The 124,731-nt window shown below is 38.8% G+C and overlaps 3 protein-coding genes across 5 annotated transcripts; 2 read left to right on the top strand and 1 right to left on the bottom strand.

The window, feature by feature from the left end:
• Window positions 1-14,684: 14,684 nt before the first annotated feature.
• On the top strand, window positions 14,685-32,809 carry GLRX2 (glutaredoxin 2). 2 transcript variants are annotated; one of them, XM_079697595.1, is made up of 5 exons: window positions 14,685-14,809; window positions 16,504-16,567; window positions 19,328-19,504; window positions 20,546-20,657; window positions 32,591-32,809. In XM_079697595.1, the coding sequence occupies exons 2-5, from the start codon at window positions 16,505-16,507 to the stop codon at window positions 32,635-32,637; spliced, it is 399 nt and encodes a 132-aa protein (XP_079553721.1). In that variant the 5' UTR covers window positions 14,685-14,809; window position 16,504; the 3' UTR covers window positions 32,638-32,809. The 2 variants fall into 2 exon arrangements, with proteins under 2 accessions (XP_079553721.1, XP_079553720.1); XM_079697594.1 differs by lacking the exon at window positions 14,685-14,809 and adding an exon at window positions 14,863-14,877.
• RO60 (Ro60, Y RNA binding protein) lies at window positions 30,915-40,666 on the bottom strand (the record flags this gene model as incomplete). Its single annotated transcript, XM_079697593.1, has 8 exons — window positions 40,072-40,666; window positions 35,756-35,976; window positions 34,987-35,133; window positions 34,596-34,733; window positions 33,805-33,921; window positions 33,003-33,116; window positions 32,573-32,719; window positions 30,915-31,067 (listed from the first exon to the last, which is right to left on the bottom strand). Exons 1-8 carry the CDS (start codon window positions 40,649-40,651, stop codon window positions 30,915-30,917), a joined length of 1,617 nt encoding a protein of 538 aa, XP_079553719.1. The 5' UTR covers window positions 40,652-40,666.
• A 9,539-nt stretch (window positions 40,667-50,205) lies between these two features.
• UCHL5 (ubiquitin C-terminal hydrolase L5) lies at window positions 50,206-101,323 on the top strand. 2 transcript variants are annotated; one of them, XM_079698100.1, is made up of 11 exons: window positions 50,206-50,285; window positions 58,823-58,886; window positions 60,562-60,667; window positions 73,138-73,263; window positions 73,346-73,407; window positions 73,480-73,610; window positions 74,996-75,059; window positions 83,478-83,580; window positions 84,435-84,545; window positions 95,308-95,406; window positions 100,410-101,323. In XM_079698100.1, the coding sequence occupies exons 1-11, from the start codon at window positions 50,210-50,212 to the stop codon at window positions 100,452-100,454; spliced, it is 987 nt and encodes a 328-aa protein (XP_079554226.1). In that variant the 5' UTR covers window positions 50,206-50,209; the 3' UTR covers window positions 100,455-101,323. The 2 variants fall into 2 exon arrangements, with proteins under 2 accessions (XP_079554226.1, XP_079554225.1); XM_079698099.1 differs by having other exon boundaries at window positions 84,432-84,545.
• Window positions 101,324-124,731: the final 23,408 nt, after the last annotated feature.

The raw sequence follows: 124,731 nt of genomic DNA, 5'->3' as shown, positions 1-124,731 counted from the left end.
ACGCGCGCGGGGCACGTAACTCATCCTCGCCCCCGCGCGGCGCGTACGCGGCCGGCGACAGGTGCGTGCGCACCTGCGCGGAGGGTCTGAAACCTCCATCCGTAGAACGCGCACTGGGTGCTCCACGACCCACCTGGAGTGTGGCCAGTGGCTCTCGGGTCTCTCCTTTAGCCAGGATGGAGTTTGGCGAGAGATTTGCAGAACCGGGATTACCTTCCCAACTAGATCGGACCCGCCTAGCAAATGGCCTCTAGGTCTTAGTGATTAAGCCCCCTTTGAAGGGACGGGTTTGGGGGGGCGGGTTGCTTTGGGGGTTGTTTTTTATTGCGGTTTTTGGTGGACTCTCATAGTGGAAAAGACCGCGTCCAGTGGAGATCAATCCCGGGCACTGGTGCTTGTTAGCTGCCTTTTTTTTTTTTTTTTTTTTTTTTTTTGCGGTACGCGGGCCTCTCACTGCTGTGGCCTCTCCCGTTGCGGAGCACAGGCTCCGGACGCGCAGGCTCGGCGGCCATAGCTCACGGGCCCAGCCGCTCCGCAGCATGTGGGATCCTCCCGGACCGGGGCACGAACCCGTGTCTCCTGCGTCGGCAGGCGGACTCTCAACCACTGCGCCACCAGGGAAGCCCGTTAGCTGCCTTTTGACCTTGGTCAAGTTACGCAACTTCTCACAGCATCAATTGGTTAATGGAGAAAATGGAATTGGTATAAGAAGGTGAAAGCACCTAGCAAATCATCTAAATATCATAAATGTTGGATCAATTCCTTGGGTGGTGACTTTTTTCCATCCTGTCCCCTTCTCCCCGCCAACCCCAAAGGGCTCTATTTAAATGGCTCTGTTCCAAGATGCTGATAGGAAAGTTAGAGAACACGAACTCAATTTATTGATAGAAGTTCAATATACTGTGGCCTGTTTACCTTAATTGAAACATATCCCATAGGCCATTTTTTAAAATTTCTCTTACTATAAGCAGAAAGGAAAAGAAGGCAACTTTGTGATTGACATAACCAAATTCTGTTACCTGCTTTGAAAAGACTCAATTCTCGTTATCTGCCCTGCAGAGACATGCATAGAAGAATGTGGTTCATTTTTTTTTCTTTTTTTTTTTTTTGCGGTATGCGGGCCTCTCACTGTTGTGGCCTCCCCCGTTGCGGAGCACAGGCTCCGGACGCGCAGGCTCAGCGGCCATGGCTCACGGGCCCAGCCGCTCCGCGGCATGTGGGATCTTCCCAGACCGGGGCACGAACCCGTGTCCCCTGCATCGGCAGATGGACTCTCACCCACTGTGCCACCAGGGAAGCCCGTGGTCCATTTTTCTATACACTCTCTAGCCATTTTGCAACTGAATTTGAGAAATTTTGGCTATTCTGCAAATGTTCCCGTTACTATCGTATTTTCCTAAACTTCACCCCAAACACTCAGGTTAAAAAGAACGTTTTTTATTTATCCCTAGCTCTATCTACTCTATTTATACTTGTATCAGAGCACCCAGTACTACTTGACTGCCTCCCCTACAAAACTAAATGACAATAGACCTGTGTCATCCTATCAGAGTGTCTTGCACATTATTTGCCACGTTGTTGGCCCCTTAAAAAAATGTTAAATCAATAAATGTATAGATGAGTTCAAGGAAGTCAAAGTTTTATGATAGATAAAGAGAGTCAACTTCAGTCCCCTCAGAAGATACTTAATTTTATTTCGTAAACAAACAACGATTATCTTAGTCCATTCAGGCTGCTATAAGAGAATACTATAGACTAGATGGCTTATAAACAAATTTATTTCTGATAGTTCTGAAGGCTAGGAAGTCCAAGAGCAAGGCGCCTGCAGACTCAGTGTCTGGTGAGAGCCTGCTTCCTGGTTCATAGACCTTGGTCTTCACCTGGTAGAAAGAAGAAGCGAGCTCTCTGGAGTCTTTTTTTATATATATAAGCTCCTAGTCACCCCTCCAAAGGCCTCACTCTTGGTACCATCACCCTGGAGTTAGAATTCCAACATATGAATTGGTGGACGGGCGCGGGGACACAAACATTCAGTTTTATAGCAGTGACCAAACAGTCTCTCTTTGGGGATAAATCATGTTTTGTTGAGGGTAATGATTCTACTTTTTTCTTTTCCATTATAGTTTATTACAAGATGTTGAATATAGTTTCCTGTGCTATGCAGTAGGACGTTGTTGTTTATTTTATATATAGTAGTTTGTATCTGCTGATCCCAAACTCCTAATTTATCCCTCCCCCCTCCCCCTTTGGGAACCATAAGTTTGTTTTCTATGTCTGTGAGTCTGTTTCTGTTTTGTAAATAAGTTCCTCTGTATCATATTTTAGATTCCACATGTAAGTGGTATCATATACTATCTGTCTTTGACTTCCTTCATTTGCTACAAATGGCATTATTATTTCATTATTTTTTATGGCTGAGTAGTATTCCATTGTATATATCAATATATATACCACACCTTCTTTAGCCATTCATTTAGGTTGCTTCCATGTCTTGGCTATTGTAAATAGTGCTGCTATGAATATTGAGTTGCATGTATCTTTTCAAATGAGAGTTTTCTCCCGATATATGCCCAGGAGTGGGATTACAGGATCATATGATAGCTCTATTTTTAGTTTTTTAAGGAACCCCCAAACGGTTCTCCATAGTGGCTGCTCCAATTTATATTCCCACCAGCAGTGTAGGAGGGTTCCCTTTCCTCCACACCTTGAGAGCAATGATTCTTAAACTCAGTGTAGTGAGATATGTCATTAGTTATCTGTTACTTGTAACAGTTAAAGGACTGAAAGTTGTAGATCATTTTGTTTTTAAATCTCTTACAATTACCCCACTAATGTTAATTCAATAATGTTGGTGTCAAAATACAATAAAGGCAAGAAGTAGAGCTGAAAAATTAGAGTATTAATTAGAAAAAAATGGAAAATTAGTCTTGTTTCTTGGTCTCAGATAAAAGCTGCCCACTTCTGTAGTCATCTGCTTCTAAAGAATTCCTAACAATCCTCAGTTTGAAGTCTCCTGATAGAATAAATGCCCAGCAATCAGGAGAAAGTGGAACTTGCTTTTAGCTGCAAACCATGGATCCAAGATCGTCACCTTGGAGTTTTACCACTATGTCCATTGTTAACAGCGCCTGATAAGGATCTGTCCATCAATGCCCAAGGGCAGTTTTATTCTGATGCCTTTTCCAGATGACCAATCTCCAGGTTTTAGACCAAGAAGGGTCTGTTTAGTTAGGTATTTTGGAAATGCAGCTTGAAACTGCTAGTGATAATTCTGGAGGCATCATAAATTTCTTATAGTACTTATTAACTTTACTTTGTAATGGATAGAATCTAGGATTGGAAGTAAACTTTTCAAACGCAAGGGATGGCGGGAGATGGAGAATGGGGTTGGGGCATAGTTGTTAAATCTTGAGGAGATGCTCTGGGTTCCAGAGGGAGTGATCTTATTGCCATCATGGCCAATGGCAATACAAAAGACAATGAACGTTCAGCTTTCTGAGAGCTTTGCTAATTTTAGTTTTAGGATTTGATTAATTTTCTTTAGTTTTCCTAAAGTTTGTAGAAGATAGGAAATGGAATTATAGCTCCCCAGCAAGGAAAAACCTCTGCCCATCCTGAAAATAAACAAACAACAACCTGAACATGTTCGTAACTTACTGCTAGAAGAATTTGTTTAAAATCTGTTTGGCAGTGTTTAAAGGGGGCCTCGAGGCTTTGGCTTCTGTCCATTTCCTACCTTTACAGTCATGCCCAGATTATGTCCTTGGCTGAATGGATGCACATTGGAAGCATCCTCAGTGATACCCTTACAATTACCCCAAGAATGTTGGTTCCATATTGTTGTCAATTTATCTCTGCTACTGTGTTTAATATCATGAAGCATTCTGGTTGAAGTTCACTTTTATTATTGCTTTGTCCTTAGATGATAGCAAAGCATCTGAAGATTTTTAATTTGTTGTCCATTTTATAAAGGTTACTGTAGAGGTCGGGGATTCTCTTTGTTTTCAAAGCATTCCAAGGTCATGGACTTATCCAATATATATGTACATACAGATGTAATGTTTACACATATACACGCATATATATGTGTGCATGTCTATGTATAAATACGTATGTTTATCTATACATATGCATATATACATACCCTTACCTTTTGTCAGTAGGTTAGGTAAGAGAAATTTGGCATTCAAACTGATTTGATTCTGGAAGCACCTTATATTTTAAGGATAAATTTGAGCAATTTTTAATTCTTCTTTTATGGATGAATCATCAACAAACAAAATTAAATCAGAGAGAACTCCAAGAGTTCTTAGAGGTGTGTGTGTATTATGGATAGTTTTCTAACGGAGGTAATTTCTATTGGGATTCCTTTTGGTAAAGAACGGAGGGTGCCTGCGCTTGGTATTATAGTAATGGATAGTGGTGTGTAAGGAAAACAGTATTTTATAGGAGTTTAGGCAGCTAGCTGAGAAGTGTGGAGTATTTTTTGTCAATAAAAGAGTCTGCATGGCTTGGGGAATAATTAGGTTTAGTGGATACCCTGGAACAATCAACTGAAGTTTTCACATGTTTTACTATTATTTGTTACAGCTCTTATACAAGATGGATGACCTTTGGCTGCTGGATCTAATGAAAGACTGAAATAAGTAATAAACCTCTGAAGAGTCAGGATGCCTGACTAATAGTAGTTCAGACTTTTCATGAACAAAAACACAAACAAGAAAATTTCCGCATGAGGGTTTCTTCCTTTGTTGTTCTAAAGCAACTCTGTAATAGTAATCTTGTTCTTGTCAAAAGCAGCCTAAGTGGCTGGTGTAATTCCAAATTGTCCCTGGCATGATTGTGCCAGTTAGAAAGTTAAGCATATAAGTTAACATTATGGTGTGAAAACATGAGGGAAGCAGGTTTGGGGCAAGGAAGTGGCAGTTTTCAATTTTGAGGAACATATGAGAACTGCAATGTTCCCCAAAGATGTGCTTGTGCAACCCCACATCTCTGGAAGTTGGTCAAAGGCTCAGCATCACCAAACACAGGTTGGACAAACCTCTTGCTTCCAAGCAGATGGAATTAAAGGAATCAGGGACATAAAGACAAGACTAAGGAGGAAGTCTTTGTATAATTTTTAAACGGAGACTCGAGGCAAAGTTGGTTCAGAGGCAGTGGTCTGAGGAGACCTTCTGTGCTCATCAGCCCCAGGACCAGCTCAGGATAGACTTAGGAAGTCTCTGCCTGTCCCATTCCCATAGATTTTCCTCTAATAGACAACTAAACAAGCAGACAGACCTCAGGGGGAAAAAAAGTGTTAGGAGGCTAGAAAAAGATTTCACTAAGGAACGGTTCAAATCTGATCAGATAACAGAAAGATCCCTTGAGACTTTATTCCGAGGAAAAGAAAAGAAAACCCAACGTGAAGGATTTCAACAAAATGAAGCTCAACTAAACATCATTTTACCTCCCCACTCCAGGCATAATGGCCTTAGCCAGGAGAAGATGAAAGAGATTTCAGCTGTCCAGACTAGGAAGTTGCAGGCCCCATCTGCAGCTGTGAGGATCTGAACTCAGTCTTGGTGGAAACTTCACTTCTGTCAATGACCTTTAAACAGCAGCCACCAGAAGCACACTGTGGGGAGAGGCAGTCCACCGAGGGCCCTGGGTGTCCCTGCCTGTTCCTACTGAGGGTGCCAGACTGCAAGGCTTTTCCACCTCCTGATTCTAAACAGCTGCTGTATGAAGTTGTAGAGGCAACTAAATGTCAAGGTAACCTCAGTCCCCAGGCAAGGGGGACTGGTTTAATGGCATCTTGCTGTAACCTTTGCTATTGCTCAAAAAATGCTGGACCCTTAGCCCCAGGTTCTTTTACCATAAAGGAACCCACTGAATATACTGGTGTCATCTGGCCCTCCACACCTCCGTGTTAAAATTGGGGCATAGGAAACCAGTGCAAATACGCTGACACTCTAGCCACTGTTTTGTTTTGGGTTTTTTTTTGCGGTATTTGGGCCTTTCACTGTTGCGGCCTCTCCCGTTGCGGAGCACAGGCTCCGGACGCGAAGGCTCAGCGGCCATGGCTCACGGGCCCAGCCGCTCCGCAGCATGGGGGATCCTCCCGGATCGGGGCACCCTCCCGGATCGGGGCACGAACCCGCGTCCCCTGCATCGGCAGGTGGACTCTCAACCACTGCGCCACCAGGGAAGCCCTAGCCACTGTTTTCAGTAATAAAGTCCTTCATCTCTGATCCAGGAATCTCATGTCTTTTGTCCTCATCTATGAAACTGATACAAGTTAACTTGTCAGCTTTCAAGTGCAATAAAATCTCAGACCCTTCCCAGTTCTTGACCAGGAGTTGGCAAAATTTTCTGTGAAGGGTCGAATAATAAATATTTTAGCGCTTGTGGGACATATATGGTCTCGGTTACATATTCTTCTTCGTTTGTTTGTTTGATTTGAAACAATCCTTCAATTTACAAAAATCACTTGCAGGGCTTCCCTGGTGGCACAGTGAAATTATTTATATTTAACAGGAGACTATCATGGCCTCGCTGTTGGTATGGATGCAGATCCTGGATGTCAAAGACAGCTTTTCTCTTTGTCTGTGAGTGGACAGCGGGCTAGACTGACCTCTTTCACTACCATTGCCTTGACAGTGCCCACCTCAGGTGCCACCTTAGATTTACACAAATCTGACAAACAGGTGAACAGGTCTTTGTTCTGCGCTTGGCCCTCATATCATAGTGGAACGTTGGTGATACTGGAATTGGAGAGACTTGGGATCAAACTGCAATTCTGTCACCAGTAAGTGTAGCCTTGGTCATGTTACTTGCCCTTCCTTTTTTCATTACTCATTAGAGATAAAAATATTCCATTGTGGGCTCTGGTTTCAGAGTACTTGGATTAAAAGCCCAATCTATCAGCTGTATAACTCTAGACAAGTTACTTCAACTTTTGGTGCTTTGGGTTCTTTATATGTAAGATGAAAGGTAAGAACATACCTGCTTCATAAGGTGGCTGAGAACAGTAAATGAAAAAATATGTAAAGATGATCCTTGAACAACACAGGTTTGAACTGCATGCGTCCACTTATGTATGGATTTTTTTTTCAGTAGTAAATACTACAGGGCTTCCCTGGTGGCGCAGTGGTTAAGAATCCGCCTGCCAATGCAGGGGACACGGGTTCGAGCCCAGGTCCGGGAAGATCCCGCATGCCGCGGAGCAACTAAGTTCCCCGCGCCACAACTACTTGAAGCCCGTGTGCCTAGAGCCCGTGCTCCACAACAAGAGAAGCCACCGCAATGAGAAGCCTGCACACCGCAACGAAGAGTAGCCCCCTCTCACCGCAACTAGAGAAAGCCCGCGTGCAGCAATGAAGACCCAACGCAGACAAAATAAATAAATAAATAAATAATAATAAATAAATTTATTTTTAAAAAAAATAGTAAATATTACAGTACTACACAATCTGAAGTTGGTTGGGTTCCCGGAGGCAGAACCTTGGATACAGAGGAATCAAGTTTACGGAAAGCCAACTATGAATTACATGCGGGGATTTCTGATTGTGAAGCGCCCCTAACCCCAGCATTGTTCAAGGGTGAACTGGAGTTCCCAAGTAAGCTGTTGTTTGCCGAATGAGTTTCTATATGTGAATCACTCAAATGCAGTGTCTGACACATCAGTAAATGTGAGTTATTTTTCGCTCTTCAAAGTGCTGTTTGCTAACCTCCTTAGCACCCTGGAGAGTGTCAGGTACATTGATCTCTGTTCCTCAGTGGAGGGTTGGAAGGAAGACAACGGTAGCCTTCTACAGGCTCCAGGTCTCTTCCTTCTAGCTCGACCTGCAGCACTGCTGGGGAATTCTCTGTTCGCCTTCCCCTTCCCCTTTACCTTCTTTCTTCTCCTTCCTTTCACCTCTGTTGTCCGGATCACCTGGTTCTGCTCCATCCACAACTTCATAGTCAGACTCTTTGTCAGTCACTTCTAATCTGATTTCTGCTACTACCACGACTATTCTCGAGAATTTGTCCCTTGAAAGGTAACAATGTCTTTCCTCTTGCAAATCAAAGAATCTGTATAAGTTCTCACTCCTTCACTCGTGTCCTTTTTTGCTACTATTGACTCTGCCCTCTCTTCAGAAAACTTTTCCCCTCCATAATTCTGCCTACATTGTCTTGTGTGGATTCCCAAAAAGGATAAAAGATACAATTCAAGAAAAAAGCAAAGGGTTACAAAAGCCTCTCTGTGTTCTTTGCGTCTTGTTTGCAGAAAAGCTGAAGTCTCCCAGGCTTCCCAAGGTCACAAAGGAGCAGTCTCGAGCAGTTAATGTCCTAATGATTAGGACAATAGAGTCATAGATTCGGTGTCTGATGCACATTCTGAGTTGTTTTACAAGTACTGTAACTGCCACCAGAGGACATGACATAAGCTGCTCCAACTTGAGCAGTACTGAATCTATGGCTAGCACAATTCCAAGAACTGGCCTGAAGAGCATGGGATTAAAATTATTGCTTATAATAATATGTATCTTTGTGGACATCAAAATAATTGTAGCTTTCTCTGCCCATATATGTAAGCTGGCAACTTAAATTGTCAGCAAAGAGATGCTACAGACCAATGTTGACATCTTCCACTTGAGAAAATGGTGCCCCATGTCAGCATGAAGAAGTTACAGAAGATGGACCTTTGCCCCTAATCCCATAGAAATGGAATGATGTTTGACAGTGGGGAATTGGAAGTGGCTCTTCTGCCCCTTTCCTGTTTGCCCATTTCTGTTCCCCTCTAACCTTCAAAGAACCTAATTATAAGAATGAGATCACTAGGCAATTTAACCTAACTCCTGACTTATGCTCTCCTGAAGCACGCCATGCTTTGCCTAACCTGTCAATTCTTTTCCTGGATAAAAAGAAGTAAGAATGAAGAATTAAATAATGAAAGAATGATTAGCTCTCTCCCCACAAAGGCCTCCTAAGGAATCCTTCAGGCAGATCATGTGGGCAAGATAACGTCTGAAAAGAGAGTCAGCCAGTCTGCACGCAGAGGAGAATGATGCAGTACCCAACCTCCTGCCTTGATGATTCACTGAGATTCTTTCCCCCATTTTTCCCTTTAAAAACTATCATGACTGAGCAGAATCTTCGGAGTTGGTTTCTGGACACAAGTCCACCTTCTCCCCAGATTGCTGGCTTTTCTAATTAAAGCACCTTTCCTTTCTAGTGACACTTGCCTCTCGGATTATTGACTTTTGAGCAGCGAGCAGCTGAACCTGAGTTCAGTAGCAATACAAGTTCAGCCTCCTCTTAAGGAAAGAAATAGGACAGGGCAAAGCAATAGTGACCTCTATGGAGACAGAGAGAAAAGACAACATTTCAGAATGCAAAGGTTAGGAAACATCTATCACAAAAGGCTGTTCAACACCAGATTGCAATCAGAGGTATTAATCTGTCTAGTGCAAGGTTTATAGACTACCCAAGATCTTTTTTTTTTCAGTTGAGGTATGGCTGATTTACAATATTATGAAAGTTTCAGGTGTACAATGTAGTGATTCACAATTTTTAATGTTATACTCCATTTATAGTTACTATAAAATATTGGTTATATTCTCTGTGCTGTACAACATATCCTTACAGCTTATCTATTTATACATGGTAGTTTGTACCTCTTATCCTCAACCCCTATCTTGCCCCTCCCTGCTTCCCTCTCCCCATTGGTAACCACAACTTTGGTCCTCTATATCTGTGAGGCCACCCAAGGTTTTTTTTTTTTTTGCGGTAGGTGGGCCTCTCACTGTTGTGGCCTCTCCCGTTGCGGAGCACAGGCTCTGGACGCGCAGGCTCAGCAGCCATGGCTCACGGGCCCAGCCGCTCCGCGGCATGTGGGATCTTCCCGGACTGGGGCACGAACCCATGTTCCCTGAATCGGCAGGCGGACTCTCAACCATTGCGCCACCAGGGAAGCCCCCACCCAAGATTTTAGAAAACAATTTGCTCACACTTCAAAAGAAAATATTTTTGTTCTTGTCATTCCCAGTCTATTGACCCAGAGGCTTAAGAACACACATATTAGGGATTTCGAAATGATATAGAAGTTAATAAGCGCTTGACAAAAAATAAAAGCTAAATAAATATCTTCATTAGAGTCCACTGGATGCTAATTCTTCAGCAAATTGAAGTGGTAGAGGTACCACATTCTTTAACAGAAGTTTCCCTAATCCATGATACAAGTTTCATTTCCTTCATAAGTATGTCCAGGGCATACTTGGTTAAGGAATTCCAAGTCTTCCATATATCTATAAAATACTCCCTATCTGGTTTTCTTTCCCCTGTTCTCTGGGCTCAGAGCATTTAAATATCTTTCAGTTTGACACTTAAAAATTCTGGGGCTTCCCTGGTGGCGCAGTGGTTGAGAGTCCGCCTGCGGATGCAGGGGACACGGGTTTGTGCCCCGGTCTGGGAGGATCCCGCATGCCGCGGAGCGGCTGGGCCCGTGGGCCATGGCCGCTGGGCCTGCGCGTCCGGAGCCTGTGCTCCGCGGCGGGAGAGGCCACAGCAGCGAGAGGCCCGCGTACCGCAAAAAAAAAAAAAAAAAAAATTCTGAATAAATCTTGACATAATTCTTTCCCATCTCACTATGCTGGTGGATTTTCTAATCTACCTATCCAAGGTATTTTCTTATTCATTTCATTCTTGAATTAGGAACCTGAACTATATGCCTTCTGAGTATAAGAATTTAAATAACATTTGACATCCCCATTCATTATGGCTTATCCCTGGGTTCTTCCAAAAAGATCACATAGGTCCTTGTGGTATCAAAAAATATATATATATATTTGGCTTTTGTCCCCGGTTTGGTTCCTGGCACAGAGCTCCTAAAACTCTTGGAATTTCCTGAGTGATTGAAGGGTTTTGGTTATTCATAACAAGTCCCTTCCCCTCATAACTGAGTATATGTTAATGAAGTTATTCTTTTTTTTTTTTTTGCGGTACGCGGGCCTCTCACCGTTGCGGCCTCTCCCGTTGCAGAGCCCAGGCTCTGGACGCACAGGCTCAGCAGCCATGGCTCACGGGCCCAGCCGCTCCACGGCATGTGGGATCTTCCCGGACCGGGGCACGAACCCGCGTCCCCTGCATCGGCAGGTGGACTCTCAACCACTGCGCCACCAGGGAAGCCCAATGAAGTTATTCTTGATGTCCCAAATCTGGTTTCAAGGGAGGGGCTCGCTGGGCTTAAAAGTTGGATTTTCAGTGCCTCCTGCTCCTCCCCCCAAACACACATCTCAGTGGAAGGGACAAGTTTGAGTGCCACCAAGTCAGTGATCCAATCAGCCACGCCCATGCAATGGAACTTTGATACCAACTCTGGAATGACAAGATTTCGGGGAGCTTCCGGGCTGGTAAACAGGTTGATTTGCTGGGAGGGTGGTGCTCCTGGCGAGAGTGCTGGACTTCTGCACCCAACCTTCCCCCAGCCGCTCCCCAGGCATCGCTTCTATTGACCTGTTCCTGGTTTGTATCCTTCAGAATAAAACTGTTTTTTGTAAGTACAGTGCTTTCCTGCATTTCGTTCGTTTGTTTAGTCAATTATTGAACTTGAGGTGAGGTCGTAGTAACACCCAGATTTGTAGCTGGCCAGGCAGAAGTGTGGGCAGCCTGGACACCCCCTTTGTGGCTGGTGTCTGAAGTGGAAGCAGTCTTGTAGGACTGAGCCCTTGACGTTTGAGGTCCGTGCCACCTCCGCATAATTAGTGCCAGAATTAAATTGAAATGTAGAACACCCAGTTGATGTCAGAGCATTGGAAAACTGGGTGTTGTGTGAAAAAGCAGAGAGTCCTTATCAAGCTTTCCTGTGAAATGATAATGTGTTGTACTTTTTGTACTTGTTGAATGAAAAACTCTATAATGCCCAAAAGCTTACAATGAATCTCAGTCATGGTTTTAAACTAATGTGGTTTTAATTTAGAGTTGCAGTCTATTTGGGAGAAAAACACAAGGGGGAGACATTGTTCAGGCTAAGACAATATGCATGGGCACACATAAGTTTGTTTTTACCTTTTCAAATGGGAGTACTTAACAGTGATGTCAAAGTAAAAATATGACACATCTTTGTGAACCATGAACTATACACCGTTTACAACTTCACAGCGTTCAAAAATTTGTTGAAAAGATAGAGTGTTATCTCCTATGGGGCAGGAACCTTGTCTGTATCGTGCATCCAGAACAGAGGCTGACCGAATAAAGGATGAAGTAATACAGGAAAACAAATCCAGAAAATGACTATAATGTGAAATTCACAGGATTTTAACAAAATACACAAGACTTCAGTGAAATATCAGGCTTTCTCTAGGCTGTGTTAGGTGTGGAAGGTTGAAAAATGGTCCTTCCCCCCAAAATGTGGAGGTCAAATCCCTGCAATCTGTGAATGTTACCTTATTTGGAAAACTGAGTCTGCAGATGTCATTTAGTGAAGGACCTAGAGATGAAATCATCCTGGATTTTTCAGCTGGGCCCTAAATCTAATCACAAGTGTCCTTATCAGAGAAGGAGACATGAAGAAGGAGGCAGAGACTGAAGTGATGTGGCCACAGCCAAGGAACACCTGGAGCACCAGAAGGTGGAAGAGGAAGGACGTGAATTCGCCTTTATATTTGCCTCTAGAAGGAACACAGTGCTGCCAGATTTGGGACTTTTAGCCTCCAGAACTGTGAGAGAATAGATTTCTGTCCTTTAAGTCTGTGGGAATTTGCTACAACAGCCCTAAGACAACTAATACAATAGCTGATCCCTGAGGGCTCACAATCACGCTCTATTTAAAGTTTCTCCGGAGGAAGCATTTTCCAAGGTTCCTAGATATCTAAGGTCCACAGGTTGGACCCACTCTAGAGGACCTGCCTGAAGGCCCTTTCAAGTAGAAGATCTCATCATTTACTGATCTGAGCGACTTCCAACGCTAGGAAGCGGAAAACCCTGCTCTTGATGTCAAACACAATGTGTGAGCTTTAACTGACAATTTAAAGAATAAAAAACGAGTTTGAAAGAACATTCAAAGATATGTCAATTCTTTTAATTGATACCATGTTGAATCTTGAAAAAAAATTGTAGAACTCCTAAGGCCGTATTTACCAATATATTCTTGATCTACCTATACTGGCCATCCCCCATTATGTTCACACATAAATGAACAGCCCACATCTTCATGCATCATTGCAGACATCACAATTATGACCAAAAATCATCACTTCTGTAGCTACCCAAAGAAGTACAAAGCAGTTGAAGATGATGAATATATCATGCTTAATTCAGGCATAACATTTTTGTCTGAAGTACTCTCATTTGGGAATCCCTTTTAAAAAATCTGTCCAGCGAATTCTGTGCTTAACATAGGCCATCTATACTATATTAAAATTAAATTGTGACATGCTTGTTTCACCTCACAATACACAATTGGAGACAATAAGGTAAAATTCTACAACAAAACAAAAAAAATACAGTAAAGTTCCTAAATAGCTGTCTTTTGATTAAAAAAAACCCAAAACACAAAACCGCACAACATTGTAGATAACAACATATCTTCATTTTTAAATTTAATTTTGGATTTATGAAGAATGACTTTACACCTTTTGGGGTATTTGTTTTTGCAACCAATTTTCATCCTTTTATGAAGTAATGAAACATGGCCCACTTGAAAGTAGGGAAAGAACTCTCAGAACTAAATCTTAAATTTAGCTAATTGAGCATGAAGGATCAAAAAACATCTGAATTTTTCTAATAATTGTTTAGAATTTTACCATTTGACCTTTGACCTTAACAAATAGATTTCAACGTCCTCAGTAAATAAAGGCCGACCCGCCTCTTCTTATACAGCCACGCACAAAGGGCTACTATTACCGTGACTGACACAATCCTGTCATTAGCAGCATTCAAAGCCATAGGGAACACTCCTGGGCTATTTTAAGTTTTATTTTCTAATTTTATTTTGAAAACACAATCTTTGTTTTCTTTGGAATGAACGTTCTAAATTGGATGGCTTTTTTTCTAAAATCCAATATTCCCATGATTTATATGAGTTCTCGATCAACGGCCTAATTTTGAGATGACATCTTTAGGCTCTGATTTCACCAACACAAAAACCTGTCCGATAGGAAGTTGCGCTGACGCTGCCTTCCTATGTAAACATCCCAGGCACTTTGATTCCGTGTCGGACACTCATTATTTTTCTTCTCCGTTTTGTCATAATGTTGGCCACAATCCCCAAGAACTATCTCCACGTGCCTGTGAGCCTTCATGAGCGTCCCTAACCCTAAAAGGAACAGGTGCGGGGCTTGGATGAACCTTGAGACATGCAGGTGAGACCTCGGCGAGGACTCCGACAGCTGTTCCCAAGTGGGCGGGGACTCGAGGGACCCAGCTCTTCGGGCGCCCGGACAGGGAGGAGCCGCCGGCCGCACAGAGAGACTGGCGCCCGCGCGGGCAGCCCGGAGGGGCGCGGCCGGCCGGCGAGGGCGGGGCGGGCTAGCGGGGGCCGGGCCGGTGGGTGGAGGCGGGTTCTGCGGGGGCGGGGATGGGGGCGGGGCCGTAGAGCGGGGGTGGAACCGGCGGGAGGAGGCGGGGCCGCTTAGAGGGGCAGGGCCGGCGGATGGCGGCGCCAGTGGGCGGGGGCGGGCTCTCCCATGTCGCGGTCGCCGGCGCATCTACTCGCGGTGGCCCAGAGCCACGGCCACCGCGTGTACTGGCGCCGCGCAGCACTGGTGAGGACGCGGCTTGTCCGGAGCGGGAGCAGGTCGCCGGGCCGGCTCGAGGGGGCAGCGGGAGTTTCGGCCTCTGGGTAAGGGGCGCCGCGACCACCACAGGCAGGACGTGGCGCAGAGGCCTCGCGGGGGTCTGGACCTAGCGGTGGGCGGGGCGGCTCTTCCCGGGTGCCGGGTGGGCCCTGAGTCGGTGCAGGTGCCGAGGCCGCTCGGAGGGCTGGGGGCCCAGGAAGGGCAGGGAGGGAATGTTCCCTAAGCGCTCAGGTCGACTTAAGGATCACGTGACTCTCAGGTTGCAAATACCTGAGTCTTGTTCGCTTGTACCTCCCCTCCCCCTCGGTTGCTAGGTAAAATACAAGATGCTCTAATAAATTGGTATTTCAAATAAACAGCGAATAATGGTTTGATTTAAGGATATACCAAATATTGCACGGGACATACGTAGGCTAAACAGTTATTCGCTGTTTATCTGAAATTCTAATTTAACCGAGCTATCTTCATTCTCACTTGCTAAATCTGGCAACCCTGCGGCAGGAAGTGAAAGTCGCGCTTTCTACCAAATCGCCAAGTCTTTGAGGATAGGACGGTTGCCTATTCATGCTGAAGTCGTCCTTGGCTCGAGCGAGGACGGTGAATACCCGCGGCTCCCCGGCCTGTGGTGCGAGACCCACTGCCCAGACGGATGCTTTGCCCACCTCACTCCCGCGCGGCTGGTCTGGGCTGTCCTATCCGCTCGCCTATCTGTGCATCCATCCCTCTGTCTGGGAGTTTCTTCCTAATTCCTTGATCTCCTACCAGTTTTGCAAGACTCCAGGAACTCTTTTTGTGTGTGTGTTTTTTTTTTTTTGCGGTACGCGGGCCAATCATTGTTGTGGTCTCTCCCGTTGCGGAGCACAGGCTCCGGACGCGCAGGCTCAGCGACCATGGCTCACGGGCCCAGCCGCTCCGCGGCATGTGGGATCTTCCCAGACCGGGGCACGAACCCGTGTCCCCTGCATCGGCAGGCGGACTCTCAACCACTGCGCCACCAGGGAAGCCCTCCAGGAACTCTTGATTAACCTTCCATGCAAAACTAGAGAGCCCCTCCGGAAGGTGCCGATCATATAGTGTAACTATTTGACAGGTCCTTGAGGCTCTTTGTGTTCTTCCAGTGATACGTATCCCTGGGGCATTTCGCCTGTTTAGCACATAGTAGGTGTTCCATAAATGTCGCATGGCTAGTGGCTGCTTCATCAATGAAACGTTTATTGAACACTTGCTGCTTTCTCGACTAGAATTGGAGAAAAGTGCCTTCCAGAAGCTTTCTCTTTTCTGTGGTAAAGAAGAGGATGATGTTTCAGAATGCACCTCCCACCTCCTCTCTTAGTACCCAAGAAAGCATTGTCTTATGAAAGTGCTACTGGAATTCCTGCTTCCAGAGCAGATGCAAACAGTAGATGGTTTAGGGATGATAATTAAATGCTGGAATTGAGATGAAAGGACGTGTTTTCTTAGTTGATAAGACAAAGAGATTTCTGTGTTATTCCACCCCTGCACCCCTTAATCTCCTTTTTCTGTTCTGGAGGCTAGTTAGAGAAGCACACAGGCCCTTTTGATATTAGTAAACAAATACTTTGTAAACTGATATTTTGTACTGATAATAAGTAAAACTTTTTTCTCTTTCATAAGTTTGGATATATATTAGCATATTGGGTTTTCTTCAAATGGATCTCATCTGATATATTGTCTTTAATGTTTAATAAACTGCGCTGCCTTTTAAAATTCCTTTTAGGATGGGGAACAGCACGTCGTCATCTATGGGGAACACAGCAGCTACTCCCATGAATCAGATCCAAGTGAGTGATGTGGGACATGTAGGAAAAAACTTTCCTTGGTGGAAAAAGAATTGTCTTACACATTTAATATGCTTATTCTGGTTCCAAACCTGTCATAGTGCAGCAAATGAATTACTAAGTTGTTATATATTGTAAAATCTGCTATCAAAATCATGCATGTGACAAGGAAGTTCTAGATCATTTTGTTAGTCAGAATTTATGAGATTTATTGTTTTGTTTTTTTTGACCATGCTGCATTGCTTGTGGGATCTTAGTTCCCCAACCAGGGATCGAACCTGTGCCCCCTGCACTGGAAGTGCGGAGTCCTAACCACTGGACCGCCAGGGAATTCCCTATGAGATTTATTCTTAATGGAGCCTTCGCTTCCCTAAGCTGGGTCTATGATGTTGGCTGCTCTTACTGTCTCACCCAACGCAGGTCTACTGTTGATACCAGTCAGGTATAGTGTTTGGTTCTGGTCTGGGAAGCTGTTTCCCTAATACAGAACCTAGTTTGCAGTAGTTACTCTATGACCGATCCTCTCAAGGATACTGTGCACTGCTGTGTTCTCTTGTCTTTCTCTTGCTTGCACTGCGAAGCCCAGTTAAGTCTGCCTCAGAAAATGCCTCTTGTGTGTATGTTTTTGTTCCCTTGTAGCCCACAGGACGTACTCATTTGTCTGCTTCTCACCTCCAAACACCACTTCACACAAACATTTTTGCCTTTAATTTATTTGGCTACAGAAGTATCCACCCACAGCCATTGAACATAACAGTAGTGTTGGAGGCCTATAGTGAGGGATTGCCTCTTTTAAAATAAGAATACAAAACCATGGTGGGGTGGGGGACTTCCCTGGCGGTCCAGTGGTTAAGACTCTGCACTTCCACTGCAGGGGGCATGGGTTCAATCCCTGCGTGGAACTAAGGTCCTGCATACCGTGTGACTTGGCCCCCCAAAAAAGAATACAAAACCATAAACTATTTAGCAAGGATGAGGTTGAGAAAAGGTGAGAAGGAAGGTTCAAGAAACTTGGACACTGTCCCCTCGAGTTTCGGCTCACTTTGGCATCTCTCCATCAGTGTTGGTACTACGTCTCGGCCTCCAGGGTGCTCCTCTCTCTCTGAATTATGGTCCATGTGCCTCTAACCCGAGGCAGCACAGTGAGGAAGAAGCACTGGCTTTGGTGTTGGGACAGGTTGGGTGGAATCCCACCCAGTATTGTGAACTTCTCAACCTCAGTTTTCTCATCTATAGAATGGATTCAGTAGTACATCTCTGGTGTGTCTGGCTCTCCCTGAGATAGACTTCTGTAGTAAATAGTATGAGTGAGCGGGAGAGAAAGCATAAAAAGAGACCAATCTGCAGACACCTAGACACTGACCTAGAACCCTTCTGACACCCAAGGGCAGATATAACTTCTGAAACACTTTGCCTGGGTGCTCGACTTTCTGATGTTTGGTCTTCTTGAAGGTGCTGCTTATAACCCACATTAGGACAGCCTAGGCAGATGCCTAGGTGCCAGACATGTCCATTCAGAAACTCTTGAAGTACCTGGGCATTGATATGTCTAGGAACACAAAGCTCAACAAATTTCACAGGTGACGCAGATGCATAGCAGAGTCTCAGGGTCTTTGTGATAAAAGCCTGGAGAGTAGCTTCCAAACCAGGCTGATATCATTAGAATCATCTGGAAAGGTTTTTCAAAAATAGCTTCTGACCTCTGCCTCAAACCCATTGCATCAGTCTTTCTGGAAGTAGCATTTCCAGGAACAACGTTGTGGGAAGACGTTATCAAAACAGTAATGACTTTTTTTGTTTTGTTTTTTATTTACTATAAAGATACACAAGAAGGAGTGGAAGTTGAGGGGTAGGGTAAGCTGTTGTTTACATCTGGATCAGTGAAAGACTTACATTTTAAAGAGAAATCATACATTTCTCACCACTGAACGTTTAGGAAATGGTGATCATTTTGTAAAGTATAAAAATATCGAATCACCATGCTCTACACCTGAGGCCAATATAATAGTGTAAATCAGTTATATTCCAGTTTTAAAAATAGCAAAGAAGGGAATTCCCTGGCAGTCCAGGGGTTAGGTTAGGACTCCACGCTTCCACTGCAGAGGGCACGGGTTCGATCCCTGGTGGGGGATATAAGATCCTGCAAGCTGCACGGTGCAGCCAAAAAAAAAAAAAAAGGCAAAGAATGGTTAAGATGGTAAAAATAATAATAATAATAATAAATTAAGAAAAAAAAGTTAACTCCTGAACACCTGAATATTTGAGAAGCAGTATAGCAGAGATCAACTACTTGGGCTGTGGCATCAGACTTGCCTGGGTTCAAATCCCAGCTCGCCCGCTTCTCAGCTGAGGACCAGGGGTAAGTTATTTCCCCTCCTCTGTACCTCAGTTTCATCATCTGTAAAGTGGAGGTGATGATAGCATCTATCTCAAGATTGTAGTGAGGTTTAAGTGAGCTAGTAAAGGTAAAGTGTTGAGAATTGTGTCGGCACACAGAAGTGTCTGCTGTATATGAATTGGCTGTGATTATTGGTGTTATTACTCTTTGCCAACACTTTCCACCTGTCACATCCTTTTTTTCTTAATAATGTTTCTTTGTCCTCAATCTACAGATGAGAAAACAGATTGATGGCGACTGAGTAGTTTGAGCCCTGAATTGTGAGACTCCAAAATCCATACCCTTTCTACTGTATCATGATTCCTTTCTGAAAGATAATGTCTAGAATTCAAATGATTTTTTTGTTCTGGTTTGTTTTCCTTCAGGAAACCATTTCTAATAATTGCGTGGTGATTTTCTCCAAAACTTCTTGTTCTTACTGTACGATGGCAAAAAAACTTTTCCACGACATGAATGTAAACTATAAAGTGGTGGAATTGGACATGCTTGAACACGGAAGCCAGTTTCAAGATGCTCTTCACAAAATGACCGGTGAAAGAACTGTGAGTACATCCACTGTGGTGCTTTGCCCCGAAGTGGGGACTGAGCTGGGTCACCTCGGGCCTGTGCCCTCATGATGGGAAAAGTGAGCCAGACATACTCTGAGAATCTTAATTGATACAGAAATGGCAGATCTGGAAACCAGATTCATAGACTAGGAAACAGCGGAGTTCATTTGTTTTATTTTTATTTTTGCTGTGTGTGTGTGTGTGTGTATGTGCGTAGATGGGAGAGGTAATGGTGTTGTCGTGAGTGCTGGTCTACGAATCTTTGAGGTCCTCCTGGGGCTTTTTCAAGATGAAAGCATCCTTCCTTCCTCCCTTGAACAGTGAAGACCAAGGGTTGGTCTTCATGTTCTGTGCTAATAGGAGTGTTTTCGGGTTCCATGTTTTTAGATTCTTGCAATCTGTGGATTTTCCCATAATATGCATTATCAGAAAAACACCCTGGCAGTCCAGTGGTTAGGACTCCATGCTTCCACCGCAGGGGGCACAGGTTTGATCCCTGGTCAGGGAACTAAGATCCTGCATGCTGCGTGGCACGGCCAAAAAAAACCCCAAACGCCCCGGCAACCCAAAACAAACAAACAAACAAAAGAAAAATAGATAATATTGCCATTTTCCTTCTTGTTTATCTGTGCCTGGAAGGAGTTGATAGTGTACTCTTCCTCTTTAGTAAACAATGGTAAGAAAGAACCACTTAAACATTATTAATAATTAGAGATTGCTTTATTTTGCCTTTTATACGCCATAGCGATGAGGCGGAGGGGGTAGAGAGTTAGATTGTCCTGGATTTAGATCCCAGCTGTGTCATTTACTATCACTGTGATCTTGGGCAAGTTCCTGTGCCTCCTCTTCCTCCAAAATAAGGCTAAAAGTAATACCTACCTGAAGGGTTGTAAAGTTTAAATAGGTAATTAGTCAAAGAGCTTCGTGTATGTCTGGCCCATAAAAGTACTCACAGTGGAATATGTATTAGCATCATGTGAATGGCCTTGTACTTCTGACACTAAGGTGCCATCTAATCTTTTGTTTATCCAACAGGTCCCAAGAATATTTGTCAATGGAACTTTTATTGGCGGTGCAACTGACACTCACAGGCTTCACAAAGAAGGGAAATTGCTTCCACTAGTTCACCAGTGTTATCTAAAAAAAAGTAAGAGGAAAGAATTGTAGTGATGTAGGTGCTCATAACTTTGCTAATAAAATGTCACTATATATTTAAAGTGATAATGCCTGATAATGCCTTTTAAGTATTTGAGAGTATTTTAAATATATGAATTATCTTCATGAAAAAGTTGTGAAAAATAGTGAACAGTATATCACGCTGGAAGCCTCTTCTTATTTACCAATTCTTGAGTAAAATGGATGATATTTAAAACCGAAGGAGTAGAGTTGTATCAAAAGTTAAGGAAAGAATGTGTTTTATTCAGAATTTATAGATGAATTTTACAGCCAAGAGCTAGAAAGTAAGCCTTTGGGACTCTTTATTCTGGATTGTATTGAGAAGGAGTTAATGCCTTTTCTTTGCTAGCTTTCAGTGGTGAGCGCTGATGGGTGCCTTCTCTGCAAAATGTAAGGCTCTCACTGATGCAGTTGTGAACTCGGTAGGGATATCCTTGTACTGTATTGTGACAAGCCTTCACACTTTGTGCTTCTAGAGTAAAAGAAGTATATTAAATTTGTAGGATGGAATGACATTCATTTTAGAAAAACCACATTATTCATCTGATGATTTAGTAGTTCTAGAGAATAAAACGGCACCTCTGGGCAGAAATTAAGAGGAGGAAGATTTCAGCATTGTATGAGGATGAACTGCTGAAACAGTTCAGAAATATACTTGAGTCATAGTGTGAGGTGGAGAGTTCTGCTTTCCAGAAGCTGTTGGAAGCTGTTGGAAATGTTCCATAGGGGATCCAGGTATTGGATGGGAGATGAAACTGAATGTCCCTAAAGTAATTTCTGATGTAGATATTCTTCGCTTCTGTGACTGGGAATTCTAGCTGATCCTACAGAGTCACACGGGGCAGATTACCAGATGCTGGGAAGAGAAAACTCTTCCTCAGAGGTGGGAGGAAGATGGACTTTAAGAGAAGCGGTGAGCGTCTGCTTTCTGGTCAAGATGGATCAGAGAATCTGGGATAGTCCTGCAGAAGACAGCTGGTGGCTTTTTTTGCCATTTGCCCTCAATGATGCTTCTTACATGGTCTATTAAGCTGTCGTTAGACCTTGATAAAGCAAGAATTTGGACTATTTCATTCTCACGTGATAAGTTATAACTGCAATGGAACAGTGGAGGCATTCCTTTAGCCCTTTATTTTGCATTATGTCATGATGCAAAATTCTTGCATGCTTGCTATGTTGTAAACTCTTTGTTAGAGAGCAGAGGAAATGTTACCTCGTGTGATATTGTGATTTATATTAAATATATATTTGGTTTTCATGCCATTCCTAGCACACAGCTGAAACCCCTGGAATTTCCTGTGAGAAGAGCTATTAAATTGTCTTTGGTTATGTTAATGAGGTGTTTTTTTGAAAGCCCCTGAGGATGGAGGCTGGTTGCCTGGGGAAGCTTGTGATTAGGAGGTTGGAAATACCAGCCCCACCTCCGACCTCTGGGGAGGGGAGAAGGGCTGGAGATTGCGTTCAATCGTCAATGGCTAATCAATCCTGCCTGTGTAATGAAGCCTCTGTAAAAACGCAAAAGGACAGGACTTGTGAAGCTCCCTGGTTGGTGAAAACGTGGAGATTGGGGGAGAACAAAGTGCCCAGAGAGGACACGGAAGCTCTCCCCCTTCCCCATACGTTGCTCTATACTTCTCTTACAACTGGCTGTTCCTGAGTTAGAGGCTTTTATCGTAAACTGGAAATCCAGAAAGTAAAATGTTATCTCTGAGTTCCGTGGGCTGCTCTAGCAAACTAATCAAACCCAAGGAGGGAGGGAGAGGGTTGGTGGAATCCCATCTATATCTGGTTGGGAGAAGCACAGGTGACAGCCTGGACTTGAGACTGGCATCTGAAGTGAGGGCTGGAGGGGACAGTCTTGTGGGTCTGAGCAGCTGCCCCGATGACATGCCAATCCTGGCTGACCGAGGCTTTAACTAGTTGTGCAGGGGCTAGTTACAAAGCCGAGGATTAACAGGAAGAGATTTCGATAGGGGACTGTAACAGATTCTCAGTGGAAAAACTCATATAATTGGTGCTGGGGATGAGGGTTTCAGCATAAATTTTGGGGAGACACGTTCAGTCCATGACACCATAAATTACAGCTAGATAAAAGTATATATATATTAAAAAAGTATAATGTAAATCTAAGGCAAAACTAGTTATGAGGGGTTTCAGCAGCTGTTTTTTCTTTCCAAAACCACAGGTTAGAAAGAAAATCATGACCAGTTTAAGAAAAAGTAATGATATCATTTTTTTTGGTCCTCTATTTTTAATGTTAAGATCTGAAAGACATACTGTTTAACATTTTTAAAAAGGGCCATTTGTTTTCTCACTTTATCACTAATCAACTTACACATAAATTGCCAAAATATTTAATTGGGAAGCTGAAAAGCTGCTGAGAAAAAAAGGGGTCATTTGTTTAAATATATCTGCATTTTATTATTTACTAATATTTAAAAAAATACCATTTGAACATATTTTTTAAAGGCAAGTTTTCTTGATAAGGTTTAAAATAAAGTTTTTTTAAGTTTAGTTTTCTTCATCTATGAGGAAATGTATACAGTTGACCCCTGGAACAACACAGGGGTTAGGGGTTCCAACCCCCACATTGAAAATCCAAGTATAATTTATAGTCAGCCCTCTGCATCCAAGGTTCTGCATGCCCAGATTCAACCGACCGCTGTTCAAGGGTCCAACCAGCCATTCAAGGGTCCACTGTAGTTTGTGATCTTCCTTTCTCCATAACTGTTCACTGTCATCTTTAAATGGAAAACTATAAAATCGATCAAATGTTCAAAGTTTTGGTGGGTATATTCATATGTAACTTGTTCTCACTCTTCTTCATAACCTACAGCTCAGATCTTAGAACTTTTAATATGAAAGTTTTATGGGAATTCAGAGAAAAGAAATTTCTGCAAATTGGCACTTAAATATTTTTATTTGCATAGTTGACTTTTGGTGTTAACTTTTCCCAAAGGCACCTTTTATTTTCTTATTTTTAAAAATTTTTATTGAAGTATAGTTGATTTACAATGTTGGATTAGTTTCAGGTATACAGCAAAGTGATTCAGTTACAGATATATATATCCATTCTTTTTCAGATCCTTTTCCCTTATAGGTTATTACAAAGTATTGAGTATAGTTTCCTGTACTATACAGTAGGTCCTTGTTGGTTATCTGTTTTATATATAGTAGTGTGTATATGTTAATCCCAAACTCCTAATTTATCCCTCTCCCACTCCCAAAGGCAACTTTGAATTTTTTTTCACAAAAGAATCCTGTTTTAAACTCTTTAAGAATATGCACTTTTATTAAATCCAGTCATTTTGGTCCTATAATTAATATCCATTGGAAAAGAATCCCCAACCACATATTTTAAATCATTAAATAATAGTTATATACAAGTAGAGGCATTTTAAGACCAATATTAATGGTCAAACCTTAATTTAATCTTATTCAAATATTATAAGATTGCTAAGAGCCTTACATTTAATAAGGCATATAATAACCTTAGAATTCTTCTTTAAAGAAATGGAAAGACAATTACTTGATGTGCATAGAGTTTATTTGGTACATCTATCAATTTTTACAATAATACAAGTGACCAGAAACAGTTCACATTGTGCCCACTTGCACTCCATGTCTAAAATGATTTATCCAGTATGGGGTTTTGCAGGGCTAGAAAGGAGAGTCCAGATTTCACAGTATTGGTGAAAACTGTTTTGTCATGAAATAAATTTCATACTTTAGTATTTCATCCATTTTCTATCAGAAAACAGCAGAATTACATTGCTAGGTATGTTATTTACAGTGAAAACTTGGAAGACTCAACAAAGTTATCAGTGAGTTGATCAACAGCAGACCTAGGAAACCCTCTGCCCCTCCTTTCAGTGTCCTTTTCCTTTGAAATGGAACTTGTTATAAATTGAACTTATTATATACTTTTAAGCACCAGCTTGACAATTTAAAGTTTTCTCTCATTTTTATAAAATATTCCTGCTTTGAAAGGCAAAGTGAATGTAAAAATGTGAATGTAATTAAACATCACTGGCCTGGATACTTTTTATTGCAATAGTCGCAATGTCTTACAACTATATTCACTTCTTTGAATGAATTTGCTGGTAGGCTTGCTTGAAACAAAATATTTGCCTTTTGTCTTGAAAAATTCCCTTAAAAAATTAATCATTTTTGGAACTGTACAACTATATTTTTCATTCAGAGTGTTTAAATATGCAACTTGGTCCTTGGAGATCAGTTACAGAGTCCAGCTTCCTGGATAATTTGTTATACAAAACAATAAAAAACCTTAAACTACCACAAAATATTACTGATGTTAACAGTCATGTATGTATAACACATCAGTGTCCCTTGATTATCCTGTTAACGGGTGCTTAAACAGCTAATGTACAATCAGGTTTTAAAACTTAATAATTAAATTTCCATTCTTTATGTAAAAGAGAAAGCTGTAAAAGACCTTTCGAGTTCTATACTTTAGAAACACTGACACTATTAAGGCATTACTTAATGAACAGACCCTATGCAAAGTACGTATGCCTGTGTTGGAGAGCTAGTCATATTTTAAGGCAGTCAGAAGGCTCATTTTTTTCACTTTAAGGCTCTTGCATACTTAAATTTTATTCTATGCAGCCATTAGTCTGTATAATTAAAATTTTTATTGAGTGGTCAAATATGGAAATCAAAGCCTTTATATAAAGCAAATGGACAGTTTAGAACTAGATTATAACACCTCTTCCCCATTCAATTTTTTTTAAAAAAGATGATTTCATATATCTCATCTCTTGGAGAATTTCTTCATTATCAGAAGCTGGCAATAAAAGGAAGAAAATATAACTCAAATGCATTACAAGTTATGTCTAGTCACACCATACCGAATTGCAAGCAGTCCATCTTTAGAATAATAGTGAACAAAAACACTTTTTCTTGGTTACTATTCATTAATTGTATAATATGTTTAATTTGGCTATCTATGGATTCTAAACAGTTTACATTGCAAATAAAGCCTAATAAGTAATTTAAACAGAAGTTTCAATACAATGATTGTATTGATATAATATTCCATCAGTTATGTGGTAATGATATATAGCAAGACTTCAACCTCATTTACTACACTTAACAATCCAAGTATTCATGAAGTGAAGCCAGCGAAGTGTAGCTAACTTACTATTTCTTTTGTTCAAGAACAGATTCTGATAACTTCTAAAAGCAGAGAAATTTAAATATATTTTAAAATGAAGTATATTATCACTTGTGTTCGTAAAATTAATATGACACATGGTGGTGCTAAATTAAGTAGAAGCAAAGGGAAAAATCTCCTTAGGCTCAGAAACATCTTTTATATCTTTTCATTGTATTTACAAAATTAATTCTCATTGAAAATAATCACCTTAATTTTAGTAACTGAATTTTGCAACATAACTCCTCAGTTTATGTTTCTTTCTACCAATTTCCTATATAATTTGGTATTTTCAGGGTTTAGGAAAATGTGTCATTTATTATAATTCTATTCAGACAGTAAGTTTAACTACATTATTAGTTTTCTACCTGAAGAATATTCCCATAGGATTAATTTTTAAATTAACTTCATAATTTTTCAAAAGCAAATAAAATACTCACCAATTAAAAAAATGTTGAATGTGGATACATGTCATTTACAAGACCTTTTATGCTACAAGCCATGTATATATAAGCTCTGTGAAGTATTTGGTAGACAAAGATTTTGTGGGTAGTCTTTATAATTATGGAAATATGAGCACTGAGACATGCTATTTTCTGAAAGAGTATTCACTTAATTATTTTTCAAAGAGTGCTTTTTCTAAGAGCTAGGTACATCTATAATTGCAAACAAAGGCTGAGTAACTGCAAACATTTCTGCAAATATCTAATATAAAAGGTATACAATCTAACTTGATTTGGGGAGAGAATTTATCAATTCAATTATTGTTCCAGGAGACCTGCCCATTATTAATTTGAAAGCAATATGACCTTAAATCTATATGGAACAAAAAGCAATCTGCAAGATGTATCCCAAACCTAAATACGGGTGACTTTCCTGTCATTTATTTTATTACTCAGGTACCAGGTACAGCAGGACTAGAAAAACAAACAGAAGACCAAAATGTCAGAAGAAAGGAATTTTGAAAGAAAAAAAAAAAAGGTATAGAAGGAATCTTCCAACAAATAAGGGACTAGGGAGCAAGTAACTGGGATATATACTAAATTAAATGCATACAGCAAATACAACTAATGAAATAGTTTAACTTATCTTTTTTTTAATTCTCCCTTGTGCATGTTTACACTGATGCTATCTGACATTTCTCTAGAGGGGATATAGCCTTAACGAATCACCCAAGTCTGTGGTATACAAGACTAGAATTTTTCATTTGTGATTACTAACTGTAAGGGACTCATCGAGAGATCTGTGGGTATATCATCTTTAGGTCAAATTGAAGTAAGTCCAATAAGTGATCACAACCATTTCCCTTTAATCATTGTTTAGATGTAGCTTTACTGTGCTTCTGAAGATGTTTCTTACTTGTCAGATCCTCAAATTTATTCAGAAATTCTATCTTAAATTTCCAAAATAATTTTAAATTGTTTTGCAGAAAAAAATCCTGATTAACTGATAATCTATCGTTTGTAGATTTACCTGTTATTTTAAAAGATTAAGCAAATGTTTGTAAGACCATCTTCTCATTTAGAGTATGAGTTAGTTTTTCTTGATCTATCTAATGGAATATATTTCTTCTTTCTCTTATTAGAGAATGGTGATTTCTTTAGTCATTACCTTTACTGTTAAAATTTTTCTTCCACATTTTCCCATTCAGAACAGGAGTGTTTAAAAAAATTATTGAGCCTACTGGGCTGTTTTTCTAAAACATTTTATCTTTCAAAACATATATCCTATTAAAAGTGTTTTTAATTTTTTTAAAAAGTTCTAATTTCTTTGCAAGCCTGCTTCCCAATTTCAAGTTTTATACAGATATAAAATCATTGATTCTTCTATGATCCAAGCATCAGATATGTTACTTTTTAAAGATAGCAAAATTGAATCACATAGGTTAAATTGGTCGTCTACAGTCACACAGTAAGTTAGATAAAGCAAAAGAGGTTCCAGAAGGGTATAACGCTAAATCCCATTCAGTAGTGTCTTCCTCACCAATATTTCCTGAAATGATGACTAAACTAAATAATACATAAGTGTTAATAAGTGGAATTTCCAAGAAATTTCAACTAACAGGGATAGGGTAGGATCATAAGATTAGTTTTTGTTTTACTAATTACAACTATATCCTGAAAATATTTACATATTTTCTAGGAAATAAAGTTTGCTTTTCTTAGGATTGTTTTTTAGAAGCAACATTTTCCTAATCAGCAGTAATGCTAGAAGTAATTCAGAAAATAAAACTTCTTTATCACTTGAGTACATTTTATTCATAATGAGGTAAAGTTTTTTCTTTCTATATGACTATGTTATATAGCAATACAGGTTATTAAGACATTAATTGTGCTTGAGGGTTACTATGAACTACAGAAGTATACATGTTCACAAGTTGTTTTTCTACTCCTAAAGCAATCATGTATATACATTATTTCCTAATACCTAAAAAGATAAAAGTCTTGAATAATTCTATTTTATCACCTACTCTTGTAAGTCAATGTCTTCCCATTTTGTCGGGAAATGAACACTGGAATGGGAATGAAGAGACCAAGATTTCTAGATCTACTAGATCTAGGGCTCCAAAGTCACACTCTCTCAGACCATGGATCCCTAACCTAACTCAAACAATTACCTTTTATATTTCTAAGGTTTCTTCCAGCTCTAAAGCTCCATGATTTGAAAATAAAGCTACCTTCAGTGGTGGCTTTTAGTTTTTTCTTTCTCAAATCTTACCATTTAATAGACTTATCTATGTGACTTCAAAAAAGTCACATCTAATCTTTCTTCTTTGATGGATTTAATATTAGTTCCTGAACATATCTAAAAACAATATAGAAACAGTGTTTAACTGAAGGAAATAAACGTTTATACTATATTCCACTTAACATTTCTATTAGGAATAAAAAGTTAGATCATGTTATAATTTTTAATTTAAGAAGATTTTGGGGCTTCCCTGGTGGCGCAATGGTTGAGAGTCCGCCTGCCGATGCAGGGGACGCGAGTTCGTGCCCCGGTCCGGGAGGATCCCACATGCCGCGGAGCGGCTGGGCCTGTGAGCCATGGCCGCTGAGCCTGCGCGTCCGGAGCCTGTGCTCCGCAACGGGAGAGGCCACAACAGTGAGAGGCCCGCGTACCACAAAAAAAAAAAAAAAAAAGATTTTGGGTTTACTTAAAGAATTCAAGTACTATTACAAAATTCTGTTAGGTTCTTTAAACTTTAAATTCAATCTGAACGTAATATTTTAATGTATCAAAAGTAGCTAACATGTCAAATCCAATGCCTGACAGAGGATAAAAAACATATCAGAAGCCATGTATTTTTTTTTGCGGGGGGGGCGGGTAGTGGTGCTACTCTTTGCTGACAAAAAAATCAGGTAAATCATAATATTTACAAATGGCTACTAGTGGCCTTGAAGGAAGAGCTACATATCAGACAAGGCCAGCATTAATTTACCAAATAAGTTTGAAAGGAACATTGTCTTATTACTCCCAGAGCCCAAATTTCTCATGAAACAGAAGAAAATATACAAATTCTAACATTACGTAAGTCCTCCTGCCCCCCAAAACATAAAACCTCTAACCCCCAAGCACGTGAAAGTATAATTTACATTTACTAGTTTGACTTTTCATATAATATTGAGAAGGGCTTTATAAATCCCCAGTAAATCTTTAAATACATTTAAAGAACAATACATAAAAACTGAAGTTTTATGTGCACATTATCTTAGACAGCCATGATAAAATTCTGAGCAAATATACTGGCAGTTCAACAGGTTAAAACCTCCCCACAAAGAAGGGATACTTGCTCAAGAAAATAATACACTTTATAATGAATAGGAAGTTTAATATACACAAATAAAATAGAAAAAATTAATTTCTTACAGACTGGTTAGTGATAATATGCCACACAAAAATTGCCTTTCAAACCTGAAAGACCTACCTTGCTTTATTTTTTTATACTATCAAAAAAGAATGTTTTGTCACAAATGAATAATGGACAAAGCCACAGATGAATAATGGACAAAGAGAGAGAAGGCCACTAACATGTTTACGATTAGAAATATCTAAAACCCATTTACAATTGGCTAAAAAAATAGATAAAAGTAATTAAAACAATATTTTTAAAGTAAGGAAAAAGCTAATCTGGCTATGTTTGAGATTTTAATTGTCATACTTTCAGATTATGAATGGGGGGAGTTAAATGCTTGAAACATGTTTTCCTTTAAGAGAATGAAAAGAAAAGTGTGCCTGCATGTGGCTATGTTGTTATAAGCCAGAGGAAACTGTCAAGTCATGCCCCTCACTCACAGCAATAAACAAACAAAAGCAAACCAAAATAGACTTCCTCAGCTGACACAAACTTCAGATCTCTTCTCAGGGGTTTCCCTTATGTTTCTGGTTAATGGTAACAATTCTACAAGTGTAAATTAAACCACAGAAACAAAGTATCTTTTTCACTAACTGAGAAAGCTGTTATTTATGTGACTGTAGAAAACTGTTAAAGGAATTTGTAAAACTCATTCATAATCAAATGTCTTTTGTTTTTTTGTTTGTTTTTTTAACCCCCTTGGTATAAAAGTTTACAAATGAGTTTCATATTCCATCACAGTTACATGGTCCAGTGCATTTCAGAATATTTGGACATTATCAAAGTTGTCCTTTACCTATGAAAACATTTAAGAAAACTTTAGGCATTTCTCAAGTAAGTGACATGATATGGAACTACTTACACTTTTGGCTCTCTCTTCTTTTAAGTACAAATGTGATTATTCACCAAAGCAAAACTGTTTGACTATTTTACAGTCTCTCAACAAGAAGTTCTCTATTAGATAGAGGGGGCTACAGTGTATTCTGAAGCTATTTCCCAAGAGCTAGTTTAGTAGACAGAAAGAACTTTGGGCTCATCTTATTGTTCCTTCCTTTTTTTTGGTAAGGTAAACCTTCCATTATGCACATACTATACCATCATCCTACTGTCTTTCATTGGATTAAGATTAGCTGGGAAGTAGCGGTGTATTAGCGAGATCACTGATGGCAATGGACCTCTTAGACTGCTGGTGCTTATGATTAAATCATATCTAATGTGAAACTTCGAATCACGTCCAGAGCTCCAGTATCAAAGCCACACATATCCAACATGCCTCTATCATCTGGGTCTGCAATGGTAAAACCATTTGATGTCATTCCACAGACAATCAACTTAGCTGGAATATCCATATTCTGTAGGAAAAGATCAAAAATATTTTTAAAATAGTATGTAAGCAAAAGCAAATTTTAACCTAAAATTAAAACACTTTAAATTCTATCACAGCTTTTCATTACAAAGCCAATTTGTTTTTCCTCCATAAAATGTGTCAATCTTCTAGGGCCAGACTATGTGATCTTCAGAAGAATAGAAGGTTATTAATAAACGTGTCAACAACCTGCCTGAAATTCCTGCTTCTTTGTTCAATAGTTATTACTCATTTTACGGGCATAGAACACATTCCTGAGCGGCATAGGGACTGTGTACTTATGAAACTAGTCAGGATATTCAGGGGCATGACATTTTTACCAACATGTCAAACCCTGGGGCAGTATGTAAGGACATATATAAGGAAACAGTTCCCTGGGGTTATCGATTTTTGGTTTATGACTTTGCTATGTATAACATATACGTCACATGTAATAACCTGTTCTCTACAGCTATGATTTCAGGCTAAAATAATTGAGTTTTTGAGAAAAACCAACAATCACTGAGTGTGCACTATGTCAGACACCAGGCGCTCTTTAAGCAATTTATCTAATGTAATTGTTATAACAACCCTAAAAGCTAAGTAGTACTTTTAACTACTATGGCACATATCACAGTAGTGATATACTACTATGACACGTATCAGTTAAATATTGATAATTCACCTGGATCCACAGTTAGTATAATGAGAAAGGCCCAGGACTCAGAACCCAGGCTGTCTTGACTCCGAATTCCATTCTCTCACTTGTTCTCAAACTTAAGCATCCATTAGAATCCCCGGAAGGGCCTGTTAAAACACAGTCCCACCCCAGAGTTCCTGATTTAGCAGGTCTCCCATGGGGCCCAGGAATATTCATTTCTAACAAGGTACCAGGTGATGCTAAGGCTGCTAGTAGGGAAATCACACTTTGAGAACCACTGCTCTTCATCAGGCTCTATTTCCACTTCCGGTCACACGTGCCACAATTCAAGTGCTCCACAGGCCATGTGACTGGTAGATTTCACACTGGATAGTGCAAATATAGAACAATTCCATCATTTCAGAAAGCTCAACTAGAGAGCATTGATTAGAACACAGAAATACCCATAAAGCTTAAAACACAGATTACAGCTTTGCTTTAGGTTTATGTAATCCTTAGCAAAACTCAGAAATGATGCTTTAATTTTTCAAGGAGCACACTGAATCATTAAAAATTTACAGTAAAGGTAACGAAAATTTTGATTATCGAAAATACTGTTTGCGAAGCATATTAAAATGTATGGAACTGGAACTGGTTGAAATAAATTATATATGTGTAGGCAGTACTTCCTTATTTCCAGAACTGGTGTTATATTCCTATACAAAGGTACAGAACTACTGAGTCCAGAACTGGTGTAACATTCCTATACAAAGGTACAGAACTACCTTCAGTATCATTTTTTGAAAAATATAGTCAATGTTTGAGAATCGAATCTTATTTGGGGTGAGAAAGAATATTAGAATTTATCTTACCTTTCGATATTCCCTCAGAGCAACGGCAGGATGGACATGTCCAGCAAAGGTCTCGTTATCAGTGAATACTATGAAGACATCGGCAGCTGTATTTGTGTTTTGAGCCCAGATCATTGGAAGAGAGCAATCAGTTCCACCTGCTGGGATCTAACTCGGAAAAAAAACATGGATAAGAATACAACAAAATGCCCTCATTTCTGTACTGACATGTCTGAAATAATTAAATACTTAAAAATACTATTTTATAGGTTATTTTGTTTAGACCCAATACACAGGCTTTTCCAAAGCTTGTAAATATATTTCTGATTTTGTGTTCATGAGAAAGTTGAGATGAAATAATTTGTTCTCACATATTTATTAATATCAGGAATGACATCAATAAATTTTTATATAATACATGTTAAATAAACTTAATAAAACAGTTTCTTACCTGGCTCATAGCCATTAAAACCTGTTGTAAGGTCATATCTGTAGTCACTGGACATGGTACCATTTCATCTGAAAAAGCAACTATATGAGAATCTTTTTCTGTTCGTGTGACAACCTGAAAAATTCAATGGTAGTAATTTTCAGTAGATTTGGGGGAAACAAATACAGTATCTTGAAGTTCATCTTTAAAAGAAAATACCCTATGATGCTTACTTTTATTTCTAAACTTATATTACTGTGTTTGGAAACTACACAGTAACAGTGGTATAACTTTCAAAGTACTTTCACAAACTCTTATAAAGAAACTGCTTTTCACAACAATCATTTGAAGCAAATAGAGTATATATTATTATTCTCATTTTATTAAATAAGGAATAAACCCACAGAAGAGAAGCTAAGAAGCTCGCCTATGGTTCATTTACTTGTTATTCAGCGACAGAGTCAGGCTAGAACAAATCTCCTGACTGTTATTAGTTCCTGATCTTTTAACGTCTATATTCATTAATAATTTCTCTAAGCATTATCTATTTCCTTAAAAATACTGGTAATATTTAATCTGTTCTTGTAAAATTAAAATTTCTACTCTGACTTTTCCTTAGACATGCTTTTTCAATATACCTACAACATTGTATATACCTAAGTATAAAAGTATATACAAGTATACCCAAGTATATATATAATACTTAAAGCTTTGCTTAAAACAAGTGAAAACATAATTCTTGATCATATCCAACTTTATAGTTTTGTCCCAGGGTAAACATTTTTAGGGTGGCAAAATTCTAAATTGTCTTAGGTGTTCTCACCATGCACATTGCTGCGGCTACTGTGCTAGCGTTGAGTACACTACCCAAAACTCTTTGGTTCATAGAAGCACTGACATCAATTGCCAGTAAGAAACGCTTTCCAGCTGGCTCAACTGTCTAAAGAGAAAACGAAACCAAACAATCATTAAAAGCAGTGAAAGAAATAAGTATATTAAATTTCTAATGAATCGTATTTACTTAATTTTCATTCAAAAGACTAAGATAAAAGGCCTGATTTTTGATTTACCAATTGACAATTACAAATGCTTAGCTTTTACTAGAGGTAAAACAAAGGAAATAAGACGGCCTATTTACTAATTTAAAGAAGTTATCATCTTCCTTTTTTTAAAATCTTTCCACATGAAGTAAACTGGGAATTTCTAGCAAGAAAGTTTTTTGTGGTAAAATACAAATAACATAAACTTTACCATTCCTAAAAAAATTACTTCCTATCAAGACAGAAGAGATCTACTACTGATTAACGGAAAAACAGAGGACAGAGGACCAAGTCACAGGACTCCAGAGGAATGCAAATTTTTTAATTTGGTAACTTGAAACTTATCAAAATTATCTTAGGATAACTGGTTGTTGTGCAAAGGTAGAGAGAAATACTTTATTCATAAGCTTACAATGTTAATTATATATTCATTTTCACATGAACTAAGAAAAAAACAAATGAATATCTAATCAAAAATGGTTAAACTACTAATATTATCTTTAAAATGTGTTTTTACAAAAGATATTAAATCCTAACTGGGTCTTTTGTTTTAAAATAAAAATCAAACCATTACCTTAAATGTTTTGTAAAAAGCGGCATCCAAAGCTTGCAAAATTTCTTCATCAGGGCGCCACTTCAGTTTTCCTCTAAGCCCATGACCTGTTTTGTAAGTTTCTAATGCAATTAAAACATGAAATGGATGTATACGAGCCTAGAAACACAACAAAGACAGAAAGCAAATGTCAAATTCAAGTGAAAAACAGTAACTATTTCTTTTAGATTTTTGTTATTTTGGCTAATAAATCTATTTCATAAAGAAAAGAGAAAAATGAGGACATATTAATCTTAGATTTAAGAGTCAGTGCAACTTGGTCTCTGAATACCTAAAAAATGTGCCAACCGCATTTCCAAAATGTAGGAGCCAACTTTTTCAATTAGCAGTAGTTAACAAAGGTAATGCTTACCTTTTTTAACAGTTTTTCATTACACAGCTTTTCACATACTAAAGACACTTCTGAGTTTCCTGGTTCAAGCACTGAATTAGCAGTCATCTTTCCAAGATTCCTTAGTAATGCTGTAAGAGGCATTTCTTGTAACAAAGCCTTCCATACCTATTGCAATAACACAGGTAGAAATACAAGGAGTTAAGGGTAAATGAATATGTATAACATAGCTGTATCAATTAATAACACAGACTTTAAGGCTTTCTTCTGGGGTTCAGAGCATGTTCTAAATAAAAATTTGTGTGAACTGGTCAAAGGTTCATCAAATAAAATAACTTGCTCTTTACTAGGGTGAGAAAGTGACGTATATTTTGTAAAGGAATTGCATATAAGAATTTATTTATTTTAATTAGTAAGGCAAATTTACCAGCACATTTTCTGGAGTGAAACTAATATTTATAAAATGCCAACTACATCTGGGCATTGTGTTAGGTGTTTTAAATAAACGTTAATTTTAAGATATATTTAAATTACTTTTTTAAGGAAATCCCCTGGCAGTCCAGTGGTTAGGACTCAGTACTTTCACTGCTGGGGCCCAGGTTCAATCCCTGGTTGGGGAACTAAGACCCTGCAAACTGTGTGGTGGGGCAAAAAAAAAAATTTTTTTTTTTTAAGTATTAATTTTTTAAGTATTATTTTTTAAAAGCATTACCCACAATTTATCCTTTTAATACACAGCGCAAGTTCCTCATGTTTAATCACATGCTTTAACATATTATAATTTGCTTACCTCCTTAGACTTCAAGTGATTTGTTAGGAGATGCTCCCTAACCAGTCTGTGCTCTTCTATCAGATGAATGACTTCCAGTTCATCTTTTGTGCGCTTCACTTTCTCTACAGCCTCCAGATACTTTAATAATTTCTCAGTCTCCACAGAAAGTGCTTTTTCTTTATACATTTCATGGACCTCTTTCCAGCCCTTTGTAATATATTTGGTAACAATAGCAAGTCCTTTAACAAAATAAAGAATTAAAAAGGCATGTAGGATTATAAGGTAAAGAACAGGACATGTTATGGAGAACGCATTATGTGAAAGGCACACCTAGATACACGGGAGTTTAAACTGACATGCTACTTTCTATGATATGACAAACACATTTAAGCCAATGGAGTCTGCTAATTTTGCCTGTTCCATCATAACTGCTTCAACATGAGACTTTGGAGGAAAAGCTCCAATATCCTAAGTCATTTCATTACGGAGCTTTTATTTATTTTTTTGAAGCACTAGCATTAGAACCTTTGGTACACAGTGCCTATCTCAGGTCCACAATCTCAGAACTCACAAAAGTACAGATCTACCTCAATTAATCTCATATTCACTTGCCCCTTTAGCTGCTAAATAAATATGCATTTATAAATTGTAGAGATAAGTGGAAGTAGACAGGTAGGTAGGTAATTTGTGATTTTTTTTTAATAGCTGAGAAAGTATTACAGGCCAAATTTTTTTAAAAGGGAAAATAATGTGTTCATTTCTTCTACAATTCCTTTCAAAACCTGAAAGAGCTTTCAGTTGGGGGGCGGTGAGGAAACCTGGGTTCTAGCTTACATGTTGTCAATAAATGGCTGTGTGATCTTTCTAGGCCTTAGTTTCCACTTTTGTAAAAGGGGGGGAGGGGACAGACTGAATTATTAAATTCCAGGGTCTATGGGGGAATGGTAGGTAAAGTAAATAAATGAACGAGGCCACTGACAGAAGAGAGAGTGGTTAGCACTGTGGTGAACTAAAGAGAGAATGCCCTGACAAATGTTTTAGTGAAATATTGGCTCACTGCTGCAAAAAAACCATATTTTCAAAAGAAGGTACAATATGGATTTTTATGTGATGCTGCGAAAGAGTTCACTTTTTTCTAAAATATGGTGCAGCCCAAATAAAATACATCTCTAAGGCAGATTGAACCTATGTGCTATTTCTGAACTCTAATTTAAATAACTTGATCAAAAGTTAGTACTAACATGCAGGAACTTCTAAAGTATCGTGACTCTTGCTATCTTACAGATCTTAGTACAAAATCTTACATTGCCTTAAATGAGTTCATGTTTCATGTGAGCACGTTTTCTGTTCTTTCCAACTAAAATAAAAACTTTCGGGGCTTCTCTGGTGGCGCAGTGGTTACAAATCTGCCTGCCAACGCAGGGGACACGGGTTTGAGCCCTGGTCCGGGAAGATCCCACATGCCGCAGAGCAACTAAGCCCATGTGCCACAACTACTGAGCCTGTGCTTTCTAAAGCCCGAGCGCCTAGAGCCTGTGCTCCGCAACAAAAGAAGCCACCACAACGAGAAGCCCGTACACTGCAATGGAGAAGCCCCCGCTCACCACAACTAGAGAAAGCCTGTGCGCAGCAACGAAGACACAACGCAGCCAAAAATAAATTAATTTATTAAAAAAAAAAACTTTCAGAAAGTCTGTCTTATTATTATTTTTATCTTCCTCAAGTCCTAGAATTGTGTTGGCCACACAGTAAGTACACAATAGACACCTGATTAGTTACACTTTGAATTGTTTTATCTGTTTAAATACACATTTCAGTTACTTATTTGGTAACTTAGAGTTTGTTTCCAAACACTAGGCTCTGAGAAGCCTAAGGATCTTCTACACCTAAACATATTTCTATTATTACAAGGTTTCAAGTATGAGTTCTGCCCTCAAAAATCTAGAATTGAAGAATCCTATGTGTGGGACTAAGTTTAGGGAATATCTACTAATTTCTCAATTTATAGACCAAGAATTCAAAACCCAGAATAACTATTTGCACAAATTCAGAAACTAATTTTTCCAATTTGGACTAGCACTTAGGCCCACACCACCACATAGTGTCTCAATAGACGAATAAAACTGGATCCCTACAGCCTCCTCAAACAGGAGCAAAAATTTAAAGAAATTTTTAAAGTTAAAAAAATTAAGCCATGAATATGTTAGGAAAAAAACACATGTAAGTATTTTTATGACTTTAGGTTGGAAATGGCCTTTCTAAACCTAACATAAAATAAAAACGTATTAACAAGGGCAGGTAAGTTTGATTACATGAAAATTCCAAACTTCACTGTGCCAGAAACTCCCTCCAGCAAAAAATGAAAAGACAAAGAAAAAAAATGGGGGAAAAATGCATGCAATGTATATAATAATAAATTATTAATTCCTATACTTGGTATTCCAAGTTCTGAGAACAGTGCCCATCTACAGTACGTGCTCAATAAATATTTGTTGAATGAATGGTGATTATAATTATTGCTATTTTTATAATATTAAAAATAGCAACTTGATAGATAAAAAGAAAAAGATACAATATAATCCATGAAAAATACAAATAATAAATAAGCACATGAAAAGTTGAGCTTTCGCCCAAATACATAAATTCAAATAACAAGATAAAAATTTTCACCTATCATTGGCAAAGATTAAAAAACACTGGTAAATAGTCAGTGTTCAAACGTGGGGAAAGGGGCCACTTTCATATACTCTTTGTGGATTTAAGCATTATAGAAATTATAGAAACATTTATATTAACCAAGTTTTTTCACTGTAGTATTTTTGTAATAGTATAAAAAAACCAGAAGCTACTTAACTGTCATCAGTAAGAGACTAGCTACATAAACTATATTCATATAATGGTACACATGCAATTATTTCTACTGACCTGAAAAAAATCAATATACTTTTAACTGAAACAAAGAAGGTATATAAAATTAAAAAAAATAAAACATTATATTTAGGAAAAATCGGGAGTAATATACAACCTACGTATAGTGGTTTCTTTTGAAGGGCAGGACTACTTTCTGCATTATAGTTTTTTGTATTATCCAGCTACTTTAAAACAAGCATGTAGGGAATTCCCTGGCAGTCCCGTGGTAGGATTCGTGCTTTCATTGCCGAGGGCGCAGGTTCAATCCCAGGTCAGGGAACTAAGATGCCACAAGCTGCGTGTGGAATGAATGAATGAATGAATGAATAAGTAAATAAAACAAGCATGCAATTTCTAATAAAAAATCAAAATATAAACGTGTTTATATACATAAATGTTTGCAGTAATTTACTGCTTAAACTTCATTTGAAAAAGTCCATTTATAGTAAAAAAAAAAAAAGGGATAAATTAAGAATTACTGAGGAGATACTATGTATGAAGGTATTATTACACAAGCTATGTGGGAGGGAGGGGAGAGAACCAACACTGCCCTTTACTCGTGCCAGGAACCGTGGAAGTATTGTAATACACACTATCACATTTAGTCACAACAATTTTAAGAGTTATGCCTTTTCTACCTTTTATAATAGATGAAGATACAGAAACTTGGAAAGGTTAAGTCACTTGGTGTAAGGACACAAAGTAATAAGTAGAACTGAAATTTGAACCCATCTGAGGGGCTGTCTTTTCAAGTTTCACTTCTGCTGTAAAAAAAAAAATGTCAAATTTGGACATGTTCATTTTGTGAAAGTTCACACTTAAAATTATTCTCGTGCAAAAGTTTTTCTTATTTCCCTTCTAAGGAGTAATAAAGAGTCATTGTAGACCCAACTAACTTTTCAAAAGTCTCTTCCCATAGACATGGAAAAACTTCCTCAAGTCACCATGACCCCTGGCTGACTGCGTGGAGACAACTACCATCCTGACTTGTTAAGTTCAGCACTACTTGGGTGGCCTTTAGGTTCCACGAACACATGTCCTAGGAAGACAGGGAGGGAGAAAAGGGGCTAAAGCAGTACAGCCTGGCTGTCTGCCATCTACTGGCTAGGAGCCGTTTTGATTCCTACAACTTTAATCACACCCATGCTGCTTTCATAGTCCACAATCAAGGGGGTGAGCATTCTAGTTAGCATGGTGACATTTTAAGATTTAGAATATCAAGCTGCAAATCTGTCATTTGATTCTTGATCATTAATGTCTAGGTGTTTAATTCCAGGTTGGCATTAAACATATATAAATCAATGTGTTCTGAGAATTAAAGGCTATTTCTAGAAAATATTACACAACTGTCTTATGTCAAATAAAAATTTGCTATTTGTTGGATATCGGCACCTCACCCCTCCGCAGGAAGATCTTACGCTTACCTTCACTGGAAGGTTTAAGATGCGACAATCTTAACAGATCTTTGTGAGACCAGCCATTTCTCTGTTTATATTTTGTGACGGCCAGGGCAAGGACCATGCCACCTTTCTCATTGTACCAGTCTGCTACGGCCTTCCGGAGGGCGCGACCCCACATGCCACATTTCATGCTTTCCTTTAGATCTTTCTTAAATTGTATAAAAGTAAAGAGATGTGTAGGAATGCGACAAACTTCAGAAACAGCTTTGAAAGCAGCTTGTTTTGTGCTTATGTCGGAACACTGGGAACAAATGGCGAGGGCAAAGAGCATAGGCTCCTGCTTTGCAGTTCTGCCTTCTTGACTAAACGACTTTATTTCCTGTATCACTTCACATCCTCTGCCATCTTCAATCAATCTAATTAAAGCTTCAGCATTCTCAAGGCCCAACTTCTGTTCTTTGATAGAGTAAGTCCCACCTTCAGAACCAAAACACAAGAACCGCTGCAGCCGATTCATATCAGTGACTTGCCACACACAGCCATCTTCAGAATTGGCTATCTGCTTCTCATTCAGCGGCTGCATTTGGTTTACCAATTCCTCCATTCTTCTGTCTTTTAGGAAACTGTCAAAAAGCAAAACATTATTTTAGCTAGAAACAAGAAAATTCTAAAAAGGAAAATTATTATTAATCTATGCTTATTGAAATCTGCCATGAAATCTTTTAATTTAAAAATATTTCTTAAGCTCAGGAACTGGTGGTATAATGATCAGAAGCAAACGCTAAGAAGTCGCATTTTTGAGGTATAGCTTGTTGCTTCAGAGACTGAGCAGGCAGTTCAGCATGGAGTCCAGAGGACCAGACGGAGGAGAATAAAAGGGGCGGCAATAGTCACTGACCCAGACAGGGGGCTGGCACTCCCTTTACTTCCTGAATAACCGTGTAGACGTTTTTGATTGTGTATCCAACACCTGTTCCTCCCTTTCCCCTTGTCTTATCCTCTTTCTGGCAGGAATGCCCTTTAGGGGACATTCCCCAGCCCCAAGGGATGAATCTTGATTGCTCTAAGCCAGTGGTTCTCAAACTCTGTGTGCATCAAAATTACTTGAAGTGCTAGTTAAAACACAAGATGATGGGTTCCACCACCCCCTGCCCCCCCGAAGTTTCTTTCATAATTCAGTATGTCTGGTTGAGGCCTAAGCATTCATACTTATCCCAAGTTCCCAGGTGATGCTCTCATTCCTCTTGCCATGTGACTGGTACAGGTTATTGGGCAAGTATCACAACTCCCACCAGTGAGACATGATAAGTCTGCTGGTAATACTTATGAGGTTTCCTTCCTTTTTAAAAAGGGGCTTGGGCTCTTAAAAAGGAATGGTCCCCTTTCTGCCTCGACATACTCATCTGCACATGATGCCTGAAGTGGTGTCAACTATCTTGAGCCATGGGGGGTGCCACTTTAAGAAGACAAACTAATTTATAAGGATGGAAGCACCAGAAAGAAAAAAAAAAGAAGGAATCTGGGTCATTGATATCATCAAGTTACCTGTAACTGCCCTACTTAGAAATGTCCTAACATATCGTAAGTATATCCTTATTGTTTAAGCCATTGATAAGTTTTCTGTTACCTGTAGCTGAGAGGATGCTAACTGATTAACATCCTGTATCAACAGTGCTCATTTATAGTTTACTTCATCTGTGACTGCCCACATTTTCCTCCTTCCATTATCTCTGAAGCTACTAAAACTAGCTGTCTGGCAGCAATAGCCCTTTTTCTCCTCCAAAGGGAGTAACCACAATCATCCACTACTTTATCGGTCCACCACTTCTCTCACTATAGGACAGCTGTTTATCTTCAGGTTTCCTGCCTGGGCCACTACAGTGCACTGGGCTTCTCCCCATGGCAAACAACCAACAAAAAATCCTCAACCAGCATTTACTGCATACTGTGTGTAAGGCATGAAGGAGATCTCTGTTCCATTAAAAATATTTTAAAAACTTTTCTCCTGCCCTCAGGGAAATCACAGTCTATTTGATGAGGTAGAAATTTATACACAATACAAAGCAAACTGTAATCAAGTGCTTTAACAGAAAAGTGAATGAGCAGAGGAAGATAAAATAATGGTGTCTCAATAATCCAGGAAGACTGAAAAACTGGCATATAGAGTTTGGGGAACACATTCCAGGAAGGGGTATATGAAATCTTGCTCTGTGTCTTTAAATTTTAGAAAACGAACTAAATATACTGCAAAGAAATGTTGACAGGTAAGGTAGTAGCTTAAAGAGGAACACACGTAAAAGATATTTTGTTTTGAAGATGACACAAGCTTGAGCATGTTTATATACTGTGGGGAAGGCTAAAGACAGAATCCTGGTGAATATTAACAAAAAATAGCTAAGGAGAAAAGGGTCCTTTAAAGAAGAAAGGGAAGGAGAGGCACATAGACTTAAAATCAGGAGAGAGTGGTGTAGACCACAAGGAAGAGAATTTCACGGAGTGAATGGTTGGTAATGTCAAATGCTCAGCAATCAAGTAAGGCTGAAGTTGGCAACAGGAATGCCGAGGAAAGGCAATCGCAGTCGGGCGCTGCGAGAAATAGCTTGATTCTAGTGAGGTCAGGAGGGCGTGCAGCGATGAAGAGACTTCACAGGTAGACTACTCTTGCACAGAAGCAAAGTTCTAAAGGGAAGGTAAGAGAGAAGGCAGGAGCTAGAGGAAAAATCTTTTCACCTTTTCAGATGAGAGGACACTGTGGTTGAGGTTCAAAGTTCAATTTGGAGAGGTGAAGACAGCAGAGAAAGGGCGCAAGTGAGGGAATAAGATCCCTGAAAGAAGCTTCAGAGCATCCAGGCAGAGACTAGCCCTTGACAGCAAAAGAGGCATCTCCTCCACTAAGGGTGAAGGTTATGGGTAATGATCCGTTTGAGGGAGTCAGTGCGGGGAAACTGGGTGAGTAAGGGAGCAATGACAGACTGGGTCTCAGAGGGGGGAACACACAATGGTGCAGAGATAAGTGCTGGGAAGAAAGCCCCACATCGTGAATGTGACTGAGGGGGACAGTGATTTGGCATGTGGGATCTTCCCGGACCAGGGCTCGAACCTGTGCTCCCTGCATTGGCAGACGGATTCTTAACCACTGTGTCACCAGGGAAGTCTGGGGACAGTGATTTGAATTGTGCTGGAAACAGCAGTGTCAATATTCCAAATAAAGCTCTGACGTAAGTAGTTTATGTCAGTGCAGGCCTAGGCTTCAGGTGGTGTCAGAGATGAAATGATCATATTATATTAGTTATTATGGACTGATTTATAGTGACTGAATACAGCACAGGCTGAAACTCCTGGTGCAGTGGATGTTGCTTTTTCTATGTATTCGTACCCCCTTTTCTTTCTTTCTTTCTTTCTTTTTTTTTTTTGCGGTACGCGGGCCTCTCACCGCTGTGGCCTCTCCCGTTGCGGAGCACAGGCTCCGGATGTGCAGGCTCAGTGGCCATGGCTCACGGGCCCAGCCGCTCTGTGGCATGTGGGATCCTCCCAGACTGGGGCACCAACCCGTGTCCCCTGCATTGGCAGGCAGACTCTCAACCACTGCGCCACCAGGGAAGCCCCGTACCCCCTTTTCAATATGGCATTTACCTCTGCCTTTCAATCCAAAAAGGCTAAGAGCCTTCTCAAAGATCGATAACATTAATTGCTAATTCCAGTAGAAATTTTTTGACATTGCTGGACTCTCTCTGGTGTTAACACACTCTCTCTGGTGTTACTTCAACCTGGCTATTCCTGCTTATTAGTCATATTTGTTAAATGAATAATTTTGAGAAGACATTCAATTATCAGATTATACTACACCAGTTTTCCTGCACCAAGGCCCAAGTGGTGAGATTTCAAGGTCCCAATATAAACCTCAAAACCCCCTGCTCTCCAAGTTCTTTCCCTTATATTATTCTTTGTGAGCATGTCCAGCTAACATCAATGGTTCCCTTGAGAACAGGGACCAGGCCTTATTTGTGTATCCCTCCTCTAGAACACCATTTTTAAGTAATTCCTAATATATATTTAAGGATAACTAAGCAGCATTAAAGTTGATTTTCTGAACCATTTTTCTAAGTATTATGCATGACTGGTTTTTCTTTCCTGTAACACATTTACGTTGAAAATAAGCCTCAATGCATGCAATTAAAAACATAATTCAAGCCTTTAACATAAATTCTGTAATCTGGATAAAATAATTAATGTACTATATGCAGGTTATAGAAATACAATTAAGAAAAATAAAACATGAAAAAGTTACAAAGAAAAAGTAATGAGTACTGAGTAAAAATGTCACCTGAGAACAGTATTTCTCTGTAAGTTCTTCTAATATGTTTAATATTAGGTCTTCAAGTATCTTTTGTAAAGCAAGCAGAAAAATGAACTTTTAAATCTAGAGAGGATGCCTAAAAAAGAAATCCCTAAATGTAATCCTTGTAATCCCTACTATAAGAAATGAATTATTTATTCATAGCTGTACCAACAGAATCTTCCCTTGCATGTTATATTTTATTACTGACAACCCTGACCACACACCCTTTCGATACTTCTGCAGGAGAAATTTTCACCTTTTCATATGCTTCTGTGAACATACTTTCCAGAGTGCAACATAAAACTGTGGATCAGATCACATCATTAACAGTTATGGCACCTCTCTACTTGCTTATGTAGATTTACCTGAGTCAAATTTTTAGAGTGAAATATAAAACACAGAATGGCAGCATGTTCCAAGCTGCTCTCTTTGTCACTGAGCACTGAAATACAAATTAACTTTAAAATTGGCTAGGTGATAAGACACAGTGGTATAATAAAGCATATCTGGTTTCTGTGGGAGGTACAGACTACTCCGTGTAAAATAGGCTACAAGGATGTAGAGTACAGCACGGGAAATATAGCCAATATTTTGTAATAACTACAAATGGAGTGTAACCTTTAAAAATTGTATATATATAAAAAAGAAAACAGAAGAATATCTGATTTTTGTCCATGGTTCTCACAGGGCTTCACACACCACTTTGGGTTTATATCCGAAAAAACCAAAAACACTAACTTGAAAAGATACATGCACCCAATGTTCATAGCAGCGTTACTTACAATTGCCAAGGTATGGAAGCAACCTCAGTGTCCATCAACAGATGAATGAATAAATAAGATGTGGTATGTGCATATACAATGGAATACTACTCAGCTATAAAAAAGAATGAAATTTTGCCATTTGCAGCAACATGGATGGACTTGGAGGGCATTATGCTAAGTGAAATAAGTCAGACAGAGAGAGACAAATACTGTATGGTATCACTTACATGCAGAATCTAAAAAATACAACAAACTGGTGAATAAAACAAAAAAGCAGCAGACTCACAGACACAGAGAACAAATTAGTGGTTACAGTGGGGAGAAGGAAGAGGGAAGGGGAAATATAGGGGTAGAGGATTAAAAAAAGGGTTATTATGGGATTATATGAAATCATATGTGTGAAACTTCTGAAAACTGTGAAGCACTATAGAATTTAAAGAATCTTTTATTCAATTTAAAAAGAGTTAATAAAAAAAAAACCTTGGAATATCCTGATTGATGGGAGTGTCTTTGTCATGCTAATGAGGTGACTCATCCTGGGTCTTTGGATTGCTTCCAGTTGGGGGTCACCATAAAGACCAATCATCTGATTAGAAGGTTGGAACTTTAGGCCAGATCAACCTCCCAGGAGGGAAGGAAGGCAGGTGACTGACCTCAACCACAGGGTCAATGAATTAATCAATCATGCCTAGTCATGAAACCCCATATACAAACTCTGGACATCAAAGTACAGCGAAGGGACTTCCCTGGTGGTCCAGTGGTAAAGAATCCACCTTGCAATGTAAGGGACATGGGTTTGATCCCTGGTTAGGGAACTAAGATCCCTCATGCTGCGGGGCAACTAAGCCTGCACGCCACAACTACTGAGCCCCAGTGTCGCAAACTACAGAGCCCACTCGCTCTGGAACCCACAGGCCACAACTAGAGAGAGAAAACCCACACGCCACAACTAGAGAGGTCTGAGCGCCACAATGAAGAGCCCACGTGCCCCAACGAAAGATCCGCATGCCTCAATGAGGATCCCACATGCCGCAACTAAGACCCGACGCAGCCAAAAATAAATAAAATAATAAATAAATCTTAAAAAAAAAAAAAAGTTCAGAAGAGACTCCCAGTTGGTGAACACTGATGTGCTGGGACGGCAATGTGCCAGGATTCTACAAACAGAAGGAATCCCTCCACTGCCTCCAGATTTTGGCCTGAGTGTGTCTTCCATTTGGCTGTTCCTGAGTTGTATCCTTTATAATAAAACTGTAATCATAAGGAGGGTGCTTTTAGGGAGTTGAGTCATTGTAGTGAATTATTGACCCTGAGCGCATTGTGGGAAGCCTAGTTGGGTGGACTGGGACCTTATTTGAAGCTGTTGTCTGAAGTAAGGGCAATCTGTTTGGGATCCTGCCCTTTCACTTGGGGGATCTGATGCTAACTCTGGAACTGAACTGAGTTGATCTCAAAATACAGACACCAAAGGTGTAAGTGACAAAAGAAAAAAACTGATAGACTGGACTTCATCAGAATTTAAAACTGTGTTTCAAAAGACACCACAAAGCAAGCAAAAAAGACATCCCATGGAATGGGAGAAAATAGTTGCAAATCATACATATGATAAGGAATTTGTGTCTATAATATATAAAGAACTCATAACTAAATAATAAAATGATAAATAACCCAGTTAAAAAATAGGCAAAGAACCTATATAGGTATGCCTTCAAAGAAGGTATACAAATGGCCAACAAACACAAAAATGGATGCTGAATATCATTGGTCATCAGGGAAATGCAAATCAAAACTGCAATGAGATACCACTTCACACCTAGTAGAATGGCAATAATCAAAATGACAATAATAAGTGTTGGTAAGGATTTGGAGAAATTAGGACCTTCATATACTGCTAGTGGAATGTAAAATGTTGCGTCATATAATATCTCTATATTTAACCTTTTGAGGGCCTGCTAGATTGTTCTCCAAAGAGATAAGGGGTTTCTTTAGGGGTGATGAAAATGTTCTGAAATTAGATAGTGGTGATGGTTACACAGCTCTGTGAATATACTAAAACCCACTGAATGTGAAGTGTGAATTCTATCTCAAAAATCTGTTATTAAAAAAAATTTTAAATTGGCTAGGTGAAATATATTTGGAAAGTTATTTAAATAGATAAGCATTTAAGTGATATTTAACCCTACATTTTTTATATTTGTCTTTAGAAAGAAATTTGAGATACACACAGACATACATATACAGGACCTTAATTTCTTCCTTCCCCAAATGTTATCATCCCCCTTCTCAAAGCTTAAGCTCCAGTGTCAGTGGTTTAGAAGGCAGTTGGGCAGTGAGTGAGGTCAAAGCCTGGTCATCAGTTAATCCACTCCTGAATAATCAAGTGTTGTAAATCCAGATTAACAAACAAACAAAAGATAGTTAATTCTTCTTTCAGTTGGCCTGACCTATTCGGTGCTCTTAAAGCAACACCCCTCCAAGGAAATGTAATACAGCTAAAGTTGTATTAAACGTCTATAAATCAAAACTTTGAGAGGAAATCAAACAGATCACAATATCATTAAAAGCAGGGCCACACTCTGAAATTGGTTGTGGATATTTTATACATTGCCCACTTCTCTTTTCCCTAATTTTGAATGCAAAACCAGTGAATGGCAGTAATACACAGTACGCAATAGCACTAGTTCTGCTTCTTATTCGCTGGAACTAGAACATCTATAGTAAGGTTTAACAGTGCTAATAATATATTACTTCTAAGGATTCCTACATTCTTCTTGAATGTACACATCTAAATACCTTTCCCAAGTCTCCTGATCATTTGTCACTTGAAAAGGCTCCCTTTCATCCCAAGAGGTCAAACAAGTTTGCAGCTTATTCCTTTTTAAATGGAGTCAAAGCTGACTTACATCTATGAGAACAAGACAGTTTGAAAGAAACAATACTGCAAACACGGGGGTCACAAATTCAGATAGCTGTATCACTCAGACTGGTAAATGGACATGAGCGAATCAAGTCAAGGGTGATGCAATAAAAAGTGGCAAGGAACTGGAGCAGACATGACAGCATGACATCCTGAAGGCACACACCTTTCAGCCAACTGGTCGTCATGTAGTTTGGGCCTCATATTGCCAGACCTTCTCATTTTTCTCAAAAACTCAGCAATCTGGATCTTTAGGTGACCTCTTAGGATTAAATGTTAACAACATAATTAAAGAAATTTGACACACACACCCCTCCCATTCTGATTACTTATAAGTTGTTTCAAGGGCTAAACTTTCAGTTTGGTCTTTCTACAATAGGCACCATGTTCAGTTGGGTATCAAATGTTAGTTCTGATGTATTCAATAGTTACTTAGCACCAAAAACATTTTCAAGTTCACAGCAATACTGCAGATTAAGAAAATACGGCAAATTCCTGCAAACAGCTTTGGGCTCTGATGACACTCATTCTAGGCATCGTTCATAAGGAGATAAGGCTAGACTCCTGTGCCTCACAGACTTTCCCATTTAAGTATATTTAACAGAACAGATACCTCTCCCGCCCCCCACCAGCTTGAAGACACAGTCTCCCAGGGACAAACTTCAAGAAAGTTTCCAAAAAAAAAAATTTTTTTTTAATCTAACCCCTGACATAAATTTTGGCTTCTACTCCATAATATAACCACGGTTGTTTTCATATAAAAGCTGTACCGCTGTTTTTCTCAGTAAAATGTATGTTTATTTCGTAGCTTCACACAGTCCTGCAGGACAAGGTTCCCTTTTTCCAGGGCACAGGTCCTCCTGCTTGAGAAGCAAAGAATCCGAGTTTTACTAAGTAAAGCTTTTTTTTTTTTTTTTTCTTTCTGGAAGCCAAGGGCCCTTCTTGGAAGTCAGAGCTTTAAAGAGTGATGCATAAACACTACTACTCTGAAAGATTTTAGTTTTAACATTACTATTCTGCAAGGGCCTGGTGAATGAGGTTTCGTGATTTAGTGAAGACAGCCATTTTTGGTTTAACACATCTTTTGGTCTTAGGACCATTACAGATATTTTCAGATTAACACACTGCATTTTTCAACCTCATGTGCCTTGGAAGCATCGCGCCCCTTTACACTTGTCTATCAGCCCCACCGACGACAGGACGGGTCTTCTCCTGTCCCTCGTCATTCCCTCCAGGACAAATTCGTCCTCGGTCTTCTCACAAAGATCCTCCTTCCCGAAGCCCAGAGGCCGGGCAACGCCTCTCGGCGCAGCAGCGGCGGGAGGAGGAAAAGGAGGAGGAGACGGAGGGGGAGGAGGAAAGCGGGCCCCTGGGACGCCGGCCTGCGGGAAGCTCCGCAAGTACAAGCGGGAGCGATCCCGGCTTCGGGAGGGGCCCGGCCCAGCAGAGGTGTCGGTCCAGCCACCCAGGCCGGCAGGGCACGGAGGCGGGGCGGGAGACGGGTCGGCGCAGCATCTGCTCCGGCCGCGGCCGCGGGGATGCGGGGTGAGGGCCACGGAGGACCGGCCGGACCTTGCGCGTCCCCGGCGCCGCTCAGACCGCACAAAGGGCCCCGGCCAGCCGGCCGCCCGCGGTGTCCTCACCTGTGCCCGGCGGCCGACCCTCCGAAGCCGCCGCGCCACCGGGAGAAGCGCTGCGCCACGCCGCCGAAAAACGACGCGCGTCAGCCTGAGGGGTGACGCCTGCTCCGACTCCGCCGCCCGGGTCTCCCGGTTCGGCTCCCGGGAACGAGCCCCGCCCCCCGGGCTGCCCCGCCCCCGCCCAGACTGGCGAGAGTCCCGGATGTTCCCTCCTCCGGCGCCCCAAATCCCGCCCTTTCTCGGCGGCCCTGGCCCCTCTGAATCGGCTCCGGGTCCTGCGCGGCCCAGAAAGAGTTTCGCCGTCTCTTGGGTGGCTAGAGCGTCCTCCCGCGCTCTGTCGCGCTGCAGGTGACGGCGCCCGGAGGCTGTCGGGAAGTAGGCGGGGTGACGTGAGGTTGACGAGCCAGCGGCGGGTTTGCAGAGCTCAGTGGCCTGAGGCGGCTGGATTGGGGGGGGTGGTGCCGGAGCCGGAGGTGGAGCGGGGCGGCGTGTGGCCGGGGCCATGACGGGCAATGCTGGGGAGTGGTGCCTCATGGAAAGCGACCCCGGGGTCTTCACCGAGCTCATTAAAGGATTCGGTGAGAGCCAAGGGGACCGTCCTGGGCCGGGGGTCACGGGAGGAGGCCTGAGGTGGGCACGGAGTGCTTCCCTGCGGCCGCCGCCGCCCAGCGTCTGAAGGGAGGCGACTCTCTAACCCTGGAGTCGGGGAGGGGGAAAGGCAGGGCTCCGGTCCCTCCTTGGTCCCGGCCAGTCGCGTTTCCGTGGTGATCTGAGAGCCACACGGCGAGGGCAGGAGCGTGTCTCCGGGACTCGGCGCTCCAGTACTAGCTTCGCTGACCTGAGCCCCCGCCCCGGTTCCCACACCCCCCTTTACGTACCGATTCTTCCCTTTCCACCACGGGGCGCCCCCATTCCGGGCAGGGGTGCCCAGGTACGTGTCTCAGGCCATCGGTGCTACAGGAAAAGTCGGGTGCGCCTTGTCAAGGGTGGGGTGTCCAAGGCCCAAGCCGCCCCGGAACCTGACATTCGAGTTATTCGGAGCAGAACCCCTCGAGTGTGTGACCAGCCCTGCGATCGTCCGCACAGGCTGGCCGCGTGGGACACACGGACCACCTCGCTCGTTCTGCTCGTTTTGTGGCCTCCGGGGAAGTGTGCTTTCTCTAGCTAGTGCTCCAGAGGCCACATGCTTGCCTCTAATTTCTTTCTGACTCTGTTCCTTATCTCTGGTCCTAAGTAACCGACATGTTTGACTTTGTAGCCTTCCCTGTCCCTGCAGCTCTTCTTTGGCAGTAAGTTTATTTTTATCTGTTACATTTTCTCAAGTATTAATTTTAGCTCTTATGTTAAAACTTGTACTTGAGGTGGAAATTCAACATTGATATAGATAACTGTTTGTTGTAAGTAGCTGACTGTTTGGATATCATGTATCGGGCACATATTGTTTACCTGCTATGTCTGACACATTGGTAGGGTTTGGATATTTTTAATGTGAATAAAGCATGACTGCTGTTTTAAAGAACTGACAAGCAAATTATAATATGGCGTATTAATTGCTACATTAGAGTAGGTACACACAGGTCGTGGAAGAGCACAGGCAGAAGGAAAGGCATAAACAGTAGCGGTGGTAAAGTATACGAGTTAGGGAACAGCTGGGAAAGTGACTAAAACATAATGTAACAGACTTCAGGAGTATTTCAATCCGAAACTGAAAAGATAAACAGGCCAGATTGTGTGTCATGTTGTGTAGTGTGGATTGCCCTGTAGTCCCTGGGGACTGAACTGTCAAAGATATCTCAAGGCTGAAATGATATTTTTATAATTTAAAAAGATTTACTACTTGTAGTGTGCAGGGTAGATTGGAATGAAGTAAGAGAAGCTAGAAGCCTCTTAAAATGGTCAGAATTTAAGATGATTGGCTCCACACATAAAGTAGTGATTTGGAGAGCAGGAGGTAGATTCAGTAATTTTTGGTATATTTAAATCCACAGGACTGTTACCTGCTGGGATGTAGGGAAAAAGAGGTGACAGTGACTCTAGTTTCTAGCTTGGGAGACTGGTGAAGTACAAGTACAAGAGAAGAGTAGGCTTGATGGACAAGAAAGTGGGTTCAGCTTTGGACATACACTGCGTTTGAGATGTCTGCAGGTTTTAGCCGTAAACTTTACCTTCAAAACCTTAACTATTATGACATGTTAGAGTTAACCTTAAGAAACGTTGTATCAGGCAAATTTGTTTATTTTAAAATTAGTCCATTCTGTTAACAGCTTTTGCTCCAATTTCATACGTGCAGAAAACTTGGAATTGAAAATGATTTAAATAAAAGCATGCATAAGAGACTGCCATGGCACTGCACCTTCTGTACCCGTGCAAATGAAAACTGAAACTATAGTTATTAGACTGGTTTAATTAGCAGAAGAAGAACTTTGCAAAAAGTTAAATGATGGTAGTTGTATATCACCATCAGATGCTTCAAAGAGGCTGAGTTTATTCCAGTCATTTTCTTTTTTCCTCATTCAGTTCATGGATTTAAAAAACCTTTGCGGGCTTCCCTGGTGGCGCAGTGGTTGAGAGTCCGCCTGCCGATGCAGGGGACACGGGTTCGTGCCCCGGTCCGGGAAGATCCCACATGCCGCGGAGCGGCTGGGCCCGTGGGCCGTGGCCGCTGAGCCTGCGTGTCCGGAGCCTGTGCTCCGCAACGGGAGAGGCCACAGCAGTGAGAGGCCCGCGTACTGCAAAAAAAAAAAAAAAAAAAAAACCTTTGGAAGTTTATTCTTTCAAAAGTGAAACATCTTATTGTATTATGAATGCTATTGTAGATTTTAGTTTCTTCATTGAAGGGGAAATTATTTGTGAGTTCAGTGAATATATTAAATAAAATTTTTGGTGGAATATAACGTCATGGTAAAACAAAGTTCTTATTAAATTAAGAAACTGATGGACCAGAAATATACTTTTAATTGGTACAATGCATACATAATTCATAAATGCAGCAAAACAAACTAGGATAGTCTACTAATTAAAAATAGAGGCTGTATATTTCTGCTTCCAGCCAAGATAGAGTAACAGGGACTAGATTTACTACAACAAATCAGTGACCTCAGCTTTCCTTTCAAGAAACTAGAAAAAGATGAGTAAATTAAACCTAAAGTAAGCAGATAAAAGGAAGTAATAGAGATCAGAGTTGAAATTAGTAAAACAGAAAAGAGAAAAATAGTGGAGAAAGTCAATGAAACCAAAAGCTGGTTTCTCAAAGATCAATAAAATGCATAAATCTCTAGTCAGACCGATCAGGAGAAAGAGAGGAGAAGGATGACCAGTATCAGGAATAAGAGAGATGATATCACTACAGATTCTACAGATTTAAAAAAAAATTAAATAGTTTTTTTTTGCTGCATTGGGTCTTCGTTGCTGCGTGTGGGCTTTCTCTAGTTGCGGCGAGTGTGGGCTACTCTTTGTTGCAGTGCGCAGGCTTCTCATTGCAGTGGCTTCTCTTGTTGCGGAGCACAGGCTCTGGGCGTGAGGGCTTCAGTAGTTGTGGCACGTGGGCTCAGTAGTTGTGGCTCACGGGCTTAGTTGCTCGGTGGCACGTGGGATCTTCCTGGACCACGGATCGAACCCATGTCCCCTGCGTTGGCAGGTGGATTCTTAACCACTGCACCACCAGGGAAGTCCCAGATTCTACAGATATTAAAAGGATAAGTGAATATTTTAATATTTATGCGAGTAAATTTGACAACTTGGATGACAAGTCCAGATTCCTTTAAAGACGCAAATTACCAAAGTTCACTCAAGGGGTAATAAATAAACGGTATAGCCTTATGTGTATTAAAGAAATTGAAATTGTAATTTAAAATTTTCCCACAAAGAAAACTCTAGCCAAAATGGCTTCACTAATAAATTCTGTCAAGTATTTAAGGGATAAGTAATACCATTTCTACACAAGCTTTTCCAAAGACATTGGAGAGGAGGAAGTACTCCCCAACTCATTTTATGAAGGTCAGCATTATCCTAACACCCAAACCAGACAAAGGCATTGTAAGAAAAGGAAACTGCAGACCCATAGCCATCATCAACATAGATGCAGAAGTTCTAAACAAAATATTAGCAAATCAAATCCAATAATATATTAAATAAACAATATATCATGACTGAGAGGGGTCTATCCCAGGAATTCCGGGTTGGTTTTAACATTTGAGATTTACACCATATTAAACTAAACAAGAAAAACCATACGATTAGATTATCTCAATAATTGCAAAAAGCATTTGAGAAAATCCAGCATCTGTTAAAGAATTATGAAATGTTAGATTTTACCCTGCTTGCCAGCTGACAAATGGGCCTGCCACTATTTTATAGATGCTGGCTGACAACTTCAGCTTTACAGCTAAAGGATTGTATTACTCTTGGCACAGTAGGCAACAGGAGATTCATGTTTGCATTGGTTCCCTTGTCCTTTAAGTCCATAGAAGTGGAGGTAGATGCTGTATGCATGAGTTTCTGTCATAGCTGAGAAACCCCCAACCTTAGGGAGCTCCCAATGTTAAAAGAGGCTGCTAGCAAACTTGCTCAACCTTTAGCTCTAGGGAGATACTATTATTATAGACAGCAGTAAGTCTTCCCTCTGCCCCAGAGGGAGAAAACATCTCTACCTTTCAAGTCTGTTTACTATTTTTTTTTTTTTTTTTTTTTTTTTTTTGTGGTACGCGGGCCTCTCACCGCTGTGGCCTCTCCCGTTGCGGAGCACAGGCTCCGGACGCGCAGGCTCAGCAGCCATGGCCCACGGGCCCAGCCGCTCCGCGGCATATGGGATCCTCCCAGACCGGGGCACGAACCCGTATCCCCTGCATCGGCAGGCGGACTCCCAACCACTGCGCCACCGGGGAGGCCCCTGTTTACTATTTTGACATCCTTGAAAAGACAGTTTTGAACAAATATAGTAATTCCTCTCAGAAGACAAGCAGTAACAGTAGAAACCCATTGAGAATTGTCAACCAACAAAACCCATCCTTTCTTTCTATACCAAATATGCCATTCCCTCAGCTACTCTGATTAATCTGACCTGACCTGCAGGGCTGGTACCAAATCTGTTTAATTTATCTCTTGGAGTGTTTTTGTTAGGGAGCCAGGTGACTTTTTCAAGTCTTTGTATCAACCTTTCCTCTTAGCTTAAGGCATTAACTCAGGTGTAGCAGGGTGTATTCGTGATTGCGCAGACTCTGCCTGGGTCTGCAGGGAAGAAGTCTAGAAGAATTCCATCACCCACAACAACTCAGGCCCCTGAGCTGAGGCAGATCTGAGTGACTTAGAGCCAATGTGGTGTTTCCTTTACGTGAAAGTCTGTTTCAGACACTTGTAAGGTGCATGTCACCTTGTTTTGGGGAGGGAGGCGAGTTAATGCCTGGCATTAATTAAAAGTATAGGCATTCACACAAGAAATAAAAGTATAGTTATGAGCACATGGTACGCTTGGAAGCAAGTGTTGATTATAAACGTTGGGGCCTCCAAAATGGAACCTTCTTATTAGGGGTACAAGTTAACAGTGCCTCCAACTTAGGGCTCCCTGTTCATTTCACATAATTGAGTCTAGTCCTCATTTTTGGAGAGATTGCCTAAGAGCTGACAATGCGGTTTTTCCTATTTGGTCACATCACCGGCTAAATGACATTTGTCTGTGCCATGAAATAACTGAAAATGGGGTTGGGGAAGATATCAAGGGCTGTTTTTCATGGGAGGTGCAGAAGCTGGGCCCACACCTGCTGCTTCTGGTAGACCTGTTGATACGGTTAGGGGACTGGCAATCAATGTTGTCAGAACTGTGTGTTGCAAGATAGCATCCCTACCAGTCAACTAAATTTAAGGCACTGGCAACAGATTGGGAGAGCCTCACCAGAGTATTTTTCTTGGGGAGAAAGACTCCAGGTATATCGTTAAGAAAATTATTTTTAGAATTGGTTTTTGAATAGACTGTTTTATGGAGCCACCAGTACTATAATACAGATGTGTTAGTCATGATATAAATATTTTAAAACATTTTAATTTAAAAATTTATTTAATGTCCTATTAAGTAAAATCAATTTAATAAAAGCAGTGTTCTGGTTTGACAGATTATTTGGTCGTCCTATTTAAGACCCAGTTCAACTATTTTAAAATTATTTATTTAATTTTTTTGGCCGCGCGGCATGTGGGTTCTTAATTCCCTGACTAGGGTTCAAACCCGAGCCCCTTGCGTTGGAAGCAGGGAGTCTTACCCACTGGACCGCCAGGGAAGTCCCCCAGTTTAACTATACATTAAGGTTTTTTCTGATCGGCAAGGATAGTTGGCTACCTCTTAACTTCCAGAAGGCATCCCGTGTACCTTTTATATGCAAAATATGCAGACTGCACTGCCTTTGAGTTATATGAGCTTGTTTCCTACTAGGTTGAAGTTCTTAAGTGTTGTTAAAATAGTTTATTATTTCCTGTCCTTGCTAGGGCCTAATACCATGCTTGGCACATACTTTCAACCTGTGGTTGGTTGATTCCGCGGACCCAGAACCCGTTGGATACAGAGGGCTGAATGTATTTGTTAAATACCAGTGAATCGTTGACTTTTTAAAGCCTACCCCCCACCCCACTCAACTTTTTACTTAATATATATTAGAGGAATCAGCATGGTGATTCTTTGTGTTTGGTATTTGAGAACATATACCTCACAAGAATTGTGTGGATTGGATGAAGCAGGTAGTATTCTTGTTTTAAACATGAGGAAAGTGAGGCTCAAAGACATGTTCTCACTCAAGGTAAAGAACTTAAAGGCAGTGCTAGGATTACAGCCCAGTTCTCTTGAATCATTGCTTATTTCTCTTTCCATTATTCCATGCATTATTTGAAATTGAATGTACACAAGGGGATTATTAGAATTGAATGTATATAAGGAGATAGATGCTAACAGTTAAGTACTATGTTTTCCTTACACAGAGATGTGTATGTGTCTAACATAAGGCTATTTAAACAGTGTCACCACTTGAAATTATACCTTTGCAGAAGATTTTGGGGCTCTTTTAATTCAGTGGCTTTTGTTGTGTTTTTGTATGATATGTGCAATGTTTTAACGTTTGGCCTTTTTACAGTTGATTTCCAATAGCATAACCAGTGTTAACAAGCGCATTAGTGTTCTTTTGTGCCCTTTCTTGATACACGTATAAATACAGGTTCACACTTAAACAAGCTTTTTTTCCCAACTTAATGTATGTGGACGTCTAGCAACCTGTTCTAGACATTCAGGTTGTTTCTAGTTCTTCTCTACTGCAAATAACGAAGTAACTCTCCTTGTACCTGTATCTTTAATGCTTGGGTGGGAGCTAATAGATATTTGCTGAGCAGAGCAAATTGAGGTACTGAATGGTATGAATGCCCAAAGTCACATAGTTGGTTGGTCCAGTATTTTTTTTTTTTAAACCACAGATTTTTGCATGTGATCTAAAGGCTTCTCCAGCACTCACTTGAAAATAATCTGGAACAATAGAAAGTGCTCAGACTTTGGAACCAGACATGGGTTTTAATTAACTTTTTGGCATATATTAGTTTTAGTGAATTTAGATAAGACACCTAACATCCCTAAACCTCTTCCATATAATACTTTCCTTGCAGGGATTAGAGAAAATGCATTCAAAGCACTTTACACATTGCAGTTACTGGTAAATACGGCTGTTTTTTTCTGTTGTGATCATAATGCTACCTGACATTTAATGGATCCTTAAAGTGTGCCGAGGCATTGTATTAAATGTATCTCATGCATAATAAATTACCTTATGAGATAGTAAGTTATCTCATTTATTTCTCACAACAGCTCTATGAGTATGGGGAACAGAGAGCTTCAGTGGTCATGTAGCCAGTAAATGGAGGAGCCATGGTTCAAACCTTGGCAGTTTGGAGGCCAGGCTCTTAACCAGTACACCACTACCACCATATGAACTACTAGAGCACAGTTCTCGACCTTGGTACTCTTGGCTTGCCTTGCAGGGATTAGACACTTTGGGCCCGATAATTCATTTTGTCTTGACACTTTGGGGCAGATAATTCTGTGTTGTCAGGGGCTATTCTGTGCAATGTAAGATGTTCAGTATCTCTGGCCTCTACCTACTAAATGCTACCTCCCCACCCCCCAAGTGACAGTCGTGACAGTAAAAATGTCTTCAGACATTTTGAGATGTTCCCTGGTGGGGGTGGGGGGTGCAGAGGCATAAAAAAAATCATCCTGGTTGAGAACCACTGTTGTAGAACATATTGGGGGGACTCTGATGTAGTTGATATTAAATTTTTAAAATATAGAATTGGAATTTAGGAAAAGGGTCAGAACTAAATAGTGTTCTGAAATTCACTGTTAAGTGGTAGCTATTTATTACCACTTTATTTATTTTTTAATTTATTTTATTTTATTATTTATTTTTGGCTGCGTTGGGTCTTTGTTGCTGTGTGCGGGCTTTCTCTAGTTGCAGCGAGCGGGGGCTACTCTTCGTTGCGGTGCGCGGGCTTCTCATTGCGGTGGCTTCTCTTGTTGCGGAGCACGGGCTCTAGGCACGCGGGCTTCAGTAGTTGTGGCTTGTGGGCTCTAGAGCGCAGGCTCAGTAGTTGTGGCACACGAGCTTAGTTGCTCCACGGCATGTGGGATCTTCCCGGACCAGGGCTTGAGCCCGTGTCCCCTGCATTGGCGGGCGGATTCTCAGCCACTGCGCCACCAGGGAAGCGCCTATTACCACTTTAAAAATAAAGTGTACAGTAAGGAAAAAAGGGGGTTGTGGGCAGAGCTGTGGAAGCATAGCAGCTGAGTGAAGGGAGTGGATGAAGAGGAGCCAGAGATTGAGAGAGACTGGGAAGTAGCCATGGGGTGGTGTTCCAGTGAAAATAAATCTTGAAACTTTTTAAAGTTGTCAAAGGAATATACTCCCACTGTAATAATTAGGAAATAGTAAAGGTAGGACTAGGATTTGACTGTGAGCTTTATCAGTTTTACCATTTTAATTTGTCATGTCTTATCGCCCCCAAATGTGCTTTTCTTTCAGTTAATATTTTATTTAATGGCGAAGGAAAAAAAATGAGTTATTTTGTCTTCTGAAGAAATAATTTCTTATTTCAGGTTGCCGAGGAGCCCAAGTAGAAGAAATATGGAGTTTAGAGCCTGAGAATTTTGAAAAATTAAAGTAAGTATGTTTTTACTTATGTTAAAAGTAATATGTCTATACTTAAGCAAAGTTTCATGAGTTTATTTTACTTGGGTTACCTTAGGCTGAACACATTATCTCCTTTAAGATTTTTTTCAATTGTGTGAGGTAGGTATTATTCCCATTTTATAACCAAGAACCTGAGGCTCATAGGTAAGTAATTTGCAAGGGATTCAAAACTAAGTCTGTGTAATTCCATATCAACAAAGTACTGATAAGTTGATTTTTTTACAACTTTCAGTTATAGATCAATACTGTTAGAACATGGAACACATTTTAATATAAAACACATGAATAATAGGCCAGTCTACAAAACTATATTTGACAGATAATGTGTATTAATAGTAATTCAGAACTTAAAAAAAATAATTTATTTTTGGCTGTGTTGGGTCTTCATGCTGCACGCAGGCTTTCTCTAGTTGCGGTGAGCGGGGGCCACCCTTCGTTGTGGTGCGCGGGCTTCTTATTGCGGTGGCTTCTCGTTGCAGAGCATGGTCTCTAGGTGCGTGGGTTCAGTAGTTGTGGCTCATGGGCTCTAGAGCACAGGCTCAGTAGTTGCGGTGCACGGACTTAGTTGCTCCATGGCATGTGGGATCTTCCCGGACCAGGGCTTGAACCCGTGTCCGCTGCATTGGCAGGCGGACTCTCAACCACTGCGCCACCAGGGAAGTCCCAGAACTTTTTTTTATACATTATTACATTGCTTCTTGGGGAGGTTACAGTTCAGATTCCAAATGTTGATGCCAGGAAGTACCTTCCTCTTACTCTGTCCTTCTGATTTCTCTGGGCCTCTCCTTAACCCCCAACCTCCAGGCATTGACCCTGGATTGCAAGTGGAGGGCTAAGGAGTTTTCACTGTGGGGAGCATTCTTAGGTCCTGGAATGGGGACTGTAGGGATATGTTTTTTATAGTAAGGAGACAGTTCCCTCCCCCCTATTTTCTTCTTCCCCACAAAGTGAGCAGTCATTTTAGATGGAATAAGAGAGAAATTCTGGCTGGATGATCAGGCAAGGTTAATTAAAGATGCATCATTTGACCTGCCTTTAAGGAATAGGAAAGATTTTTGTTGCATGGAAGGCAGTGGTGAAAGATAGACTGGAGAGAATCCTAAAGTGGTGATTTAACGGTTTGTGGGCAACAACCCTTCCTTTGGGGAGGTGGTGATTTCATTATGTGTGAGATGCAACATCCAGTCATACTGTAGTGTGACGGTTGCTCATGCATCCAATAATTATATGAAGGCGACATACTATATTTCATAGTATTTATGCTAGCAGCCATTTATCTGTAAACATCCTATGTGAACATGTATATCAGAATTCAGTCTAGGGTTAACAGCTTCTTCTAGTTTTGCTATGTTCTTTCTGTTTTTAAGTGAGGTAATATAAGGTAGAATTGAATAATGCACAGATTTGAGATTATTCCTTTCATTATAATTCCATTTTAATTGATGTATTTTTTAAAAATTTTGTTAGCCATGTCTTGGGCAACATTCTAGTAACTATGAACAGCAATAGAAATCTTTAAAAAATTTCTCAAATTTACTTCATTTGCATTGTATTTGTTAAGTAAATGACCAAAACTTAACATATTGACAGTGTGTTAAAAGAAGCAAGGTTTGGTGTCACTAATTCATATTTTTTCGTTTTGTAGGCCAGTTCATGGGTTGATTTTTCTTTTCAAGTGGCAGCCAGGAGAAGAACCAGCAGGCTCTGTGGTTCAGGACTCCAGACTTGACACGATTTTTTTTGCCAAGCAGGTATGGTCCTTGGATACTGTGGAGTCTCAAGAGCAACCCTCTTTACAAACAGCACTCTTCCACCTATGTCTCTAGTGTAGTAGTTCTCAAACTTCTCGGTCCTAGGACTCCTTCACATTCTTAAAAATTATTGAGATCCCCAAAGACCTTCTGTTTATATGGGTTATATTTATTAGTATTTATCATTTAGACATTAAAACTGAGACATTTAAAATATTTATTAATTGCTTTAAAAGTAACAATAAATTCACTACATGTTAATGATAATGTATTTTTTTAATGAAGTGTAAATATCTTTACCAAAGCAAAAGAGTAGTGAGTGCATTATTTTACATTTTTGTAAATATCTTTAATGTCTGGCTTAATATTAAGCACACAGCTGGATTCTCCTATCAGCTTCTTTATTCAGTCTGTTGCAGTGTTTTCATTTTGTTTTGTTTTTGGTTGAAGTATATGATTTAGTCTCACACATATGTGTAGTGGAGAGGGAGAAGTATGTTAATTTCTTTTCCAGGAAATTATGGATATTCTTTGATGTTATATCAAAACTCCAGAAATGTTCCTCTCCTAAAGATTGGTTGCAGTGTGAAATCTGAGATCATATTAATGAACTTTGTACTTTGATATATAAAAATCCTTTGGTTTATCTTGCTCTTCAAAAGGATCTTTTACTCTTGGAGGATCTTATAACATTATGCATTGGTCATTTTGAAAGTTTACCGACTTAGGCAGATTTTCTATATGTTGACACATGATTACATATGTTATCAACAAGTCACATTTGTTAATATCAGCATCTGTATCATTAGGAGAATTGATAAGTATCCTGAAACTTTTAAACTCACAGTGGTGGATCTATGGATCTGAATCTTACAAAATTCTAATTTTCACTTGAGAATTCAAGTCTTATGAAGGGCAACAAATACTATCAGATGTTTTCCTTGAAGTGACAGACTCATTTCACTCATTTTCAAGAAAATGTCTGCCAGATACCGTCTGAACAACCGTATTTGTCTGCTGTATGTCCTTTCAAGTAAAAAATGATGTTCTAAGAAAAAAGCAGCCAACTTAGCTGACAATTCAAACAATTGCACTAATGCCTTTCATGGAATCAACTGGCATGTTCTGGTTTGCAGCTGAAGTGCTTTATTTGTACCACCTGTTTCACTCAACCACTTGTACTCTGAGGTCAAAATGTAATAAAAATTTTACTGCTTTATCAAAGTCATTCTTCACTAAAACTGGTTTTTGTTTTGTTAATTTTTTAAATTACTCATGTGTGTCAGTGAAACAGTTCAATGCCACTGCCTAGGTATATGCTAAAATACCAGCAGTTTTACCCTCGATTGCTGTTGTGTTACAGTGTAAATAAGAAAGCAGGGGAAAAAAGCAAAAACTGTTTTGGAATTATTATGGAAACAATTTTGAGCTCACAAACCCCTTGAAAAGGGTCTTAGGAATTCCCAGGGTTACATAGACCCCACTTTGAGAACTGCTGTTCTGGAGTATACAGTGAAATGTTTAACCAACATTATTAGATGCCTCCATATTTTGGAGTCCATTGTTTGGAAAAGCTGAAAAAGAGAATGATGAAAGAGGTTTGATTAATGTATAAAATCTAAGCTAAATATGATCGCATTTGTTTGAAAATTGCACTTATTTCTGAGACTCAAAAAATTGCTTAAGATAATCTCATTAACCTTTAGGAAGGTGGAAACAATAAAACTGCTAATTCTCATTACTGCCCTTTAAATCAAACGTTTACTATTCCACTTAGTAACTTGTTTTTCCTTTTTCTCTTATTTTATTACTTCTTTCCATTTTCCCCCCAACTTTTAAAAATTGAGTGTTTTTAGAGAAATTAGAGTTTTTTTGCTTTACTTCAAGGGTTAGGAAAACATTATCATTGTGTACTTAAAGTATCTTAAGTTACAGAAATATATAGTGATGAGTGAACATCCCTGTGCTCCCACACCCATGTCTACTAACCCCTTCTAACAGTTTGACTCATTCATTTAATCAACGAGTAGTTGTTGAGCACCTCCTTTGTGCTGGGCATTGTTTTAGGTCCTAGGGATGTAATGGTGGATAAGGCAGGCATGTGTCGTCTTATTGGTAACAACTATCACCATAGCAGTACCAACAACAGCCCACATTTACCATGTTTGTTGTGTGCCAGATATTGTGCTTTAGATATATTAGTTATTTAACCCTTGCAACGGCCCTATGAGATGTTACCCTCATTTCACAGATGAAGAAATTGAGGCCTAGAAAAATTAACTTACTTGCCTGAGGTCACACAGCTAGTACATGGTGGATCCAGAATTTAAACCCAGGTCTAAAGCCCAGATTGGTGGTTCCACCTGCCATACTGCCTCCCACATTTTCTATTCACTTGTTAACACATTTTTTAATCTTTTTTTTTTTTTTTTTTTTTACTGAAGTTGGACTGTTGTGCAAAATATTTTGCATTTTTCTTCACTTAATGATAAAAGTTTGACTTTCAGTGCACATAACAGTATTAGCTAACATATTGAAGGCTTATAAGGTACTTTTATATGTATTATTTTTTAGTATTAATTTATTTGTAGTAACTGATCCTCACAATGACCCTATGTGGTTTTACAGGTTCCTCGTCATTTCACAGATGTGGAAACTGAGTCCCAGAGAGGTTAAGAAACTTGCCCAAGTTATGTAGCTAGGCAGTGGGAGAGCTGGGTGCAAACCCAGGCACTGTTGCCTTGAAGTCCATACACTTAACCTTATCACAACACCACCTCTTTTAAAAGTATTCTTAGTATAAGCATCCTATAATTTATTTAACTAAATTTCTTAATGATGAACATTTTGAGATTCCAATTATTTCTCTAACACAAATAATCCATTTATAAATTGTAATATTTATCATTGTACTATAATAATTATAATCACTGTTTGATTTTCAAGATCTAGGTAGTAGAGAATAAGTAGGGGACAGATAGTTTGGTCCTTCAGGTGATTTTTCTCCTTTTAAAGACAGTTTTTTTAAGGTATATAAGAATCTATACCCATGATATAAAATGTAAGCATTATAAATGTACAATGTAGAAAATACAAGTCCATTATAATCCCTGCTTCAGAGATAACCACTTCAAACAGTTTATATTTTTCAAGATTTTTTCCATATATATATGTGTGTGTATTTAATTATATTTCTTCCATACTAAATTGTAAACCCAGGAGTTTTCATGTATAATCCCTGACACATAGTAGGTATCTGATAAATGTAGAAAGAATATTACAGTTAAAGAACACTAGGATTCACTAAGACACTAACAATGACTGACTTATAGAGGCCTAGGTATTTTTAAGGTATAAGAAAGTACTCTACAAAGAAAAGAAAATGATACTGGAGTATGAATTTATAATTTCTAGAGTCCCTTGATACTTTTCTAGTTCTGTATTACATTTCTACCTTACTATAATTTAATGTTTTATTTGTATTACATTATTCCTGCCATGTTTATTAATACGCCAGATTAGTGATTTCCCAATTATATTGTATTTTTTATACTATATTATGCCAACAGTTTCTGTTAAACTGATCAGTAATTCAACAATAATATCTATCAGTCTTTTTAGTGTATGCCTCCTATGAGCCTATGCTAGAAATTTTATAGTATATATTACATAAATATATAATCCTTGGTTCTAGGCTTCAAGAGCTTATAGTAAATATTTCCAATCCAGGGTCTCTGGACTCTGAGGAATATTTTCAGATATTTAAAACATTTAATTAAAATTATATTTATTTGTGATAATGTCATACAGATTAACTAAATACATAGTTTTGGTATTTATGGATGGAATTGCATCATTTTAGAGAGGTAATACTGCCTGTCTTATGCTAATCATATGCTCTAATTGGAAGTGTGCATATGTGTGGATCATTGATTAACAAAATATCTAGAAAAGGTGTCTTTTACAATTTGTGTATAAGGATCCAGGAATGACCCTTTTGGTAATGCTTCTCTGCAAAACATTGTTGTCTTGTTACTTTTTCACTGATGAGAAAGCTAAGGTCTGTCTGATTTATTGCTTTAGGTCATTGGTACTAGGTTTGTGTGACTCCACCTGTTCAGTCTTTCAGGAAAGAATGATTGAGTGTCTGCCATGTGTCAGACACTGTGCCAGGTGCTCGGGGAATGATAAACAGTCAGGAGCCCTCTCCTCAAGGGTGTTCACAGCTTAGTGGAGGAGATTGGTATTAATCAGTGAAATACAAAATTACAGTGGCAATAAGTGCCGCATGGAGTGAAATGAGAACCGTATTGTGAAGTTCAAAAATAATCTATTAAGACTACCCTCCCTTCGGACACCAACTACAGAGTTTTGGGTACCACAAACCACCCTCACTTCTGATACTTGCAAGTTTGGGGAGTCCCCAAGACCACCCTCAGGTTCTGTAATTTGTTAGAAAAACTCATAGACCTCACCAAAATCTCTGATAGTTACACAGTTCATTACAGTGAAAGGACACAGATTAAATTCAGCCAAGGGAAGAGACACGCAGGGCGGAGTCCAGGAAAGCTGCTTGTGGTCTTCGCCGGGGGAGTCAAAGCCAGCGCTGTAACTTGACTGGTGGTAATGTGTGACGGTGTGCAGAGTGCTGCCACTCAGGCCATCTCAGCCGATCCTTGGTATCGAGTTTTTATTGGCCCTCAGTCTCCAGCCACCCTGGAGGCTGAGATGATACTGTCCCACCCTGGAGGCTGAGATGATACTGTCGACACAGAACCCACCCTAAGTCACACCGTGAGACTATCTGTGTGGCCCACAGCCCCCAGGTAAACAAAGACACTTTTGTGAGGCATGGCTTCTCAAGAGCTTAGAGATCACCTCCCAGGAGCCAAGGGCAAAGGCCAGGCCTCTCTTAGGGCAAGACTAGATTCTTCACTGCACACATAAAAATGAGACTGACCTCTTCAGGGAGATCTGAGAAAGCTTCTCTGAGTAAGTGACATTTCAGCTGAAATCTAAAGGTTAAGTAGGTATTACCTGGGGGAAAGAGGTTGAGGATCATCCCAGATTACTAACAGCTTTATAGTAAAAGGGAATAAGGCTAGTAAAATGTACTATTACAGGAAGGCCAGTGTAGCTGGACTAGAGACAGCACAGGCAGGGTGGTATGAGATGATGAAGCTGAGCAAGCAGTGTGGTAGTCAGGGCTCAGTACGATTAGGTATAGAGAAACAATGGTTTATAAGAAACACACGTTTTTCTCTTTCTCATTCTCCGTGGAGCACGTCAAGATGGCAGGCTCTTTTGTTCTGTTCCTTTGTGTGTGCTTTCTATTCCAAAGGTTACTTCATGGTCTGAGATGATTGTTGGAGTTTCAGCCGTTCTATCTCAATTCCACATTCAAGACAGTAGAAGCGGACAACACACTCCTCTCTTTTTACGGACGTTTTCTAGAACTTGCTCATGTTACATGCTTTCTTCTCTTTGTCCAGAACTCAGTCACATGGCTGTACTTAGCAGCAGAGGGGGAAGCTCTCCTCATTCCAGGTGGACATGGACCCAGATAAAAGTTGGGTCCTCTGTCCATCTGGAAGAGGGAGAAGGTGGATATTAGAGAATAACTCTCCACTTCCTGCCAAGATGTGGACAGAGGCAGAGCATGCTTGAGCCTTTCGTCTGTATCCTAAGAGCAGTAGAAGGTTATTGAGGTGTTTTAAGAAGGGTGACATGATCAGATTTTCATCTAGAAGAGATCACTTTGGCTACAGTGTGGGGAATGTGTTTGAGGAGGAGGGAGTGGTGTAGGATATGAGACTACATATCAGTTAGGAGGCTTTTGTAGAAGTCCATGCAAAAGCAGGTAAAAGACTGTTAGTAGTGATAGATGTGAACAGATGTGATTAATACTCAGGAGGTAGAGTAAGTAGCACCTTTAATGTGTAATGATCAGACGTGATGAAGGAAGGGGACAGGTCAGTGATGATGAGTGTGTCTTCCTTTTTTCCTTTTTAAAAAATTGATCTTCAGGTACACAGCGTGGAATTATGATAATTCTTGACTGATGACACACGCTCATGTCCTCCTTGTATTTATTTGTTTACTTATTTGGTGACTAAGTAATGTAGTAAGCACCTAAGAACTCACCGCCTAGACAAACGTCATCTATCATTTCCTTGTGTTACACCCATTGTCCCACATAGCTCTCATCCTCCCTCCCTTCATCCAAGGAACCTGCATGTGGAATTCTGTATATCGTTTCCTTGCTTTCCACTTTCTGTATTTTTTCTAATCCTAAAAGGGCTGTGTGTATATAAAATTTTAACTTGATAAAAAGTATCATTCTCTTTGTAGTTTTGGGAGACTAACTTTTTTGACTTAATATTTTAAGATTTATCCACTAGTTGTTTATCATAATAGTTAACTTATTTTGCATGCTGTACAATAATAATTGCACGAATGTGCATGAAGAGTAAGTGTTTACTCTTTGTAGATTGGCATTTGAGTTTTCATTTGCATTACTGTAAACTGTGTGGCTACATACATTTTTATATGTCTCCTGTTGTATTTCTGCAAATTTCTCCTGGTACATATGTAGAAGTACAACAGTGCTTCTTCTGATACGTAAATGTAACTTTAGGAGGAAATATCAAAGTGCTTTCGGAAGTAGATACTCCAGTTTACACCCCTACTAGCAATATCTGAGTTACTGTGTAGCCACATACTCCAATATGTGGTATTGTCAGGCCTTTTTTTAAAAAAAATTAATTAATTAATTTATTTATTTATGGCTGCATTGGGTCTTCGTTGTTGGGTCTTCGTTGCTGCATGCAGGCTTTCTCTAGTTGTGGCGAGCGGGGGCTGCTCTTCATTGCAGTGGCCTCTCTTGTTCTGGATCATGGGCTCTAGGCACGTGGGCTTCAGTAGTTGTGGCTTGCAGGCTCAGTAGTTGTGGTTTGCGGGCTCTAGAGCGCAGGCTCAATAGTTGTGGCGCACGGACTTAGTTGCTCTGCGGCATGTGGGATCTTCCCAGACCAGGGCTCAAACCCATGTCCCCTGCATTGGCAGGCAGATTCTCAACCATTGCGCCAGAGGCCTTTTTGATTTTTGCCAGCCAGCTCATTCTAAAATGGTACTTCATTATGGTCTTAGTTTACATCTCCCTGGGCACTAATCATGTTGAAAGGGTGTTGATGTACTTAGTGGCCATATGTGTTTCTTCTGTGAAATTCTTAAATTATTTTTCTGTAGGACTAACTGTACTTTTTGATTTGTAGGCGTTGTTTATATCTTCATGATACTGCTTCTCCAAGTTGGCACCTTATTGTTTTACCTTTTCTGGGTGTCTTTTGATGAATAGAATTTTGTGTTTTGTTTATTTATTTATTTATTTTTATAATTTTATTTTATTATGTATTATTTTTGGCTGCGTTGGGTCTTCATTGCTGTGCACTGGCTTTCTCTTGTTGCTGTGAGTGGGGGCTACTCTTTGTTGCAGTGCACAGGCTTCTCATTGCAGTGGCTTCTCTTGTTGCAGAGCACAGGCTCTAGGTGCTCGGGCTTCAGTAGTTGTGGCTCGTGGGCTCTAGAGCGCAGGCTCAGTAGCTGTGGCGCACGGGCTTAGTTGCTCCATAGTATGTGGGATCTTCCCAGACCAGGGCTCGAACCCGTGTCCCCTGCATTGGCAGGCAGATTCTTAACCACTGCGCCACCAGGGAAGCCCAAATTTTGTATTTTAGAGCCAATGCTTTTTTGCGTCTTGTTTAAGAAATTGTTGTCTATCTGAATTTGTAAAAGATATTTACCTATGCATTTAAATTTTAATTTTTGATATCTATGTCCATAATTCATTGGGAGTTGGATTTTGGTATGTTATTTGAGGCAGGGGTTCAATTTTATCTTTTTCCATGTGGATCACCCTTTTTTTCTAACCTCATTTATTGAACATCCATTATTTTCCCTATTTATCGGACATGCCACCTCTGTTGTATACCATAGCTCCGTGTGTGTGTGTGTGTGTGTGTGTGTGTGTGTGTGTGTTTTCTGGACTCTACTGATCAATTTGTCTGTCTCTCTGCCAATACCACACTGTCTTAATTCCTTTCACTTCTTCGTAAGTTCTTATATCTAATAGGTCATGTCTCTTCTCCCTCCTCTTTTTCAAAAATATCCTTGCTATTCTTGACCCTATGTTCTTCATATAAATTTCAATGTCATCTTATCAAGTTGTATGAAAAATTATTTTGGAATTTTGACTGGAATAGCATTGAATATATGTATCAATTTGGGGAGAATTTATATCTTCATGATACTAAGTCATGAACGTAGTATGTATCTCTATTTAGATCTGCTTTTATTTATCTGTTTATTTTTAGATATGGTTTTATTATCTTTAGTATGTTGCATAATTTTCTCTATAGAGGTTTTACATCTTTTATTAGATTTATCTTAATTCCTTGATCTCTTTGTTATAATTATAAATCATCTTTTCTTCAGTTACATTTTCTAGGTGTTTGTTGCTGGTATAAAAAATGTAATTCATTCTTATGTCTTAATATTATATTTAGCCATCTTACTAACCTCTATTATCTCTGTTATTTGTTGTTTTGGGGGGGTTCTATCTAAATTACTACGTCAAACAAAGCAGTTTTGTCTCCTCATTTTGAATCCTTATGTCTCTAATTTATTTTTCTTATCTTATTGACTGGTTAATACCTCCAGTAAAATCATTGTGATTTTAAAGGGAATGCTTTTCCCATTTCCCATTTCAGATTGTTTTTTCTTAATGTTCAGGTAAGGACATTCTTTTAATAATTTAGCAAGTGTCCTTATTATGGAAGGATTAAGTTTTTTCAAATGCTTTTCTGCATCTATTGAGATGATCATGTTTATTTTCCCTCTTAATAGGTTAATATGGTTAGTTATGTTTATGAATTTTTCTAATATTAAATCATTCTTCCATATCTGAGATAAGCCCAGTTGGTCATTCTTCCATATCTGAGGTAAGCCCATATTCTCTTTTTATGCACTGTTGAATTTAATTCAGTAATATTTGTTTAGAATTTTTACATCTATATTTATGAATGAAATGGCCTTAATTTTCCTTTCTTGTAATGGCTTTGAATAGTTTTAGTATTAGGGTTGTGCTTGCTTCATGAATTGAGTTGGATTTTCCTCTTTTTCTTATTGTCCTGAAGAATTTGGACAATTTAGACCATCTAAAGTTGAGATGGTCTGTTTCTTCAAATTTTGATAGAATTGGCCTATAAAACCATCTGTGCCTGGTATTTTCTTTGTGAGTATATTTTTAACTACCACTTCAATTTAATAGCTAAAAGACTTATTTGGGCTACTTATTTTTTCTTGACTTAGTTCTGGTAAGATTTTTTTTTTTAATTTCTGCATTTTAGCTTAAATTTACAAAATTGTTTTATATGGTTATTACTATCCCCTTATTCTTTTTAATCTTATTTTATTTTTAGTTATATTCCTGTCTCCTAGAATTCTGACTCGCATATTTGGGTGACCCTGCTTTTAATGGATCCTGCTCCATTAATCTATTGCCCTTTATTATTTCATACTAGCATTAGAGTAGCTACCCAGTGGGATCTTGTTTGTTTTTAGCCACCTTCAATCTCTCCTGTAAATTGTCTTAAACTGAACTTTCTGAATCACTGTATTTACTGTTATTTCCTATTAAAAATCTCTTACTCCTAGCGTGAACTCCTAATTGCCTAAAGGCACTGATTTATGAGGTAACCAATGACTCTGATTACAAGCACACTAGTACATACCAGTGTGCTCATTGTCTCTTGAACGTCTCGTCTCAATTTGTTCCTTGTTCGCCCCCTTCTCGTTGGGGACTATATATATAATTTATACTGCAATAATTTTTTGTGAAGAAAGATGAAGTTAAAATTCTCCCAAATGGATGTATATAGGTGTTTTTTAAGTGTTTCACGAGGACAAGGACCACATGTCTCTTGTTCACTGTATATTCAGCATTTATCACAATGTCTAGCACACAGTGAGTTCTCAGTAATAAATATTTGAACGAATGAATGGCTGTGCACTTTTTAATGTCTTAAATTTTTTTTTTTTGGTAATTCTGTGCGGTATTCCCCCCTTACCTGCTGTTTTACTTTCCATGGTTTCAGTCAACTCTGGCTGAAATATTAAATGGAAAATTCCAGAAATAAACCATAAGTTTTAAATTGTGTGCCATTCTGAATAGTGTGATGAAATCTCATTCTGTCCTTCACTGTCCCACGTGGGATGCATCCCTTTGTCCCTCATGTGTGCTACCAGCCTGTTAGTATAGGAAAAAACATGATATATATAGGAGTTGGTACTATCCATGTTTGAGGCATCCATTGGGGGTCTTGGAAGATATCCCCCAAGGATAAGGGGACCACTGTGCTATTTATAACATAACCACTTGGTGGCACTTAACTCATTTAAAAACCTGAAGAGGTATGTTTACACTGATGCACACCATAATGACTGTTCTTCACACATATGCAAAATGAGCTGTAATAAATCGTGGACAGTGTAAATCCTTATTAACACCGGAAGAGAAGTATCAGTAACCATGAGATTTTTTTCTTTTTTTTCCTTTAAAAAAGAAAACAGGTTTATTGAAATACAATTGGTATACAAAAAACTGCACATGTTTAGTGTGTACAATTTGATGAGTTTGAAAAAAAAAAATTCCTAAAGTGGTAGGTTACAGACTTGAAGTCCTTAGATCATAGGAATGTTTGATAGTATTCTCTGCCATAGCCTCAGCATCTAGCCTAGAATTGGGTACATATTATATCTTTAATGTGTCATCATTTTGAAAGGATGTGTGAATGAGTATAAATTTTAACTTCTGCTAACTTCGCTTCTACCAACCCATCTCCAGATAATTTTGGCCCAAGATAAGGGAGCACTAAGTCTTATCTTAGTTAACGACCCTTATGATGTCTCCTTTAATCATTAAAAATTTTCATCCAAGTTTATTTACTAAAGAACTGTGACTCAGAATACATATTAAAAGAAATCAGCAGCAATGTTAATTGGATTCTAGATCTCCTGTTACTTTTCCTTAATCGTCAATCATAAGATAGTTTTGAGTACAAAATACTGTAAGAGGAATTACAAGAATGTGGTGGTATCACTGTTTGAGAATTGGGAGTAAGACAGTGTTCTCTAATGGAGAAAGCAGCCTTATCAAGGAACTCCTCAAACATACTGCAGTCAAAAATGTAAGAACTGGTGGGTACTCACAAGACTTCAAAAGTCTGGCAAAGAAAAGTATAGGAGTATAAGAGTTAATGAGGGAAGATAATGGAAAAATTTTCTTTTGAAATCAGGCAAGATAGAAATAATTTACCAAATTGTAAGACCATAAGTGAATTAGCATTTTTGGAAAATGGTACTTAATTATAATATTGTAATGAAATATAGCAATAGGACTAAACTATATTATAAAAAATCATTTATCAAGTTTAATTTAACTCTACAGTTAACCTTGCTGGTGTTCGAAGTGATCATCTGAAGCTCTTTCCACCTCTGTGATCTCAGCCCTGTGTAGGTGCTGTAGGGAGTGTGGCAGAGCCCTTGTCCATAAGTAGGTTATAATCTTGTTGGAGAGACCACATACGTGTACAGAGCCAGCCTCATGTTGTGGCTAAGTACACAAAATTCTAGAACCAGATCACCTGCCTCTTGCTTAGCTCTGTGCCCTTTGGGCAAGCTACTTAACCTCTTTGTGCCTCAGCTTCCACAAATGTAAAATGAGGATAATATTACTCCTTCTTCATAGGCTGTTGATTGACAGGATTAAAAGTATTAATACATGTGAAGTGCCTAGAAAATTACCCACACATAGTAAGTGCTATCTAAATGTTCTCTCCTCTCACTAGAATGTAAGGTCCACATAACTTGTTAAATAAACAGTTAATAGCTAGATGACAGCACTATAAAGATTGAATTGAAAAATATGTAGACAGTATATACACGTTTTTAGGAATTCAAATGAGGGAAGAAAGTAATACGAGTTGTTGGATAAGTTCTTTAAGAGCCACATCGGTGAGTTGGAGCTTGCATTGGATACTGAAATATGGGTTGAATTTTTATAGGTAGAAATGAGCATAGGAGGAAGTGAATAAGAGGGAAGGACAAGCTCTTTTGGTTTAATTAGATATATGTTTTAGACCAGGAAAGATTGGCTTTGTTACCTTAACTGGATTGGTTTCACTGATATGAGTTCATTTAATTTATTTGATTTCCTAGAATCTTCAGCTCCAGAATTGCATCAAATTCCTGAAAATAAATTAGATTGGGAATTGATCATGTTTATTATGTTTATGCTAAGACTATATGAAATAAAATTTGGAAACTTTTTTTCATATTTTGGGGGTCATCATCACCAGTTAAAAGCTATTTTTTTAACAAATTGATAATGTTTTTGCTTTCATATTTTATAGGTAATTAATAATGCTTGTGCTACTCAAGCCATAGTAAGTGTGTTATTGAACTGTACCCATCAAGATGTCCATTTAGGAGACACATTATCAGAGTTTAAAGAATTTTCACAAAGCTTTGATGCAGCTGTGAGTACAGTCGTATTATTCCTAAAATGCCCTGTTTGTGGTGGTTCTTATTTTAATAGGCTATTCTTAAAACTTATTTCAGATGAAAGGTTTGGCATTGAGTAATTCGGATGTGATTCGACAAGTACACAACAGTTTCGCCAGGTAAAGATACTTTATGTGAAATAAATACTGTCTCTGTTTTTTTGTCCCTCACTGTTTTTTTCTTTGCTGTAGACAGCAAATGTTTGAATTTGACGCAAAGACATCAGCAAAAGAAGAAGATGCTTTTCACTTTGTCAGTTATGTTCCTGTTAATGGAAGGCTGTATGAATTAGATGGATTAAGAGAAGGACCGATTGATTTAGGTAATGTGGTTACTATTCCTGGTATTTCACTTTTCATAAGGAAAAAAAGATTGGATGTTCACCTTTGGTTTAGCCCTAGTCCTGCTTAAGTTTAGAAAGGGGAGGTGACTGTGAGGTGTGATGCCATGCAGGCTTTAAGCTCTTCAGTACTTTATGAAATTAAGTAACAGGAGTTAGGACATGTTGACTACTGTAGTTGCATTGGGACCTTTAGTTTTTTTCCTACAAGAAAAGTTTTTTTAACCCATAGATTACATAATTTATTTTTAATTTTTCAGTTAACTTTTAAAAACTACTTTTTTCTATGTAACTAGTGCATTAATGTGCTGTCCTTTGTGCCAAAGTGTGGATTTGTCCTGATCCCACCCCATCTCCTACCTTGAGCTAATGATAAATGGTTATTGAGGTTGAGGTGGTTCTGATCTAGTAATGAACTAATAGACCCACAAAAGAATTTTAACTCCTTATTTTTACCTCATTAAGTTTTCTTTTTCTTTTTCTTAAAATTAGGTTTAAGTGCAGTGTAACCTGTTTTAATGGAATCTAATGTTATCTGCTGTCCATAAAACTTTATACTTTCAGATTAAAAAAAAATAACACTTTCATTTTGCTTGTTCTTATTGACCATGCCCATGTCTAGAGCTAATACTTCATCTAATGCAGATTTACATGTTTAAAAATATTTATTTTTCTATGTTTCTTAAAGAAAATTAATAGAATGTTCTTTTAATTCTGTAGAAGCTGATTTTCTCTGGTTTGGGGGTTGATCTGATCACTGCATTTTTTTCTCTTGGCTTCTATCTGGTCAGCCATTCTCTATTCATTAGATCCATGAGTTATAAAGGAAGTAAAATATAAAACAGAACAGCCAGTTTTGCTATACAACTGGTGGCTATACTAAAATTTAGGTAAAAAAGAGGATTAAAAAACTGGATAAAATTGGTTTTGCATTGTGTGTGGATTTCATTTTTTTTTCTGTAGTTATGATAGTGGGGAGTCAGAAGAGGATTGAATCCTTATTTTGTCACTAATATGTGAGCTGGTTTTTTTTAGTCCTCTGTCTCATCGTCTGTAAAATGAAGGTAGTTATCCGTATCTCACAGAGTCGTGAGTGTTAATGAAATAATTCCCTAGTTCATTATTTTCTCAAACATTTGTTTAGCACCACTAAGTGATGCAACAATGTGGAAACGCAAATTATGATGATACTCTTTCCCCTTACCATTACTAAGAAAGTAAGAGTTGGAGCTTAACATAGTTATGCTAAAAGGTTTTTTACTATCCTGAATTTGTCAAAATATTAATAAAAATATTTTGGACCAAACTTTTGAAATAATATTAATGTTGATTTTATTTGACATAAATGCTTTTACATTTCTTCCTAGGTGCATGCAATCAAGATGATTGGATCAGCGCAGTGAGGCCAGTCATAGAAAAAAGGATACAAAAGTAAATGCTCAGCTAATCTTATTGGCATAACTAATGTTCTCGTTTTTAAACCTTTATTTTATCGTTTTAGCAATACTTATTGGGCTTCTACTTTTGATTGGATTAATGTGTTCAGGAAATCTATTCGGAAAATCTCTAAATTCTACATCGTAGTAAGTCGTCTTGTCTTTATAGAAGTTAAACATGCACATTTCCATTAAGTTAGATATTTTGTACAGTTATTTTGTAGAGTTTTGTTTTTAGGAGTATCTGTCTTTTTTATTAAATTAAACTTTTTATTTTGAGATAATTATATATTCACATTAAGTTATAAGAATACAGAGAGCTTCTATGTACCCTTTACCCTGCAGGAGTAGCATCTTGTAAAACTACGGTACAATGTCACAGCCAGCTATTGATGTTGATATAGTCAAGATACAGAATAATTCCATCACCACAGTGGTTCTTCATGTTGCCATTTTATAGCTACAGCCACTGCCCTCAACCCCACCCTCCCCCATCCTTAATCCCTAGTTCTATAATTTTTGTTATTTAAAGAATGTTATATAAATGGAATCATACAATATTTAACCTTTTTGGATTGGCTTTTTTCACTCAGCATAATTCTCTGGAGATTCATCCAGGTTGTTAAGTATATCAATAGTACATTCTTTTCTATAGATGGGTAGTAGTCTATGGTATAGATATTCCATTTTTTTGCCCATTCACCCATTGAAGGACATCTGGATTGTTTCCTGTTTTTAGCTGTTATGAATAAAGCTGCAGTAAACATTTGTGTGCAGATTTTTGTGTGTACATAAGTTTTCATTTCTCTGGGATAAATAACCTAGTTGTATGGTAAATACATGTTTAATTTTTTAAGAAATTGACAAACTCTTGCAGAGTAGCTGTACTATTTTATTTTACATTTCCACCAGCAGTGTAGTATGAGTGATCCAGTTTCTCCACATGCTAGCTAGCATTTTGTGAAAATTTTTTATCTTAGCCATTTTGATAGGTGGATAGTGATATTTCATTGTGGTTTTAATCTGCATTTCCCTAGTGACTAATGTTGAAAATCATGCCTTTTGTTTATTTTGTAATTGGATTGTTTTTTGACTCTTGAGCCTTGAAGTTCTTTACATACTCTAGCTATCACTAGTCCTTTGTCAGACACATTGCCTGAAAATATTCTCTCCCAGTCTATAGCCCATCCTCTCCTCCTCCCAACGTGGCTTTTCACAGAGCAAAAGCTCTTAATTCCAGTGAAGTCCAATTTGTCAGTCTTTCCCACTGTGAGTTGTATTTTTGTTGTCCAATCTAAGAATTCTTTGCCTAGCCCTAGATCCCAAAGATTTTCTCCTTTTTTTCTAAAAGGTTTATATAACATTTTACATATAAGTTTATGATCTATTTTGAGTTAATTTTTGTGTGGTGTGAAGTTAAGTCAAGGTTCATTTTTTTTTTTCCTCTGTTTGTCCAATTGGTCTAGCACCGTTTGTTAAAAAGGCTATCCTTCCTCCTCTGAACTGCTGCTGCACCCTTGTAAAAAAAATCCAGTGGGGCATATTTGTGTGGGTCTATTTCTGGTTCACTGTTCTGTTCCATTGATTTATTTGTCTGCTGTCTGCAAGTACTACAGAGTCTTGATGACTGTGGCTATATTGTAAGTCTTGAAATCAGGTAGACTGATGCCCCCAACTTTATTCTTTTTCTTCAGAATTGTTTTAGCTGTTATAGATACTCTGCCCTCCATGTAAATTTTAGTATAATCTTGTATCTACAAAAATTCTTTTTGGGATTTTGATAGGAATTGTGTCAAACATCAATTTTAGGAGAATTGACATTTTTACTATATTGATTTTGCCAATCCATGAACATGGTATGTCTATCCATTTACTTGGACCTTCTTTAATTTCTTTCATCAGCAATTTGTAGTTTTCCGCATGCTAGTTCCATATGTATTTTGTCAGATTTATACCCAAGCACTTCATATTCTTTTGAGTGATTACAAATGATACTATATTTTCATTTTTGTTCCATGTGATCATTGTTAGTGTGTAGAAATAAAGTTGATTTTTTTCTTTCTTTGTCTTGTATCCTTCAACCTTGCTAAACTCACCCACCAGCTTTAGAAGTTTTGTGAATTCCTTGACATTTCCTGCATATTGATAGACGATCATGTCGTTTGCAAATAGGCACAGTTTTGAATTTGGCTATTTCTAATTTAAGTTTTATCAGTTTTTCCCTTACATATTCTGCAGGTCTCTTGTTTGTTGCATAAACATTTATGATCACTATTTCTTCTTAGTGGATTGACTTTTTTATCATTATGCAATGTTTCTCTCTAGTAATTTTCTTTGCTCTGAAGTTTACTTTATCTCACAGTAATATAGCCACTTCTACTTTTTCTTGATTCATATATGCATGATATATTTTTTCCATCCTTTTACTTTCAACCTACCTATGTCATTATATTTGAAGTGAATTTCAAATAGACAGCATATATTGAATCATATTTTTTAGTCCACTCTGCCATTTTTTGTCTTACTGGGTGGATTGAGACCATTTACATTGAATGTAATGGATTTATAAAATTACGTATAAAATAAAATGTATATTTAATATGTAATTATTAATGTCTTATGGTTTAAATCTGCCATTTAAATTTTTTCTTTGTTCTGTTTTTTTCTGTTTGTTTCTCTTTTCCTGCTTTTCTGTGAGTTACCCAGACATCTATAGTGGTTTTGAGTTTTATTTCCTTGTATGGCTTTTCTAATGGTTTCTCTAACTTATCCCAATCTACTGGTGTTAACATTTTACCAGTTTGAGTGAAGTGTAGAAATCTTACCTTCCTTTATGTACTTTTACTGTCCATTTACTGTCCATAATTGTCTTAAATAATTCCTCTACATACATTTAGGACTCCATCAGACAGTATTATAATTTTTGTTTTAACCATGAAGCATAATTTTAAAAACTTAAGGAAAATGTATTTACCCATATTTTGACTTTTTCCATTGTTCTTTCTTCTTCATGTTCCAGAACTCAGTTCTTTATCATTTCCTGTCTGTTTAGAAAACTTCGTTTAGCCATTCCTTTAGGGTAGTTCTGCTGTCAAAGAATCCTAGTTTTTCTTCATCTAAGAATGTCTTGATTTCCCTTTTATTTCTGAAGGTTATTTTCACTGTGTATAGAATTCCAGGTTGATAGTCTTTTCTTTTAGCACCTGAAAATTGTTATGTCGCTCCCTTCTGGCCTCCATGGTTTCTACTCATAAATCCACTGTTGTTCAAACAGTTTTTGCCCTATAGATACGGTGGTGTTTCTCCTATTGTTGGTCTCAAATTCATTTTTTTTTGGTTTGTTTTTAGTTTTCATATATTTGAGTATGATGTGTCTTGGTGTGGATTTCTGTGCATTTATTCTATTTGGATTTTGCTCAGCTTCTTGAATCTGTGCATTTATGTCTTGTCAAATATGGGAAGTTTTTAGCCATTATAACTTGGAGAACTTTTTCAATCTCACCCTCTTTCTCACTTCTTCCAGGACTCCAATGACACAAATGTCTCCTGCTTTAGTCCCACAGGTCCCTGGGGCTCTCTTTATTTTTCTTAGGCTGTTTTCTTTGTTCAGTTGGGTAATTTCTGTTCTACTTTTCAGTTTACTGATTCTTTCTTCCGTCTCCTCCATTCTGCTGTTGAACTCACCCATTGAGCTTTTTTATTGTTTTATATTTCAGTTGTAAAATTTCCATTTGTTTCTTCTTTATATCTTCTATTTCTTTGCTGAGACTTTCTATTTTTTGTTTCCAGTGTGTTCATAATTGTTCATTGGATCATTTTTATGATGGCTGTTTTAAAGTCTCTGTCAGTTAATTTGGACATCTATCATTGCTCTATCTGTTGAATGTCTCTCATTCAAATTGAGGTTTTCATGATTTTTAATAGGACAAGTGATTATTGATTGAAACCTGGGCATTTTCGGTACTATATTATAAGACTCTGGATCTTATTTAAAACTTCTCTTTTAGCTGGTTTTTATGGGCACTGTTCTGGCAGGGTAAATCAGGGATGCCACCCCATTACTTCCAGGTGGAAGTAGAAGTCCAGGTTCCCCACTCTGTTTTCATTGACACCTGAGGTGGGAAGGAGTTCCTTGTTACTGCTGGGGAGGGGGTGGGAGTTCTGGTCCCCCGTAGGGCTTCCCCTGATACTACCCTGGCCGGGAGGAGTAGCAGTGCCTTGTGACTGCTCTCTACATGGCTCCACTGATACCAAAGTTGGGAGGGGGGCTTCTTTACTCCTGGATGGTAGTGACTTCGCATTTGGCTTCCCACTTGATTTCCTCTGACACTGCAAATAGATGTCATTACTGTTTGCAGGGATGAAAGTCCTAGCTCCCTACACAGCCTTTTCTGACACCACCCCAGGTGCCTATTACAGCCTGGTGGGGGTGGAAGTCCAGGCTCCCTACCCAGCCTTTGCTGGCCGGTAGGGTTTGGGCCAGTTTTTTCAGTTGTGTTTGGGTATGGTAGAGTGGTTATTGTCTCAAAGTTTTTTGTCTCATGAGGTTGCCCCTTTCCTGTTTGGATAGAAAGAGCAGACTATTGTTGGTGCTTTTTTGTCTGTGCCTGTTGGCATTTCTCAATTGATGGCTTCCTTAACTCCAAGGCCAGGACATATGCAGCAGAATGATTATCCAGAGACTTCACCACTGTCATTCTTGGGTCCTGGTTCCCTAGCATGTCTGCCTTCTCTTCACTTCAGAATTTTAATTTTTTTTCATTTTTAAAAAAAATATGTCTAGATTTTTTTAGTTTGTTATTTTTTACTGGGAGGAATAGGGAAATCGAAGTCCCATAAGCAGAGTTTTAAAAACAGCATTTTTAGGGGTTTCCCTGGTGGCGCAGTGGTTGAGAGTTCGCCTGCTGATGTGGGGGACACAGGTTCATGCCCCGGTCCGGGAGGATCCCACATGCCGCGGAGTGGCTGCACCTGTGAGCCATGGCCGCTGATCCTGTGCGTCCGGAGCCTGTGCTCCGCAATGGGAGAGGCCACAACAGTGAGAGACCCGCATACCGCAAAAAAAAAAAAGAAAAAAAAAAAACCCAGCATTTTTACATAGTTCAAAGTGCTATAGTTATACTGGGCCATATTCTTTCCAGTGAATAGAACTATTTATGAGAAGCTCTTGCAGGTGAACTAATGCAAAAACAAGCTTACATTTTCTACATGTTTTCATCTGATTAAGTGCCATTTACATAATGTTATGGATAATCTTTCCAATGTCAATCCTTACCATAAACAAGCTTATACTATAAGATGTTTCATTGGTATCAGAGTAGTGAAAATAAAACAGTATTAAAAAGTTTTACAAGAGATTATTTATAACATATTGCATAAATATTTATATATTTGTATATGATAAAAGTACAAGTGAAATGTAAAACATGTATTAGTTAAGAATAGAAACAAAATCATGATTTGGAAAAAATTATATAATAAGGAATATAGTTAACACCATCAAGATGTCAGTAAAATTAATTCAACAAATGTGAGGTCTTAGTTTAATTATTTTTTCTAATTGAGATAAAAGGTAATTGATAGTTACCATATTTTCTGTGAAAGTATGAGAACTGATGAAAACACGTTATTTCAAATGTCTAGGAGGTACTAAAACATTTAATAATATATTTGTGATTGATGAAATTTAGCTGATTTTTTCCTTTCATATATGAAAGCTTATTTATCTGTCTATAGACAAAAGTATTAATAAATAAATTTATATTGAAGTATAGTTGACTTCCAATACTGTATTAGTTTCAGGTGTACAACATATTTTTATAGATTATGCATCATACAAAGTTATAACAATATTATTGACTATATTCCTTGTGCTAAATGTTACATCCCTGTTTATTTATTTTATAAATGGTAGTTTATACCTCTTAATCCCCTTCACCTATTTCACCTACCCTGCCAATTCCCCACTCAACTACTAGTTTGTTCTCTATATCTGAATTTGTTTGAGTTTGTTTCTGTTTGGTTATATTTGTTTTGTTTTTTATAGTGAAATCATATAATATTTGTTTTTCTCTGTCTTACTTATTTCACTTAGCATAATACCCTCTAGGTTCATCCATGTTGTTGCAGATGGCAAGATTTCCTTCTTTTATATGGCTAAGTAATATTCCATTGTGTGTGTGTATAAAACATCTTTTTTATCCATTCATCAGTCAATGGACACTTAGGTTGCTTTCATATCTTGGCTATTGTAAATAATACTGCTGTGAACATTGGGGTACATACATCTTTTCAAATTAATGTTTTTGTTTTCCTTGGAAAAATACCTGGAAGTGAAATTGCTGGATTGTGAACTCTTTATATATTTTGGATATTAACCTGTTATCAGATATATCATTTGAAAATATCTTCTCCAATTCAGTAGGCAGCCTTTTCATTTTGTTGGTGCTTTCCTTTGCTGTGCAAAAGCTTTTTAGTTTGATGTAGTCCATTTGTTTATTTTTTATTTTGTTTCCCTTCTCGAGGGGACAGATCCAAAAATTATTGCTAAGACCAATGTGAAAGAGCTACTGCCTATGTTTCTTCTAGGAGTTTTATGGTTTCAGGTCTAACATTTAAGTCTGTAATCCATTTTGAGTTTATTTTTGTATAAGATGTGAGAAAATGGTTTAGTTTCATTCTTTTACATGTAGCTGTCCAGTTTTGCCAACAACACTTATTGAAGAGACTTTTCCCCCATTGTATATTCTTGCCTCCTTTGTTGTAGATTAATTGACTGTGTGTTTTGTGGGTTTATTTCTGGACTCTATTGTGTTCCACTGATCTATATGTGTGTTTTTGTCCCAGTACCATACTGTTTTGATTATTTTGGCTTTATAGTATAGTTTGAAGTCAGGGAACATGATACCTTCAGCTCTTTCTTTCCCAAGATCGCTTTAGCTATTTGGGGTCTTTTGTGGTCTCATACAAATTTTAGGAGTATTTGTTCTAGTTCTGTGAAAATAGGGATTATCGAATCTGTAGGTTGCTTGGGTGGTATGGACATTTTAACAGTATTAGTTCTTCCAATCCATGAGCATGGTATATCTTTCTATTTGTGTTGTCTTCAGTTTCTTACAGTTTTCAGAGTACAGTTCTTTCATCTCCTTGTTTAACTTTATTCCTAGGTATTTTATTCTTTTTGATGCAGTTGTAAATGGAATTGTTTTCTTGATTTCTCTTTCTGATAGTTCATTATTAGTGTACAGAAATGCAACAGATTTCTGTATTTTGATTTTATATGCTATAACTTTAGTGAATTCACTTATTAGTTCTAGTAGTTTTTGGTAGAATTTTTAGGATTTTTTTGTATTTAATATGTCATCAGCAAATAGTGAGTTTTACTTTTTCCCTTCCAATTTGGATGCCTTTTATTTTTTTTGTATGATTGCTGTGGCTAGGACTTCTAATACTATGTTGAATAAAAGTGGTGAGAGTGGGCATCCTTGTCTTGTTACTGATCTTAAAGGAAAAGCTTTTAGCTTTTCCCTGTTGAGTATGATGATAGCTGTGGGTTTGGCTTAAATGACCCTTATTATGTTGAGATTGTTCTGTCTTACCAAGTTTGTTAAGAGTTTTTATTATGAATGGATGTTGAATTTTGTCAAATACTTTTTCTGCCTCTATTAAGATGATCATGTGATTTCTGTCCATTGTTTTGCTGATATAGTTATAATGTTGATTGGTTTGTGTATATTGAACCATCTTTGCATCCCTGGAATAAATCCCACTTGATCATTATGTGCAGTCCTTTTAATGTATTGTTGAATTCTGTTTGCTAATATTTTATTGGGGATTTTTGCATCTGTGTTCATCAGGGATATTGGTCTGTAATTTTCTTTTTCTGTGGTGTCTTTGGTTTTTGTATCAGGGTAATGCTGGACTCATAGAATGAGTTTGGAAGTATTCCCTCCTCTTCAGTTTTTTGGAATAGTTTGAGAAATAAAGGCATTAACTCCTCTTTCAATGTTAGGTAGAATTCCCCTGTGCAGTCCTCTGGTCCTGGAGTTTTGGTTGTTGGGATTTTTTTGTTTACTGATTCAATTACATTACTAATAATCAGTCTGTTCAGATTTTCTGTTTCTTCCTGATTCAGTCTTGGAAGATTGTTTCTAGGAAATTATCCATTTCTTCTAGGTTGCTCAATTTGTTGGTGTATCATTTTTCATAGTATTCTCTTATGATTGTTTGTATTTTTGTGATACTGGTTGTAACTTCTCTTTAGGAAAGTTTTTTAAAATGTCAGTTTTTATGGTTAGCCAATTGGTGGATCTGTGTTTACCCCAGAGAATAAGGGGGTAATCACAATAGATTATCTTAATTGTAATAATGTTACATTTCTTTACTACATTATAAACTTTAATTTTTTTTTTAGGTACAGTGAAGGTGAAATTCGATTTAACTTAATGGCCATTGTGTCTGACAGAAAAATGATATATGAACAGAAGATAGCAGAGTTACAAAGACAACTTGCTGAGGTTTGTGGCCAGTTTTTATGTACAAAGTTCTAGCTTAGTTATTCTCTCAGGGAAACTATTTATTTTCTTCTTTCCTTTTTTCCTTTTTCTTTCTTTCTTTGTCTGAAATATAGATTTAATCAAGTATCCTGAGTGGTGATTACGAGAATATACTCTGGAGTCAGGCTTCTTAGATTCAGCTCCTGCCTTTGCCACTTAGTGGAAGTATGATTTTGAGTGTATTTCTTTGTGCCTCAGTTTCTTCATGTAAAGTAGGGATAATAGTATTTACCTCAAAAGGTGGTTGTGAAGAATAACTGAGATAACGTATATATAAACCACTTTAAAAAGTGACTGACAAATAGTATGTGCTAAATAAGTGTTAACAATTTACTGTAATTTCATTATATAATTAAGCAAGTTAGAATATATTTCTTACAGAATTAATTGGGCACATTTAGATTCACATGTAATCTTTACTGTTCCTCATGATGATTATCTTTCTAGTAAATATGACTGGAGAAGAGAATTAGTAATAGACAAAGACTTTTTTTTTACGTTTCTTTGATCACATTTTCATGAGTATATTTAAGCAGATTTACTTTATAGCTCAACAGCAGATTATAGCAATTCAGTTTGCTACCATATAGATTGTTTTTAGGTAAAAATTCATATGTATTGTTGTAGAACATAGAAAATTGGAAGATACTACTTAGCTTTTATCCTTTAATATTGCAGTTAGTAAGCTGGTATTCCATCACCAATATTAAGAATAAAATTTGAAAATGATTGTCCTATGTTTATCATTTAAAAATAGTTTAGACTTAAGCCTCAGTCATTAGGGTGTGCTATTTCTTTTTCTTTCCCCTAAGGAGGAACCCATGGATACAGATCAGGGTAATAACATGTTAAGTGCTATTCAGTCAGAGGTTGCCAAAAATCAGATGCTTATTGAAGAAGAAGTACAGAAATTAAAAAGATATAAGGTATGTACTTTTTATTTGTTCCTTTAATGTTTTAGTGTAGAGTGGTATATTTTGACATGAAGGTATGTTGAATGCTTGATTGTTTTTTCCCCATGATTTACACTTTTTCAGAATAATGTGTTGATTCCCTGGTATCCTAAAAAGGTAACTAGTGAGGTTTCTTTCCTTTTTTTTTTTCCTTTTTTTCAAGTGTCATTACAAACAGATATTTAACATATTTGATGCTAAAGTTCACTGCAGTTATTATTGATGCTCAAATTATCCCATCTTTAGCCATTGGAAGCCACTTCAGGCTGTCTCCTAAGTCTTTTTGATGTGACTCTCTTCATCTTTGATAGCTTCCTTGTTTTCTAGTATGACAAGATGTTTCAGACTTATCTTGTACATTTCCTGCTTCAGACTTGGAATCAGCCATTTTTTCAAGAAGTTCTGAGTGCTTTTGGTGAGAAATGGTATTTAGAAACCATTATCTGGTTGCTTAGGGTGCTCAGTCATACTGATTCTTCATTACTTCTAGGACATTTCAGAGCTAAGAAATACGTTTTTATTTGTTTCTTCTTTTATTTTTGAAGAGAAAATGCAACATGAATTCATATTAATACTCAAATTTAGGATTAAAGGGCTTTATATTTGAAGTTAAGCATTTGTATCTTTTCAGCTGAAAGTCTTGGTTTCTATCAACATTAACATAATTACCTATTTGCTTTATGCTATCTGTATTTGTATGTATATATAAAAAGGTTCAAATAACAGTGCCAGTAGTGTTAATAACAACTGAGAAGTTTCTTGTTCAGTTAATTTTCTCGTTAGGATATATTTCATTTTGGATGTGCAATCAAATTAGCATATTTTAAAATTCATCTGAAAAAATTTTCTCGTGGTGTCATCCTATCACCAATTTAATACAAAGTTGGATTCGTTTTTAAAATTTTGCTTTCCAGTTTTTTTAGGGTTTTACATTTTTTAAATTTATTTTAATTATGTCAAATATTATATAACTCAGAGTAAAATATTAAGCAAGACTGCCTTTAATAATGTCATTCTCCTTCACTTGCAGTCTGTCTGATAAGCTTTTTTTTTTTTAAACATCTTTATTGGAGTATAATTGCTTTACAATGGTGTGTTAGTTTCTGCTTTATAACAAAGTGAATCAGTTATACATATACATATGTCCTGATATCTCTTCCCTCTTGCATCTCCCTCCTTCCCACCCTCCCTACCCCACCCCTCTAGGTGGTCAAAAAGCACTGAGCTGATCTCTCTGTGCTATGCGGCTGCTTCCCACTAGCTATCTGTTTTACGTTTGGTAGTGTATATATATCCATGCCACTCTCTCACTTTGTCTCAGCTTACCCTTCCCCCTCGCCATATCCTCAAGTCCATTCTCTAGTAGGTCTGTGTCTTTATTCCTGTTTTGCCCATAGGTTCTTCATGTCCTTTTTTTTTTTTTTTTTTTAGATTCCATATATATGTGTTAGCATATGGTATTTGTTTTTCTCTTTCTGACTTACTTCACTCTGTATGACACACTCGAGGTCCATCCACCTCGCTACAAAGAACTCAATTTCGTTTCTTTTTATGGCTGAGTAATATTACATTGTATATATGTGCCACATCTGCTTTATCCATTTATCTGTCGATGGACATTTAGGTGGCTTCCATATCCTGGCCATTGTAAATAGAGCTGCAATGAACGTTGTGGTACATCACTCTTTTTTTTTTTTTTTTTTTTAATGATTTCTTAAGAGTTTATTTTTTATTTATTTACTTTTTAAAACATCTTTATTGGAGTATAATTGCTTAACAAGGGTGTGTTAGTTTCTGTTTTATAACAAAATGAATCAGTTATACATATGTTCCCATATCCCCTCCCTCTTGCGTCTCCCTCCCACCCTCCCTATCCCACCCCTCCAGGCGGTCACAAAGCACCGAGCTGATCTCCCTGTGCTATGCGGCTGCTTCCCCACTAGCTACCTACCTTACATTTGGTAGTGTATATATGTCCATGCCTCTCTTTCGCTTTCTCACAGCTTACCCTTCCCCCTCCCCATATCCTCAAGTCCATTCTCTAGTAGGTCTGTGTCTTTATTCCTGTCTTACCCCTATGTTCTTCAGGACATTTTTTTTCTTAAATTCCATATATATGTGTCAGCATACAGTATTTGTCTTTCTCTTTCTGACTTACTTCACTCTGTATGACAGACTCTAGGTCCATCCACCTCATTACAAATAGCTCAATTTCGTTTCTTTTTATGGCTGAGTAATATTCCATTGTATATATGTGCCACATCTTCTTTATCCATTCATCCGATGATGGACACTTAGGTTGTTTCCATCTCCGGGCTATTGTACATAGGGCTGCTATGAACATTTTGGTACATGACTCTTTTTGAATTATGCTTTTTTCAGGGTATATGCCGAGTAGTGGGATTGCTGGGTCATATGGTAGTTCTATTTTTAGTTTTTTAAGCAACCTCCATACTGTTCTCCATAGTGGCTGTACCAATTCACATTCCCACCAGCAGTGCAAGAGTGTTCCCTTTTCTCCACACCCTCTCCAGCATTTATTGTTTCTAGATTTTTTGATGATGGCCATTCTGACTGGTGTGAGATGATATCTCATTGTAGTTTTGATTTGCATTTCTCTAATGATTAAAGATGTTGAGCATCCTTTCATGTGTTTGTTGGCAGTCTGTATATCTTCTGTGGAGAAATGTCTATTTAGGTCTTCTGCCCATTTTTGGATTGGGTTGTTTGTTTTTTTGTTATTGAGCTGCATGAGCTGCTTATAAATTTTGGAGATTAATCCTTTGTCAGTTGCTTCATTTGCAAATATTTTCTCCCATTCTAAAGGTTGTCTTTTGGTCTTCTTTATGGTTTCCTTTGCTGTGCAAAAGCTTTTAAGTTTCATTAGGTCCCATGTGTTTATTTTTGTCTTTATTTCCATTTCTCTAGGAGGTGGGTCAAAAAGGATCTTGCTGTGATTTATGTCATAGAGTGTTCTGCCTATGTTTTCCTCTAAGAGTTTGATAGTTTCTGGCCTTACATTTAGGTCTTTAATCCATTTTGAGTTTATTTTTGTGTATGGTGTTAGGGAGTGTTCTAATTTCATTCTTTTACATGTAGCTGTCCAGTTTTCCCAGCACCACTTATTGAAGAGGCTGTCTTTTCTCCACTGTATATTCTTGCCTCTTTTATCAAAGATAAGGTGACCATACGTGCATGGGTTTATCTCTGGGCTTTCTGTCCTCTTCCATTGATCTATATTTCTGTTTTTGTGCCAGTACCATACTCTCTTGATTACTGTAGCTTTGTAGTATTGTCTGGAGTTAGGGGGCCTGATTCCTCCAGCTCCATTTTTCTTTCTCAAGATGGCTTTGGCTATTCGGGATCTTTTGTGTTTCCATACAAATTGTGAAATTTTTGTTCTAGTTCTGTGAAAAATGCCAGTGGTAGTTTGATAGGGATTGCATTGAATCTGTAGATTGCTTTGGGGAATATAGTTATTTTCACAGTGTAGATTCTACCAATCCAAGAACATAGTATATCTCTCCATCTATTTGTATCATCTTTAATTTCTTTCATCAGTGTCTTGTAATTTTCTGCATACAGGTCTTTTGTCTCCTTAGGTAGGTTTATTTCTAGGTATTTTATTCTTTTTGCTGTAATGGTAAATGCAAGTGCTTCCTTCATTTCTCTTTCAGATTTTTCATCATTAGTGTATAGGAATGCAAAAGACTTCTGTGCACTAATTTTGTATCCTGCTACTTTACCAAATTCATTGATTAGCTCTAGCAGTTTTCTGGTAGCATCTTTAGGATTCTCTATGTATAGTATCATGTCATCTGCAAACAGTGACAGCTTTACTTCTTCTTTTCCGATTTGGATTCCTTTTAGTTCTTTTTCTTCTCTGACTGCTGTGGCTAAAACTTCCAAAACTATGTTCAATAATAGTGGTGAGAGTGGACATCCTTTTCTTCTTCTTGATCTTAGTGGAAATGGTTTTAGTTTTTCACCATTGAGGACGATGTTTGCTGTGGGTTTGTCATATATGGCCTTTATTATGTTGAGGAAAGTTCCCTCTATGCCTACTTTCTGGAGGGTTTTTATCATAAATCGGTGTTGAATTTTGTTGAAAGCTTTCTCTGCATCTGTTGAGATGATCATATGGTTTTTCTCCTTGAATTTGTTAATATGGTGTATCACATTGATTGATTTGCCTATATTGAAGAATCCTTGCATTCCTGGGATAAACCCCACTTGATCATGGTGTATGATCCTTTTAATGTGCTGTTGGATTCTGTTTGCTAGTATTTTGTTGAGGATTTTTGCATCTATGTTCATCAGTGATATTGGCCTGTAGTTTTCTTTCTTTGTGACATGTTTGTCTGGTTTTGGTGTCAGGGTGATGGTGGCCTCGTAGAATGAGTTTGGGAGTGTTCTTCCCTCTGCTATATTTTGGAAGAATTTGAGAAGGATAGGTATTAGCTCTTCTCTAAATGTTTAATGGACTTGGCCTGTGAAACCATCTGGTCCTGGGCTTTTGTTTGTTGGAAGATTTTTAATCACAGTTTCAATTTCAGTGCTTGTGATTGGTCTGTTCATATTTTCTATTTCTTCCCAGTTCAGGCTCAGAAGGTTGTGCTTTTCTAAGAATTTGTCCATTTCTTCCAGGTTGTCCATTTTATTGGCATATAGTTGCTGGTAGTAATCTCTCACGATCCTTTGTATTTCTGCAGTGTCAGTTGTTACTTCTCCTTTTTCATTTCTAATTCTGTTGATTTGAGTCTTCTCCCTTTTTCTCTTGATGAGTCTGGCTAATGGTTTATCAATTTTGTTTATTTTCTCAAAGAACCAGCTTCTAGTTTTATTGATCTCTGCTATCGTTTCCCTCATTTCTTTTTCATTTATTTCTGATCTGATGTTTATGATTTCTTTCCTTCTGCTAACTTTGGGGTTTTTTGTTCTTCTTTCTCTAATTGCTTTAGGTGTAAGGTTAGGTTGCTTATTTGAGATGTTTCTTGTTTCTTAAGGTAGGATTGTATTGCTGTAAACTTCCTTCTTAGGACTGCTTTTGCTGCATCCCATAGGTTTTGGGTCATTGTGTTTTCATTGTCATTTGTTTCTAGGTATTTTTTGATTTCCTCTTTGATTTCTTCAGTGATCCCTTGGTTATTAAGTAGTGTATTGTTTAGCCTCCATGTGTTTGTATTTGTTACAGGTTTTTTCATGTAATTGATATCTAGTCTCACAGCATTGTGGTCAGGAAAGATACTTAATACGATTTCAATTTTCTTAAATTTACCAAGGCTTGATTTGACTCAAGATATGATCTATCCCAGAGAATGTTCCATGAGCACTTGAGAAGAAAGTGTATTCTGTTGTTTTTGGATGGAATGTCCTATAAATATCAATTAAGTCCATCTTGTTTAATGTATCATTTAAAGCTTGTGTTTCCTTATTTATTTTCATTTTGGATGATCTGTCCATTGGTGAAAGTGGGGTGTTAAAGTCCCGTACTATAATTGTGTTACTGTCGATTTCCCCTTTTATGGCTGTTAGTATTTGCCTTATGCATTGAGGTGCTCCTATGTTGGGTGCATAAATATTTACAATTGTTATATCTTCTTGCATTGATCCCTTGATCATTATGTAGTGTCCTTCTTTGTCTCTTGTAATAGTCTTCATTTTAAAGTCTATTTTGTCTGATATGAGAATTGCTACTCCAGCTTTCTTTTGATTTCCATTTGCATGGAATATCTTTTTCCATCCCCTCACTTTCAGTCTGTATGTTTCCCTAGGTCTGATGTGGGTCTCATGTAGACAGCATATATATGGATCATGTTTTTGTATCCATTTAGCCAGTCTATGTCTTTTGGCTGGAGCATTTAGTCCATTTACATTTAAGGTAATTATCGATATGTATGTTCCTATTACCATTTTTTGAATTGTTTTGGGTTTGTTACTGTAGGTCTTTTCCTTCTCTTCTGTTTCCTGCCTAGAGAAGTTCCTTTAGCATTTGTTGTAAAGCTGGTTTGGTGGTGCAGAATTCTCTTAGCTTTTGCTTGTCTGTAAAGGTTTTAATTTCTCCGTCAAATCTGAATGAGATCCTTGATGGGTAGAGTAATCTTGGTTGTAAGTTTTTCTCCTTCATCAATTTAAATATGTCCTGCCACTCCCTTCTGGCTTGCAGAGTTTCTGCTGAAATATCAATATTAATATTTCTGCTGAAATATTAACCTTATGGGGATTTCCTTGTGTGTTATTTGTTGTTTTTCCCTTGCTGCTTTTAATATTTTTTCTTTGTATCTAATTTTTGATAGTTTGATTACTATGCATCTTGGCATGTTTCTCCTTGGATTTATCCTGTATGGGACTCTCTGTGCTTCCTGGACTTGATTAACTATTTCCTTTCCCATATTAGGGAAGTTTTCAACTATAATCTCTTCAAATATTTTCTCAGTCCCTTTTTTTTTCTCTTCTTCTTCTGGGACCCGTATAATTCGAATGTTGGTGCGTTAATGTTGTCCCAGAGGTCTCTGAGACTGTCCTCAATTCTTTTCATTCTTTTTTCTTTATTCTGCTCTCCAGCAGTTATTTCCACTGTTTTATCTTCCAGGTCACTTATCCGTTCTTCTGCCTCAGTTATTCTGCTATTGATTTCTTCTAGAGAATATTTAATTTCATTTATTGTGTTGTGCATCATTGTTTGTTTGCTCTTTAGTTCTTTTAGGTCCTTGCTAAACGTTTCTTGTGTTTTCTCCATTGTATTTCTAGGAGTTTGGATTATCTTTACTATCATTATTCTGAATTCTTTTTCAGGTAGACTGCCTATTTCCCTTCATTTGTTAGGTCTGGTGGGTTTTTGCCTTGCTCCTTCATCTGCTGTGTGTTTCTCTGTCTTCTCATTTTGCTTAACTTACTGTGTTTGGGGTCTCCTTTTCGCAGGCTGCAGGTTCGTAGTTCCTGTTGTTTTTGGTGTCTGATCCCAGTGGCTAAGGTTGGTTCAGTGGGTTGTGTAGGCTTCCTGGTGGAGGGGACTAGTGCCTGTGTTCTGGTGGATGAGGCTGGATCTTGTCTTTCTGGTGGGCACGTCCACGTCTGGTGGTGTGTTTTGGGGTGTCTGTGGCTTTATTATGATTTTAAGCAGCCTCTCTGCTAATAAATGGGGTTGTGTTCCTGTCTTGCTAGTTGCTTGGCATAGGGTGTCCAGCACTGTAGCTTGCTTGTCATTGAGTGAAGCTGGGTCTTGGCGTTGAGATGGAGATCGCTGAGAGATCTTTGCCGTTTGATATTACGTGGAGCTGGAAGGTCTCTTGTGGACCAGTGTCCTGAACTTGGCTCTCCCACCTCAGGGGCACAGCCCTGACCCCTGGATGGAGCACCAAGAGCCTGTCATCTACACGGCTCAGAATAAAAGGCAGAAAAAAGAGAAAGAAAGAAAGAAGGTAAAATAAAATAAAATAAAGTAAAATAAAATAAAGTTATTAAAATAAAAAATAATTATTAAAAAAAGGTTTTTTAAGTAATTAAAAAAGGAAAGAAATAAGAGAGCAACCAAACCAAAAAACAAATCCACCAATGATAACAAGTGCTAAAAAGTATACTAAAAAAAAGGAAAAAACGGACAGAGAGAACGGTAGGAGAAATGGTAAAAGCAAAGCTATACAGACAAAATAACACACAGAAGCATACACATACACACTCACAAAAGAGAAAAAGGGAAAAAAATATATATATCGTTGCTCCCAAAGTCCACCTCCTCAATTTGGGATGATTCGTTGTCTATTCAGGTATTCCACAGATGCAGGTACATCAAGTTGATTCTGGAGATTTAATCTGCTGCTCCTGAGGCTGCTGGGAGAGATTTCCCTTTCTCTTCTTTGTTTGCACAGCTCCCAGGGTTCAGCTTTGGATTTGGACCCGCCTCTGCGTTTAGGTCGCCTGAGGGCATCTGTTCTTCACTCAGACAGGATGGGGTTAAAGGAGCAGCTGATTCGGGGGCTCTGGCTCACTCAGGCCGGGGGGAGGGAGGGACACGGATGCAGGGCGAGCCTGCGGCGGCAGAGGCCGGCGTGACGTTACAACAGCCTGAGGCGCGCCGTGCTCCCGGGGAAGTTGTCCCTGGATTACGGGACCCTGGCAGTGGCGGGCTGCACAGGCTCCCGGGAGGGGCGGTGTGGATAGTGACCTATGCTTGCACACAGGCTTTTTGGTGGTGGCAGCAGCAGCCTTAGCATCTCATGCCCGTCTCTGGGGTCCGCGCTGATAGCCGCGGCTTGCACCCGTCTCTGGAGCTCTTTTAAGCGGCGCTGTTAATCCCCTTTCCTCGCGCACCAGGAAACAAAGAGGCTAGAAAAAGTCTCCTTTTTTGGCAGCTCCAGACCTTTTCCTGGACTCCCTCCCGGCCAGCCGTGGTGCACTAGCCCCTTCAGGCTGTGTTCACGCCGCCAACCCCAGTCCTCTCCCTGGGATCTGACCTCCGAAGCCCGAGCCTCAGTTCCCAGCCCCCGCCCGTCCCGGAGGGCGAGCAGACAAGCCTCTTGGGCTGGTGAGTGCTGGTCGGCACTGATCCTCTGTGCGGGAATCTCTCCGCTTTGCCCTCCGCACCCCTGTTGCTGCGCTCTCCTCCGCTACTCCGAAGCTTTCCCCCTCCGCCACCCGCAGTCTCCGCCCGCGAAGGGGCTTCTCGTGTGTGGGAAACGTTCCCTCCTTCACGGCTCCCTCCCACTGGTGCAGGTCCCGTCCCTATTCTTTTGTCTCTGTTTTTTCTTTCTTCTTTTTCCCTACCCAGGTATGTGGGGGAGTTTCTTGCCTTTTGGGAGGTCTGAGGTCTTCTGCCAGCATTCAGTAGGTGTTCTGTAGGAGCTGTGCCACATGTAGATGTATTTCTGATGTATTTGTGGGGAGGAGGGTGATCTCTGCATTTTACTCTTCTGCCATCTTAAAGCTACGCCTGATAAGCTTTTTTCAGAGAGTGAAAAGAGTGAAGGAAACTTCAAATTTTGTAGGACTTTGGAAATGGTACTTATTCAGTTTGTCATGTTTGTCACAGTAGAAAAAGCAGTTTTTCATTTTAAGCTCAGTTGAAGGCAGGGATTGTTCTTTTTCTTTCTGTTGCTTACCACAGTGTCAGGATACTGCTTTGCAACACACTTAACAGCCAGCAATGTGATTTTTAGAATACATGGACCTTGGACTAGTAGGATTTCTTCTGGTGGAAGTGGTAGGGACTGGCTCCAGAGTATTCCAGGCAGGAGGAAAAAGGAGGGCTGAATATATGGTGACAGGAAAGTAAGGGATGAAAACTTGAATGTTATCTTCTATTTTATGTGATATCAAAAAAACACTGGGCTTCCCTGGTGGCGCAGTGGTTGAGAGTCCGCCTGCCGATGCAGGAGACACGGGTTCGTGCCCCGGTCCAGGAAGATCCCACATGCCGCGGAGCGGCTGGGCCCGTGAGCCATTGCCGCTGAGCCTGCGCGTCCGGAGCCTGTGCTCCGCAACAGGAGAGGCCACAACAGTGAGAGGCCCGCGAACCACACACACACACAAAAAAACAAAACCCTACGTATTATTTATATATTCTTTTGCAGTGTTGTTACATAATTAACTAATTTTTAATATTTGCCTAAAATAAAACTAAGTTTTTAGAATCTTTACTACATTGTTGGAGAATGCTTTGTTCAAAAAAATAAAATGATTCTCATACTGATATAAAATGAACATGTTAAGATTTTATTTAGTTCATTAATTGAACAAACCTGTAAGATGTCACAACTATTTCAAAGAAGTCAAAGAAGCTCAAATTTATATGAAGTATAGGAATGTAGAAACGAATTCACAAAAGATGGAAAATTTTTCCTCCCCTATGGGAAGGGAAGTAAATTGAACCTACCAGACAGTGAAAGGTTGCAATCACGTAACTTGGGAGAGCATACTTTAGACAATGCATAGTTTTCCATTGAAGCACAGACAATCCCTACAGTCTATTTGCTTTTGGTCAAAAATAATGTCAAAGAAAGATTGTTCTTAATCACACAATAAAGCTGGTCTCATTAGGCATGGCCTTATTATTTACATAGGTGTAGTAGCAAGAGTGTTAATTTATCACGTGGGCCTTCTAAGTTTGCTTTCCTTTTTTTTTTTTTTAACATTTAATTTTATTTATTTTTGGCTGTGTTGGGTCTTCATTTGCTGCTAGTGGGCTTTTTCTAGTTGTGGTGGATGGGGGCTACTCTTCGTTGTGGTGCGCCGGCTTCTCGTTGCAGTGCTTTCTCTTGTTGCGGAGCACAGGCTCTAGGCATGCAGGCTTCAGTAGTTGTGGCACGCAGGCTCAGTAGTTGTGGCGCACGGGCTTAGTTGCTCTGCGGTATGCGGGATCTTCCCGGACCAGGGTTCGAACCCGTGTCCCCTGCATTGGCAGGTGGATTCTTATCCACTGCGCCACCAGGGAAGTCCCTCTAAGTTTGCTTTCATATGTTAAGTTTTCATAAATTATCTCAGATTAGACTTTTAAAAGCCTCTGTTATTTGGTAAGCCAAGAGTAGGAAGCGACACCCAGGGAACTCTCTCCACATGTTTTATTGTAATTAGTCTTTATTCTCAATGGCAATGGAAATCTCATTGTTTCTCATATTTTTTTTTATGGGAATGGAGGATTTTCTTCTATTACTATTTTGAGTTGGAGGCAAAAATTAAAATATCGGCAACTTAGTGAAAATACAAAGTTAGTGTGGTTTGATACATGTTTTATTTTCAGATTGAAAATATCAGAAGGAAGCATAATTATCTGCCGTTCATTATGGAATTGTTAAAGACTTTAGCAGAACACCAGCAGTTAATACCACTAGTAGAAAAGGTAAGTATTTTACTGGTGAATAGTTAAATTAGATTTAGATTCTCCAAAAAATGTTATTTGGCTTGAGAAGAGATAAAATTTGTTGAAGGTTTTTATTTTTATTTTTTTGCTTTTACTGTTTTTCATCTAGAGGAACATTAGTTCAATCTAATATTACAAAATAAAAATAAGGAATTGCATTACTGCTTTAGCTTTACAGAATCCTTAGTGTCAGGAATTCAGGTTGTGCTATATTAGAATGAAATTTAAAACATTTTTCTTTCTTTAGCTGAAAACGAATTATTAATTTTAATTATTGAAATAATAGATTTTTCTTATTTAATTTAGCAAAAATTTGAATTATCATCGAATTTACTACTAGAATGAAGGGGGAATAAAACATAACCTAGCCTAAGAAATAGGTTTTCTTATTCCTAAGTTATTACTCTTTCCACTGAGGGAAAACTAGCATAGGTTAGTGAAAAATTTGGACCATTAACTTAAAGACCAGAATACATGGTAGGTTTTTTTTTTTCTTATTAACTTTTAAGTTCATGAAGCAAAGATACATTTCAACCCAGCTGTTAGATATCATCATAAATTCTAAATAATACAAGATGTGAGTTAAGGTTTTTATATATACCTTATTATCTAGATCCTGAACATGTGCTTCAACTTTTAGCATTAAATGTAAAAATTTACATTTAAGAAAATTTAGAAGAAGACTGCTAAGTCTTCTCTTTTCCATATAGGTTTTTCTATTCATGTATCTCAGGGTGTTAAATCATAAAAGTCCAAGATGGGAAACTGATTTTTAAAGTTTTAGATTAACAGTTAGGGTCCTGTGATCCTCAAAATTGGCTGGTTAACAGAGTACCTCGATATTATATTCTTTGTATGAAACACTATGAAATATTTCTCTGTTGAAAATATTAAACAAAATGAAATATAGACTGTTATGCTCAATTGTATGATGTATCAGGTATTAAGTATAGATAAATATTATTAGGGACCAGACAAATGTTATTAGAGAAATTTTACATATATATGTTTTGCTTTAAAATTGGCCTGTGAGTAAACTTTTTTGGGCAAATTAAGAAAAGGATCATTCTTATTTGATTTTAATGACAGTATATTTCCATAATTTTTTTAAAAGCATAGATAGAGTACAATAGCTTTTCAGCTTTTACATTAGAACCATAATTCCTTAGTTCACATTATTTTGGACACAGGGTGGCAGTATATGAATGCCTAGTGTTAGTGGAATACCAATTCAGTCTCTTCTTGTGTTTGCATTTGTTTTATTGAATATAATACAAAGACATTATATGTCTGTTTTATTGAAAGGGTAGTTACTGACTTGCTTGTTCTTTGACTAATAATATTGTACAAGCAATATTGAGATACATTTCTTTCTGTATAGATACTATACAGAAAGATACTGTATATGCAGTATCTTTTATGTGCCTAGATTCTGAAGGGAATTCAGATTCATTATTTGATTAAAATTTTTGAAATGTTTTGATTATTTATCCAACATTTATCTAGCTGAAACTATATTTGAGGCAGTCTCTTAAAGTCAGTGGATATACACATAGTTAAGACACATTTTTCTGTCTTAAGCAACTTAGTTGGGGAAAGGAATACATGCCTATAGTACTGTGCTGGATAGTATTATTCTGATAAGCGCTAGAATAAAGTCATGCTAAAGATTCTGGGGGATCACAGGGTAGCTCCTAAATAGCTTTATGCCACTTAAAATTTCACATCCACAAATTTTGAATCTGTGGTTAGAATTAAATGCTTAATTTCTGCCAATAATCAGCTTCCTTAGCACAAATATATTTTTGTTCATCTTATTTTGAAAAAAGAAATCATATATCATATTGAAATATCACTTTCTGCTGGTAAATGCAAATGTTAAAAATTAAAAAACAATAGATGAAGATTATTAGATTTTACAATTGTATCCAATATAAAGACTTTAGTAGTGAACATTACTTAATAAGTAATACTTCTAAGAAAAGAATTACATGTAGAATTCAGAAATGGATTATTATGTCAAAAATCCCCCCCTTCCCCCCAATGCCAAGTGAAAGTAGGAAAGATGTGGCTAGTCTAGGCAGTGTTGCTACGTGCTAAAGCCGTCCAGGATCAGATTTCTGAGTAATTGGAGGCAGGTCCTGACTGCCTATGATGGTGTGGAAGTATTTGACCTGTGGAAATCTTTTCATTTTACAAAATAACAAAGAGTGAGGACTTTGATTCTCCCAAGAGCATGTGGCTTTAATGAATTAGGTTAAGATATTGCCGTGTAAGTGTTCTTGTTCTATGAAGTTTCTGTTCTTATCTGATCAGTTCATTGAGTATACATTACATAAAGATTGCTCAGGAGGTAACCTAAAAATATAAAGTTATAAAACTTCTTGTGCCATATACCAAATCTGTTCCTTAAAATATAAAATAAAATCAGCTATATTAAGATTTCACTTGTAAAACTTTTATTCAGATACATTTACAATTCTTTTAAAATTTTATCTCAACCTTTATGTGTATTTCTGAATCATTGTCTATCCCAGGTTTTTAACAACCACCAATAACCTACCATAATTTAGAATCACACAGATTTTGCTGCTATGGGGGATTCAAAGCACAGTACTGAATTTTGTACAGATTTTACCAAGACATTATAATTCAGTTGGTAATAAATAGCTAATCTGCAGAACTTACTTTTTATATCTCTTAATAGAAGTAAGGTAGAAGAATAAAGTTATCTGCAATAATATGTACATTAATACCTATATTAGAGAATTATCTGACTTCAGTCAGCAATTTTTGTCTCACTAGCACACTAAATAGAAGGAAAGTATTTCTTAACAGTGAACATTATTTCCATGCTATTTTGAAATACAGCATTTTTTATTTTTCAACAAAGGCAAAACAGAATACAGGCTTTCAGTTTAAATCTCAGATATGTTACTTAGCTGTTATGTTATTAGCTGTTGCTTTTAGGCAAGTTATTTACTTTATTATAGAATCTATTTCCTCATCTATAAATTGGTAATCACATTTCACATTCTTAAGGATTAAATGAGATAATATTGGTCGAGTTCATAATATGTGCTCAATAAATGGTGGTAATTATTTTTAACTTACTTTATTTAGCTTACCCTTAGTTTTATCTGAATTATATAGTTTAATACATGTATGGATACTCTGCATTATATGTATTTGCTTTTTAAATTATGTTGTAAAATTTATGTCATTAACCAGTAGATTGATTCCTGTTAATCCTAGTAAACTTCCTGTATATTCAGAGATGACTAAGAAAAGAGGTACATATTTTTATTTCCAAATTACATCTAAAATTGAATAGTAGTTTTATTATTTGGAAACAGAAGACTTCTTTGAGAAATTGTACATATCAAATTACAAATTATGCTTGTTATTAAAAATGTTTATGCAAGCAATTTTTAAATTTCTATATGGTACGTATAACATATTTCCTCTTAATATATTCTAAGGCATTGCACTTAATTTTATCATACGGTTGTATGATAATTCTATTATCATTATAATGCATTATAAAAAAAGATTATAGTTGTTCTCATTAAATAAGTTTTTTCTTAATTGTATAATAGCAAAAGTCTAATTTATTTGTTCCTTTCTGATTCAAATGCCATAGTGGAAAGAACATTATATTCTAGTCTTCTAAAATCTTACTTCTCAAAATGTCACCTGAGGACCAGCAGAATTGGCATCACCTGAGAGTTTGCTAGACATTTAGATCTTCAGGCATTTTACCAATTCAGCCTGCATTTTTTTTTTTTTTTTTTTTTATGGTACGCGGGCCTCTCACTGCTGTGGCCTCTCCCGTTGCAGAGCACAGGCTCCGGACGCGCAGGCTCAGCGGCCATGGCTCACGGGCCTATCCGCTCCGCCGCATGCGGGATCCTCCCGGACCGGGGCACGAACCTGCGCCCCCTGCGTCGGCAGGTGGACTCTCAACCACTGCGCCACCAGGGAAGCCCCAGCCTGCATTTTTTTTTTTTTTTTTTTTTTTTTTTTTTTTGGTATGTGGGCCTCTCACTGTTGTGGCCTCTCCCGTTGCGGAGCACAGGCTCCGGACGCGCAGGCTCAGCGGCCATGGCTCACGGGCCCAGCAGCTCCACGGCATGTGGGATCTTCCCAGACCAGGGGTCGAACCCGTGTCCCCTGCATTGGCAGGCAGATTCTTAACCACTGCACCACCAGGGAAGCCCCCAGCCTGCATTTTAACACTGTCCCCAGGTCATTGGTCTCTACATTAGAAGCACTGGTATAGAATATGTGTCTTTTGACCTCTATTGAGGTTTTGTTATATATTAGTTGTGTGACTTGGTCAAGTTTGATAACACCTGTAAACTCTGGCTTCCTCATCTGCTAAAAAGTGAAATAGAATTACTGTGTTCAAGCTCTATACTTGTTACGAGGTTCAAGTGAAACAACTTGTGAAAACATTTTTTTTGGTCTTATATGACTGAAAAAAACCTCACTTATATGTGAGGTTTATCAACACTATGGGTATATAATCCTTAGTTATGTTAAACTCATGTAAACTATTATGTTAAACTCATTTATTCAAATATGCAGAAATTAATATAGGATTTTTCATATACTCAGTTTGTATGAGAAATGGGCACACATGTAAATATATTGTTTTGAAATAGTTATGAATGAGTATGACTTTATAGGATGAGTAATTTTGTATTTTTAAATTGTTACCATTATAATAATACATTTCAACTTCAGGTAAGAAAGAACTGCAAACCAAATATTATCCTTTTTATTGAGGGCAAAGCATAACTATATCATTGTCCAGGAGTAGTTTGTTGTGAGTCTTAGAAAAGATAATTCTCTAGAAATCTTGCAAACAACGCATCTCAAGCTTTTTAGCTTAAGAATGCCCTCTTAGACACATTTCATTTTAATCTGAACTGGAACAGACTTTTAAGATTTTATAATATACTATCTTTAATTTCTAGGCAAAAGAAAAACAGAATGCAAAGAAAGCACAGGAAACCAAATGAAGAAGATGCTTTGGGATGTGTACACATTTCTGCTTCTGCACTTATTTTCAAGGAAACCATTAAGTATAAAGAACTTTGAGCAACATCCTAATCGACTCAGCGCACGTTTGGCAATAGTCCCAGTCTGTCTCGTCTTCAATGCATGGATTCATAACCTCTCCCTGCCTGCATCATGTGCATGTGGTGCATATTAAATAAAAGTGGTGTTCAGAGCGCTTGCCCAAATCCCATTATATGACATTGGATCTGAGAACTCCTGTTGGTTCTCTGGACAGATAACTACCGTAATGAACTACTGTAATGAAAATGGACAAATGATATTCTCTACCTGTAATTGTTATAATTAATCTTCCAATCTTCCAACTTGGTTAAATGCTTAAAATTTATAAATGTCAGATCTTGATTAAATGGAGTCTCTTGTTTCTTCTCATCATTAATGAAAAAAATCAGTATTTCTGTCTTTGATATCTAAATATTTTGCAGATTTAAAAACTGAATTTTATCTTCTATACCAATTATTTGTAAAAGCTTGATTTTAAAGGAGATGATTTGAAAAGAACAGAAGTATAGTTTCTGGGCTTCCCTGGTGGCCCAGTGGTTAAGAATCTGCCTGCCAATGCAGGGGACATGGGTTTGAGGCCTGGTCTGGGAAGATCCCACATGCCGCGGAGCAACTAAGCCCATGTGTGCCACAACAACTGAGCCTGCGCTCTAGAGCCTCCGAGCCACAACTACTGAAGCCCACGTGCCTAGAGCCCGTGCTCCGCAACAAGAGAAGCCACCGCAATGAGAAGCCTGCACACCACAACGAAGAGTAGCCCCACTCAACGCAAGTAGAGAAAGCCCACGCACAGCAACGAAGACCCAATGCAGCCAAAAATAAATAAATAAATAAATGTTTTAAAAAAAAACAAACATAGTTTCTAGTGATTTTCATTGCTACCCGTAGAAAAAGTTTAAAAAATCCCAATTTTATTTTAGCAAACTTTTTTCAGTGTTTGGGATTATTTTTGTATTGTAGAATTATTTCAGGAAGGTGTATTATGCATCTAAGCAAAATTTTAGGTTAAGAACAGATTGTAAATCTTAAAGATTTTTGGTGCTACTCTCAGTTTGGCAACATTTTTACAAGCTGTTAAGCTGTATCTTTATAAAGAATTGGGGGTTTAGCAATTCAGGCTATCTGCTTTTTTTAAAAAAAGGATGATGGTGGTGGTGGAGGATCCTTCTTTGCCAATTTGAACAAAATTAGGACAGCCCAGTAGTTTCCAAGAGCCATTTATCGTTTGCCCACAATGGAATTGGGAGTTGCTTTGTTTTTTATTTTATAAAATAATATTGTATTCTTGCTCTTAATCTTCTTTTCCAAGTTCAACTTTAAAGGAAATTTTATAAAACTTATGTTTGTAAAGGAAATAATCTACTTTTTTCTTTACTAGGTACCTTTCTGAAATTGATACATGACTTTAATATTTTATTATGGAAAAGTTTAAACATGTAGAGAGACTGTGTACGCATCCTCTAGTTTCAGAGAGACTGTTCGCATCCTCTAGTTTCAAACACGTGAAATTTTTTTAAGGATTTTTTTTTTCCTGTAAAAAGCTTTATTGTTTCCATTTGGTCCAAGGGTTGGGAGAGGGCTCCAATGTGGTTAAAAAGGTGCCTCCTTGCTGCCGAGAGCTGCTTCAGGCAGAAGCCCTGATACCAGAGGGGCTCCTCAAAGGCCACTGGACTTCGGAGGCTCCTCGTCGTGCTTGAGGATGAGCCTTTCGAAGAGATACTGGCCCAGCCCAGCCTGGGACCGGCCAGCCTGCGGAGCTTAGTCAGGTGGTCGCCCATCTTCTTGATGAGTTTCACCTGCTCATCTAGGGCGTGGCCCTCCAGTTAGTCACAGAGGCGGGGCTGTGCGTGGGCAGAACCCGGGGCGTGCAGGTCCACGAGGGCCTGATTCAGGTTCTTCTCCGTGAACACAGCGGCTTCAGGAGCGTCCTGGGTTTTATGCCACTCCTCTTGGGACGGCTTCTGCACGTCCTGGAAGACGGCCAGGTGGCTGCACTGGTTTTGCATTTTCAAGGGTCGCTGGGCGCCCTCGCGCTGCTCCTCCGCCGATTCGTGGAAAAAGCGGCCCACGCCCCCCAGAGGCACAACGCTTCGTTGGAAATAGAAGCCCAGAGAGAGGTAGGTGTAGGAGGCCTGCAGGTGCCTGTTGACCAGGCCGTGGGGGACAGCCTCCACGTGGGTGGAATCATTCTGAGGAATCCTGGAGCTCCCGGTTGATGGGTTAATAAGGAGTTAAGCTCAAAAAATGGAGTTGGCTGGGCCTGGTGGCCGAGGATAGCTGAGTGGCTGATTCCAAAAGTAAAGACGGGAAAAAAGGTTGGAGGGTGGTCAGAGGCTGGAACAAGGGGTGTCCCTGGGTCTGTTCCGTCCAAACACGGTTGAAGCAAGAGACAGATCCTCGGGACCACCGAGCACACTGCCTAAGGATTGTTTTTAGGCTTACTACACTGTGGTATTTTTAAGACCTGGTGGGAAGTTGAGTAGTAAAATTAATGAAATATTTTTCATACATAATTTCAGTTGAAGGTCATGAAGAATGTGTAGTTTTTCATTTGTGGGTAAATATATTTCACTTTGGAAACGATAGTGATTATGGAGTGTTTTCAAAGCCATGATACAGTTTAACAATGATTTCATAAGGATTATTTTAAGCTCATCTTGAGCCCATACATTTATTTCAGCTTAATTTATATACCCTCTTTTGTAGAGTCTTAAATTTTGTAAAGCAATACAAGGAGTATTGTAGTAGGTAGTATCCAGTAATCAAGGACAGTGTGATACTGGCATAAGGATCTACAAATAGCTCAGTGGGATAGAAGAGAGAGCCTGAAAACAAATCTACGTTTATAGGGTCACTTGATTTTTGACAGAGGTAGCAAAGCAATCCAACAGAGAAGGGAAATCTTTTCAACAAATGGCGCCGGAACAGCTAAATATCCCCATGGAAAAAAATGAACCATGATCCCCTACCTCACAAAAATGAATTGGAGATGGATGACAGGCCTAAATGTAATAGCTAAAATACAAAGCTTTTTAGGGGAAACAGGTGAATATCTTAGGTGACAGAAAACAACCATAAAAGATCTAAAATTAGTGTTTATGAAAATTAAAAACTTGTCATTGAAAGAAGCTTTTAATAAAAGTAGCTAGTATCAAATGACATTTAAAAATTAGCTTTATTCTGGAAAAGGCAAGGCAAGGGATTTTCCCCTAGAGCCTCTGGAAAGGAACATAGCCCTGCTGACATCTTAGTTTTGGCTCAGTGAGACTCCTTTTGGACTCTGACCTCCAAAACTGTAAGAGAATAAATTTATGTTGTTTTAGGCCAAAAAGTAAATAAATAAAAATTAGCTTTATAAAATCACTGAGTTGATAGATATAAGGATATTTTCTTATTAATCTAATTCTAATACAATTCCTTGATAGGCATTTCCATAGCTTAAGAATGGTTTATTTTATCTGCTTCCTTGATGATTGCAAATGCATTGTGTCCCTTCACGATAATTTCTGCCAGTGAATAAAGAAGTATGACATCCTTTTCTGCGTCCTAAGTCATGAAGCTAGCGGGTAGAGAAAATGGAGGAATAAAGAGCAATTCAGAAATACGTGTTAGTTATGTGGGAAAAACATTTTTTTAAAGAAATGTTTAAAAGAAATCTCATTTGCTCATTTCACTTTTGCCCTTTCTTTTCTGAAATCTCATTTAATGATTGGGTAGGTGAAGGCACTTCCATTCTGTGTTATGCCTTTTAAAATAGCCAATTCTAAGGGATATACTTCTGCTGTTTTAAACAAAGAAAGCTCACCAACAGCTGCGGTACTGGCTAGTCTCAATTTCATATGTTTAGTTCCCAAGGTAGTTGCCCTTTTTCTAGCAGAGAGCAGTCAGCTTGACTGTGTCACTAGAATAGACAAATATTTGTTCTGAGATCATGAACCATGGGGACTTGCTCCCCTACTTAGACCATGATACATACTCCTGTGTGTGCTACAGTGTTACATGCAGATTAATACCTTTAGTTACTAATCCTAGTTGCCTAAAACATTTCAGGATACATTCAGAAATTGCTCTTTTCCTGCAAGAGGATTCTATTTTTGTTTCAGAAAAAAACATGGCTTTTAAGGTTTTCCCTTAAAAAAAAAAACTTAAAGATAAGCAAAACAAAATTTAGATTACCCATGGTTCTACCACCTGAGATGACTACATTAACATGTTAGTGTACTTAGTGCTCCTTTTTCCCCACATGTTTTTGTATGTTAGTCTCACATGCCCTCTCCACATTCTGAAATAGATTTGTGCAATATACATTATTTTTAAAGTTGATGATACACAATTTATCTTTTTTGTATCACTGACGATTTACTTGCAGGAAACAAACCACTCTAGCTATTTTAAGAGGAATGGGAATTAATACTGGGAATTTTGAAACTACTTAGTTCCTTGCAAAATCATTGGAAGGTATGGAGAAATGGGCTCAAGTTTGGGTCCCCAGAAAAGACTCCAGCAAAACATACGTTAACTGGCCCACCAGGGCAACTGCTACTACTGCAGCGGCCAAGGGCTTCGCCAGTGGGGTTTCTGACATTAGAACAGGCTGCAGAGGTTATGTTCTGGGAGTGGGGACCTGCCGCACTGTCTGCAGGTACCCAGTGACCATACACGGGAAAGCAGAAAACTGCCACCTCTCCCTGGCTGCACATGCCATGGAGATGGCTTCTGCCTTACTTGTCACTTCCACGTCTTACGTTACGTTTTCTGCAAAGGGAGTCTGGGAAATTGTTTTTTTTTCTTTTTTGACATCTTTATTAGAGTATAATTGCTTTACAATGGTGTGTTAGTTTCTGCTTTATAACAAAGTGAATCAACTATACATATACATATGTCCCCATATCTCTTCCCTCTTGCATCTCCCTCCCTCCCACCCTCCCTATCCCACCCCTCTAGGTGGTCACAAACCACTGAGCTGATCTCCCTGTGCTTTGCGGTTGCTCCGCACTAGCTATCTGTTTTACATTTGGTAGTGTATGGAAATTGGTTTTTAACTAGTCAGTCTGCAGAGTAGGAAGGCACTCCAAGGATGGAGAACGAGGTCGATGTGGGTGCTGTGTGCAAACCCACTTCATCACACACTACTACGTTCTTCCACCCCAAAACAATTTCTCCTTTTCACATAAGTAATATGTGTTTATTTTAGAGAAATGAGAAAATACAGAGAATAAAAAATATATAAAAATCAAATCTAATCCCATTACCTAGAGATAATCAGTGTTGATATTCTGATGTAGATCTCTCCAGAGAATGTGTTTACACTCACACATGTAATAGATATTTTCTTGTTCTGAATATGGGATTATGTTGCATGCTATTTCGCCCTAAACTTCTTTTCATATTAATAATTATGCTTATATCACATCTTTTTTAATGGCTGCTTAGACTTCCATTATATAAATATGCTTTAATGTATTTAACAAGCCCCCTATCGGGCCTTGTAAGGAATAAAGCGCAGAAACGGGCAAACTGGATAGCTCAGTTTTTAGGGGGGAATTTTATTTTTTAAGGTAAAGTGAATTCCTAGATCAGGCAAGCCTACATGTTCTTTAATTTGTTATTTTCCTTAGCACATAGTTACTGGCACTAAATCCAGTGACTGACCCAACTAAAGAGTCACCACTTTAAGCATACCTAGTCCTTTTGTTTTTGACTTGATATGTTAACATCTTGACATACCTTTCAAGATCTGGTAATATCTTTGGTTAATTTATTCTTTGGTAAGTTATTCAACATACCTGAGTTGTTCTAGATGGTGGAGGTATAGTGGTGAATGAGATAAAGCCCCACCCTCACGGTGAGACAAGTAATAGGATAGACAAGGCTGTCTAATGTAATTTTTCAAGTAGCAGGAGAACTGTAAAAAGAAACCAGGACAAAAGGATGGAGGGAGCTGAGGTTTGATAGGATGGCCATGGAAAGTCCCTTTAAGGAGATGATATTTAAGCAGAGACCTGAATGAAGAGAATTTTCTTTCTGAAGCACTGACTCAGCAATATGAAAGTGAGTCACATGCGGGCAGAACCAACATGTAATAATTCAGAATATTAATTTGCAGTAATGTTTGATGACAGTTGACTTGGGATATCAATATGAAAATAGGTTGAATAAAAGTTACATTTAGAAAATGTAGGTCCTAGAAAAGGCTAGGACCACTGGCCTATCCTTTTTAGGCTATCCAGATATTTTACATGATAAACTTCTCTAACCCTTTCTTGTAGCAATAATAATATAGTATTGACTAAACCATAATTCCAGTGGTAAAAGCCTCATGCAAGTGTATTTTTAAAAACAATTTGATATACATCATGATTAAAGATGTAAACATTAAAACTAAAACAAATGAAATTACTAGAAAAAAATGGGAGAATATTTTATTATTGGGGGGAAGGGAAAAGCCTCTAAGCAAGAAATAAAACATTAAAAAAACATAGAAAAAAAGAATCCAGAGTGAAATGCTTGATTCCATAAAAATTTCTGTACAGTAACATACCCCATTAAAGACAGCAAGCCAACAAAATCTTAACCATAAAAAATGTAATATGTATATTAGAAGTATAATATCTAATATACAGAGAGCTCTTATAAAAAAAAAAAAAGAAAAAGGTTACCCAGGAGAAAAATTGGCAAGTGATAAGAACAAGCAATTCATAGAAGAAATTGAAATGGCTAGTGACATTATAAAAGATAGTAAATCTCACTAGTGATTAAGAAAATGAAAGTTAAAATAATAAAGGGATGACCTTTTCCTGTCAGATTATGAAGAAGTCAAAGTGATTGCAAATGGCCGTTTTACAATGTGCACGGAAGTAGGGCCGGCTCCTGGAACAGTGGTAGAAGCCTTTTTGAAAAGCAATTTGGCAGTTCTCAAAATTCAGTGGTCTGTATCCTTCACAACAATTTCACTCCAAAAACCACGTTACAGATGTATTCAGACACCTATACAAAGACGGGTATAAGAAAATTCTTTGTAGCATTATTTGTCATAGCAGGTAATTGGAGACATCCTAGAAGCACAGCAATAGAGAATGGGTAAATGAGTCATAGTATGTTGGAATACTGTGCAATCACTGAAAAGAAGGAGGTGAATTTCTACGTATTAACATGGAAAGATGTTTGATATATCTTTGAGGAAAAAGTAAGTTGCATTATAGTGGTGTAGATTTTCTGAAAAAAAATCTTATATGGATATATAAGAATAAAAAATATTTTAAAATATCACACCAAACTCTTAATAGTTACTAGTTTAGGAGCTTAGAACTTTAAGGGTGAAGTGGGGAATTTTCCATTTTAAATGTATAGGCTTCTGAGATAATTGAATTTTTCCGATGAGAATAAATTAATTTTGTATTCTAAATAATATGTAAATAAACTATATCAGTAAATTAGCTAATTATTCTCATAACAAAAGTATTGGCAGGATTTTTTTTCCCAATAAGATGCTCCCTAAGTGCAGTTAAGCATGAACAAAACATAAACAAATGCAGTTTATATACATATATACACACATATACATATATATAACACATATATTTGAAATAAATGTATTTGTTGTGCAATCTAAGGCGTGCCTAGAATGCCTTCTGAGCAATAATAATACAGCTGATTATGGAGTACTCCCTACTGGTGGCCATTCCCCTAGCATTTTAAATATATTATTCTATTTTACTTCCTTCCTCCTAACTATTATATTTTTTCCTTTGAATCAAACTATCTACAGTCAGGCTACTCAAAGTGTGGCCCACAGACCAGCAGCACCAACATCACCTGGGAAGTTGTAAGAAAGGCAGACTCTCCTCGCCTCAGGCCAATGGAATAGAATCTGCATTTTAACAAGATGCCCAGTTGATTCCTATGCACATTAAAATTTAACAAGCACAGCCTCACCTGTTATTTTTTTTTATTTTTTTATTTTTTTGCGGCACGCGGGCCTCTCACCACTGTGGCCTCTCCCGTTGCAGAGCACAGGCTCCGGACACGCAGGCTCAGCGGCCATGGCTCACGGGCCCAGCCGCTCCACGGCACATGGGATCTTCCCGGACTGGGGCACAAACCCGTGTCCCCCACATCGGCAGGCGGACTCTCAACCACTGCACCACCAGGGAAGCCCACCTGTTATTTTTATATTTACAGAAATCAGTGTTGTTTCCCTAATCAGTGGGCATTGGGCTTTATTTGCTGCACTTGAGAAATTGGTTTTAGGATTTTTACAGTTTCTGTAGCAAAATGCAAAAGTGCAGTCGTTCAGAAAATTTATTAGGAATAAAATGCGAAACCGTTCACAATGTGTCAGGCACCGTCCTAAGTATTTTTACGTAGTAACTCTAATCCCCACACAATGGGAAGTAAATCCTATTATCTCCCTTATTCAGATGAGGACACTAAACCACTAAGATAGTTCCTTGGTCAAGTTCACACAGCTAGTAAGGAGTAGACCTAGGATTCAAACATGAGCTGAGGCTCCTGAATTCATGCTCCTTCCCTTTCCTTCCCTCTCCCACTCCCTCTCCCGTTCCTGCCCCTCTCTTCCTTGTTACCTCTCTTCAGTTCTCCCTTCCCTCTCTTTCCCCTTCTTCCTCCCAACCACCCTTCCCTTCTCCTCTCCCTCCTTCCCTCTTCCTTCCTCCCCGTCCGTCCCCCATTCTTAGAGGTGAAAGTTGCATTATCACAGAATCATACAGTGGAAGCACGCACATGAGAAAACTCTCTGGATTGATGAGAAGACTTGCAGGAGACACTGTTGACCTTGGCTGAGTTATTAAGAAATGCACACAGCAAGTGGTAAACATGAGCTCTGGGCCTGGTGGTTATAATGATTCTGATTAGACACTAACAGCCTATCCAGGCTGGGCCCCCTGGGCTGTGTCTCCTAGTGAGGTTACCAAAGTTCAAGATCTGCCCTTTAAGCTTATGATTCGAGGCGTTGCGAGTATACTCACTGAAGGTGATAAGGACGTTGGATATTTGAGACAATTTAATAAAACTTGCAGGAGACTAAGGTGCGCCTAAAAGACAATTTATTTATTTATTATTTTTATTTTTGCGGTACGCGGGCCTCTCACTGTTGTGGCCTCTCCTGTCGCGGAGCACAGGCTCAGCGGCCATGGCTCACGGGCCCAGCCGCTCCGCGGCACGTGGGATCCTCCCGGACCGGGGCACGAACCCACGTCCCCTGCATCGGCAGGTGGACTCTCAACCACTGCGCCACCAGGGAAGCCCAAGACAATTTATTAATTTACTTTATAGTTATAACTGCCAAATGGGCCAAATATTCCTAATGGCCTATCAGTACATTTTCTCCCTGGTAGATGAACTTACCCGGGAAACCGAATTAAGGCCAGAAGGTTGGTTGACTATAGAAGTGATTGGAAAGGAAATTATTTGTTTTTTTAGAGATACTGGCTGTCATAACCTGGGATATGTTCTGTCATATTTGGAATCAACCAAATCTGCCTGGTTTACTACACACCTCCTTGGTCAAAATGTTACTATGTCCTTTTCCTATACATCACTAGGGACACAATGACAAAATTGTAAGCTCCATAATTATCACTGGTTGATATTTTCCTACTTCCCTTCTCATATCACACGTTTTCAAATATGTTGTAATTTAAGTTTATTTCATTTCAATTTTATTCTAATCTGGCTTCTTAATGACATCTGGAGGGGCTCCTTAATTTAATTTTTTAAACTGTCTCCAAATAAAGGGACTATTTCCTAAAACCTATGTAGCACCTATGTACGAGGAATCAGTGTTTCTATTCTAATATTGCCAACGTGACCTTTCATTTTGTGTGCCTGTTCACCCCTTTTTTGTCTTTTTTTAAAAATTAGAACATACATATAATGAAGTAATTAAAGTATACAAATCTTAAGTATACAGCTCAATGAGTTTTTTTTTTTAATATTATATTTTGGCTGTGTCGGGTCTTAGTTGCGGCATGCGGGATCTTTCGTTGCAGCATGCAGGCTTCTCTCTAGTTGTAACGTGCAGGCTCAGTAGTTGCGGCACGCGGGCTTAGTTGCCCCATGGTACATGGGATCTTAGTTCCCCTGGCCTGCTTTGCAAGACGGATTCTTAACCCTTGGACCACCAGGGCAGTGCCCAACATGACCTTTCTTAATTTCACATTCGTGAAAGTCTATATCTAATTTGCACATTTGGAATGCTCTGCACACTTATTATGAGGTGGAAAGTTTTTCTCTCAGAGCACACAGGACTGTTATTGGAGAAATTGTTTTGTTAATACCGTGAACATCTTGGGTGATGCAGCTACTTTTTCAGATTTTAGGGCAAAATTTACTTGAATTAGTATTTGCAGTCAAAAACACTGGTGTCCTCTTTATATCTTCTGTGAGTCACTTGTTCACTCTAGCCTCTACTGCCATTCTAAGAACTATGCATACTTGCTACCTTTCTTAAAGCTGGTAAACACAACTTCAGAGTTAAAACACTGACCTTTCTGCATACAATTTTATTCTCAGATTCTAACCCCCGGTGCAAAATGTTACAGGCTACTGGATTTGGACTTGGACTTGGGACACCTAGGATTCTAGTGCTGCTATACTACTAACTATTGTGTGATCTTGACCTATATTCTGTTGTCTGCTGAAATGTACTTTGTCCTTTGTTATAACTTTTAAGTAGCACTTACGGGGCAAACAGATGGCTTTCATATCTGTCTATACAACTAACCCTTAAAACAAATGCTGCTCTATTAAAGCTTCATTGTATTAGACACACACACTTCTGGTCCTCTCTTGCTTTCTCTCATGGTTGAGTCTAAACATAAGAAATCAAGCCTATGAGTATAAGCTATATAAACCATGTATTCTGACACAGCATCTCCAATTTGACATCTAGTCGTTTGTGTATACCATCTTTATAACTTCTTTCCAAATGTATTCACTGAAAGGAAAATCAGCTGCTTTCTGGATATGTCTTTAAATAAATGCAGACAATTCTGGGGCCTTGGATAGAAATACCATTTAAAAAAATTTGAAGTCTGTATTTCAGCATCAGTAAATGTCAGGACAGAAGCCCTATTATAAATACCACATGGTGGTATTATAATAGAAGAAGCAAGACTGGAAACAGGCTTTACCATCTGCTTGTCCATTCATTGGCTCATTCAATCTGAGGTTCACTGCTTTATTGGGAAAACAGGGATGAAGAGACATGGTCTTGCCTTGTAGGCTTGGGATGGGTTTTAATATTGTGAGATTATAATAGTCACTGGTGGTAACTTCCCCAAAGAGCAGGGACAACATTATGATAAGTACCTATTACCCGTCCATTAGACAAAACAGTCTAAAATAAGTCTAGTTACTGCCTCACATGCCGTAATACTATTTATGTATTTTGAACAAATGCTTATGAGAATCAACTCCCACTTGAGATACCAACTTACTATTTATATATTTTGAACAAATGCTTATGAGAATCAACTCCCACTTGAGATACCAACTTACTATTATATATTGTGGTCACGGTGTAAACATTCCTGTCAACATTTTTCTTTTTTTCAGATTCGGTAACAACTTATTTTGGGGTGGGGGAGGGAAACAAGGGGAGGAAAGAGAACAGAGGTGTTAGCTGCTTTTCAGTCTAAGTTCAAGATAAATGATAAGTAACGATGGTGACTTGTAAGTACTATCAGCATTTGGGGGTTAGAGAGGTGCATCTCAGGAGCTAGGGAATTAGGGAAATAAGACTGCATTCTGCAAGTTAAATTGTAAAGTCAACACGTAACAGAATATAAAAGTAGTCCCTTAGGAGCAGGAGCTTCCCTGGTGGCGCAGTGGTTGAGAGTTCGCCTGCCGATGCAGGGGACGAGGGTTCGTGCCCCGGTCTGGGAAGATCCCACATGGCCCGTGAGCCATGGCCGCTGAACCTGCGCGTCTGGAGCCTGTGCTCCGCAACGGGAGAGGCCACAGCAGTGACAGGCCCGCGTACCGCAAAAAAAAAAAAAAAAAAGTAGACAGTCCCTAGAATGAGGCAGATTGTTTCCATGCCATTTGAACGTGACTATAACCCAAAGGTCACAAACTTAGGCCTGCAGATCCAGGCAGGCCATATAAAGTGACAGGCCCGCGTACCGCAAAAAAAAAAAAAAAAAAGTAGACAGTCCCTAGAATGAGGCAGACTGTTTCCATGCCATTTGAACGTGACTATAACCCAAAGGTCACAAACTTAGGCCTGCAGATCCAGGCAGGCCATATAAAGGACAGGTTTAACATACTGAACACGAAGTGATAGTCTTCCCTTTCACGAAAATATGTGCTTTCCTTTACTTTTCTTTGACATAGAGGCCCCTCTTTGTCCAGTTTCCTTTTTTCTCTCATCGGCAAGATAGAACAACACGTATTTTATTTTTCTCTCAAGTTTACTCTAAGAGGGAGAAAAATAGAACACATACAGATTAATGGCAAGTGACACGTGGCCAGACTGGCAGAGTTCTCAGTGAACAGGAGAATACACACCTTACCTAATGGGAGCAGCTATTCCTCAGCTGTAGCTGATTGTTTCCAGGTAAACAGAGGGGCCAGTATTGCCAGATATTCCTGTTTTTTGAAAGAAGTCCCCAAACCAGGATTTATTGAAATTTCTCAATTTGTAAATGTTGGCTTCACTTTCTTTAAAACACCACAGGCCAAACAAAAACCAACTGTGGGCTGAATTTGACCCAAAGTCTTCACTTTACAACCTCTGCTATAACATAATTGAAGATATTAATATTTTATGAACATAGCTAAAGCCAGAAGGAGTTAGTAAAAAAAAGGGATGGCCAACTGTAGACCTGCAAATGTAATAGAGTCATAGTATCTGTTGAAGTGCGTCCAGAGGAAGAGTCTTACCCATTAAATGCCTGGGTATTTCTGATCTCAATGCTCAGATATTTCCAATGTTAAACCCACCTTGCATTTCTTGGATAAACCTAATTTGATGCTGCTCTAGTATGTGGTTTTATTTATTACTAGATTCTGTTTGCAAATATTTTGTTTGGGATTTTTGCCTCTATGTCTGAGTAATATTGGCCTTCATTTTACCTTTCTATTAGTACTTTGCTTGGATTTGGATGATAAGGTTTTGCTGCCATATAATGAGTCTGATTATTCCAATTTCTGAAGTCTTAGTGGATCTGTTTTTCATTTTGTGGTTTCTGTTAGTTCTTGCTCAAGTTGTGTGTGTGCATATGTGTGTGTGTGTGTGTGTTTGCATGCACACACATGTGTGTTCCTTAGCTCATTGTTTTTGAAAAGTTAGTTCTGGACTATGAGACTGTGCAAGGGCTGATTTCAAGTATGTGTAATCCTTTGGAGTCCAGATGTTTTTTGTGGGAAGCATTTCCAAATGAATTCTTATTTTCTGGAAGACAGGGCTTTGATTTCTATTCCTGTTGACCTGGGAGGCCGTAAAAATGAAAGTTAAAATTTCCAGAGTCTGACAGATGTCTAAAGAGCAAAAGCATCTTTCAGGGGCTCTTTTCTCTCTTGAGTTGTTCTTTTCTCTTTTCTTCGGTGTAGTAATTCCTTACTACCTTGTTGGTACTTTGATCATTTCATCCGTTGTTTTTTGTTTAAAGTTGTTGTAAGCAGGAGATTTAGTCACTACCGGGACAGCATTACTAGACAATGGAGTTCCTTCTCTGTTCATTTCTGCATGTAAAAACTGTCAAGGGTTACTTGTAGAGTTCTTTTTTCTTAATTTAAATATAATTGACATACAATACTATATTCGTTTCAAGTGTACAACATAGTGATTCGACATTTACCTACATTCCGAGATGATCAGCATGCTAAGACTAGTTACCTGTCACCCTTTAATATTATTGACGATATTACCTGTTTTGTATATTGCATCCCTGTGACTTAATTGTAATTGGAAGTTTGTGCCTCTTAATCCCCTTCACCTGTTTTGTCCACCCCCAGCGCCCTCCCCTATGGTGAACAACAGTTTGTTCTCTGTCTCCATGAGTCTTTTTCTGTTTGGTTTTGTTTGTTTGTTTTGTTTTTTAGATTCTGACTAGTAGTTCTTAATTATTAAAAGAAATTGAATAAATATATAAGAATATATGTAGTTCTTATCTTTCCTATGTTCTTTGATTACTAGTGGAGTTTATGCTTGTGTGTGTTTAATGACCGTTTGTATTTCTTAGCCAGTGAAGTATGCACCTGTCATGTATTTAGTCCATTTTTTCTGTTGATGTGTTAATATTTTTAAAGTTAACGTTATTCATTTGTGGGACTTCCCTGGTGGTCCAGTGGTTGGGACTTAGTGCTTCCATTGCAGGGGGCACGGGTTCGACACGTGGTCAGGGAACTAAGATCCCGCATGCCGCAGGGCATGCCCCCCCAAAAAAAGTTAATGTTATTAATTTGTAATAGCTTTTTAGATATTAAGAAATGTTAGTTTCTAAAGAAAGCTGAAATCTTATTTCTAGAGCTTCACCACCATCAGGCTATTCCATCAATAAAAAGGAGGAATATTGGTATGGATGGCTTAAGGCTAATGATATTTGTCTCATTATAGTGCTGGAGACAGTGTCTTCTGGATCAAGTAGTTTAATAAATATTTACTGACCATACTGAGTGTGAGGTACTTAATGAGGTTCTGGCTATGTAATGGTAAAAACAACAGACATGACCTTTGTCTTCATGATGTTTACTCTCTAGTGAGGTTGAGAAACATGAACCAGATAGCCACAAATATATGATTATGAACCAGTATAAGTGCTATGAAAGTAAAGATTCCTGTGAGATCATAATAGATCATAGGAGACCTGACCTATGGTGGGGGTAGAGGGGGAGTTTGAGCTGAAATCTGAAGAAGAGGGAGTTAAGTAGACAAACCTGGGGGTTGTGTGCGGAGGGAAGTATCCCAGGCAGAAGGAAGTCTGAAGGCTGTGAGATAGGACAGAGTTGAGAAAGGTTTAGAAATGTTGAAGTGTGCCTGGAGCCACAGAGCGAATGCATGTGTTGAGTTTGGTGAGCTAGCAGTAGTAATTGTGCAGATGTTTGTGAGTTACACCAAGGAATTTGGTCTTCAAACTAAGATGAATAGAAGCCATTAAAGGGATTTAAGCAGAGAATGATGTGGTCATCATGTTGGGTTCTTCCCCAACTGGAGGTGACTCTGGTCCACGTACGTCTCCATCTGTTTCTCTTTGGTGACACCTCCCTGCCATGGTTGAGTTACGACTAAGGTGTCTTCCGACTCATGGCTTTCAGCTTCCCTATTCTTCCCACAGTTATCACATTCTGCCCCCACAGAAGGGTGGACGCTCTTTGGAAACAGGTTCCCCTATTTCCCATGGAGTCTGGGAGCACACTTCCTATCAGCCACAGGAGCCCGTAATGGTATCCAGGAAAAATCCAGGTTCCTGCATGAGCCATTGGGCAAACGATGGATGCAGTGTTCTGGTACCCTTCCTCTGCCTCCCCACCTCCTACTCACACATCCTCACTGCATCAGCATCTACATCCAGTTCCCTCCCAGACACATAATAAGCAGGTAGCAAGGCTTTCACTCTATTAGGATGAGATGGGAAAAGAAGATTCTAGGACTCTTAAGGAAAATAACATTGCTTCTCCTCTCACGCTCTTCTATTTTCTTTGTTAGACTCCTCCATTCTCACAGGGTCAGCGCAGAGATCTGTGTATAGATGACTCCCAAGGTCTAGGTTCTCTCCCAGGTGCCTGTTCAACCACGTGCTAAACTTCTCCATCTAGACATTCTTCTGTAATCCTGAAGCCATCATGGCTGAAAATACACTCGCATTTTCCTTCCTGACTTACCTGTTCCCTTACTGGTAACTAGACACCCCAAATGAAATGTAGTAGTCATCTTTGAGTTCCCTTTACCTTCTCCTCCTACACGCTGTGGCGGTCTTGTGGAGCTAGCTCACCTCTGTACTGACTCATCAGCACCACTTTGCATTTTCATGCCACCACCCTGACACTGGCAGGGCCATTTTTAAAGCTTTAAGATTCCCTCCTTCCCTGGACCTTACTCAAATTTAAAGCTATGACAAACCCTAACACATGAGGCTTAATTTGCATGTCGAAATTTTTAAAATAATTTACTAGAGTGGATGAATGCAAAATTCGGTAAGTATTCGCTGAGGGTGAACTTTTTCTTTTCTCGCTACCTCACCTTTACTGTTGCCCTAAGTTTATTGTTAGTGAAAAGAGTTCAACATACCCAGACTAACACAAATATTTTGTTAGTGAAAAGAGGTCCGCCTTACCCAGACAAATATGAATATTTTGCTTTTTGATTCTATTACTGCATGTTTTTCCCTTTGATTTGCTTATTCTCTTCTTTAAATTAATCTTCCCCAGACATAACTCTTTTCTCCTCAGGAAAATTGAAATGCTCTCTCTCACGTACCAAAGAAATAAACTATCCAGACTGTTCATGTGGTGTGTGGCATCTTAACAGTTTGGGCAGAGTCTACCTTTTAAACCATTTCCCCCTCTACTTGTTGTGTCTCATATTCCAGGCAAGTTGGACCTACTAGTTCCCAAATGCACCCCTTTTTATTCTTTCTTTAAGCTTTGCTTACGCTGATTCCCTCTGACTAGAACCCCTTCTCTGGCTAGAATCCCTTCGCCCCCCATATTTCTTATAGAAATTCTAGTTATTTTTCAGAGTGCATGTCAAATATTTTCTTCTTCATCAATTCCTTCCCTTCAAGAACGAGCAAACAGATAGAATCAGAGAAGCTAACACTCTCCTCAGATCCCATATAATACTTGAGGTCTCTCTTTTGGCAGTGGGTACATTTTACATTGTATCAGAGTTTATGTATGACTTTTTTTCAAAAGCGTAGGCCAGATTCTCAACACATGTTATTGCTGTACTGATAGGCACACATAGTATTTTCTTAGATGCATTGCTGTTTATATAAAGACAGTCCCTAGCATTCCTCTGTATAGGCAGTCTTCCTAATTATTTCTAGTCAGTCATTTGGAACTCAGAATGCAGCTTCCTTTTGAAGGAATCTTCTAAATAGAAGTTATGCTCTCAAAAGCCTATTTGGGGCTTCCCTGGTGGCGCAGTGGTTGAGAGTCTGCCTGCCGATGCAGGGGACACGGGTTCGTGCCCTGGTCCGGGAAGATCCCACATGCCGCGGAGCGGCTGGGCCCATGAGCCATGGCCGCTGAGCCTGCGCGTCCGGAGCCTGTGCTCCGCAACGGGAGAGGCCACAGCAGTGAGAGGCCCGCGTACCGCAAAAAAAAAAAAAAAAAAGCCTATTTGATCCTTAAAATGATAAAGACATACAGAGCTAAACCAAGGTGCATAATAATGTTTCGATAGGGAAATGAATTCAGATTTCCAATATGAGACTTTTCACATCCCCCAGCCTTGATACAGGAGAAGTGGAGACACCCCCTCTTCCAATAAACTAGTGTTGATACCCCTGGGGCAGAACTCCAGGGTGAGGGGACACAAAGGGTCCTAGGGTGGGAGGAGCCCTGAGGTTATGGTAAGAGGGTATTTGAAGGGAAGGCGGAGGTGAAGCCACGTGGAGGGCCCCTTCTTTTTCCTGCCCTCTCCCTCTTGTTCTCATTCCACGAACCCTGTAGATTCATGACTATTTATAACTAACTGGAAGAGATCCCAGCCATCACCCACCAGTGGTCACTCCACCCCCACCTTGAAAAGGGAACCCAAAGTGAACGAGTTCAGTAGCCTTGGGAGTGACTGGTACAGACATGGTAGCCCAGATCTTTAATCCATCTTTGATGTCTACTGAGACTTTCCACTTTTGCTGGACTACGTAGTATTCTTTTTCCTCGGGCTCAAAAGGACCTGCTCCCTGACGGTGGGCAAACGACCAAGTCTTACCAATACTAGAGAACCCATTAGGCAACCTAAGTCATGCCAAAAAGGGCATCATAAAATGAGAAAAACATTCAGAAATAACATTGTGTGGAAAATCGGAGCATTGTGGGATTTCTTTACGTGTGTCTTATGGTAGGGTATTGCTGGGGTGTGGGGAAGGCACCGTAAACTTTCCATTGTTCCAGGATCTAAAGATCTGGCCTGGTCCCTGTCAAGCCAGTGATCCACTGTGGGCTCCGGTATACACTGATGCACATGAGTCTACGCCTGCTTTCTTATCCTTCAGTCCAATCAGAGAGGTTTGTGTTCCTCATTTTCTCTAACGCCGGCCGTTTCCTTTGTATGTCTGTTTGTAATCTATGTTTGATTAGATGTCTGCCTCTCTATCTTTTAAAATTATAAACAAGACATGTCTTCTTTCCACCCTTTATTTTTTATGGTGATTATTAACAAAGTGAGTTCCCAGTTTACAGGATGCTAACTCCAATGTTGAATTACTGGGCTGGTCTCTGTCTGCATACAGGTGCTAATGAATGACAACCACAGATGTGGATAAGACATTTTCCCGTCCAAGGTCTGCTCTCCCATCCAAGATTCTGTAGGATGCAGGCCCCTCATACTACTTACAAACTGAGGTGGATGAGAACTGTAGTCTTTGGATCAAACAAGCAAAAGAAACTCTTAAAAAATTCCATGCCCTTGGGGCTTCCCTGGTGGCGCAGTGGTTGAGAGTCCGCTTGCCGATGCAGGGAACATGGGTTCGTGCCCCGGTCCGGGAGGATCCCACATGCCGTGGAGCGGCTGGGCCCGTGAGCCATGGCCGCTGAGCCTGCGCGTCCGGAGCCTGTGCTCCGCAACGGGAGAGGCCACAACAGTGAGAGGCCCGCGTACCGCAAAAAAAAAAAAAAATTCCATGCCCTGCTAGCAGCAAGTGGTAAACGGTTGGTTGGTGATCAAAAGAACAAAGGAAGTTTGTAAGTTTACCAAGACTCAAAACCAAAGGTGTCCCAGATCTTTGTTGGAAAGCAAATGAAGCTGGGTTCTAACTTTTTCTAAACTTGAACTCTGATTTAGGCTTTCCATTTCTTCCCACCTATTTTAAATTCTGCTAACCAGACTCTTCTATTCCCACATGCGGTCCAATTTCAGATTAAGGGGCCGCTGCTTCTACATTTATAAAAATATTGAATTCCTTCCTTAGGAGAGGCTTGCCAGTACCCAGCAGATTAGGGGCTGTGAGTGAGATTAATTTCCATTTTATCAAGCAGCCCAGAATCGATCCTTGGTTTCCCCTTATCACTTTCCTTCTATTCCTTTTTTTTTTTTTAAACCAAAAATGATAAGTGGAGAGTATTTTTTCATCTGTCCTATAATACATTTTTCTCTTCTTTTTCTCTCTGTTTCTGTTTAACACTTGAATCTCTTTGCCAACAATTACAGAGCTGCCCCAACTCTCAAACTATCCCTCCTCCGACCACCCAGGGCTGGGTGAGAAGCTGTGAACCTGGGACCTCCTGGGGTGGAACAACTTCCAGAGCCCATCTGTTTTAGGGAGAATGAGAGTCCCTCTCCTGGCTGGAGAGAAGAAAGTGGATTTGGGGGAGAGTGGGAGTATTTCTGTAGCAAACCAGCTGCTAAGTGTTAACTAAAGTCTCCTGGTAATTAGCAGCATTGTTTATAGCATGTACATGTATATGTACTGTGCTCATCTCTGAGGAGTTCAGTAGGTTTTCCAAAATCATCCCATTTTTATCATTTTAAATATTTTTGAAGTCTCTCTTTGACTTGTGAGATGGGAGAATTATCGTTTTTTCAACACACTTTATAAATGGAGAGAACAGAGAAAGGCACATTTACACCACTTTCTCAAGGTTATGCAAAGACATGTAAAGCAGAGTCCATTCTATCTACTTCTTAAACAGTTTTGGATTTTAGGTTATTTCAGTGGGGTCAATAACTTCCACTTACTACTGCAGAAAATAAAAGTTAACACTTCCCCTCTCAACTCATCAGAATCAAAGAGGACTTTAATACTTTTTGTGTAACACCGTTGTGGTCATTTTAAAAACTTAAGTTGCGTAAACAAATTATAACATCATAGCAAAAATAAAAGTATATTTTAGCTACTCCCATATTACAAATGTTAATACCACAATTGTCTGACCCTGAGAACGACTAAGGAAACTAGAAAGTAGTACTTTTGTCAGTCAGTCAACAAGTATTTACTGAATACAAGCTACGTTACTACCACAAGGCAGTGACCCAGCATGGCAAACCTGTGGCATGTAGCACACATACCTGCTGTTCCACACAGTCCAGGAAGATGGGGAAGTCTTGGCTACAAATTCCTGGTTCAGCTTAAGCATCCTTTTCGACAGTGTCCCAGCAACCACTGCTGGAGAAGTAGTTGGGGAAGGTAACTGGGTTTTCCATCTCTCTGAATTAATCACTGTTTTTTTTTTTTTTTTTGCGGTACGCAGGCCTCTCACTGTTGTGGCCTCTCCCGTTGCGGAGCACAGGCTCCGGATGCACAGGCTCATCGGCCATGGCTCACGGACCCAGCCGCTCCGCGGCATGTGGGATCTTCCCGGACCGGGGCACGAACCCGTGTCCCCTGCATCGGCAGGCAGACTCTCAACCACTGTGCCACCAGGGAAGCCCTGAATTAATCACTATTAATCACTGTTGAAAATAAAACTGAATGGTGTAGTACTAAGATCATAGGCTTTGGAGAGAGAAAAATCTGGATTTGAATCATGACTTTTTAATTGTTGTGTGTCCTTGAGCAAGTCACTTAATCTCTCCGAGCTCCAGTTTCCCCATCTGTAGAACAGGTAAAAATAACCTTCCAGTACAGACCTTGTGAGGACTAGAGGTAACGGCACGTAGAAAGTGCTCAGTGAATGTAGGCACTTGGAACTTGCTCTTTGGAAATATTTGAATGATCAAATGAGTTGATTAGTGTTTGTCTCTGTTTGGCATCATATATAGGTATAACCCAAGCTAGCTCTTCTAGCTGTTTTCTGATAGGAAGTTAACTTTTCGTTATTAGAGTTATGTAGGAGGAATTTACGTTTACTGAGTACTCCTGTTCCAGGCCCTGTATAGAAATTCTACACATTTGTCTGATTTCATTCCTTCCAACAGTATATGAGGTCAGTATTCTAATTTTCATTTTACACATGAGGACATGAAGTGAATCTGGTTAAGTGGATGATTTTAACTCATATACCTAGAAAGTGGTAAAATTAGAATTTTACCTAGGCCAATCTAGCTCCAAAACTTCTGTCATTTTTAGTACTTGTGTAAGATCAATGAATTGTTCATATGTAAGACAATGAGTTTGTGAAACTCTACAATCATATGCATGAGTATTAGGGCAGTGAGGTGTTAACGGTCTATGTCCACTGAAGGCTTTTGTCCCAACAAAGAGGCTTTCAAATTTGACAAAGGATCCTAAAGGTCAAATAAACCTCCCTCCGGTATATAAACTAAAAAATAAAATATCCAGATCAGCACCAAGTATTTTGGTTTTCTTACAGTTTTTCAAAAAGTGTAAATAAATTTGGAATCTTTGATACTTTGGAAAAATAATCAATAATGTTAAGGTGCATCCTTGGAATGGGGGAAAATTTCTGACTTTAGAATCACTACTATGGGATGTAAATAAAGGCAGATTGCCCCTGTTATAAAAGTAATATTTGCCTAGCAGAAAAAGTTTAGAAATGTAGAAAATATAAGAAAGTGTTTTGCCATTGTCCCAGCTCCTAAAGACTACTGTTAATATTTTGGTTATTCTGTATATTTAAAAATTAAAGAGTTTTTTTTTGAAATTAACTAGATAATTTCTAAGATTAGAAAGCTAAGGGTTGAGAAAGCTTATACACCTTACCTAGGGATACTAATTACTAAAAACAGGTATTCATTTTGATCAAAAGTAAATAATCATGTGCTAATTTACATGACTTCACTGCAAAGACTGGGATGCACTTTATTACCATTAATAAATGTCTTGCCCTGTTTTAATACTCAGACGAGGTATGGAACTTATAGAGACCACTCCCAAGTCTTTTCCTTTTTTTAAGTAACAAAAGCAGATAACATTTAGGGCCTTCCAAGAACACTCAAAAATGATAAATTCCAAGTGAAATATGAAATCACAAAAACAATGACATTAGGGGCTAATTTAATGGCCCATGTGGTTGTTCTCCACTCCTACTCTCAACATTTGAAAAAGCACTTTTGTTCCAGAATGAAAATAAAAAGCAATATGTTAGATGTAATAGGATCTTTCTGCACATTGATTCAGGGAAACAAACTACTCTAAGAAACTCTTCTGGGAACTACAAAATTCTGTTCTAATAAATTTGTAAAATAATTTATTTCTTAAAAGTATGGTAACCTGAGGTTAAAAAAAGGCCCCATTGAATCTAGGGTGAGTCAGAACATTTTTTATTTTTATTTTATTTTTTTTGAATTTTATTTTATTTTTTAATACAGTAGGTTCTATTAGTTATCTATTTTATACATATTAGTGTATATATGTCAATCCCAATCTCCCAATTCATCCCACCCCCCTACCCCCCACTTTCCCCCCTTGGTGTCCATATGTTTGTTCTCTACAGCTGTGTCTCTATTTCTGCCTAGCAAACCGGTTCATCTGTACCATTTTTCTAGATTCCACGTATATGCATTAATATATGATAATTGTTTTTCTCTTTCTCACTTACTTCACTCTGTATGACAGTCTCTAGGTCCATCCAGGTCTCTACAGATGACCCAGTTTCATTCCTTTTTATGGCTGAGTACTATTCCATTGTATATATGTACCACATCTTCTTTATCCATTCATCTGTCGATGGGCATTTAGGTTGCTTCCATGTCCTGGCTATTGTAAATAGTGCTGCAGTGAACATTGGAGTGCATGTGTCTTTGTGAATTATGGTTTTCTCTGGGTATATGACCAGCAGTGGGATTGCTGGGTCAAATGGTAATTCTATTTTTAGTTTTTTAAGGAACCTCCATACTGTTCTCCATAGTGGCTGTATCAATTTACATTCCCACCAACAGTGCAAGAGGGTTCCCTTTTCTCCACACCCTCTCCAGCATTTGTTGTTTGTAGATTTTTTGACGATGGCCATTCTGACTGGTGTGAGGTGATACCTCATTGTAGTTTTGATTTGCATTTCTCTAATAATTAGTGATGTTCAGCAACTTTTCATGTGCCTCTTGTCCATCTGTATGTCTTCTTTGGAGAAATGTCTATTTAGGTCTTCTGCCCATTTTTTCACTGGGTTCTTTGTTTTTTTAATATTGAGCTGCATGAGCTGTATATATATTTTGGAGATTAATCCTTTGACCATTGATTCGTTTGCAAATATTTTCTCCCATTCTGAGGGTTGTCTTTTCATCTTGTTTATAGTTTCCTTTGCTGTGCAGAAGCTTTTAAGTTTCATTAGGTCCCATTTGTTTATTTTTGTTTTTGTTTCCGTTACTCTAGGAGGTGGGTCAAAAAAGATTTTGCTGTGATTTATGTCAAAGAGTGTTCTTCCTATGTTTTCCTCTAAGAGTTTTATAGTGTCCAGTCTTACATTTAGGTCTTTAATCCATTTTGTGTTTATTTTTGTATACAGTGTTAGGGAGTGTTCTCATTTCATTCTTTTACATGTAGCTGTTCAGTTTTCCCAGCACCACTTATAGAAGAGGCTGTCTTTTCTCCCTTGTATATCCTTGCCTCCTTTGTCATTGACTAGTTGACCATAGGTGCATGGGTTTCTCTCTGGGCTTTCTATCCTGTTCCATTGATCTGTATTTCTGTTTTTGTGCCAGTACCATATTGTCTTGATTACTGTACCTTTGTAGTATAGTCTGAAGTCAGGGAGTCTGATTCCTCCAGCTCCGTTTTTTTTCCTCAAGATTGCTTTGAGTATTCGGGGTCTTTTATATCTCTATACAAATTTTAAGATTTTTTGTTCTAGTTCTGTAAACAATGCCATTGGTAATTTGACAGGAATTACATTGAATCTGTAGATTGCTTTGGGTAGTATAGTCATTTGCACAATATTGATTCTCCTAATCCAAGAACATGGTATATCTCTCCATCTGTTTGTGTCATCTTTGATTTCTTTCACCAGTGTCTTATAGTTTTCTGAGTACAGGTCTTTTACCTCCTTAGGTAGGTTTATTCCTAGGTATTTTATTATTTTTGTTGCAATGATGAATGGGATTGTTTCCTTAATTTCTCTTTCTGATCTTTCGTTGTTAGTGTATAGCAGTGCAAGAAATTTCTGTGCATTGATTTTGTATCCTGCAACTTT

The sequence above is a fragment of the Hyperoodon ampullatus genome, assembly GCF_949752795.1.
Source record: "Hyperoodon ampullatus genome assembly, chromosome: 2".
In the NCBI taxonomy this organism is placed as follows: domain Eukaryota; kingdom Metazoa; phylum Chordata; class Mammalia; order Artiodactyla; family Ziphiidae; genus Hyperoodon; species Hyperoodon ampullatus.
Note: the sequence above shows the minus strand (reverse complement) of the source record. Positions and strands in the feature narration are given on the sequence as shown.

Coding starts and splice junctions, on each gene's coding strand:
- UCHL5 (XM_079698099.1), top strand. CDS start 50,210: ATGACGGGCAATGCTGGGGAGTGGTGCCTCATGGAAAGCGACCCCGGG. Junction 58,887..60,561: donor GAGAATTTTGAAAAATTAAA/GTAAGTATGTTT, acceptor TTCGTTTTGTAG/GCCAGTTCATGGGTTGATTT. Junction 75,060..83,477: donor ATAGAAAAAAGGATACAAAA/GTAAATGCTCAG, acceptor TTTTTTTTTTAG/GTACAGTGAAGGTGAAATTC.
- GLRX2 (XM_079697595.1), top strand. CDS start 16,505: ATGGGGAACAGCACGTCGTCATCTATGGGGAACACAGCAGCTACTCCC. Junction 16,568..19,327: donor CTCCCATGAATCAGATCCAA/GTGAGTGATGTG, acceptor GTTTTCCTTCAG/GAAACCATTTCTAATAATTG. Junction 19,505..20,545: donor AAATGACCGGTGAAAGAACT/GTGAGTACATCC, acceptor TTTATCCAACAG/GTCCCAAGAATATTTGTCAA.